Raw genomic sequence first — 144179 nt, 5'->3', positions numbered from 1 at the left:
GCAGAGTTTGTTCTCTTTACACTCCATACAGAGTACATTGCTATAGTTCATGTTTGAGGTCCTATGGTCACTCCAGCTTGCCGATCTGCTATTTCCATTAGTTTGGGTCCCCGCCGGGCAAACGTCTTAATTTCTCTTTTGGGTCTTGAGCAAAAAAACAACGTTTGGGAACCTCTGGTCTATGGCAGGGGGGGGGGGGGGGGGGGTCCCCACATGTTTCCGTGGGTGTCCCCAGATGAGTTGCAACCTTGTTTGCTCAGTCAACACTGCAGTAAACAAACCAACATAGTGTCTACAAGCTCACAACTTGTAGATCAGCTATTCTCACAGTATTCATCTATCGAACAGAGTTGGGAAGTCACAGCCTGAAAAGGTAGATAACTGGTTTATGCAGGGGACACCCTATAGCTGCAACAGGCCACCTTGTGAGCCACTGTGGGTGGGACACTCCATACAGCGTACATTATGCTACATTATACATTATGCTCAAACATATAGCATAGCAGCTATGCTATATGTTTGAGGGTCTACTATGCGTATGGGACACAGGGATAGCTGCAGTGGCATTGATGCAGTGCTGCGCTGGATCCTGGCCAACACCCCAGAAGAGAAGGGGGTGGAGGGAGGGAGGGATGGGGGAACAGTGCAGGCCTGTGAGTCGTACAGGGAATGTTGGCTAGAGCATGGGGTGGTCAGGATCAAATTCCCTCTGAGTGGAAGCAGATTCTCCCCTTGTGTAAATGTCTCTGTGTTTCTTTCCTTTGTGTGTGTGTGTGTGTGTGTGTGTGTGTGTGTGTGTGTGTGTGTGTGTGTGTGTGTGTGTGTGTGTGTGTGTGTGTGTGTGTACGTACGTACTGTGTCTTGTTGGCATGTTTATTTGTTTGTGCTGTGTTTGCGTTAGAGCTTTTTTCATTGTATTGCATGTGTGTGACGTGTGTGTTGTTGGTGTTTCTCGTGTGTTTGTGTGTGTGTGTGTGTGTGTGTGTGTGTGTGTGTGTGTGTGTGTGTGTGTGAGTCCCAATGGTCGGGAAACGGAGAGAGGGGGGGTAGTGAGGGGCGGGCATTAGGAGAAGGAGCTGCTTCTGTTCCTGGTTAACTGTTCCAGTGTATCGTCTCTCCTGTATACTGTATGCTTAAATCCTAGCTTATACCTGGTCACTCACAACACCGCCTCGCTCCATGAGGATAGCTGCTTTTAAATACTAGCTTATACCTGGTCACAACACCGCCTTGCTCCATGAGGATAGCTGCTTTTAAATCCTAGCTTATACCTGGTCACAACACCGCCTCGCTCCATGAGGATAGCTGCTTTTAAATCCTAGCTTATACCTGGTCACAACACCGCCTCGCTCCATGAGGATAGCTGCTTTTAAATCCTAGCTTATACCTGGTCACAACACCGCCTCGCTCCATGAGGATAGCTGCTTTTAAATCCTAGCTTATACCTGGTCACAACACCGCCTCGCTCCATGAGGATAGCTGCTTTTAAATATCACACAACAACATGTAATATCGTCTAAATAGTGGAAGATGCAGTCTTCTGGGTCTTCTGGGACGGGTTGGGTTCGATATTGCTCATCATCTCAGGCTTCTTGTTAAAAAACAATAATAATAATTGAAAAGTTAGTTTCTACCAGCTAGCTAACTAGTCGGTAGACTGGCTAACTGGACCCATTCATTTCCATTAGCACTGCTACAAAACAAGCGTGCATTTCACAGACAGTAAAAACAACGGCCCTCGGGATGTGAAATACTAAACCAAAATGTAAAAAAAAAATCACACCCGTGTGAACCGAGTGGTGCAACTCCCCTCTCTCCCCCCCCTCCTCCTCTCTCTCTCTCATTAGCAGGCAACAGTGCAGCACTGTCTCTCTCTCTGTTTCTGGCACAACAGCGCCCCTACTGGTACTCATACTGGTGCTCATTAACCAACACATAGGTGAACAACACATAGGTGAACACGGACATTGCTGTTCCTTGGAGTGGTTGCACCACTCAAAAATAATAATAAACTATCCTATCCCTTTTTAAAGTGCTGCAGTTGCTCTTGCATAGCGGCTCTCAATTAGTTTCACACTGGGAGCCAAATGTCACGTTGAGCGTGAAGTCTGGAACCAATAGAGCACCGAAGTCTGACGTCACTTTCAGTAGAGGGCGTCAGTCCCCATGTTCATGTATTTTTTTAGTTGCATTGAAATCGCCATAGGAGGATTTTTAGATTGCTTCATATAAGAACTGTGTTTGAAAAATAAACATGTCACCCCGGCCGCTTCACTCATATGGATATGAAGAATCAACTGACTGAGAGAAAACGCTAATGTTACTGCTACTGAATTAGTTAGATTTTCGCTAGAAGCAGACTGTATCATATATGAGTGACTGACTGTTGCAAACGATACAGAGACACCTCCCTGACAATAACGCCGAGACAGCTTGTTTATTTTTGGACCACAACGCTTATAGTAGACGATATTAAGATGACCCCATGTTATTCTCCATATAGAGAAATTACTTCCGCGAACCAGGGGAATGGAAGGGATGAGCGAGTTACGTCAGGACTTCGGTGCTCTATCCCATTCTGACCGGGCACCCATTTTGGTGTTGGCATCGTGTTATGCTTTAGCTATTGAAAAATAGCAGATCTACAAGCTCATATCGCGCCACCGAGTGGCGCGATACAAGCTTGTAAGTCTGCTATTTTTGAAAAATCGAAGAGCGACTGACATTTCTAGAATCTGATCTCAGGTCAGAATGGGCTATGGCATGAGCTACATAGTTCTGTGTGCTCGAGTCACTCCTCATCCGTGACGCTGTAGGAGAGCAGCTCATGGCCCCCGTTAAGGTCCCAGGCCCACTGATTGAGAAACACTGCTCAGGGAGGTATATGCCTTGATGGAAGAAGTACTAAAACGTTTCACTTAACTCAGAGTGTGTACAAAATGGAACCAAATTGACCTTAAGGGTCTGTTTGGTTCCATTTGTACATTCTCTGAGTTACAGTAAATTAATACAGATGACTTTTGACTGTGTGCATCCTCAAAGTCTGGCCATACTGTAACTGCCACTACTGATTAATCGACGACTTTGCTTCAAATGAGAAACATGTGTTGATGGCCAGTTGTTTAGTTGGCCAGTCACCGATGATGCCTTTGAACCCACTCTCGTCTTTGCCGTAAAAAAAAACAAAAAAAAACAATGGCGACAACAATGCAAGCATTCAGTCAGACTCAGAGAAGGCAAAGGCCGGAAAACATGCATGCACGCACATAAGCATGCACAGTTGCGTGCACACACACACACACACACACACACACACACACACACACACACACGCAATTACTCATTATTAACGTACAACTCCATGCACATAAATGGGAACTGATCTAATAATAATCTTCTATTAGCTTCTATCAGTGTCCTGCCTGCACACACTGATATGGGCGTGGTTATAAAGGGGAACTCCAGCTCCAAAGCTAAATTAAAAGCATATTTATGCACAGAGACAGCAGCCAAGGGGTAGGGTAGGCTATTAGATAGAGGTATACATAATCGTACCTCTACCCCCACTCAGATCTGAAGCACTGTACAAGCCAAACTATGTAGAAACCAACTTTTCATTATGATAATCAGATACTGGACTGATGAGTAGGTACAGTATGTAGAGAGCTGGCTGTGACCTCTTTTTAAGAGGATTAAACAACCTTTCTATATTCTTATGTTGTTGTCACTGGGATATTAGCCAAGTACATCTGCCCATACCTTGGGATTTGTCCTCTGCATTTAACCCATCTTGACTATTAAGAGACTACAGAAGAACGCCCGGGGAGCGGTTTGGGTTCATTGTCTTTCTCAAGAACGCAAAGCCAGGAGGCACCGGGAATGGAACCGCTCCACCTTTCTCAGCCACTGCCCGCCTCCAATACAAGAGAGACCCTAAAACAGTTTGCACTCCACACACCGTCAAGGTATTTATAACGTAGTCTTACATACATGTAAGTAAGTAAAAGGATTCAGGGTAGGTGATTGCCGTGTGTGGGATTATATGAACCTGACAAGTAACATAAGCACAGGGTTCAACCAATTCTAGAATCCACCAGGACTGGGAGTCTTGAATGGAGAGGGGGGGGGGGGGGGGTGTCTACTCTACACACCAGGCCTGGTTTGAAGGGGGAGGGCTGTCCTGTGGACATGCAGGGAGGTGTGGGTCGGGGGGGTTGATTTGTCTGGGCTTGTCCAGGTACATGCAAACCCCCTCCCTCTCTCTCCACATTCCTTGAAGGTGTGTAGAGCTCTGACGGGAGAATGCACGTCCTCACACAACATACACACGCATGCATGCACGCACGCGAGTGTGTCTTCACACGCTCAAGCTCGCACACACATGTGCACACACAAACACACAAGCATGCACACAAACACTAGGAACCCTAGTCTAGTTGGTGGTGAAGCCTACTTCCACTTACTAAAAAGCACATCTGGAAGATGCATTCCAGCCAGCCGTTTGCAATGTCGTAACATTGCAAATAACACAGTGCCTGGGGACTCATAAATACACACAGACACAGAGACATGTGCGCACAGTCGCACACACACACACACTAATGCCTACATCACTTAGTTATGTATGTAAAGCTGCTATTTATCCTCTTAAGCACCTGTTGGTTGAAATAAAACATTAAAAAGAAAAGACATATTAAAGGGTGAGACCGCACAAACTTCAAACTCCCCTCCTTTCCTGCCTGAAAAAAACAGTCTGTCTGTCAATGTTGCAGGCTTGTAGATGACACAGAACCACTTATGTAACCCCAGACAGCCACAGGCGTCATGTTACAAACATTTTTGTAAAATGTACATACATGGAACTATAGGGCTGAGCAATATTACTTCAAATCAAGGTCACGATTATTTCAAACGTTTGCCTCGATTACGAATTAACGTGTTTTTGGTTTTCCATCCATCCATCTTCAACCGCTTATCCGTAGTCGGGTCTCAGGGGCAACAGCTCCACCATAGAGCTCCAGACTTCCCTCTCCAGAGCAACATTAGTGACTTCCTCCTGGGGTACCAGATGCCCGAACCACCTAAGCTGGCTCCTTTCCAGGCGAAGGAGCAGCAGCTCTACTCCGAGTCTCTCCCGTGTGACTGAACTTCTCACCCTATCTCTAAGGGAGATGCCAGCCACCTGTTGGAGAAAACTAATTTCAGCCGCTTGAATTCGCGACCTTATTCTTTCGTGAGAGTAGGAACGAAGATTGCTTGGTAGACAGAGAGCTTTGCCTTCTGGCTCAACTCTTTTTTCGTCACAACAGTGCGGTACAGCGACTGCAATACCGTTTTTGGATTTATATGGTGAAAATAGTAGATCTATCTACAAGCTCATGATGCAAACTTGCCACTATACAATGAATGAATACAGTTCAGAGTTCAGACTAATCAATGTAGTTGATTACAAATCTATTAGAAGAATGCTTTAATGTTTTGTTGATATGATATTTTACAAATATATTATAAAAACTGCTAGATTAATATATTTTAATGGTTAATTGCCCGGCCCTGAACTGAAATTGAAACAAGCTTATGGGACTTGACTTAAATCCTTGGGAGATAAAAAAGAACCAGACTTAAATCGCCTTACAAATATTGAAAGATTAACTATATGAATGATCTAAATCCCTTTGTAATGCTTGAGCTTGTAGAACTGCAACTTTCGCCGGATGTTTGCCCTTTTATTACATGCCAAGAATAGGGTCTCTATAGGGTTCACATGGTTCAACAGAGTTGTTCTGACTTGAGTGGGAAGGCCATTAATTCACCTCCGAGGAGAACGAGAAGCGGACAGAGAGACGTTGCCGGTGGGAGGAATGCTATACGCAAATGTGTGTTTTGGAGCAAAGAAATATAAACCCGATATATGAAGATGAAGTAAACATACGCCGTTATCATCTTCTGGAACATGGCTCCCTGCCTTCTCTCACAGTCTCATTAGGCGAGGACCCAGCATGGTTTGAGGGCCTGAATGCTCTTGACATGTCTGAGCACTGCAGCCTTCACTGATGTTCTGCCAAGATCTGCTCTGTTACGGCTTGGCAGCACAGCATGTGCAATTGTGCGTGCGAGTGCGTGAATGCGTGTGTGCGCGCGATTAAGGTAGTTCAAGATAGAAGCTTTCTGAAAAAGATTTGTCAAAAGTGAATAGTAACTTGGTGACAGGTGAGTTAAGAGTGCACACACACACACACACACACACACACACACACACACACACACACACACACACACACACACACACACACACACACACACACACACACACACACACACACACACACACACACACACACACACACACACACACACACACACACACACACACAGCCTGTTAGCTGCTGCAACATGCCAAAGAATCGCATGACGGTAGAACAGACACACAGGAGCATGTGAAGTACGTGACCCTGTTACAACATTTTCCACAATCTCACTTTATTCGCTATATATGGAACCTATATAATATGACGGCTGTTTTAGCTCATCACTCATACAGTTACACTAGCCACGTTTGTGACGCGCAACCTTTTAACCCGTCGATTATTTTTTTTATATATTCTGTCAAAACTCTAGATCAGTAGGATTGCTGGACTACCTTTGCATTTTTGTAAAGGCAGATGACATACTATTAGAAGAATGTAAGAATTAGACATTTTCTCCGATCCCATGCACCCTCCGGCCTCCGCCAGAGCCCAATGCAGCAGGAACTCATTATTTTTATATATATACCTCCTATCACATCCCACGGGAGAATTTCAGTTTTCGACTTCACCCTGCTGCCCGCAGAGGAGCACAGAGCGCGGAACAGTGTATTGCTCAGGGACACTTTGGCACATTGCTGAGAGCTGGAATTGTACCTGGGACCTCCGGAGCTCACTAACCATTCAGCTATGGAGCAATAGAGCAATAGCGTGGGGGAGGTCACAGGCAGGGCTATTAAATCACGTCTCCCCCCTGCTCCGCTCCCTCCACTGGCTCCCGGTCGCTGCCCGCACAGAATACAAAACTCTGATGCTGGCATTCAAAGCAACCAAAGGTATGGCTCCCCCATATCCTGCAAGTATGATTGAACCCTACAAACCTCAGTAGGAGTAGTCAATTTGTGTGAAATTGGACCCCAAATGGGCCCCGCGAGAGTTCATCTGGGGTAGTGTGCACAGCACACACACTATCACATGGCACACCCACAAAAGGCTTTTCACATAAACATATGGATCGACATTCAAACAGACAGCCACGCATGCACGCACGCACGCCACACACACACACAAAGCTCCACAGCCTTAATGCAGACAGGAATGTAGGAGTGGGACACCCTGCTCTTTGTTTTGACTGAGTGCCACTTGTCAGCCCGACCAAAGACCACTAGCTATGTGTGTGTGTGTGTGTGTGTGTGTGTGTGTGTGTGTGTGTGTGTGTGTGTGTGTGTGTGTGTGTCTTATGCTAATATGTGACACATTTTGTGCATTTGACTGTATTATGTGTACATACGTGATTCCATATGTGTATTTACATTTCAACCATTGTATGTGTGTGTGGGTGTGGTGTGGTGTGGTGTGGTGTGGTGTGTGTGTGTGTGTGTGTGTGTGTGTGTGTGTGTGTGTGTGTGTGTGTGAGGGTGTGTGTGTGTGTGTGTGTGTGTGTTGTATGTCACTGGGTCAGTGAGTCATGGGACCGTCTGATGTTTTGGGGGTCCGGGTGGGGGCCTTTGCTGGATTGGAGTACCAGTAGGTGACAGGGGGAGGGCGGGACCACCCGTACCCTTCTGACCTTCTGCTAATCCCGCCCCGCTACCCGCTGGCTCCTGTATTCAAACCTAGGAGTAGTAGGAGCCGCTCTGCGATTGTGGCACTTAGTTGGTTTACGATGACACTTTCATCCTTATTTGAACAAATGAGAATTAATTCTAGAAGGATTGTTTAAGCAGTTAACAGTTTTCTCGCCTCACAGCAATGAGATGAAGATTTATCCTTGTGGAGTGTTTTGCAAGCGTGTGCTGGTTTTAGGGTTGGCAGGACAGCAAATCTGACGATAATGAAATGAAATGCTTCGAGAAAAGTGTTGTGTGTGCCTGACACCCCCTCCCCTTAACTTCATTAGAGTTTAGCACTCAGCTGTAAATTCCTGTCCTGGGAGTCAATCTACCTTTCACACGCACAAACACGCACAATCACGCATTTCTGATTTAGCGAAGAATCCTCAGCAGCTTCCCACATGTTTATATGTGCTCTGCACACACATCTACATAAACACACATGGTTGACGTGGGACGGCACAACACTGGCCCTTTTGTTTGGGAAAAGGGGGCCCGGCCCGGGCCTCACTTGATAAGGTAAAAAACACTACAAGAAAAGTCCCCTCTCCAAGATCACATGCCTTAACAAAGGGCTTGGCTCTCCTGAATCGGATTGAAAGGCCCGCTAATTGAAGCAGGCACTGTGGGAGAGGAGGGGGCACAGTGATTCGTTGAGCCCTCCAGCGGTATGGGCAGCTTTGAGATCAACAATCGATCCCCTGTGACCAAAATTGAATTAGGAGTCTTGTCACATCTGATGATCCTGTGCCTCCAAAGGAGACTGTGGCAGCGAGCCACAGGGTTCAGAGAATAGTACTGGAACACAGAAAATTGAAGACAGCAGCGAGATAACTAACTGTCTTCTTTCATTCCCAGCGGGCGGACAAACATCTGTCTGGCAATTTAAAACAACGTTGGATTCATGGAGGCATCAAGGGCAACAGTGCTTTGGTTGTCAGGGGACAGAGGGCAGTCACAGGTAGCCCATGTTGTTCACTTCAAACTCAAGGGGTTAGGAAGGCCAGCAACGCAACTCGATCCTAAATGTGTTTACTCTAGCCCGGGCCTTTAGCTACTGCCTGAGCTGATCTCTCTCTACCCGCGAGGACAGCCTTATTGTGGGTAATCAGCTTAGCTCTTGAAGAGTCATCTCAGAAGAATCTAGGAGGGTGGGAGATAAGACGCATTAGCTCTGTAAATCTCTAACACATTGCATAAGTTGGCCTGTTGCCCCCACACAAGATGCTGGCTGCGTTCAACTCAAGTAAGACACACACTACAGTAGTGAATGAGCTCGCTGCCAACGCCTTGTACAGGGTCGTAAACGACGGGCGGAGGCTAACTACTATTAACACTCTCGTGCCGATGTTTTGAGGTGACAAAGGCACTCAAATTCAGCAATGGTGGCTTTCTCTGACCGGACACTACAAGGCTAATTTGTTTAGCCCCACGGAGCAACACCTGTCTAAACAGTGCGATGTGGAAATAGAGGAAGAATGACAGAGAGAGAGAGAGAAAGAGAGACCATCCCTGCAGGGCCCCAGGACTTGATGGATCACCATAAGAAAAACAAGGTCTTTCTCTTATTGCTTCCTCTCTCTATTGCTGACAGTTCTCTTGCTAAATTATTAGTGAGTATTTTTTTCTCCTTTCCCCGGTATATTTTATTACCATTATCTTGTATTTACTGTGTGTGTGTGTGTGTGTGTGTGTGTGTGTGTGTGTGTGTGTGTGTGTGTGTGTGTGTGTGTGTGTGTGTGTGTGTGTGCGCGGCGTGCGTGCCTCTTTACATCCAAAGGTTCCTTTGTCTCCCCCTATCTTTGAGAAGGAGGAGGTCAGTACAGTATGTGAGCTGAATTTTAATTGCTTAGCTTAACCACTCAGTTATACACTTTGTTGAATGGGGTCCCCTAGTTGTCTGTACCTGTGTCAATAACCACCTCGCTTGTCCGCACCAAATCTCTTTGCATGCTTACAATATCCGATTTACAAGCTCTCAAGACTTCACGACTGCTATTTTTGCCACATGCATGTTGGCCTATTTTCACCATTATCCCAAGAGAATAGGGACACTATAGGGCAGTGGTTCCCAAAGTGGGGTCCGGGTCAGAGTTGAATTAACACTGATTTTACAATATAAATTGGGGGTCCCAGAGATAGAAATGCCATTAAATGGGGGTCCGTCAAACTGGGGGGTCCTTGAAATTAAACGTGTTGAGAATCACTGCTAGAGCTGTACAAATCTTCTCTTAAGGGGGTCGCTGGAATATATTTTCAAATGGGGGTCCGCAGGCCAATTAGTGTCAATTTGGGGGTCCTTGGCATGAAAAGGTGCCACTGCTATAGAGTTCATGGGGTTAAGGATTATGTTGTGCGGTGCCATTCCCGGTATGTAACAGTAGGCCTATTACCTGAAAGTTGAGTCATTATAAATCCAATGGGGGGGAATTCCTTCTACTCAGTTTCCCATGACATACGGGAAGTCAAGGGGCTTTGCAACCTGTGCAACTCTAAATTTGGATGATCCGTTTTCATGAGGATTATTTTAAGGCATCATTCATACTTTTATGAGAACAGCGGAGAGAGACAGGAAGCAGTGGGATGTGAGAGGAGATAAACGTGGCACCGGTTATATTCACATCCGTGATGTTGTCATTTCAAGGTCTGTGCCAACGTGCATGAAGGTAGGCCTCTGCAAACTGTCTTAACCACTTCAGCCCAATGTAATGCTTTGTCGCACTGTGTCGTACGTAGGGTTGGGATCCGAGTCGGTTCCTTCACATTTGGAACCGTTTCTGGAACCGTTTTTTATCACACTGTCAGAGCTGGTTATGTGGACTTCATGTCTGCTATGCAATTACTATAGCAGTGGTTCTTAAACTATTTTACTTCAAGGACCTACCATAACTCACTGAGAGTGTACAAATGGAACCAAATGGACCCAGTTGGTAAGGGTCCATTTGGTTCCATTTGTACTCTCTCAGAACAGTCCTGTAAGGTTTCATTTGGAACCCCCTATAAGAACTGAGGGGATTGTTAATGAACCGGAACGGTTATAATCCTAAAGCATCGCAACCCTAGTCGTATGTCAGGCTACATGTAATATTTCAATATCATTATTTAATGATATGCCCAAAATAGGGATGCCAGTGGCTTGAAAGTGGTGAAGATATCCTCTACCTCATTTTTTTTCTTCTTCTCCGAATTAACAAGGGATCCTTATCCGTTGTTTCCTAACCAGGGAGGCCAATTAGAATGCGGCGACCCGTGGACACTGGACCTTCAAAATGTATTAAACAATATAATCTGCCCCTGGCATCGCTGTGGTCCCATGCCAGTCCAGGGCCAGGGTCCTTGGAATCAGGCCAACCTGCCATGCAGGCGATCTGCCACAACAAGTAACTCTAACCGTAGCTTGAAGCTAGTATGTTATGGATAGAAGATGTCAATGTTTTGGAGCTATTGCTGGCGGGGCTGATCTGGTGCCAACGTGATATATTTCCATCAAACAGCCACATATGCCCCTGCAGTCCTTCAGGGTAGACTTTGAAGAGCCAGGCTGTAAAGAATGGCTGCTGCTTGGGGGCGTGTGTGTGTGTGTGTGTGTGTGTGTGTGTGTGTGTGTGTGTGTGTGTGCGTGCCGCAGTCAACAGCTTCTTTCATCTCCCTACAGCTGGGCAGCCGCCAGCAGCACACACAATAAAGAAGCATGGATCGCCCTGCCGTGGCATGTGGCTGCAGTAACAATCATAACAATAATATTTCTCCACAAAGTGACAATATCTAAATAGTACAGATATTCCCAACCTGTGGCCGGGGGCCCACTGGTGGGCCATCAGTGGGACCCACTTGCACTAATAACTTGCAGTTGCACGAATGGCCAAATAACTGGCAAGACATATACGATTTTAATTAGGCCTAATGATAATATAGCATTAATATATTACATTTATTTTAAATTGTGATAGGCGCCTACCAATATGAATGTATTGATCCGAGCCAGAAAACGATCGCTCAATTGATCATCAAAAATGCTCTGAAAAAAGTGGAAATAGTATCTTTAAAAAAAACATATCCAATGTTTAATTCACTATACATCACGAGATATAAGGCACTATAGCCTATAGCCTAGCATGATTCATGAAATCTCTGTGTGATTAGAATCCAGATGCTCTATCTGGTCAAGAGTTACGGAGAAAGAAAGAGGGTGGCGTGAAGAACAAGATTAAATAATTTAAATAAACTATGAGCACACAACACAACACAGGTAGGCCTACAACAAACAACGGTTGTTGTTGTTATAGCGCGGACATGAAAGCTATACCATCTATAGCCCCAACACAGGGACAGATTACAATCCGTGACCATGCGATTACCATCGATCGCACTGTTGATAAAGAGACTGCAGTCAGTCTGCAGCACTTGAGATCAGAGACAGTGTGAGTGCGTGCATTCATGGACTACTATAGCCTACTACATCACACGCACGCAGCCTTCGCGCGCGTCACACGGCACATGCACGCGCGTGGACACACACACACACACACACACACACACACACACACACACAACAATGTACACTACACGCACGCCCTCATGGAGGTCGGGGCATATTCAACAAAAAAGCAAACTGCGCATTGGGCATTAGCAAGCCGTTCATTCCAATGTAATGTTAAATCAATGCTAAATAACAGCACGCACGGCACGAGTGACAAACAGTTATCCAGCCTGAAATAGTAAAGGGCGCAGGGCGATATGTTTTCCACTTAAACCGCTTCCTTCCTTCCTTTCTTTGTAAATTAGCTGCAATTTAGGCCAGCGAAACAGACAGTCTAATGTTACATACCTTCAAAGTCTGACAAAATGCCCTCCAGGTGGTCGTTGACTGAAAACTCCGACATCCTTCCTGAGCCTCGCAGTGCGCGGTGCGGTGGTCGGTCTCCGTGTGGCTGGCAAAGCTCAGAGACTGAGAGTGTGTGCACAGAAAAAGTTCAAAAAGCTAAACTTTTTTTGTCACTATTCAAGATGGAAGTAGCGTTGCATAACACTAAACACATCGAACTTCTTTGGACAACAAAAGACCAACTCGGGGCAACCGAAACAAAAGGTTGCGTTCGCCGCGGTGGTCGCCTCCACACATCCGAGTGCGCACTGCTGCTCGCTGGCTTGGTGCGTTCTGCTCTGATCTGACTGCCTCCCTCAGTCAGTCAGTCATTCCTGCAGTCACTACTATGGGACAGAGCGGGTCTGTGGACATGCGCCTCCCCGCGAATATAGCCCAGCCCCCCAAACTCACCCCCACCAAACACACACTCACACACTGTCTCTCTCTCACACACACACACACACACACACACACACACACACACACACACACAGCCTGGAAGTTGGGAGTAGAGAGACAGAGAGAGAGGGTACACCCTGCAGTGCAGACAGACAACACCTGGAATTCTCAGTAAAAAAAATTCTCTCTCTCTCTCTCTCTCTCTCTCTCTCTCTCTCTCTCTCTCTCTCTCTCTCTCTCTCTCTCTCTCTCTCTCTCTCTCTCTCTCTCTCTCTCTCTCTCTCTCTCTCTCTCTCTCTCCCTCTCTCTCTCCCTCTCTCTCTCCATCATGGACCAAATTGAGGTTATAAATGGGGTTACAAATGGGACCATACGGACACTTACGGTGTCCGCATTTGTAACCTCGACCTGTAAGGTTCAGTTTGATTCCTATATAACTATCAATCATTTAAGCTGGGGACCACCTGGAACTCCCCCAAGGACCCCTGGCGGTATGGGTCCCCATACCCTACTTTGATAACCACTGCCAGGCCCTTCCAACCGAACTTCCACAATTCTCCGCAATCTTAATCTCGCTCTATCTATCCCTTAATTTATCTCCTTAAAGGTCTGATGACACGCCCTGAAAATATCATAGGAGCTTTAAAAGAAAATAACAGTTTGGAAAAACATGATTTAATACCAATGCCTGGACAATACAGTCAGTATAGCAGTGATAAATTAACTTGTTGATGAATGAATGGCAACTTGTAAAAGTGCCAAATCACCAACCATTACAACCACAAATACAAATTGAAGCACATAAGCTCCCTGGAAAGGTGTGCGCGCAGCCGCACGCGCACACACACACACACACACCAACACACAGAAAGCACGCACAGCGTCTGACAGACCATGCAAAGCCTCAGTGACATTAATCCTCTTCTCTTCAGAGCCACAGGTTTAATGAGGGCCCTCCATTGCCTCCAACCTCAGGTTAGTGTGTTTGTGTGTATTTGCGTTTTTGTGGGGAGAGAACTAAAGGAATTTGGTGGGTGTATCATTAGGAAGACATGAGGAGGGGGCTGAAAAGTCCATAGGGCAGTGGGTTCTCTAACCGGTGTCTGGGGACACAGCCAGGTGTCATAGAGGAGTGTGCAAGAGGGTCCCGGACAACATGAGGGATGGTTTAATGCACTGGTTCCCAAACGTTTTAGCTTGAGAGAGCTATAGAGCTAGACCCAAGCTAGTGAAAATAGCAGATCTACAAGCTCACAACACGTCGCATCGCCACGAGTTCAAGGAGATGTGTCGCATTCCTAATTCGATGACCGGGTGGCTGGTCAGTAAGACTGAATTGAGTCCGCTGGTAATAAAATTATTGGCTCAGGAATGTGACCAAAAAAAATCTCCATGAATTCAAGGCTTCATGCAGGTGTGTAATTGATAGAAAAAAATTCATTTTTTTTGGGTGAAAATCTTCACTTGTGGGCGGTCCCTGGGCATGAAATTGCCCAGGGCCTAATACATAATTAACTTGGGGGTGCCTGACTCTAACATGTTTGAGAACCACTGTCCACTGCCATATAAAGCATAGTGTATAAGTGTGTATGCCGGTCAGTAAATACGCATACATGTATGTTGTGTGCGTATGCGTGTGCGTGTACGTGCATGAAGGAGACGGGATTGTAACCCCCTCACACAGGGCCCTTAATTGGCCAGTGTTTCCTCTGATATGCTTGATAGCTGCAGACAGTGTGTGGGTGTGTGCATGCATGTGTGCATGATACGCACATGCTCTGCGGCTTATTAGGACGTGTGCATTTCGTTTGAGCAGCAGTTGATAGTTTTTACACATGCATATCATAATAGACAAACATGGGGTGAAAATAGATCTACAAGCCTACGATGTATCTCAACAACACGACGCATTGTGGGCTTGTAGATCTGCTGTTTTAGCTACAGACTACAATAAACTATATCTAGGTTGTTAGTAATTGGACATTAGTCCAATTACAATTTAGGCATTTAGCAGCCACTCTTAATCCGCCTTATAATATATATATTTAAAAAGAAAATCTATACATTAAAACTATACAAACTATAGGATGCCAGGTCAGCAAATGAACCTGGCCTCTGTCTACATAACATGCTATCTAAACATTTTAACCTTTGCATAAGCCTGCAAGGTCGTCGAGGCTAAGGAAGTACTACGGTCTAATGTCCATGCACTAATTCAACGAATGCATCGTGTACCAATGTAATTGATACAAAACAGACTGCTTCACAGAACACTTTGTATGAGGATTAGTGTAAACACTGCAGTGGCTTAAGTTTGGCAGGCGACTCGCATTAAGCAACTTGCCATTGTCCTGGCTCAAGAACCTCAAACCCTCAATCCACTCAACTAGCACCTCTTAACCATGGGATCGAATTCGAAAGCATTCTGACTTAACAAGCATAAATATTGGGTTTCATGCACTTTTCATCAATGGGAAAACTCAATGGGGAACACGCTTAACCCGATTAAGACCTGAAGCCGATTCTACAAATGCCTTCTATAGCTGTGGTTCTCAAACTTCTCCATGTCAATTAAGGACCCCCAAAATGATATGCATTTGGCCGCGGAACCACCCATCTGAAAATATGTTGTGCCAGGGATCCCCAGAAGAGAAGATTTGTGTTTTAAAGGGATTGTGACATTAAAAAAAAGGTTTTGGAATTGTTCTTGTTTTTTTTTAGGTTTTCTAATCTCAATTGCACCCAAAAAACATGAACTTTTAACATTCAGTAGATTTTCTGTGATCTGGGGTTTTCTGGCTCAAACAGGTGCTCTGATTTGCCGGCAGTAAGTGACATCACTTACTGCAAATCCCATATATGTCAATGGGATTTGCAGGCAGATGTCACTGATTCACTGTGTTGCAGCTCAAAAGGCCCAAAAAACCCCAAAGAAAACTTCAGACCACAGAAAATCCACTGAATGTTCAAAGTTCAGGTTTTTTGGGTGTAATTGAGGTCATAAAACCTAAAAGAAAAAAGAAAAAGAAAAAGAAATGAAAATTAATGTCATAAAACCTTTAAAAGCACTGTGGTGTGGGCTTCTTATCCCCACATTTGAAGAGGTTCCAATTGAAGTGGTGAAGGGTAGGTATGAGTTCAGTTGACACTAAGTGATTTCCATGCAATGCACCACATTATATTGGCTCAGTGGACAGACGGGTTTAATGCAGTGTTGCCATGTCTGCTTGTTATAAGCGACTTTGGGCTTTCATTGTTTTTCTGTAAAAGTAGCTTGCAAATGGACGAATCCATGGAGTGGTGCCCTGTAGGCCCATGGAGTGGTGCCCTGTAGGCCAGGTGTAGGCAATCAATGCTGAAGTGTCAAGACTCAAGCTGCATTTAATGTGACACCTCAGCTATGCCTGCGACCACAGCACCCCTCCGTGGATTCGTCTATATTGGTAGTTGTTTTGGGGGGGGGATTCTTTCTAGTCTAGTGTAGTGTAGTTGCTTATTTGGGCGTGTTTCCTAAGCCTAATTCTGTTTAAAAGTGCTTCTCAAACATCAAGGACCCCCAAATGAATATGTATTTGGACGTGGACCCCCTTATGCTTTTCTTTTTAGCAGGGGCAACAAATGTTGTGTTTTTCATAAGATCTGTTGTTTCGAAAACATTCAAGATTTGTTTTGAAAATATCCGATCTATAAGCTCACAACACACTGCATCGCGACACATTGTGCACATGTAGATCAGCTATTTTCAAATAGCCTAGTGCTCATGTGGCCTATAGTCGTTCTTTTGGGCTTATGTTCGTAGAACTGGCTGCTTATTTTCTCTCACAAAATTTGACAACACCGATTTAATGCTTTCCACCGCCATGCCAGCTTCGTTGCATGATACAATAAGAAGCCATTAGCCCAACTAAGCAGGCCCTGCTAAGATAATTACATGATTATTAATCTGTCAACATGCTGCACTTTCAACCGCGTCAGAACTGAAACGGGTCCTTTTTTCTTTTGTATTGTGATCCCAAGCACTGAGCAGACCTTTCAGCAGCCTTTTATAAGTTCATTCATATGAGGGAACTCAGGGAAGTGTCAGCACCTATTTAAAAAAAAGTGCCTAAATTGCCTCTTGTCTATTGCACTCTTATCTGTAACACTGTGGTCCCAAACAAGATGTCTCTAGAAGTACTGCATGGCTGGATTGTCATGGAATTTAACACACACACCTTCAAGGCAAGCTCCATCCTCGATACTTACTTACTGATTTTGGTGACCATGGCCCGTCCTCTAGCGCCACCCTTAGGCCAATACGGGTAATTGTTTTCCCTATTTTACCCACATGAACACAAGACTAGAGCACCTATTCTGTGCATGTCATTTAACCCATTCTGACCTGAGATCAGATTCATACGAGGTTTCCGCCGGACACACACTGGTCTGATGAACCCATTCTGACCTGAGATCAGATTTAAAAAATGTCAGTCGCTCTTCGATTTTTCAAAAATAGCAGACCTACAAGCTCGTATCGCGCCACTCGGTGGCGCGATATGAGCTTGTAGATCTGCTATTTTTCAATAGCTAAAGCATAACATAACATAAAATGGGTTCCCGTTCAGAATGGGTTAAGCAAACATTCAGTGAAAATACGTGAACATTCAGCAAAAATAAAACTTCCTCAGTCTGTGTCGGCACGTCCCCAATTAGCAGCAGATCAGGATAAAAGGGATAGTTCACCCCCAAAAAGACTTTTTGTCATGCCCTGAATCAGGCAGGCTCTGGTAGAAAAAATCTCAATGCCTGATAAATTCTAAACATCAATGGTCATATCGTTGCTGTCGGGGCCGCAGATACCTCTTATCTCCAACCTTTGGTGTTTTCTTTGTAAATGAATGTCCTACTAATGTCCATCAACTGGCTGCACCTGGTGAGACCAGGAGTGGACCATGGTGAGACGTAGGAGGGGCCCGGACAGGAGTCAACCCACAGAGCCTAGTCCTTCCACGTGCCAGACCTCCCAGTCCCGGCAGAGTAGTTCGGGAGCGGCGGACTTTTGTGACCCTGTCTTTCCCTAATGTGACTGATCGTGGGTAGCTATTGGGACATAAGACGGGACTAGCTCCCCCCGGGCTGGATGAGGGATATGAAACCCTGATGACCTTGGGATACATCACTGAGGATATGTCCCAGGTGCATCCATGACCTTGGGATACATCACTGAGGATATGTCCCAGGTGCATCCATGACCTTGGGATACATCACTGAGGATATGTCCCAGGTGCATCCATGACCTTGGGATACATCACTAAGGATATGTCCCAGGTGCATCCATGACCTTGGGATACATCACTAAGGATATGTCCCAGGTGCATCCATGACCTTGGGATACATCACTGAGGATATGTCCCAGGTGCATCCATGACCTTGGGATACATCACTGAGGATATGTCCCAGGTGCATCCATGACCTTGGGATACATCACTGAGGATATGTCCCAGGTGCATCCATGACCTTGGGATACATCACTGAGGATATGTCCCAGGTGCATCCATGACCTTGGGATACATCACTAAGGATATGTCCCAGGTGCATCCATGCCATGTTTTTTCGTTCAGCGTCACACAAAAGTATCAAAAATAGCAGATCTGCAAGCTTCACACCATGTTTCAAGCTTGTAGATCTGTTAATTTTGTCATTTCTTTATAATTTTTTTGAAAAGTAACAGGTTTGGTTTTGGACATGGTTTGGAGAAGAGGCGATATGATATACCTCACAGTCGTGAAACGCATCCTCTTCCTCCACGAACAAACACCAGTGTGCAGCTGCAGCAGCTTGCATGGCTTTGCATGGTCATCGTTCGTCAGTTGCTCTCAAGAACCTTGATGAAACACAGGGTAAAAGAGAAAAAAGATTGGAAAACAAGGATTAGCACTGAACCAACCCACCCAAGAAAACCACCTGCTCCATGAACCCAACACCAGTCCATCAAGGCTAACACCACCTCTGTCAACACAACGTAAATGTACTCTAACTGTGTGTACATTAACTGTGTAGAATGCATATCCATCCATCAGATTTCTATACACAGCTAACCATTTATTTACTGTCTTAGATCGATAACAAGCAGTTTGCTGGTTGTTCCAAAAAAGTAGTTGATGATAATGGATATCGTCGCTGTCGGGCAGAAACTTCTTATCACCATTATTATAACTTTTTGGTTTTATTTAAATTCCCTACTTTTTTTTATTATACTACAGCGTCACACAAAAGCATCAAAAGGAGCATATCTACAAGCTTGAAACATGGCACGTAGCAACGCATTTTGAGCTTGTAGAGATCTTGAAGACTATACAAGATCTCTACAAGCTCAAAACGCGTTGCTATGAGCTAAGACTAAGAGCATGTAGATCTGAGCTAAGTGAGCTTGTAGATCTGCTAAAGACATGAGGTTTCCACCCGACAGAGACAATTATAAATGTATACATTTGTATTTCTGGCAGAGAGAAAACATCTCTAACCACCCTATTTTTGGATGATCATAAATCTACAACGTCACAACGTGCTTGGCTAAGCGATTTGTTGTGGATGTAAAAACAAACAAAACAATAGTGGCTTTAAGTGGTTAACTGGGGACCCCCTGGAACCAATTGAAGGACCCCATGGGGGTCCCTATAGACCCCACTTTGAGAAGCTCTGGTTTAAGTGGCTAATAGGATCCTGGGAGGTCATCGACTACAGCTTTGCTCCCAGGGAAGCCCCTAAAGGAGCTCCAACAAAGGAAGATCTTTAATTTGATTTAAGGACATCCTGTGCAAAGCCAGTGTATATCTCAAATGATCAAACTGCAATTGACCCCAGGGCCGCGCAGCGTGCATTAAGGGCTAATAGCACTTTAATGATATCACATTGTGAACTTTCCGCTGGCTGAGAGAGTTCTCCAAACAACCACAGTACAGTACGAGACTGTCTACGGCTGACTTCACTTCCCACACCACCAGTAATCCCCCAGTAAACTCTCTCTCCGACCACAAGCCTACACATCCCTGGTGGAACGTAAGGTACGTATACTCATGTACTGTACTTCAAAATGAAGCAGATCTGTCTAATTTTGAGGTATAGGCCTGGCCTACTAGGTAGGACTACCTTACTTAAGTATATGTCCATGTTTCAACACTTTCTGTACTGGATCAATCAGTATTATTGATGAGGCAATAGGTGTCGGGGGAAATTCTAGGTGGTGATGGTTAAACGTTCATATAAATGATATGATGGGGAGTACAACAACAACAACTGGTACTCGTTCTGCCAACGAGCACAGCTAGGGCTCAGACCTACAAGGACAAGCTGAATCATAACGAGCACAGCTAGGGCTCAGACCTACAAGGACAAGCTGAATCATAACGAGCACAGCTACAGTAGGGCTCAGACCTACAAGGACAAGCTGAATCATAACGAGCACAGCTACAGTAGGGCTCAGACCTACAAGGACAAGCTGAATCATAACGAGCACAGCTACAGTAGGGCTCAGACCTACAAGGACAAGCTGAATCATAACGAGCACAGCTACAGTAGGGCTCAGACCTACAAGGACAAGCTGAATCATAACAAGACAGGCTGTAGCAAAACAATAGCCATCAGGCCTAAATTCTTCCTCATACACTTATTACCACTACAATTACCTGAAAACTGTAGTTACAAGTTACTTTGTAAATTTAGATTGTTATTATGAAACATACGAAAAATAGCAGATCTACAAGCTCTATTTTTGAACATTTGTTAAACATCTTGAAAGTGTGAGAACTACTTATTTAGAAGGCATTTGTAGAATCGGCCTGCAGGTCTTAACGGGTTAACAGAGTATTTTTTATATTGTAATATTGCTGCATTTAAGTAAAAATAATAAACTCTCTCGGACCACAAGCGGGCCTTGACTGTGGATGTGTGTGGTTCAGGGTAGACGGAGGTCATATAGTGACTGTGGATGTGTGTGGTTCAGGGTAGACGGAGGTCATATAGTGAAGTGGCCACTCAGAGCACGTCTCTGTGTGTGTTCACTAAAGGAAAACAAAACCTATCCCCGTCGTAAATGATGAAACGCTTCATTACTTTCACTTACTTAACCTTAACCCATTAAGGCTGATCCTACAAATGCCTTCCAAATCAGTAGATGTTGGTGCCAAGGACCCCGCAAAATGATATGCATTAATTTGGCCGCAGACCCCCCCATCTGAAAATGTTTTGTGTCAGCTAGGGACCCACCAAGAGAAGATTTGTTTAAAAAATGCAAACTGATTGAACATTGCAAAAACATTTAAAAAAATGTTCAACAATAGCAGTTTTCTTAACATTTTTAACATTTATTTGGGAGGGACGTAAAGCACATATTGATGAACGCCACACATACAATGCAATGTAAATATGCCATATACTGTATAGCAAGAATGCTAATTTCCATTCGTATAGTTCCCATGCATAAAAAAGCAAACAATTACAAACATTACAACATTACAAAAAGAGCACATATAAACATTAAACTTACAGCCATGGTACAAATTTCAATATTGTTGAATAGCAAACACTAAAAGCTAAAAATTTACCCCACAACGGTGTGTACATGCTTATATAATTTGCTTGTTTACACTTGAACAGCGACGCCAGTGGCTTATTTAGAGGTTGTGTGTGTGTGTGTGTGTGTGTGTGTGTGTGTGTGTGTGTGTGTGTGTGTGTGTGTGTGTGTGTGTGTGTGTGTGTGTGTGTGTGTGTGTGTGTGTGTGTGTGTTTCCACATATGGTGTGAATTCACTGTACTCAATGTGCTATCAACTAGAAAACACTTATTTCCTTCTTTGCCATGTGTAGTGTCCAAATGTTTAAATCTCATATTTATAGCTATTTACCAGCAGTAATGCTGTTGTTAAAAGCATATTTATTAGTGTTATCTAATACCTTAACAGTTTCTACAATGTATAAATGTCATGCATGTTAGGTTCGCTCTGTATATGTGCCAAAGTGGTATAGTTAAGGTTGGGTTTAAATAGATGAATCTTGGAGTCAGTCCAAATTCTGGGGAGAACATCCAGCTAAAATAGTATAGCTTACAATGCCATGTTGCGACACGTGAGCTTGCAGTAGATCAGCTATTTTCGCAGAAAAGGTTTGGTGTAGAGGGAAAAAAGGAGGGAGGCTCTAGTCAATGACGCATTTAAATGTTTACGGTATAGTAAAAGGAATAAGTGGAAAGTTGTAATGGCAATGGTTATGATCACATTCACAGCATCATGGTACAGTGTTCATACGTATACCAACAAGCATCTGTATGTGGGGCTACCAAGAGTGAGTGAGAACTTAGAAGACAGCAGCCAGGAGAATGAGGCTGGCCAGTCTCTCACAGAGACAGGGAGCTCCCAGCCAGCAAGCCTGTGCTACGGATGGGAGCAAAGTCAGCCAACACACGGACATCGATCACAAGGACGTCCCACACCTACTTGGACGTCCTAAAGAAAGACGCGGGGGTGGAAAGTATACTGGCTAGCTGGCCAGATGTATGGAGGATCGAGATGACTCACTGGAGACACCGCTGGCTGGAGATCTCGTCCAAGGGAGAGAGAGAGAGAGAGAGAAAAAAAAAAAAGAATCACACAGGGAGTCGAGATGTCATTTATCTCTGCGGCGGTATATCTTAGACTCATGTACAGTATATTGCTTTTCCAGAGTCTTCCTTTTTTCACCTTGTTTAGATTTTTGCTCACATGTACTTTATGGCTGATCCGTGTCCACTGCAGAATTCCCAACACAATACAAGCCCAACAAGTGCTAACATTGTTTTTCTGAAGATCCGACTGCAGCGTAAGCAAAAGCCTGTTGTTTCTTTTTACTGACATTGAGCTTCAACGAGTCGACTGAAAGAATTACAAGCGAGGATTAACGGGACAAAAAACTGAAGTCCAGCAGTGTCCATTTCCAGATGTTAGATCATTTTAAACATAATAAGACACTGTGCAGATAGTAGTACTGGATAGACGCACACGAGCGCGCACACACACACACACACACACACACACACACACACACACACACACACACACACACACACACACACACGTCCCCCTTAGCAATGAGACTGACAAATGCCATGAAGTAAAGTAGGCCTATACATTCATGCAAACATGTTACATGTGAAAATACCGTATATGTGCACTCAGGCAAGCATGAGCGTAAGCGTGCACATTGCCCACATACGACTGTACAGTGCACAGTTGAGTGTGCAGGAGGACTGTATGCATGTTGTTCAGTAGAGCAGCTCGACTATGGGAGGCTCCTGTTTTTATTGGGCCCCGGGGCTGGGAGAGCCCACGGGGCCACAGGTCCTGCTCTTTATTTAACGATGTTACAAATCAATCAATAACGCAGTCTGTAAAATTTGTCATCTTCTGTTTATGTGAATGGATTCTCTCGGGAAAAATGTGCTGTAAATGCCCGTTCACGTTTATTGGCCAACATTGGAGCTGATAGCATAATCTGCCTCTCTCTCTCTCTCTCTCTCTCTCTCTAATTGCTTTACACTTAATTTTCTTTTAAATAATAGTGGAAATAGCAGATTGCATTGTGAAGTGTTTTGATCTTGTAGATCTGCTATATCCACACGCACACGCACACACGCACACACACACACACACACACACACACACACACACACACACACACACACACAGGTGAACTCTATTCGAGGACTCCTTTTCCCAGGGGGTAATAATAATTAGGTCCATCGACCAGGTTATACCTCAGGCTAGCTGGACAATGGGTGACCCCTGACCTTTAGCCTCTACCTGCCTATCAACGGGGTGGCGTCAGTCCAGAGAGAGTCCTCTGACTGCGGGACAGACAGGTATGTGTCACTGCCTGGAGACAAAGTCCAGGCACCTTAGAGAGAGAGACAGCCATGCACAGAGCATGATGTGGACAGCAAAACATTAGCCCAAAACGCACACAACAGTGTTGATTTCGTCAACTGAAAATAGCAGATCTCTAGTTACTAGAGCTCTGACGTCTATTTAAAATTACCTGACAAAAAGACATGCAGTAGTCCTGGTCTCTAAACAGCCAGCCAGAAACTCTCCGCCTACTGATCTAGAACTATAGGGCAACCAAGTTGGGGACTGTATAAACCCGAAGTCTCGTTAGTCCGAACATGCATTAAGCTTGGCGAACATGCATTAAGCTTGGCGAACATGCATTAAGCTTGGCGAACATGCACTAAGGTTGGCGAACATGCATTAAGCTTGGCGAACATGCATTAAGCTTGGCGAACATGCATTAAGGTTGACGAACATGCATTAAGTTTGGCGAACATGCATTAAGTTTGGCGAACATGCATTAAGCTTGGCGAACATGCATTAAGCTTGGCGAACATGCATTAAGCTTGGCGAACATGCATTAAGCTTGGCGAACATGCATTAAGTTTGGCGAACATGCATTAAGTTTGGCGAACATGCATTAAGCTTGGCGAACATGCATTAAGGTTGGCGAACATGCATTAAGCTTGGCGAACATGCATTAAGCTTGGCGAACATGCATTAAGCTTGGCGAACATGCATTAAGTTTGGCGAACATGCATTAAGCTTGGCGAACATGCATTAAGGTTGGCGAACATGCATTAAGCTTGGCGAACATGCATTAAGGTTGGCGAACATGCATTAAGCTTGGCGAACATGCATTAAGGTTGGCGAACATGCACTAAGGTTGGCGAGCATGCATTAAGCTTGGCGAACATGCATTAAGCTTGGCGAACATGCATTAAGGTTGGCGAACATGCATTAAGCTTGGCGAACATGCACTTGTGATGTGAGCTGACGTTGAAATCCACCTCAGCAATCCATCTCCCAGGGGTCTAGATCTACATTGTAAAGGGTACAGACACCCTTGTTGCGTGGCTGATACTGATAATAAGCCCCTCCGACCTACTTATGTGCATTCTTATCTTCACTAATGATGGCCATTGTGGCCCTTCTGTTTGGATGGCTGGGTGTCCATTTCACCTCCACCTGTACATAGAAACCACTCAGGTTTGTGTTTGTGTGTGTGTGTGTGTGTGTGTGTGTGTGTGTGTGTGTGTGTGTGTGTGTTTGATTCTCTGTGCTCAGTGCATCAAATCAAAGGATCGTTTAGCGCCTCTGCATCGCTTGATAGTAGATCGGAGATGATAGATGACAATAGGATGGATGTTTCTACACTATAGCATTCATCACACACTGACATGAATTAGATCTACAAGCTCACAATGCGCCACGACCGCAATGTGTTGTGAGCTTGTAGATATTCTCCTTTGCACAGCAAACCTCACGAAAAAGGCTTTTTATGGGAGGCAATAAATGGAAAATAATAGTAAATAGTTTATCCAAAGCGCTTTACATAGATTGTGTATTACATTCACCCATTCATTCACAGATCTACATTACACCGATGGCGGGGGAAACCATGCAAGGCACCAACCTGCACATCGGCAGCAATTAGGGGTTCAGGGTCTTGTTCAAGGACACTTCGACACTAACTCTGGGTTCGAACTGGGAACCTCATGTTTGCCATCTGTTTGCCATCTGGCCGCTCTATCTTCTCTACCCTGAGCCACTGCCGCGCGCACGCACACACGCACGCACGGTTCAGGTGGTCCAGACGCTACTTTGAGAAACAGTGGTTGGACTAGATGGATATGTGCTGAGGCAGGTACTGAATAACTGTGGTTTGTATTGTCTTTCTGGTGTGGTGGCGATGTCACAACACTGCACAAAATGATGTATTACTAAATTATATGAGTGGATTAAAACAATGAATGGGATAAGTGCGTGCTTAGGGAGAGAGGGAGAGTTGTGTATGTGCTCCCCTCTTCTCTATACCAGGTCAGAGGTTAGAGTGTTCGCCCTGCGAGACTGGGAGGTCGGTGTTCCATCCTAGGCCGGGTCATACTAAAGACTATAAAAATGGGACACAAATCCAAAGGCTCCTTAGCTGCTTGGCACTCAGCATCAAGGGCTGGATTGGGGTAAATCCCTGTGACATAAAGCATCATGTCCAGGGGGTGTACTTGTCTTAAGGGATGTACTTGTACATCACCAAGCCGCCTCACGCTGCAGAAACAGGAGATAGGCTCCTGCCCTATGGGCCACATGGTGTGGCAAGGCTTACTTACTTACTCCCCACTCACATTCACGATTCCTCCACTCACCAACAAGTGACCATGTGAGCTGAATACATGCACACTGGCTTATCCAGTCCATCGCCTGAAAGCAATTCAATTCAAGTGACAAAGTGGAGGCATTTTAACTATCATGCAATATAAATCGTAGTAGTGCAACCCTATTGTTGACCACGGTCCCACAAGGGTTTATCCTATTTCCCCTCTACACTGAATCTATTCAACGACTCCAGCCGATACACAAGCTCACAAAGCATTGCATTGCTTGTAAATCTTCTATTTTCCACCAACCTTTCTTTGCCACACACGCTCATCTATTTTGAAATGCAGGTTCAAGTGGTTAAGATGAGCAAAAAGGTTACGCCCTAGTTTTCCTCCCCTTATAACAAGAAGGACCACTCAGGTAGAACTAACACGAGGTGGAGGCGGCTGTCACTGAGAAATGTGCAAAGCCAGAGGGCCCAAGCTGTCCCGAATAATCTGCAGAAAAATGCCGGGGCACTCAGATCCCAGTGCAAATCCTGTTATCTCGCCATCAGTCAAGCACTAGCCGCAATCAAGGAGAATTCGCAAAGCTTGTCCCGTTGCCAAAGTGGAATGTTGCAGTAGCCATGCAGGGCAGCGTTGCACCGTTGCACGTATGTATACCAGCTGTTCGTTTACTTTGTTGTGCACCAGTGTTGCGTGGTGGAAATTACAGATATGCAAGCTCACAACGAGTCACATTGCAGTGCGTTTTGAGCTTGCCGATCTCAGTGTGATTTATGATACGTAGCTTGCAGAGTTAGTTCAGTCAGATATACCCGAGGGGTTTCATGCCGTACTCAAGGGCGCGTCCATATACTCAGGGGGTTAATATGCTGCATTACTATGTGGGTGTACTCAGTGTGTGCAAGACCCATGTCATTGGCTGATGTGGCAGTCTGCTGACCAATTGGGTGGGCTATTTAAGCTCACTAGACTGCATGCTCTTCCTGCCTTCCTTCTGCTTATGGTTCCTGGTTGTTGTTATGTGATGTTTGATCCCACCACCACCGGTGGGCTCTGTTATTTATGCTCCCATGGGGGGTTTATTGTATATCTATCTCCCTGCTCTTAATGTTTAATGATGGTGTTTGATTGTGCCGAGCAGGGAGAAAAATGTAGCAGAGCCGAACGCCAAGATAAAATATGATATGCTCCCCTGTATTCTCATTCTATAATATATATTGGTTAAATCTATTCGCGAGTTGTCTGACTGAAACACTGGTTAAAAATGAAAGGATAAGAATAGTGTAGCAATGGTATTTGGATTGTTGTTGTTTTAGCTTTTTTTTGCATTGGGTATTCAAAAATAGTAGATATGCAAGCTTACTGCGTGCTTGTAGATCTGCTGTTTTGGAACATTTTTGAAAACATCTTGAGGCATTGTAGTATCGGCCTCAGATCTTAATGGGTTAAGACCAAGATAGTAGAAATGTGTTCCATGTTAATCAGGTCAATGATAAAGCAAGATCAAGTAAAAAAAATATAAAAGCAGTGTTCTTTTGCAAAACACTAATCCTCAAAACACACTAATCCTCAAAACATGTAAACGACCTGCTCGCTCACTGACACTGTGTACGTGCCTCTGCTTCAAGTACAGCTGATACTGATACCGTCTTCCAGAGCTCCTCTGAATGACAGTATCAGCTTAAACCCTAAAAGGTCAACGCTTTCACTAACTCGAGCGATGATTTGAGCCTAATTTGTGAGTAAGCCCTTTATACTACTAGAGCTGTGTGGGATCCCGACTGGGGCTTTAGGTCAGAAAGGTCCATCCACCGCTACTGACAGACAGCTTCTTTACTGCCTAATTTCTCTCATAGTTCCATTAAACTCTGCACGACAATTTCAGGCCTGTGTCTGTGATCGTCGACTGGAATATCACACATGTCCTTCCCTCTGGTTATTTTTCCTAGTCTTTGAACTTTAAGCAACTAGATATTTGAGTGATGCCTTGATTACGCTCAGGTATGTTTTCGGTCACACATGTGGCACCTAATGAATAACAGGCAGTGAAATTTTACTGCACAGTTATGCAATCCTTTCACCTCCAGGAAATAATGTCTCAGGCACGGTACGTGGCCCCTATTTCACCTGTGACGGTGGTCCCTGGTTTCACCAGATTTCTGCCCTGTCAGTCAATCTCCCCTGATCTCAACATAGATACTCATATGGATTGCTGCTGGCTTCAACAGTGTGTCTCTCTATTCCACAGTGAATGGCTGTTGTGCTGAACACAGCTCGGGTTCGTGTAGGTCAAGTTAAAATCGGACACTTTGGCATAGTATCATGACTTGAGGTCACATGTTGGAAATATTGCTTCAGTGCTATTGAAGCATATAGCACATAATGCTATTTTTTAAAGGAGAATTCCATACTAAAAGGCTTTCTTACCTTTCTTTGTAGTTGTTACGTCCCCACCAAAGAGGTCCAGGTGTTATTTTGTGCAAAAACTCCTTATTGGCTATTTTCCCTACCATAAGCCCTCAATGAATTGCATTGAATTGAATGGGAATTGAATGGGGCTATGGGGTGTTGTGCTAATTCGCTTATTTCCATCTAAATAAGTAGTAAAGTGTGCCGCTTGGGATATTATTTACATTATGAAGAGAGGATATATACAAAAAATATATAATTATGAGCGATGGAAATAAGTGAATTAGCACAACACCCCATAGCCCCATTCAATTCCCATTCAACTCAATGCAATTAATTTAGGGTTTATGGTAGGGGGAAATAGCCAAAAAGGAGCTTTTGCACAAAATAACACCTGGACCTCTTTGGTGGGGACGTAACAACTACAAAGAAAGGTAAGAAAGCCTTTTAGTATGGAATTCTCCTTTAACCAGACGCTCTTAACCCAGAGTGACTTACAGTAATCAAGGACATGACAAAATAATATATCAAATGCATAGAAATATTATACACATTTGCTGTTATTTTTAAAACTCATGTACATACCTGCTAGGCTGCTACTATATGCTATAATTACGTATGTCCACTATACTCATATTAGAACATTGATTACTTTATTGATTCCAACTTGACCTAGACAATTTGACTAGCCAAAAGAAATTTCCCTGCACTGTTATTCTGTAAAGTTTTTTTTACTGCTGCTATAGTATTGATGATTTCTTGTACAGTGTGTCTTGATGAATTGAATACAAAGGACCACAATGGAAACAAGCCACTGACCTGGTATAGCATTATTGTATAATGTACCTCTGTACTCTGTTTTATTTTATTTTTATTTTCTTTCTCTTACCGTCTTTGGCTAGCAGGGACTACCTATAACAAATGCAAGGATACTTATAAATAATTGTTAATATACATTGAACTTAACCTTTTACAGGCATGCATGAGTATTTCAAATATACATGGTTTTGAATGCTAGACATTTACAAACATTCAATTATAGTCCAATATTGTACTGGCAATACATCTAGCAACTTCTTCCAATATTAATGTTATCATGGTGCAGTTTCCTTTCTTGTAGGACCACCTTGTCAAAACGTCTAATTTTAAGCTATTTCCATATAAATATATGAAAAAATAGATGTTTAGATATGGACTTATTTAAATATCAGAAGTTGTCTCTTGTCTGTTGGGACAGCACCTTTTAAACATGATTTGACTTATTGCTCCCTCTAGTGGCACATTCAGCTTCCTGCAATATTGAAGTTTTAACATGGTGTCACATCATTTTAAGAGAATTGTCTCTCAGTAAAAACGTTAAAATGAAAGTTAAAATTAAGTTTGAACCGGCACTTAGGTTAAAATGTAGCCTGACAGCGTGTTGCAGGTTTGATTTGTGTGTGTGTGTGTGTGTGTGTGTGTGTGTGTGTGTGTGTGTGTGTGTGTGTGTGTGTGTGTGTGTGTGTGTGTGTGTGTGTGTGTGTGTGTGTGTGTGTGTGTGTGTGTGTGACTGTGTGTGTGTGTGTGTGTGTGTGTGTGTGTGTGTGTGTTAAACTATATTTTCAGAAAGAACAATCATCTCTAATAATCACAATCACACACAGAGATATTTCCAATAAAAAATAAAGTAAGAGTAAGCCTATGTAGCCTTGGTCCTCAACTAGTTCCCAAGCCATGTGGCCCAAAGGGCAGGACCCTATCTCCTGTTTCTGTAGCAGGAGGCAAGTATACCCCCCTGGACCTGACATGGAGATGCTAGTTTGTCACAGGGACTTAGTTACCAAGTATACCCCCCTGGACATGACATGGAGATGCTAGTTTGTCACAGGGACTTAGTTACCAAGTATACCCCCCTGGACATGACATGGAGATGCTAGTTTGTCACAGGGACTTAGTTACCAAGTATACCCCCTCTGGACATGACATGGAGATGCTAGTTTGTCACAGGGACTTAGTTACCAAGTATACCCCCCTGGACATGACATGGAGATGCTAGTTTGTCACAGGGACCTAGTTACCAAGTATACCCCCCTGGACATGACATGGAGATGCTAGTTTGTCACAGGGACCTAGTTACCAAGTATACCCCCCTGGACATGACATGGAGATGCTAGTTTGTCAAAGGGACCTAGTTACCAAGTATACCCCCCTGGACCTGACATGGAGATGCTAGTTTGTCAAAGGGACCTAGTTACCAAGTATACCCCCCTGGACCTGACATGGAGATGCTAGTTTGTCAAAGGGACCTAGTTACCAAGTATACCCCCCTGGACCTGACATGGAGATGCTAGTTTGTCAAAGGGACCTAGTTACCAAGTATACCCCCCTGGACCTGACATGGAGATGCTAGTTTGTCAAAGGGACCTAGTTACCAAGTATACCCCCCTGGACATGGCATGGAGATGCTAGTTTGTCAAAGGGACCTAGTTACCAAGTATACCCCCCTGGACATGGCATGGAGATGCTAGTTTGTCACAGGGACTTAGTTACCACCCCCCCTCCCCCCTGGACATGGCATGGAGATGCTAGTTTGTCACAGCTAGGGACTTAGTTACCCCCTCTGGACATGACATGGAGATGCTAGTTTGTCACAGCTAGGGACTTAGTTACCCCCTCTGGACATGACATGGAGATGCTAGTTTGTCACAGGGACTTAGTTACCCCCCCTGGACATGACATGGAGATGCTAGTTTGTCACAGGGACTTAGTTACCCCCAATACCACATTTGATGCCGAGGCTTTGCGTACCATCTTTATAGTCTTGGTGGTATGACCCGGCCAGGGATTGAACCCTGACTGAACCCTGTCCTCCTGGTCTCAGGGCAGACTGAGAGTTCACAAGGCCACTGAGCTGGTAGAAGTAAGAGTCAAACTGCACATTAAACTGTTTGATTTCTCTTTTGTTTGCCGTGTTTGTGAATGAAGCCGTTTGGACAGATGCACGGCTTCGCCTCTGGGAAACCACACTGTTTCTTTTTCATTTATATGAATGAGCTTTATTGGCATCCACATTTGTCTCTGTTATAATATAAATAAATTGTTCCAATAATATTAATATATTTACGGAAGGCAATGTATCCTGTTATTTTTAGATAATATTTTGTTATTTTCTTTTGTTCAAATATGTGTTAAATATCACTATATTCCCATAGTATCATTGCTTTGTTTAGACTATAGCAAGTTAACTCTGTTCTGATCCAATGTGTCTCTCCAGCTCTTTAACTCTTTTAAAAAACTCTTTCAATAAACAAACATACTTTGATTTAAACTTCAATTTTATCAGATTCATACATCATCATATATCATCTCATTCCGACCAATCAGAATTTGCGTCCTCAGCTTCGTCTTCAATGTTTGTGTTACGCAATGTTTGTGTTTACGCAAACACTCAAAATTGTCCATTCATTGTCAATGTGACTTTATGTGTAGGACACACACACACACACACACACACACACACACACACACACACACACACACACACACACACACACACACACACACACACACACACACACACACACACACACACACACACACACACACACACACACACACACACACACACACACACACACACACACACACACACACACACCAAATGCTGTACTCCTCAAAATAAATCACACCCTCTCTCTCTCCCCCCCGCATCCTCTCTCTCTCTCTCTCTCTCTCTCTCTCATTAGCAGGCAACAGTGCAGCACTGTCTCTCTCTCTCTCTCTCTCTCTCTGTTTCTGGCACAACAGCGCCCCTACTGGTACTTAGTCATACTGGTGCTCATTAACGTCACATAGTCACATACACTAGGTGAACCAACACATAGGTGAACACGGACATTGCTGTTCCTTGGAGTGGTTGCACCACTCAAAATTCAGTAAATCACACACGTGTGAAGTGAGGGGCGCTCTTATCATCATGACGTACATTATGACATCATCAGACACTATGACGTAAAATTCTCCATTCATTATCAATGGGAATTTGGAAATGGGAATTTGTCTAGGACAAAGTTTGTGAACATACACTAAAAGCTGGACACTGAAAAATAACACTTGTGTGAAGTGAGGGGCACTCTTATCATCATACATCACATTGCTCACACATTGGGTACACACAGACACACAAAGCTGGTCATGGGAGGGGCTAGCGGCCCTCAAAAGATTGGAAAGGTGAAAAGCAGGAAATGTAATCCTATGAAACACTGATCCACTGCAGGGTAAACAGATCTGAAACTCACCTTGTGCTTCTTCAGCTGCCCTCGTCACCTTTGACCTCTTCATGTTCCTTACAGCCGGGATCGATCTGTTAAATCTGTTAAATAAAAGAAGAAACAGGAACTTTCTTAAGCCCCGATTAGCTGATCACAAGCTTTTAGATCGTCTAGTTTAGCTATTTCTGAAAATAAATCAATATGTCTGGGGTACAAATAGAGAAGAAGTTGAGAACCAGTACTGTACTAGGTTGGCTAACTGAACCTGGCATTGTGTGCTTGCTTGGGTCCTTGACTTTATAACTCACTAACTCAGTGGCTCTCAAAGTGGAGTCCGTCCATTTGGTTTGCTTCTATTTGGACTTGGTAAATTAAAATTGATTTTACAGTATACATTGGGGTCCCAGGGACAGAGATTAACACATTCTGACCTGAGATCAGATTCATACGAGGTTTCCGCCGGACACACACTGGTCTGATGAACCCATTCTGACCTGAGATCAGATTCTAAAAATGTCAGTCGCTCTTCGATTTTTCAAAAATAGCAGACCTACAAGCTCGTATCGCGCCACTCGGTGGCGCGATATGAGCTTGTAGATCTGCTATTTTTAAATAGCTAAAGCATAACATGATGCTAATACCAAAATGGGTGCCCGGTCAGAATGGGTTAAAATGGTTGAAAATCAATGCTAGACCCGTGAAAATTCTCTTATGGGGATCCTTGGCATATCCTTTCAAATGGGGGTCCGCAGACTAATAAGAGTCAATTTGTGGGTCCTTGACATGAATATGTTTGAGAACCACTGTTCTAGTAGTCAAGGTGGGCATCAGTCCCACCTCTTCACATCCTCACCCACCTCGACACCGAAGTCCCACAGGGACATGAAGCGAGCCCTCCGCTGCACTCCCTATACATCTATGAATGTGTGGCCAGAGACAGCTGTCCAACACCACTGTCCTGTTGGCTGATGGTGCAGTGATGCATGGTAGGCCTGGTCAGTGATAATGACTGTCCAGTTGGCTGATGGTGCAGTGATGCATGGTAGGCCTGGTCAGTGATAATGACTGTCCAGTTGGCTGATGGTGCAGTGATGCATGGTAGGCCTGGTCAGTGATAATGACTGTCCAGTTGGCTGATGGTGCAGTGATGCATGGTAGGCCTGGTCAGTGATAATGACTGTCCAGTTGGCTGATGGTGCAGTGATGCATGGTATAGGCCTGGTCAGTGATAATGACGAGGAGGCAGAACTGTCACAGAGGTGCCAAGGAAATAATGGCCTCTTCTTGAAAGTCGGGGGAAAACCAAGATGATCATGCGTTTTCCGCGGGAAAGGCAGAGACGTCCCACACGCCGCCCTCTTCCCGGAGGCTGTCAGAGCCATGAAAAAAATACACAGACAGTATAGGAAAAAAGAGGAAATGATAACTAAATAAAAATTAAATAAAAATATATTCCTGTACAGATTGCTCAAACCGATATTTCACAATGTACAGGATATATATATACGTATACATGCTTATGATTTATTGCGGATTCTATAAATCCAGACACTAATGTATAAACATTGCTCATTGGACTTTATTTTTATTATCTTTATCTTATTATATATTTATTTATACTTTATTTTTTTTTACTATTTTTTATGTTGCTGTTATGTTACGTTATGTTGCCGTTAGCAGACTATTGTGGACCTTACTACACTTGTATTTCACTACTAGCGTCTGTAATAATTAATGACAAATAAATATGTGTTCTGGTAGCCCCAATGTGGGTGGATATGAATGTATCTTCCAATTTCTTAGATGGATAATGGCATGTCATTTTCTGACCTTTCTGAATCTTGCCCCTGGTAAATAATACCCCAAGGTGAAAATAAAAAGAAAGTCAATTCAGAAAATAAAAACTAAGCTAAACTACCAAACCAACTTAAAAAAAACGAATTAAAACTAAACTGAAATTGAAATTGAAAATGTAAAAACAAAACGAAATACAAATAAAAACTACTGAAGCTTTCAGAACTACAACATTGGCCTGCACAAAACAAAAACATGTAGACCTATGATCCAAATCTGTGCAGTGTTGGGACTAGCGTGTTACTGTAAAATACAATTACTGACATTTTAATTTAAAATAGCTGACAACTTCAGAGGTTTTATTATCATCTGTGAGTTTTCTATGGTCGTCTGCTCTGGTCTGTAAACTAGGCAGAACTAAACAGACTGATTTTAAGATACTTGAAGACATTCAACAATTGAGTCTGTTGTGTGTACTACTACTCTTCAGTGATACTAGCTAATGTTATGCCATTTGAGTTGAGCTTGTACAATGCAGTAATTTAGTTACTTTTTGAAAGCATTAACTAGTCATTTAATTATTATATTTTATACCAGTATTTCAGTTACTTGCCTAACATTGAATAATCTATGTTTTGTGGATATTGTAAAAAAATATGTAATTATTATTCAACTGATTGCGGCTATAAGATACAGCATTGCTGTCGGTTTGAATATGTCCAAAACTATTATTATTATTTTAATTAAATTAAAAGAACGCTCAAGTGAGTTATGATATTATTATCAAAAGCTCTAACACATAGGCATCCCTATTTTGCGTATATCATTATAAGCTAAACTTTTAGACAATAATGAAAATAACCGATCTACTGAGTATAAGATAGAGCTAAGTATAAGTTAGAGCTTAAGTGGTTAATTGTAAAACTCCACAGAGACGTAAAGTGACCAAAATTATTGATCTATAAAATAAAACAAAACATAGTCCAAACTTCCAGCTACTTAATACTCTTCCGGTTCGTCTCCCTCTCCCTCACTTCCAGCATCGAGGGAGTCAAGTCCAACCTCCTCGAAATCCTTCTCCAGGGCTGCCATGTCTTCTCTGGCCTCCGAGAACTCTCCCTCCTCCATCCCCTCGCCTACGTACCAGTGAACGAAAGCACGCTTTGCGTACATCAGATCAAACTTGTGGTCGAGCCTAGCCCAGGCCTCAGCGATAGCAGTGGTGTTGCTCAACATGCACACGGCCCTCTGGACCTTGGCCAGATCTCCACCAGGCACCACGGTGGGCGGCTGGTAGTTGATGCCGACTTTGAACCCAGTCGGACACCAGTCCACAAACAGGATTTTGCGGTTCCCCTTGATGGTGCTGATAGCTGCGTTGACATCTTTGGGCACCACGTCACCGCGGAACAGGAGGCAACAGGCCATGTACTTGCCGTGGCGAGGGTCGCACTTCACCATCTGGTTGATTGGCTCGAAGCAGGCATTTGTGATTTCGGCCACCGAGAGCTGCTCGTGATAAGCCTTCTCGGCAGAGATGACAGGGGCATAGGAAACCATGGGGAAGTGGATACGGGGATAGGGCACCAAGTTGGTCTGGAACTCTGTCAGGTCAACGTTAAGAGACCCGTCAAAACGAAGGGAGGCTGTGATGGATGACACAACCTGGCCAATGAGCCTGTTGAGATTGGTGTAGGTAGGATTCTCAATGTCGAGGTTCCTGCGGCAGATATCGTAGATGGCTTCATTATCCAACATGAAGGTACAGTCCGAGTGCTCTAGCGTGGTGTGGGTGGTCAGAATAGAGTTGTAAGGCTCCACCACAGCAGTGGACACCTGAGGGGCCGGGTAGATGGAGAACTCCAGCTTGGACTTCTTTCCATAGTCAACAGACAGGCGCTCCATCAGGAGTGAGGTGAATCCTGAGCCCGTTCCACCTCCGAAGCTACGGAATACTAAGAAACCCTGCAGACCGGTACTCTGATCAGCCAGTTTGCGGATTCTGTCCGACACCTGGTCAATGATCTCCTTGCCGATGGTGTAATGTCCACGGGCATAGTTGTTGGCAGCGTCCTCTTTGCCGGTGATCAGTTGCTCCGGATGGAACAACTCTCTGTAGGTCCCGTTGCGCACCTCATCAATGACCGTGGGCTCCAGGTCGAGGAACACGGCTCTGGGGACGTGCTTTCCAGCCCCGGTCTCGTAGAAGAATGTGTTGAAAGAATCGTCCGCTCCTCCGATTGTCTTGTCAGTGGGCATCTGTCCATTGGGCTGGAGACCGTGCTCCAGACAATAGAGCTCCCAGCAGGCGTTGCCAATCTGGACACCCGCCTGCCCAATGTGGACGGAGATACATTCGCGCATGTTTGTGTGATTTAGTAGCGCTTAACCAAGAGATCTTGTTTAACAGATATTTTGAACTATCTTCCGCTCAGGATTTCCAACTGAATCCTACTTATTCGTCCAAAAAAAGTTTGAAATTATATTCATGTACACCCTACAGACCATTATGAAGGCTGACAGAGCTCTATAGTCTGACGTCGCCCACAACACAAACCATTGCTTAAGAACCACGATTTATGCAGGTGTGTCCTGGATTTACTATTGCATGAAGGGGCACAACAGTTAATCAAACAAACCGATTTAATCTATATAAAACGTTTACGATAATGGATCAATTTATACAATTATCAAATAATCAATCCCTTTTTTGGGCATGTCATTATATAAGTGAAATTAGTGCAAATAGCCACGTTGCAGATCTGTTATTTTCACTATTTTGAAATTACACCATTTTTCAACCATATAAAATAATGTTTAAGTGGTTAATCGATTCGTTTTATATTTAAACAAAATTGCACTTCTCAATTACTTGATTAATCAACAAACTAATCGATAGAATAATGTCTAGAAAATAATTTGGTAGAGTGTATTGCTGCCGTTTATTGTCTTACCTTCTGAGGTGGACAGTAATTTACTTAACTACTGTACGTAAAGGTAGGGTAAGTGATATTTGTTCATTAACAGAAAATGCATTTTCAGGTCGGAATACAAAATGTGTCACACAGGATACAGGCAAATTTTATGCTGATAAATGGGTACTTTCTCCTGATTTGCTGAAGAAAAAAGTTATGTTTATTAAAGCTCGAAACACACCAGCACAATAATATAGTGGCTGTCTGATAGAGGGAGATGAAGTACTTCACCACTGGAAGAAACTCCAGTCACTCAATGTTAATAGTAAATAGCATAATTTGAAATTTGCACTATATGACTAGATAATGAATGAAGTCTGTGTGTTTGACTAGGGTTTGACTGGATTGCGAGATTGCTACAATGCCCATAACTGCCGCACCTTGTGGAGAGGGGGAGGACTCTCTTACTGATACAACATGTAATCCAGGAAGGAAGTTAGACCACACATAATAACCTCAGGAAAGTGTGCTAAATCACAGCAAAGAAGAACAATGTTTTGACAGAGAAGAAGCCTAGAGGAGAGGATAGTACCTGTCAAAATACTTCCTGTCAACGAAGTCTACGATCACAAGTTCAACACTAGAGGAAGTTCCACAAACATTCAACCACATTCATATATAGGGTCTATGCGTTCAACCCAAATTCGGCTCAAACAAGGGGTTAAATTCATATAGTTACTATGCCATTAAAATGTGGAACTCCCTACCAACAGCCATTAAGAAATGTGAATCCCTGGACTCCTTCAAAACCGCTCTCAAAGTGCATAAGTTACGGGCGTCTGCAATTCAAAACTTACACATTTCCCCTTTTTCCTAACTGTGTATAATATGATGATTTCTTTTCTGCATATTTGTATGTCTTTAAATGTTCTGATCTCTGATGAATTGAAAATGGAGGACCCTCATGTCTTAGTGCATTTTCTGGTTTTATCCTCGTAGCAGATTTTGTATTGACTATTGACCTATAGGCTGTACTTTCCTTGAACTGTGCCCATTCTGCAAACGGTTAATAAGTCTTTTTTTGGGCATAGGAGCTATACACCAAATCATCCGCTAGAGGGTAGATTCAACAGCCATGTCTCTCCCAAAATGCACTGCAATGAATGCGTTGACGGAAGTTGTGTTACTGTAGCTCACTGCAAGTCTGTTGATCATTGATAGTGTTGTTTCAAAGTCTGTGTTGGTGTTTATTGTTGTTTTGTTATGGTTGCTTTTTGTTGCTTATGTGTTAAATAAAAGGAGAGAGGGCGAGGCTCAGAGTCGCAGATGTTGTGTATAGCCCTGCCAAATACACACACCTTTATTGTGTTGCGAGTCGCGCTGCGCGTGTACTCACGAAATAATTAATTCCTATTGTCCCCTTAGCCCTGGAACATGACTGCCATGATGATTATCATGACAGTCATGCAGAAACTTTGCCTGTTTTTTGCGCTCGCTGCATTTACAAGATATCCGTATATATAAACATTCAGATTTCAAATATAAAGTACTCACAAAGTGTCCCACAGTCCCACGGGTGTTAGTTAGTAGCAGCGCCAGCGATTAGAATTGCTGCGTCCCGCGTTGTTTAATAAAAAGCATTTCTGTCCGAGCTCCCCGGCTACTTTTTTCAAACGGGGTTCGTTTGGGAAATCCACAGTTGCACACCGGGAGCGCACTCGCCTATTAGTCTGTATTGACAGGGCGGTCAGCGTACCTATATCGAACACACCGAGTGCCACCCTCCTCCCGACCGATAGGGGCGCGTAGTTGAAAGCCAATGGCAAAATAACAGCTCGGATAAAAATGCTTTTTATTAAACAACGCGGGATGCAGAAATTCTAATCGCTGGAGCTGCAACTAACTAACACCCGTGGGACAAATTGTGAGTACTTTATATTTGAAATCTGAATGTTTATATATACGGAAATCTTGTAAATGCAGCGAGCGCAAAGAGTGAAGTTTCTTCATGACTCTCGTATGAATACGAGAGTCATGAACCATGGCTAATTGTCCCCTATAGTTTCATATCTATTTGAAACTTCTGGCAGAAAACGTGGGTTTAGTTTAATAGTAAAATATGTCCACAGACGACATTCTCTCTGTGAGGTGCAGGACTGGAGTAGTGACCATATCAAAACTTCCTTTGGGAAGCACAAATGTAGGCCTATGTGGCACACAAATAGTGGTGTGATCAATTAATAATTACCCAACACCAATCGCAACGCACCTGCCAATTGTGTGCCCCGATACAGCATATCAGCACCACCGGGATTGAACAGCGACACACGCACGCACACGCCTATATTAACATATTTTCCAGCAACGTCTCGTCATAGAGACATAATTATTAATTACACACAGTACATTACATTCATTTTAGGCCCTACATTTTGTGAGCTGAGCAGTGACTGAGCTGAGCACCCGGGCCACACCATACGTGATAATCTTGAGTTACAACGTTGTTAAAATATATTTATAGTTTTTAGCCACGTGTATGCAGTGCACTTGATAATAATAATAATAAATAATAAAACTTTATTTGTATAGCACCTTTCATGACATGAAATGCAGCTCAAAGTGCTTTACAGAACAATGGAGAATAAAAGAAAAGCAAGGCAACGACATTAAAAAAACAAGCAGTAATGCAATACAGTGAGGACATGAATAACAAAATAAATAAAAATAAAATATCAATTAAAAGCAGTGTTGTAGAAGTGGGTCTTGAGCTGAGCTTTAAAAATGTCTACCGAGGCTCATGATTAATTAATCTGTCAATATTATTCAATATTACTGAACTTGACAGTTCAATAATACAAAACATGGTTCAATCTTTGTAGGCCTCCTAGTGGCCTACTTGTCCTGACGAGGCTCAGCCTGGTGGTGACGCGAAAATAAGTTACAGCCCATGATGACCGAAGCCATAACAGGCACGCAGCATTATTTCCGTCTTGCATACTTTCGTTTTCCCTTAGGCTACGGGGGTGGGAGACGGACGGTCGACGACATGTTTTGCTAAAGGTGGGATAATATAGCCTAAAGTCCTATTAATTATAGCTCTATATGCCTTTCTAAATGTTCTATATGTTGGCAAAGTCTGATGATAAGAAATACTTGGTATAGCAAGCAGTAGCCTATATATGTCCTATGAATATGTTGCAAATGCCTACCGGCTACAGGATACAGCCATATTGAAATAATAATATATCATGCAATATAACTATACTGCCTATTATTATATTTGGTTAAACATCTAAAGCTTCGTAAAAGCTGTAGTAGGCCTACTGTTGTCTCTGTTATTATTATTATTATTATTATTATTATTATTACCACCATTATTATTATTATTATTGCAGACCCAAAATGTATGTCATAATATAGCCTATAAGCGATTGACTCAATAACAATAGTATAGTACAAAAGTATATCATTTATTTAGATTACATGTCTAAATGTAGGTCTAATGTCTAATTGTTATATAATTTTACTTGATCAATAGTGGTGACCTTGAAATAAATCCTAATAATAATAGAGCGAATGTCTGAATGTCTGTCTGTCTGTCTGTCTGTCTGTCAGAAACAAACACTTATCTCCTCATTGCCTGCACCAATCGCTCCCACTTTTCACACAGGCATTGACCATAATAATATGGAGGTCTTAACGAAGCCATTTTTCCAATAAGATTAATAATGAATTTATTAGTGAATAAAAACCAGTTTATTTGTCCGTGCTCTATCTCCGACCGAGCCACACTATTAGCACACATCTCTCCATGCCAAAATAAATCTGCACGCTCCCACAATCCAGCTAGGCTACTTTTTTACCGACGCAACTGTCATATTTACTGTACAGATATTGTTTTTACATCACCACACGATCATGGAGAATTGTAACTTGAAGAATTGTGTGCCTGTGGAGGGGGTGTGGGACGCATAATTCGATAGGTCACCGTTTGTAGTGTGACATAGGAAGCGAAACCCAGCCCCGTTGGAGCATCTGTTCTGTGTCCGTGTTGGATGTGAATGACCAGCGACACACAGCCAGGACTGCAGCCGCTCCGAGGACACTGTTTCTGGGCTTATGATCAGTGACACACAGCCAGGACTGCAGCCGCTCCGAGGACACTGTTTCTGGGCTTATGATCAGTGACACACAGCCAGGACTGCAGCCGCTCCGAGGACAATGTTTCTGGGCTTATGATCAGCGACACACAGCCAGGACTGCAGCCGCTCCGCCGCTATATATAAATGCACCATTTACACTGTCCGCCCCCTCCTCAACCACCTCCTTCGCCGTGCATTACACATGGGCTACATGCACGCTCAAAGCCTGGACACTGACAACGACAGCTTACAGCCCTGCGCGCACCCAGCGTGGCTGCGTGACACACTGAACAGCACGATCACATCGGAATGCTTATCTGTCGGGGTCTCGGGGTGGCCAAATGGAGACGTTTGGAGAAGACAGATCCCGTGCCGTCGGAACAACACAATGACAAAATACATACAGACAGATGCAATGACAACGACACGTTCCTAAATCACACAAAACATCTAATTCTTATCCTGATTATATAAAGAACAAACTACAACTTGCTTTGAAGCCCAAAAAGCCAACCTCCGCGTTCACCGTTTAATAGCTTATATCTCCACGGGCAGCAGACGGTGAGCGGTTAGGGACCGTCTACAAAGTGCAACACCGACCTTGAAAATATTCAATAACTTCCATTTATAGGCAGAATATCACCACCATATTTACATCACACATCAATGGTGTACTTATGATTGTACTACAGCATTTAATTAGCCTATACTTTAGTGCCCAACCCAACTTCCCAAGACCATCTGTAAACAATTCCCCCCCCTATCAGTAATGTGATCTATTACATCACACACTGAACATGATTTGCTGTTTGCATATATTCAGAACGGGTAAGGACTAGTAATAATAAATAGTCAATTCTAAATTGTTAGTAGGGCCTAATATTATCAAGTGATTGGTTTGTCATACTAATATTTTAGACCTTCATGGTTTGGTGGCTTTGCTAATCTAACCTTTTTTTCTCTCCAGATTTTCTCATTTTCTTTCACCTTAAGTGATGGCACAACATTGTCTGTTGGGGATTCTTGAGAATCTTGATTCTGAACAATTAAGTAAATTCCATTGGCATATGTGCAACAATTCCAATGGTAAAATTAAAAAAGCCCAGCTGGAAGATCCAAAAACTAGCAAAGGTTTGACTAGGGAAGCCACAGCAGACCTGCTGGTGCAAACATATACAGATGGAGCTGTGCACTTCACACAATGTCTTCTGGAAAACAACATGCAACGGAACGATCTAGTGGAGAAACTTACAGACACTGTCACTGGGACACGATCCAAAGGTAATTACATTATTTAAAAATTTAAAAATGAGACTACATTAAGTTACATTAAATTGTCATGGAATATCATTCCCCCCAGGTGACAGGGTCAGAAGCCAAAGTTAGTTCCTGAGTAGATTAGAAGATTTATCTCATGAGATAAACACGTCCATTTTATAGTATTTCAATCTTTTTAGTTGCATGTTTTTTTCTTTTTTTTTCGTACCTATTGCAGTTTGAACACTATGGGAGAAAGTTATACTCAGCCACTTGATGAAATACAACATATTGTACTAATTAGTGCTGATGATCACGAAATATATATGTGAGGCATGAATTCAGTTTCAGTTAGGTGCTGTCCCCCCAAATTATATGTATTTGGCAAGCTCATAGCGTGGCATGGAGTGACGTAATATGAGCTTGTATATCTGCAATTGTTGAAATAAAAAGGAATGGTTGAAATGGTGGTTAAATGGTTATAATATAATGGGTTAACCAATGAAAAGTATTATTACAAGAGTTTGACTAAATAATAACTACTTTGGATCCATTGGAGGGTTCTTTTTTGTTTTTGACATACAAGTTTTCTGGCCAACAATAAACTATGAGATTATTTATTATACTAAAAAAGTCAATCTTGTCTTCAAGGTGGTACTGCAACTCAGCAAAATGTCAAGTCCCAAGGAGAGTCAGAAGAGCTGCTGGTGTCTGTGAAGAGTGAGTTAAGTCAATTGCCAGACCTCCTAAAAGTTATACAGGGCCAACTTCTGGCTAGCAATATTTGCAGAAGTTATGAAGAACTTGAGTTAGCCAAAGCTCATATCCTCTGTCCAGAAAAAGCACAGCTAATTATGGAAATTGTCAGAGACAAGGTGTGTTCAGACATGCTTGAATGTAGGATTTCCTTTGACATGCAGCTGAACTGCACACGTTTAAGACTGCCGGATCAAGATGTGCCTGCAACGCCGCAATATGTGGCAATGGAACACTTGGAAATGTCAATGGCACATAAACCTCTGTCTGTGAGGAAGGAGTTTGTTATTAGAATCGCAGTGGCCCTACTGTGGCCTGGAGCACGGTTACTTATCCACATGGTGTGGGAAAAGGGAGACAAGGCGAGTGCAGTAATGATTGACGCAAATCAGAAGCTGGACCCTAACCTTGCTAAATATGTTTGGGGTATATATATATTATATATATTATATATATTATTGAATATATATAACGTGCACAGATATGGCCCATGGGGGGGCTTGAACCTCTGCCTCTTTGGCAGAGTACACAATTGCTCTTTATTTTGACTGGTATTAATTGTGTTGTATTTTTTCTTTATTTTTTATTGAAATCTTATCAAATATAGTCACTTGTGCACATCATAAAAGCAACTTCTCAATCTTTCGAACAAATTGTAAAGACATTGGCACGTTCATGATGCAACAAATGTCGATTGTTTATTTCATTAATAGCTTGTGTCCCGTCAGATCAAAATGAATTACATCTGGTATCCAGACATACTACTCTGTTAAACCATCATGATTCTGAGCAACATCTAGAATCCATTTCACACATCACAAATGGATGCAGTGCATATAAAAACGTGTACATTGCTTGCCATGGCCGTATTGTTGACATTGCGTCTGATGCAGTAGGAAGATGTATGCCATCCAGTGCAGCAATGTATAAACATTCAAGAGTGTTACCAGAATGGTTTAATTTTTGCTAGCATCCCGATTACACCGGATTTTGTTGACACCAGTCACAAGGAGGGTACCGATTCTAGCCCATTTAGGCCTAAATCCTCCAGTTTTCTGAAATATATATTTTTAACGATCTTTCAAAAATAGCAGACATACAAGCTCGTAGCGCGCCACTCGGTGGCACGCTACGAGCTTGTAGATCTGCTATTTAACATAATGTTTAAAACACCAAAAGGGGTTCCCGCCCAAAATGGGCCAGCTGTGTTTTTATTTGTACATGGAACAGGCTTTCAAAGATAAAGTACCGACCGTTACTTAGAATCATAAAACACTTTGGGTACAGATGTAGACTCTGCATATTCATATTCAAAGATAAAGTACCAACCGTTACTTAGAATCATAACAAACTTTGGGTACAGATGTAGACTCTGCATATTCATATTTGGAAGCCTGGGCCATGTATATAAACTTACCAGTGGCCTGAAAATCTGGCTGGCATGACAAAGAGCAAAGCGAAACAACTTGCTAAATGATTACTCTATTCGCTTCAGCTGTTATAGGCAGGTGATGTATCCTTTCCTTGTAGGTGCACATGAACTGTCTAAGCCTGTTACATTTGTTCCCCTGTACATTCATATGAATTTGTTGATTCAAATAAATAATTAAAATGTGTGTGGCTGTGTGTGAGACTGTCCTGAATTGATTAATTGCTCTCAGGTGAATCTTAACTTTTAAAGAGAACATAATAGTCATGCACAACACCATTTTATGAAGGTGCAAAGCAAGACGATCATAAAAGGTAAAACTGCATAATATAAAAAGAAGAGCCATTAAAACCAGGACCATTGACTGCAGGACTGCCATTCAGATGATGCATCTAGTCCAGTGGCTGTCCACTTTACCAAAACTAAACAAAATACCCACTCTCAGATACCTTGGCATCGAGGCTAGTAGAAAATGTCCTCATAGATCAAGTGGAATGTCATGGGTCATGTCACCAGAACAGACGTATTTAAAATGGCATCACTATACGTTCTGTTTAGTCTGTAGCTTACTCAAGTGCATTTCATTTGCACATCCAACAAACATGACATTTCTTCATCAGTGTGCGCCTGTGCAGACCTTCTTTTATCTTTAAATAATCTTGCAGGTTCCCACACATTTGTACCAATGAATTTCCAAAACTTTTCCAGAATATTAAACCCAATTTCCAGGACTATATAACAATCATTCAGCGAAATAATGAGTCTCTTACTCCTATGTGCATTGCCCAAAGACAGGCAGTGTAGCAACAATAAAGCATAGAATATAGAATGCTATAATTCTATTCAAAATTCTGTGCCAAATGTTTTGCTACAACAGCTATGCTAGGTCACAGGATCATGCTGCAGCACGTTGTGAGCTTGTAGATCTGTTATTTTTGTCACATACTGGTACACATTAGGCTGCAATCACGCTGCCAGTTTGGCGAATAGCGACTTATGTTACATATTTTGTGTAATGTTATACATGTTTTGGAAAATGTTTTCTATTAACAAAATCAATAGCCAAAAACAATGCAACATTTCCGACATCTATCTGTTCACCACCTTAAACCTGGTATTGGGCAAATTTGAAAGTTTTTCGATTATTATTATTATTCAACTTTAAATAGCAGATCTATGAATAGATTAGTACTGGTATATGCTGTTCTTGCTGAGGGCCATCTTGGAGCAGTGGTTCTCAAACGGTTTCAGGTCAAGGATCACCAAATGAATAATGTATTTGGCTGCAGACTCCTCATCTGAAGAGATTTGGTCCCAGCTGCAAGGGACCACCTATACAAGATTTGTGTTGTTAAAAGCTTCCAGAAATATACATTTAAAAAATCTTTTTTTTTCTCCAAAATATATACTTTATATTCAACAAAGTTTGCAAGGGGTTCCCTGGAACCCCCTTAAAAGGAAAGTTCACCCAAAAAATGACTTATGAAGCCTTGAATCCATGGAGATTTTGAGTTTTTGTCACAACCAGTGGAGTCTCCAGTAGGTAGGAGACTCAACTTTGAATCTCACTCCTCCGGTCATCAAATGATTGGCTTATATAGGAATACGACAAAAACAAAAAAAATCTTCATGAATTCATGGGGTGAGTAACCAAGAGAGAAAAAGTTATTTTGGAGCTGAACTATCCCTTAAAAAGGGCCCCTGGAGATTTCCCGGACTCCACTTTCAGAACCACTGCCTTGGAAGTGCTGGGACTTTCTACGCCAATGAAACAAAGGACATCACACATAATTCTCCTTGTGCCAAATGCGATCAGTAAAATCTCAGTATTTATTTGACCACTTACTTAAAGTATGCTGTACAAGAGTGTTTACATCACATTAGCCTCAGGTGAAGATGACAAAGATGGTAGAAAGGAACAGAGTTGACAGGAATTATGAGTCTTGTCATATTTGTACTAGTCTAGCGGGACACGGCCATGCATGTCCCCGTCCACGACATAATGTAAACGTATTAGCAGTAAATGTCCCTCATTTTCGTCCTCTCTGCTTCATTTGTGATCGTCAGTGTGTTTTAGTCGTCCCCCTTTACCAAACATCTTAAAAGTTGGACATCTTTTGGCCCTTTTCAACTACAAGAACTAGGTGAGCCCAGCCGCGCCGTTCTCTACGGCTCGGTTTTAGAGAAGGTTCTCAGAACCTAATTTGGGTTCCTGACTGTACAGGAGGTGGTACTAGGGATGGGACCCAGGATGGGACGATGTGAAAATTGTCCCATCCCTAGGTGGTACTAACTCAGAGTTCTGGGAGCCCATAACTCATAACCCATAACAGAGCAGTTCAAAAGTTTGCAAAAATAGTGACAATAGCTATTTCCACTGAGTTTTTTTTGTTGTTTTGACTTGATTCTGGTTATAATAGAAATGTAAGGAACAGAGTCAGAACTTCAAGGTTTCATATTATTATGGAAGGTTCTGGGTCACCGGGCCTTCGTAGTCGAAAAGGTCACAGGGTCACAGGGTCATCACAGAGGTCAGTGGCCAAACTTGCTTACATCTTCTAAGCCATGCTTTTCCTTTATTTGCTATGTTTTATTATACTGATACTTTCTTTGCAATGTTTGTGACAGTTAAAAGTTGGCAGTGGCTCTATTGCTGCTGTTGAAGGTATTAAACAGATTCAAATTTAGCAGGAGACACTTTCCTCCTGCACACGTAACCACTTTAACCTGGCGGCCCCATTTCTGGGCATGTCATTATAGGCAAAAGCAATTTCAAATATTTTCCAAAATGTCCAAAATAGTGAAAATAGCAGTTTTTTGTTTTTGCCATTTGTTGTACAAGGAACGATATAGGGCTTAAGTGGTTAATTGCTTCAAATTACAGTATGCCAGGCCCAGGAACATGATTCTTTGTGAAAACCTAAAGGGCTTCAACAGTCTTTTGTGTTCTTCATGTAGGGCAACTTGTATGTAGAAAGCCCCCCCCCCTCCCCAAACACACACAAACAACCAATCCCAAAATAGAAACATCAATGCCACAACTTCTTTACTGGTCCAACTTTCAAGTAGTGAAATGTAGGCCTCTTCCACTAGACAAAAGACAAAAATAAAAATAAGAAAATGGCCATGTCAATAAATAGATTAAATAAATACGATGCAAATTAAGTTAAATAAATAAATAAATTACATATATGTACATCAGAATGAATACACAGATGCGGAACAATCTCCTCCACAAAAACAAATCCTGCTTGGTGTGCCATGTTGCCCACAGAGGTACACACAGAGAGCTTTTCAGAAAAGCTAAAGTTTAGATACATTAGTCATTTTCAAACCCTTTAATCTCCAAAGTACCCTCAGTATGGTATGCATGGGGATCCATGCCACTCTGAGAGTGTATAAATTGAAGCAAATGGACCCGTAATTGGAGTTACAGACCTGTAAAGGTCCTCAACTATCAATAATATAGCTGGGGAGCCCCCTGGGTAGATACAACAAACCCTTCAGCGGCAAATGTGACAAGACTGGCACATGGCTTGGCTAATTGATTTTTCATAAGTAATCTGGTAAAGAAATTAAGGAAAGAAATAATTGAAACAAAACACTGCTAAAGAAATGATATCTTTAGTATATTTACTTACGATATTATACGTCTGTATAATATATCGTAAGTAAAAAGGGTGCTTGGTATCAAGCAGGTATTGCAGTACATAACCTTTTTTATCAAATGTTATTTTGGCCAATCTGTATGGTAGAGCATGTTAATAGAACATAACTAGCACAACTGTGGTGGTTGTAGTTCGTCGAAATGCATATCTTGTGCAACACAACGAATCACGTTGAATTTTTCAGTTGAAAATCTGCTATTTTCGGAGAGTGACGTAGCCAAAGTATGAATGAGCCATCATTTGTGGTAATCAGTGTTAAAGGCAGGGCCAGCGGAGGAGGTGCTATCGACTATAGCCCCTGTAATGGCCCTTCTGAGCAACCATCTGCATATATTGTACATTATATATGTTTGCTTTGAAGTTACATCTGAGCAACCTTCTGTATAGTACTGTACATTATGGCTGCTCTGAATTACCATCAGGGAGCCATTCTTGCCCTAGCCTCGCATCTGGGGGCTAGAGCATCGAAAATGTCCACAGTCTATTGCACGCCTATGTTGGGGGGAACATTCACCCAAAATAGAAGATCTACAAGCTCACAGTGCGTCATGTGAGCTTGTAGTCTCCTATTTTTGGCAAAGAGATTTGGTGTAGACAGGAAAAAGTGGACCAAGTACAGTTGTAACACAGGTTTGTTTTTTACTGAGAATTAAGTGATTAACCACTTTCAACCTGACGTAAATATTGATACCTGGTGTACCTACGGTGTAATGGCTACAATAGCAGATCAAAACGCTCACAATGTATTGCATCGCAGTGCGTTGTGAGCTTTCACTGTATACCGTGTCTGTTATTTTATTTACTAAATAGGGTTTGCAGTAAGTGATTAAAATGTGTTGCCGACTGTACAGGTGCCACATAATGCACTCAATTAATTTAAAAGTATACATGGTTTTACAGTCATGTTTTTGGATACGCTATGAAGTGTTCATAACAGACCGACCCAAAGTGGCATGAAAGAACGTCAGGTTCCAATATTGTAATCAATAGTCACTCAATATTTCAACACGCTGGAGACAGGGGATCGTATCTAACTCTGCACAACATAAACGCTTTGTGGTTTAGATGTGATCCCAGACTAAGTACTACCGTATGTAAAATCAGAGCTCTGGCAATGCTCATACAAACACCAGAGAAATATCCCCCTAAATCACGGTAAATCCACAACAGCACTCGTCTACTTCATAGCGGGAGGATTTATGTAAACTCTGAAATGTTGCAGCTCTCAAACCAATACCTCCCATTGATTTAGCATTAGCATTATTATCACAAGGGTCACAAACCACACAATTCAGTTTGACTTTGTTAAGACTGCTGCCTGACTCCATGCTCTGGAACGGAATACAACTGTACATCTGAGTATCATATTAGAAAAGTAGAGCTTACATTGTACATAACTGAAGGTAAACTACTACTGAGTCTGAGACTACTTGTGAGGAATCTTGTAAAATGTAACCATCGAGGCATTGTCTGATTCAGGCCGCGTTTTGACAAATCAAATGCATTAGTAATTACAAAAACATGAGAAGGAAAACAGTCATGTGGGCTGACCGCCACAACGCAAAAATCAGTAGCCAGCCACTGCTAGCCAGAAGGGATGGGGCTATATGAAAATGACAAGTCACGATTATATTGTGGCAAAGAATTATTGCGAATAACGATGGGGAACATTAGGCAAAAATAGCAGATCTACAAGCTCACACCACGATAAAAACAGACCTCAGAGGTCTGTTTTTATCAAAAATAGAGAGTTTAAGTGGTACTGAATTTGCAGCCCAACAAAAGCTAAATTCATCCTAGTGTATGAGAACTAAATTAATCGTGATACGATTATTGTGAGATAAATGATAATAAGGATTATCGGCCCATCCCTAAGATGTATGGTTTGAAATGATGTGTGATGCAACACCAGTAAATATATCTCTCTCACTTCCCCAGTCCAAACTGTTGACTGGCATTAAGCTTCCAACAAATCTCTGCCCCCAAGCTCTTGGTACTGATCAATAATGCATTCACAGCCCTGCATTTTATACTTAGTCATAAGACTGTGTCGTGTGCCGAAAATAGCATATTTACAAGTTCACACTGCGTCGTGGATGCGACACATTGTGAGCTTATAGATCTGCTATTTTAGGGACGTGGCAATGTCGTTTGACGGAGCATATGATTGGGTCTGCATTTCACAGCAATGCCGAGCTGTCATTTTGTATTTGGTAGACACCGTTTCGACGGGCAACGAGCGAGAGGGAGTGTGTTTTTGTGGATATCTGTGCACATGCATGTGTGCATGTGTACACAAACACACACACACACACACCATGTGATGCAGTGGAAGCTAGAAGACCGCAGGCCAGATGGCAGCAGGTACTCATTACCATCCTGCCTCCCCGTTCCGTTCCACCACAAAACCCTGAAGTAAACCGACCCCGAAACCTCACGACCGCACGCGGCACAAACACGGAGCCGGTGCTTCCGCCTGGCGTTTTTAGTGTGCATTTACAAAGAGAAAGAGAGAGAAAAAGAAGAGTTTCATTCCAAAATGCGATTCCCATTCATAAAAAAACACCCACTCTCTCTCCCGTACTTACAAAGTGAAATGAAAGTTCATCGTACTATATTATTGTAGTTATTATAGTTATTAGCTCCACATGAGTCCTTTGCTTACAAAATAAGGAATTAGTAATATCCCAGGAGGACGTAAGTTTTGAAATATTGAGCTATGAACATCATGTAACACTTTTTTTGGGGGTGGGGGGGGGATATACAGTATGACGTTTTTTTTGTTGTTGAATGATGCCTTTCAGATATTACTATTTACCCATGAGCCACTAACACACAAATCATATCATCCCTATTCTGGGCATGCCATACATAGGCGAAACATTCGGCGGAAACTGCAGATCTACAATGTCACAAAATTGCATCGCGAGTTGCGACTAGGGTTGAGGAGCCAACATTGAGGAACTGTTTCCGGAACCCGTTTTATCACACTGTCAGAGCTGGTATGTGGACTTCACGTCAGCTATACAATTACAATACCATTTTGAACCCCCCCCCCCCCCCCCCCCCCCCCAAGTAACCCAGAGGGTCCCTCCCTCTACCTCATTTAAAGAATTAGGTACAGGGAATCGTTAAAGGGAACCGTTAAGGAACTGAACCGTGGAATCGTTAAAATCCGAAAGGATCCCAAATCTAATCGCGACGACATATTGTGACATTGATCGGCCGTTTTCACTGAGGAGTTGGGTGTAGAGGGGCAAAGGTGTGGGCCCAATTACAGACCCCCGGGTGACCCAAGTCAACTAAGTAATATAGGGTTTTGAGGCAAAGCATGACCGTGCGCAAACTACGCAGGGAGGACAATGACAACGATCTGTCTGTGAAAACAAGGCCATGTTTTATGTGATATCGTCCGTCTGTGTGGTGCGAGTTTGGCATCGCAATGTAATGTACTGCTGCACCGACACAGCACTCCTCCAATGTGTTCTGAAGCAGGAATCGAACCAGAGACTGCAGCTGTGGCGCTGCGTCGCACGATGTCTTCAGCGTCAAATCTGCAATTGAGCCACTGTGGGGCCAGTAAAGTTCCATAATGTACTGTACTGTTCCTTCCCATGGTAGGTTGGATTGCCCTTTAAAGTCTGGCTTGTGTCCCCTCTATGATGTAAGAAAATAAAACAACCCCCTATCCCTCTTTACCCACCCACCCACCCAGATACGTTCTCTTCAGAATCTGGAAATCAAATAATCAAATAATCAAATAACAGATATGCCATTGCGAAGAAAATGAGCGAGTGGAAAATTAAACAGAGAAGACAATGAGAGAATTACCGTAATTTCCGGACTATAAGCCGCAACTTTTTACCCATGATGATGAACGGTGCAGCTTATCTATGGATTTTTACAGTTAACGCAGAGCCATCTAAGGCTCTGAGCTAACGAAACGGCCACTAGGGGGCCACCTGCGGCTTATAGTCCGGTGCCGCTTGTATACGTACATATTTGGGATTTTCCCTAAATTTGGCTGGTGCGGCTTATATTCAGGTGCGCCTTATAGTCCGGAAATTACGGTAAGCATACAAGTTCGAGGCAGAAATTAAACTTGGCGTATAGGCTGTCCTTTTTATAGTTCTCTTTTTTAGTTTTAGTTTTAGTTTAGTTTAGTTTTGGGCAAGACACAGAAATGGAAAAAAGACACGGCATCTTGAAAAGGGAAATGTGTGGCTCCGTGACACACATCACACCAAAGTGGAAGCCAGAGACTCCAATTTCCATCAATAGTTTCTTACTAAAGCCACGTCTCTTCGTCTCTCTCTCTCTCTCTCTTACTGGCTGGGTTGTCGTCTCTCCCACACGGCAAGTTCAACTTTTATACCCTCTGAAAAAAAAGGTAACTAACTATATTACACAACGTGGCGGGAATAGCGACGTTACTCCTCGTGGCCTTGAGGAGTTAATTTATTTCAGATTCTATCCGTGTGTGTTTACAGTGTACAACGCATGTGCAACCTCCATCAGCTCCACTGAAACATGTCCCACACAAAGTCTTCCAATTGTATTATTATTATTTTTTCCATCACACTCCTTGATGCCAAGTCCCAATCCGCACGCGTATCTTCATGACTATACGGTCAATGGCGGATTGCTCCCAAAAAAGAACCCCACCAAAGTCTGTTTAAGAAACATCCCCTCCTAAAAATAAAAAATAAAACGTATTGAAATTCCCTTTTCTGTAAACGCAACGTTGTTTTTTCTGAAACCACTTTTTTTTTTTTTGCGAATAAGGAATGCGGCTCGCCTCCCCTCATCTGTACCGAAGCTTTCCTTTCTGGCACCTTCCCCTCAAACGCCGCAGGAACCCCTGTCCCATTGGTCACATAGCTCTGGGTGTGGGGAGTATGCAGCGATCATCAGTGTCTGCCCACCTCTCGCCAGTCTGTCCTTCTGTCCATCCATCCATCCCTCCGTCCAACTGTCCATCTTGCCTTTCAGGTTGTCCCCCTCTTTCGAAAGCGGGGTTAGGGTTTTGAGGGGTTTGGAATAGGCGGTTGATGAAAAACTCATGGCATTAAGCGTTAACGTCAGGGAGGGGGAGGGGGGTCTCAGCGGGGGGGGGGGGGGGGGGGGGGGGGGTGGAGAGCGAGGGGGGAGAGGGGTGGGCTGGAAGGAGGTGGAGGTATGGCGTAGTGTCGGCGGTGGTGGAGGTGGGGTCGGCGGCTCTACTCGATCACCATGCAGTGTGGCAGGTGCTGGGAGTAGTACTTGAAGAGCTCGGCGGTGGCTCCGGGGCAGTTGGTCAGCTCCAGCTCCTCCAGCTCCTGCAGTTGGATCAGGCCTGACAGGCCAGTGGTGGTCAGCAAGGGGCAGCCTGGAAAACACACACACACACACACACACACACACACACACACACACACACACACACACACACACACACACACACACACACACACACACACACACACACACACACACACACACACACACACACACACACACACACACACACACACACACACACACACACACACACACACACACACACACGGATTAGCCTTGCTAATTCTACTGCTTTGCTACTGAAAAGAAGAAAGAGGGCCCAGGCGGTAGCGTAACCATCTGGGCACCCGACTGGTAATCCAGTCGCAGTGTGCCGCGGGTTCGACTCCCGAGCCCGACACGGCCTTTACTGCATGTCTTCCCCCATCTCTCTCCCGTTTCCTGTCAGCCTACTGTCTGTCCCTTAAAAAAAACAATAAAAGGCGTAAGCCGCAAAAAATATCTTAAAAAAAAAAAGAAATAGAGGGACTATCTATTCAGGGAATCAGAATAGAATTAACAACACCTTGAAGGGGCATTTCTGTAAACCCAGGAAAATGAAATAGGTAGGTAGGTAGGTAGGTAAAATTGAGTTATTATCCATAGTATCCATATTTTGAGCATGCCTGACAAAGAACTCCATATACAGTATGGGCAAGAAAGAGACACAGACATAATAACTATTTGGGCATGCCTGACAAAGAACTCCATATAATATGGGCATAAAAGGGATACAGAACTGGGCGGGGTATGCATTTCCAACTTGCATCGTTTCAAGTAGGCCAGTGCCCAACGGGCACACCTGATCTCCCCCCAACGGGCACAGTTCTAGTTTCTTTAACCCATTCTAAACGGGCACCCATTTTGGTGTCGGCATCATGTTATGCTTTAGCTATTGAAAAATAGCAGATCTACAAGCTCATATCGCGCCACCGAGTGGCGCGATACGAGCTTGTAGGTCTGCTATTTTTTTTTAAATCGAAGAACGACTGACATTTATTAGAATCTGATCTCAGGTCAGAATTGGTTCATCAGGACCAGTGTGTGTCCGGCGGAAACCTCGTATGAATCTGATCTCAGGTCAGAATGGGTTAATAAATAAAGACACACTCTCATTGGAATGAGGAGGAGGAAGATACTGGTGAGGGAATCAGAATTAGTTGCACTCTCATGGTAACAGAATGGCTTCACCATTTTGTGATACTGGATGTAGACACCAGAGGGCGAACTTGAACAGTGGGAGAAAGGCAATGAAACTATCCCCATAACACTCCATACTGCCCCCAAAGCCATTAGCCTGGCATGGCCTTTCCCTGTGGCAGATTCATCTGGTTTCCAGGCTACAAAGCCATCATCTAGAGAGATGAATAGCACGTATGAATAGTACTGTATTGCACTTTGGAATGTTTGGATGCATCAGCCTTTTTTCTCTTTTTTTAATTTACCAATGGTGTCTGCTTTCTTTCTCTCTACCTTTTTGAGGGTCGCTATCCCCTCCTATATACAGGTTTAATGTTTGTTTTTAGTTAAACAACAAACATTAAAAACGCCATTGACAATGGACAGAGTTTAATGTTTGTTTAGTCACTAACACAAACATTAAATGCCATTAACAATAAAGAGAGTTTAATGTGTGTTTTACATCACCATTACATCACTTAATCATAGCAACATGAGTTAGACTTTAATAAATTAGCGCACGGGTGTGAATCTTTTTAATGGATTTGCCTCTTTTTAACGTGTCTATTGTTTTAAAATGTGACAAGCACCATGACTTGCGGAGAACGGTAACCTATTGTTTATTGTGGAAGAGACAATAAAAACTGATTCTGATTCTGACGCAACACTTGTGTGTGTTTTTTTGTGAAGGGAGAAACAGAAGTCAAGTTAACCACATTAAAGGTCATTCTCTTTTTTTCCCCTTTACACTTAAGGTAACCTTTGCCATAGTGAACAACAATAAAAAAAAATCACTGCATAAACTGCAGCCTGATGGAGGGGAAAGGAACTGGTTGGAATAACGTGACGTGTTCCTTCCATGCGCTACGTCCAACCAGGGAAACTCCCCCCTGAAGGAAGAAGCATGAGCTCAGTCCGTTGCTCTCCCCGGGTTGACGGAGGGAGTGTAGACCCCAGGATTACAAAATAATGGGTTATAAAATCGTGGGATAACATTTTATTCTAAAAAAAAAGAAAACATCACTGCAATTGATAAAAAACTAAACGCAGACACTGACAGAAAGCCATTGGTAAAAAGTACACTTAATAATCTCTCAAGCTTTGACTTTCTATTAAGATTAAAGATTCTTCTTGTTCCATTCCATTATACATTATACAAAGAAGTATAAAGAGGGTACAATTATTGGCTTTCAATTCCTATTGTATCTTCACCCTAATTTAAATAACATAGCTGCCATTTTAATTGTTAGCAAGAATAATAGCAAGATCATTATAAAATCTAAGGTGGGTACTGCGCCATCCTAAATACTGTTAATAGCTAATCCGATCTGCTTCAAAGATCGGACAAGAATTAAAACCTAGAAAGTTTCTGTAACTAGCATTAACATTACTAACAGACATCTACAGTAAGAGATGCTGGGTATCCAAATACTGCTACACTAAGGGATATACTTTGTCTGTTCAAAACTATTGTAAAAAAGAAAAAAACATGAACATTTGTGCAAATCTTTGAATATACTATATGTTTGTAAAGGGAAAATCTTTAACTAAAATCTTTGCTTCTGGAGGTCCCTGGAACAAATTATTTAGAGGGGGTCTGGGCCACGGCCAATACATATAATTTACAGTAGTAATATATATGAATTACAGTAGTAATATACACTGACACGAGAACGCGTATTCAGGGCGGAGTCACCACCCCCAGGGGAAGTTGTGATTTGCTCTCGTTCACTGCGATGCAATTTGCGGCATTTCCAAAACAATATTGCGCAGACTAGCGATTATCAAACGTATTTGCAATGCCATACGTTGAAAGATCTGTTGCCCGTGGACAAGGCACGTTACCTCCGCAAGTTAGATATTATCGGCATAGATGTTTGTCCGTATGTGATTAAGGATTGGAAAAAGTTGTATTGGCAGCCATAGAAAATTCTGCCCAGGGTAAAAAAACCGGATGTGACGTTTTTGGGCGTTCCGGTCTTGCTCCGTGTCAGTGTATACTGTATATTATGATGTAGTAATAAGTAATAATATACTGTACATGCCTGAGGTGTGTCTGAAACCTGAACAAGAGGATCGATCATTGTCAGCTTGTCTACCATATTATATCTATAAATTCTAGGAATTTATGGCATAGCTCACAATGCGTCACATCGCGATACATTGTGAGCTTGTAGATCCACTAATTTCAAATGACCGAAATGTATAATAGTCATGTAATCATAGTCATGTAGTAATCTACAAAGTTACTAGAAACTAATGTTTTCAAATAATTGTAGTGGAGTAAAAGTATAATATTTGCAGTTAAAATTGTGTGTACTAGTAAAAGTACAGAGAATTTTACATACTCAAGTAAAGTGAAAAATACTGTAGTAAAAATATCTGCCAGGGTATGTAATAGGACCACAAATGCAGGATGTGTGAAGGCAGGTGAGGATAAATTCAAAAGGTTTAATATTAACCAAAAGGGCTGACAATAAAACATAAAAGCTCGACCACAGAAGGCTCACAGCCTAAACACTACACTCACACTGACACTACAAACGGCAAACTGACAAAGAAAGAACTGACTATACACACACAAGGGAGTTTAAATAGACACGGCACTAACAGGACCCAGGTGAATCAACTGAACTGACAGTCAACACAGGGATAGGCTGGGGCAAACAGGACACAGGTGACTAGGATTAACAAATAATCAGGGTGGAGAGATAATACAAGGTATTTTTTATAAAAGCAGGTACGGTCATTAACATTATTTTCTCTGACAGATTCTCCTGCAGATTCACATTTTCTCTGACAGCTGGCAGAGTCCACTCACTGGGGTTGAACTGGTTCTGTTCTTTTTCCCCCCGCCTAATTGGCCCAGAACCCCCAAAAGTTGGTTCGGAACTGGAACCAAAAAATTCTCTCTCTTGCCTTGAACTGGGAACCAAAGTGGGAGTGCCACTATTTAACCCATTCTGACCTGAGATCAGATTCGTACGAGGTTTCCAGGTTTTCAAAAATAGCAGACCTACAAGCTCATATCGCGCCACCGAGTGGCGCGATACGAGCTTGTAGATCTGCTATTTTTAAATAGCTAAAGCATAACATAATGCTAACACCAAAATGGGTGCCCGTTCAGAATGGGTTAACAGGTTGGATGCAGATGGCAATGGCAAGTGAGAACTGACCATTGAATTTACTCCATGAAATCTGGACACTTCGATCGGTTATTCGACACGTTGCTAGCAAGGCCTGAAATCGAACCTGTGGACCTGGGCAGCTGGGGATTCCTGCTCCCCAGAAACTCATTCAGCTATACTGCCCTCAATTAGAAAAGTTCTGCTTAAAACTGGTGGAAACGCAAGCCGGCTCGCGACCGGTTCCGTGAAAGCACCAAGGTTTAATGAGATAACACACTATATTACGACATGCCCAGTAAAGGGACACTGACTAGGGTGGAGAGATGGATGCAAGCTGCAGGTAGACATGGCAATGTGCTTGAATGCTCATTGAGTTCACTCAGTTCAGGTTACCAGACCGGTTCAATGCAATGGTACACGGCTAAAATCCTGGGTGTTCAAGTTACGGGTCAATTTGACACACTCAAGAGTTAAATGAGTGTGCGTGTGTATGTGTGTGTGTGTGTGTGTGTGTGTGTGTGTGTGTGTGTGTGTGTGTGTTTGTGTGTGTGTGTGTGAGAGTGTGTGTTTGTGTGTGTGTAGGATATGGAGGAGGAGGAGAGATGGAAACGGGAGACGAGAGCACATACCTGCAAGAGACAGCAGACGCAGACTCCTCATACCGAATAAATGCTGTAGCCCGAAGTCTTGCACCTACATGCACACACACACACACACACACACACACACACACACACACACACGCAAACACACACGCAAACACACACGCATGAATTGCATGTTGTCTCTGTCGAGTGGGAATCTCATAATGTCTGAAACTTTGACTTTTCAGGATTGTTCAAAAATAGTAAACCTAGCAGATCCACAAGATCTAAAATAGTAAAACTAGCAGATCAACAAGATCTAAAATAGTAAAACTAGCAGATCCACAAGATCTAAAATAGTAAAACTAGCAGATCCACAAGATCTAAAATAGTAAAACTAGCAGATCCACAAGATCTAAAATAGTAAACCTAGCAGATCCACAAGATCTAAAATAGTAAAACTAGCAGATCCACAAGATCTAAAATAGTAAAACTAGCAGATCCACAAGATCTAAAATAGTAAAACTAGCAGATCCACAAGATCTAAAATAGTAAACCTAGCAGATCCACAAGATCTAAAATAGTAAAACTAGCAGATCCACAAGATCTAAAATAGTAAAACTAGCAGATCCACAAGATCTAAAATAGTAAAACTAGCAGATCCACAAGATCTAAAATAGTAAACCTAGCAGATCCACAAGATCTAAAATAGTAAAACTAGCAGATCCACAAGATCTAAAATAGTAAAACTAGCAGATCCACAAGATCTAAAATAGTAAAACTAGCAGATCCACAAGATCTAAAATAGTAAAACTAGCAGATCCACAAGCCGGAAATGTATGGAAAAAACACAAAAAGTTAGAATGTGGAGATAAAGAGGTTTCTGTCGGACATTCGATATCACAGTGAGAGGTTGTAAGTGAGAAAGGATGGGAACTATGAATGTTCCATGTACTAGTTGTGCGTGCGTGGTATTACCTGACAGCACCAGCGCAGGTAGAGACTCCTTAGTGACGACATGGTGGACAGGTAACCCAGGCCTGTATCTGTGATCCGAACACACCTGAAGTACAGACCAAAATACTGTCATTCAACCCTGAAGTACAGACCAAAATACTGTCATTCAACCCTGAAGTACAGACCAAAATACTGTCATTCAACCCTGAAGTACAGACCAAGATACTGTCATTCAACCCTGAAGTACAGACCAAGATACTGTCATTCAACCCTGAAGTACAGACCAAAATACTGTCATTCAACCCTGAAGTACAGACCAAGATACTGTCATTCAACCCTGAAGTACAGACCAAAATACTGTCATTCAACCCTGAAGTACAGACCAAGATACTGTCATTCAACCCTGAAGTACAGACCAAGATACTGTCATTCAACCCTGAAGTACAGACCAAAATACTGTCATTCAACCCTGAAGTACAGACCAAGATACTGTCATTCAACCCTGAAGTACAGACCAAGATACTGTCATTCAACCCTGAAGTACAGACCAAAATAATGTCATTCAACCCCTGAAGTACAGACCAAAATACTGTCATTCAACCCTGAAGTACAGACCAAAATAATGTCATTCAACCCCTGAAGTACAGACCATTCATTCACACCTTCCAATACTTTGACACAAACTGGATTTGATTAACAAAGACAGAATTATATTGCATAATAGACGTTCAATTGTTTCTGGCAAAACATAGATCTATGTACCTTACAATACAGCACGCACGCAAGCACACACTAAATGAGGGTTGTACAATGATGGGGTCCCAGTCGTGTCTGTCTCTGTACTTCTACCGTGTAAACTCATTGCTAAATAAAAGGATAACATTTGCTAGTGCAAAACTGATGAGCGCCTACGCTGTTTTTACCTGAGCTCAGCGCAATCCCCATCATCATTATTAGAGCGCTGTTACTCTGCGAGACACTCTGTGTCATGATTTATTTTCAGCCACCTCCCACGTGCGGCGCAGCAATATTTTATAATGACAGGAATCTGTGGGGAGCACTGCAACTTTCCTCCCTGGAACTTTTAGATCATATACTGTACACATAGCTGGCCTCATGGACGGTAATATTGGGGATGAAATATCCATGTTATTGCCAAAGGCAATTTCATGCTAAATTGATGAACTCATTGATGTCATTTGCAAATGTCAGGACATTTTGTATAGCATGTTTGTTGGGTCAGATATTTTTTCTACAATTTACAATTTACAATTTAGGCATTTAGCAGACGCTCTTAATCCAGATATCATAAAACATGCGTAGGCTAAGAAAGTAACAGTGGAATATCTATATTATGAGACTATACATATAAACTATATATATATACTACTATGCTATACATATGTACTATGGCGTGCTATGACTATATACAATGCAATTATAGTGCTGTCTACATAACATGCTATAAGTCTGTATCAGATGCTATCTAAGTCTACAGAAATGCTATCTAAGGGGGTAGGGTAAGTGCTATGGGCCATGATGGAGTCTAAAAAGGTGGGTTTTCAGACTACGGCGGAAGATTGGGAGTGATGCTGCAGTTCTGACTGCAATGGGAAGTGCATTCCACAGTTTTGGAGCCAGAAGGGAGAAGAGTTTGGGACGTGTGGAGCGTTGTCCCGGCGTTTTTAGTGAGGGTACTTCCAGCTTCCCTGCGTTGGCTGATCTGAGTGCGCGGGAGGGTTTGTAGGGTTCAATCATACTTGCAAGATACTAATTCTGTACAATATGACCCTAGACCTCATTTAGCATTTCACAGTGCAGTCTCCCTCCTCAACTGTTTTGCACTGGGTTTGTATCTGTTCTCATCTTATTGCCTTAGCGGTCTAATGGCATGACATAATGTGGTATTCTTTTGGTACTTGGCGAGCTATGTCAGTATGACACAATAATATTATTGACAATCGCCAAGCTGTACAGTGTAATGTGTTCTGCCTTGGATGACATGATCTCCATATTGAGAACTGCTGTCACTGCATGACGTCACCATGTTTGGTTAAATTGCTCTATCACAGTTTGATGAGCTTATGATCTGATCCCCTTTAACTCTCTGTACAGGGCTGTATGTTGCGTGTCTTAAGTACCAGGTCTTATTCCCTAACTTGAGTAAACTAAAGACCTGGAGGTGTGATCAATGCTCTTTGGCCACTCAGAATAGCCAAATGGCATTGACCACGCCTCCAGGTCTTTAGTTTACTCAAGTTAGGGAATAAGACCTGGTACCTGGTACAATCTAAAATAACTAAAACCACATATTACGCACATAAATACCCACAGGAAAGTGATCTAAAGCTTCTAAACGTCATTAACATAATTATATTCTTTTGCAAAAAGGGTGAAGTGTCCCTTTAAGACTATAAAAATACAGCCCTCGTCTAGAGTGTCCTGACTCCTCAGTCTCTCACACGCACGCACACACACACACACACACACGCACACACTTCACTCGCTCAAATCGGTGATCCAATAGGATCCACTGGATCCTATTGGATTCATTCTAACTATTCATCATAGTTTTAGTAGACAAAATCAACACATGCACACACGCGCGTGCGCACACGCCGACTGACAGTGGTGGAAAAAGTACTCTATTGTTTTACTTAAGTAAAAGTACCAATACTGCAATTTAGAACTACTCCTTTAGTACGGAATTGAAAATGTACTTGAGTAAAAGTGCAAAAGTATCGGCATCAAAATGTACTTAAAGTACTAAAAGTAAAAGTACTCATTGTGTGTAAATGTGTACAAAGTCTATTGAAAATAGCCGATCTACAAGCTCACAATGCGTCGCGTTGCGACGCATTGTGAGCTTGTAGATCGGCTATTTTCAAATGGCCAAAATTTATTGGGTTGAAGTGGTTACTGTATGTTTTCTAATCAAAATTAAAATCGCCAAAGTAACTAAAGTAACTAAAGTTTTCAAATAATTGTAGTGGAGTAAAAGTACAAATGTTGGCTCTGAGATGTAGTGGAGTAGAAGTAACAGTACTGGAAATTGGAAATACTCAAGTAAAGCACAAATACCTCAAAATTGTACTTAAGTACAGTACTTAAGTAAAAGTACTTAGTTACTTTCTGGTTCTTAGTTACCACTGACTGACCTGTCGAGCACCAGCTCCTCCAGCTTGTGCAGGTCGCAGGCGATGTACTCCAGGGCCATGTCGGTGATGCGCGGGCACCACGACAGGTCCAGGCTGCGCAGCTTGCGCAGGTTCTCGGCCACCAGCTCCACGCCGTCGTCCGTGATCTTGGAGCAGCCGGACAGGCTGAGGGCGGTCAGGTTGGGCAGGCTGTGCACCATGTTCACCACCCCGTGGTTGGTGATCTCCCAGCACGAGTGCAGCCGCAGCGTGTGGGTGGTGTAGCCCTGGTGGTGGTGGTGGTGGTGGGGGGGGACAAACACGGGTATGTTACATAGCAGTGGTTCCCAAACCTTTTCATGTCAAGGACCCCCAAATTGACACTGATTAGCCTGCCGACCCCCCATTTGAAAAGATATGCCAATGGACCCCCCATAAGAGAAGATTTATACGGTTTTACAGCAGTGATTCTCAACCCGTTTAATTTCAAGCACCCCCTGTTTGACATGCATTAGGTTGAGCCACGTACGGACCACCATTTGATGAGATTTAGCCTCTCAGACCCAAAACTAGAGAATGTGTTTTGTTGGCCATGCTGTATTGACGTGGTATCCTAGGAGAGACAACAGGCAAATGTTGATCAAAATAACAATTCTTCTACATTCTCTGATTATGTAGACTTCTTGTAAATTAAGTAATGCAGATGTTTGACAATAATCTGACTCTTGAGAGTGTAATTCTTAAGAGTTCAAGCTGCAAATTCAGCACCACTTGTCTTAAACCCTCTATACTTGATGAAACTGACCTGTAAAGAGTGCATTTAGTACGCTCTTTGAAATAAGAGCACATTAAATGCACTCTTTTCAAATCGATACGGCAAAAATAGCAGATCTACAAGCTCGAGGTTGTCAAAAATCTCAAAAACATTTGTCGAATCATGGCCCCGACTAATTCAAATTACAACAAAAAACTAACTAACAGTATATATATTAGGTAGATTAGATATTCTATTGTATGAGCGATATTAGAAAGAACAGAACGATTAGCTTGAAAGATGACTCATGAGGAATCCAAAGCCAAGACCATGAGGGGATATTTGATATTTGATCTTTTTATGTTTTGTTTTTTGTCCTATTTTATACTTTCCCATTGAGAGCTTGTAGATTGTCAATTTCTTGCTATTTTTGAAAGATAAGAAGATGCCCAAAATAGGGACGCCAGGTTGAAAGTGGTTAAATCATTCTGACCTGAGATCAGATTCATACGAGGTTTCCGCCGGACACACACTGGTCTGATGAACCCATTCTGACCTGAGATCAGATTCTAAAAATGTCAGTCGTTCTTCGATTTTTTTCCAAAATAGCAGACCTACAAGCTCGTATCGCGCCACTCGGTGGCGCGATATGAGCTTGTAGATCTGCTATTTTTAAATAGCTAAAGCATAACATGATGCCGACACCAAAATGGGTGCCCGGTCAGAATGGGTTAAATCTGCATCAACAAAAGCTTGTGACTAAAGTACGTAAGGCTACAGTACATTTCCTGAAAAGTAACCGTTGTACACATACAAGGTTTCTGCCTGTCAGCCACTATATTATATTGAAAGTAAAGTAACCAAAAGCATTTATGTCCAAAATGTCAGCCAGGTCCCAGATGTGGAGGTCTATAACCAGTGATGGGCAAGCTACTTGGAAAATGTAGTAAGCTACACTACCAGTTACTCTCTATTAAATATAGCTCAACTACAACAAAGCTATCCCCAGATAATTGTAGCAAGCTACACTATAAGCTACATGGCAAAAGTAGCTAGCTACATGGACACTACTTTTTTTTTTAATATTTTGTATCAACTTAATGATCAAGTTTCCACCGAACAAATAGCCTATAGGCAGGCAAAAATGCTGAGTTTGATTTTTTATTAAAAAACAAACAGGAAACAAGCCCTCTGTCTGGCTTTTGGTGTCAACTTTTTCACATTTACTTGTATTAATGTACCTTGCGGTGTCAGGAGCCGGCTGATTCATGTGTTCAGTGTTGGGAAAGTTCTTTTTTTTATTAACTATAGTTCAGTTCACAGTTATTTTTTTTTAAAGGAACTAATTCAGTTCATAATTCAACGTTTTGAACTAAAGTTCATGGTTCCAAAAAATTAACGATTTTAGTTGTTATTTTATTTTAATTATTATTGCCACAGCCTAGCCATTTGCACACCAGCTGAGAGACATAATTTAGACTAGAGAATGCTAGTCTCTCAAGACAGACTGTTGCCTCGATAGGCACTGTTTTACCGAATATTTGAGGATGGGATACTCAGAGAATGCTGACAGGCACTTAAATGAGATGTTAATGTCCTGTAGGTAGACTTAGAAATAAAACTAGTATTGACTAATCAATACAAGTGGCTCTTATTTTGATGGGGCAGTTTCTGCACAAGAAGTCCGTTTGACTTGTAAACAAGCTATGATGAATGAGCTGTCAAAGTACTATAGTCACTAAACCACGTTAGCGATCAAATTTACAATATGAAAACTTTCACTTAGACAATAATGTAGGTTACACAGGCTGGAATTAAACATGGAACCTGCAGGGAGCATTAGGTGAGTAATTAATTGTGTTGTGCTAGAGATAAAAGGACAGCTGCTGCGTGGGATCCTCTTGCTGCTTAACAACATAACTGTGTCAGACTCTTCTTATCTAAACCAACCAATCATGGTTTTTTTTCCAGGGATTTTTTTCCCCCACAAAACTTTATTTAACAGTCAATTTGTAACGTATAGCTTTTGTTGAAAGCTACATCACTACTTGGGTCTAAAAATAGCTACACTACAAAAAACGCTACTTGGTTCAAAAGGAGTGAAGCTACCATCAAGCTACTGATAAATGTAGTTAAGCTATGTAGCTTCGCTACTTGTAGCTAGCTACTGCCCAACACTGTCTATAACAAGCTAACAAATGAGCATGAAACAAGAATACAAAGCAGCTATTCTGCCATCGCAAAAAAGACAAAATACACACCGCCTGCATGGTTCATTTCAGTCACTAAATCCCGATTTAAAGCCGCGATCCATGACTTATTTTAATTAATAAAACCAATCTGTATGGTGGAGATACAACAGGGGTAGGCAACCTTAGGCACGGGTGCCAACATTGGCACAGGGGAGGTTGGCACACTGGCAAAAGTGTGAGAGTTTATTCTGTGATGTTTATTGATTTATTTATCATTTCTATAATAATATATTTTTTGTACAAGGTTTCCTCCATTTTACACTTAATCTTTACTCACATAAATACATTTAAGAACTACACAAAAAAATTATTATTATTTAATATTATATTTTTTTGTTAAAATAAAACTTTTTTCTGATCATTGAGTGTTTGAGAGTAGCAAAGCAGGGCGTCTGTGCGTCTCTTCAGATCTTTAATAAAACAGAAAATACATTTTCAGGTGGGTGGCCAATCTTCAGCCAATCAGGATAAAGTACCCATTGCAATGAATGTTCCAGTTCCAAATTTGTCTGCTCGTTTCTTTGTGCCATCACTTTCAATGTGGGCGTACGAGGAACCGGCGTCCATTCATTCATCCGGTAGATAGTTTAAACAGTATTGGCCTTCCTGGTATTCTCTATCTGGGTTTGGCACCCGATTAAACCAGCAGTTTACTACACACCGATCCTTAACTAGTTTTACAACTCGTTTAATCTGTATCCTGTGTGGGTTCTCTCTCTCTTGATTGGATCAAATTGATATCCCAACCTGAAAATGCATTTTGTATTTACTGGCGAGACCCCTGTTACTGAATAAACACTCGTAGTTTCTATACCAAGTACTATTGGGATATAAAGCAATTGAACACTTATTTTAACATGGCTACATTTGTAAACTCCAGAGTTAAATTATAGTGCCACAAGCACTGCATTAGTAACACTATGAGGCGGCAGTGGCTCAGGGGTAGGGTGGCCGATATAACAGCCGGATGGGAACCGTGAAGTTCCCAGTTCGATCCCGGGCTTCCCCAGAGTTTGTATCCTTGAGCAAGACGCTGAACACCCAATTGCTTCCGCCATCAGGGTATGAATTGTGTGTCGTGAATGTAATGCACAATCACAAGCACTTAAAGTTTGGATAAAAGCGCTATAAATGCAACATTTACACTACGTTAGGCATTGAGCTGGGGTCACCTCACCTGTTTGGCTGTGAAGTAGGCATTGAGCTGGGGTCACCTCACCTGTTTGGCTGTGAAGTAGGCATTGAGCTGGGGTCACCTCACCTGTTTGGCTGTGAAGTAGGCATTGAGCTGGGGTCACCTCACCTGTTTGGCTGTGAAGTAGGCATTGAGCTGGGGTCACCTCACCTGTTTGGCTGTGAAGTAGGCATTGAGCTGGGGTCACCTCACCTGTTTGGCTGTGAAGTAGGCATTGAGCTGGGGTCACCTCACCTGTTTGGCTGTGAAGTAGGCATTGAGCTGGGGTCACCTCACCTGTTTGGCTGTGAAGTAGGCATTGAGCTGGGGTCACCTCACCTGTTTGGCTGTGAAGTAGGCATTGAGCTGGGGTCACCTCACCTGTTTGGCTGTGAAGTAGGCATTGAGCTGGGGTCACCTCACCTGTTTGGCTGTGAAGTAGGCATTGAGCTGGGGTCACCTCACCTGTTTGGCTGTGAAGTAGGCATTGAGCTGGGGTCACCTCACCTGTTTGGCTGTGAAGTAGGCATTGAGCTGGGGTCACCTCACCTGTTTGGCTGTGAAGTAGGCCATGGCCGTGTCTGTGACGTGATAGGCCTGCAGGCTGAGCTCCGACAGGTTGGGGAGGAGCTGGGAGATGGCGGCGATGGCGTCGTCCGCCACGTTGATGCAGTCGCTGACGCTGAGCGAGGTGAGCCGCGCGTTCAGGCTGGACCACAGGCCCGCCTCCGTGAAGTCGTTGCAGCCCGACAGCTCCAGGTGCATGAGGCCCTGCATCTGCTCCAGCATCACCTGCGGCAACATGCCAAAACACACAGCCCATTTTGATTTACTTTAGTCATTTCATTTTTAGTTTTAGTCATGTCATCTGAAAAGTTTTATTTTGTCGTCAAGGATGTCTTTTGGCAGGGCTTGATGGCGTCATAATGGCAGATGTTACACTGGTTGCATGCTGAAAATAGATAATTTACAAGCTCACAATGCGTTACGCTCTGAAAATAGCAGATCTACAACACTACAACACTACAACACATGGCAGCACGTCGTGGTGTGAGCTTGTAGATCTGCTATTTTCAAAGCGTAACAGCCAAGCCGTTAAGTAAACTGTTAAGTAAACAGTCTCTCTCTCACACACACAAACCCACAAACACGTGCCCCATCTTGACTCGGACACTAGGAACATTATGATTGATATGCTTTGGTTTGTGTCTAAAAAGAAAACAACAGAGACAGGTCGTCTTACATGTAATCATGTATAAACGAGCTGAAGAAGTAGTTTCCATTCATTCTGGCCTCAGCGTGTACAGTATATAAATAAAACGATGTTATCGTGTAATCCTGTCATTCATTTAGCTGATGCGGCAAAACATGGAAATGCGGTTTCCAAAATATTAGATCTGTTTCCTTTAATCTTTTAATCTGGCTGTTACAGGCCAGTGCAGTCAGCTTGTGGTAAGGTCATTAGTTGAGGCGCTGTTGTAGCTACACACTCAAAATCCTCCGTGTGGATGTGTCCATTTGCAACTCTATACAAGTGTAACCAAATGGAGCCTTTTCTTCAGGGTCCATTAACACATTCTGACCTGAGATCAGATTCATACGAGGTTTCCGCCGGACACACACTGGGTCTGATGAACCCATTCTGACCTGAGATCAGATTCTAAAAATGTCAGTCGTTCTTCGATTTTTTTCAAAAATAGCAGACCTACAAGCTCGTATCGCGCCACTCGGTGGCGCGATACGAGCTTGTAGATCTGCTATTTTTAAATAGCTAAAGCATAACATGATGCCAACACCAAAATGGGTGCCCGGTAAGAATGGGTTAACACTTGTCTTGAACACACAGTCAAATTAACACTCAGGATTTGACTGTGTTAGGTGGCGGCACAGTGTGTGACCCTCATTAGACTTTGTTGCTCGATAAAAGTAATGGGTTTTTCAAGAGAAAACGTGCATGAGGCTGGGTTTGATCAGTCTTTAGAGTTGCAGAGTGAGTGAGGATCGAGGATTCTTTTCATTGTGGATGGGACGGTATATGAATAGTTCAGATATTAACAATATTGTCACAAAACGTATTCAGACCTGAGGCAGACGCTTAGCCCATTCTGAACGGGCACCCATTTTGGTGTTGGCATCATGTTATGCTTTAGCTATTGAAAAATAGCAGATCTACAAGCTCATATCGCGCCACCAAGTGGCGCGATACGAGCTTGTAGGTCTGCTATTTTTGAAAAATCGAAGAGCGACTGACATTTTTAGAATCTGATCTCAGGTCAGAATGGGTTCATCAGACCAGTGTGTGTCCGGCGGAAACCTTGTATGAATCTGATCTCAGGTCAGAATGGGTTAAATGCCTTCTAAATATTTCTTTCTGAAAAAAGGGGTTCCCGGATTGAAAGGTATAATTATGTATAGGGGTCCCCAGTCTAAATGGATTGAAAGGTATAATTATGTATAGGGGTTCCCAGTCTAAATGGATTAAAGGTATAATTATGTATAGGGGTTCCCAGTCTAAATGGATTAAAGGTATAATTATGTATAGGGGGTCCCAGTCTAAATGGATTTAAAGGTATAATTATGTATAGGGGTTCCCCAGTCTAAATGGATTAAAGGTATAATTATGTATAGGGGTTCCCCAGTCTAAATGGAGTTAAAGGTATAATTATGTATAGGGGGTCCCAGTCTAAATGGATTTAAAGGTATAATTATGTATAGGGGTTCCCCAGTCTAAATGGATTGAAAGGTATAATTATGTATAGGGGGTCCCAGTCTAAATGGGTTAAAGGTATAATTATGTATAGGGGTTCCCCAGTCTAAATGGAGTTAAAGGTATAATTATGTATAGGGGTCCCCAGTCTAAATGGAGTTAAAGGTATAATTATGTATAGGGGTTCCCAGTCTAAATGGATTGAAAGGTATAATTATGTATAGGGGTCCCAGTCTAAATGGATTTAAAGGTATAATTATGTATAGGGGGTCCCAGTCTAAATGGGTTAAAGGTATAATTATGTATAGGGGTTCCCCAGTCTAAATGGAGTTAAAGGTATAATTATGTATAGGGGTCCCCAGTCTAAATGGATTAAAGGTATAATTATGTATAGGGGTCCCCAGTCTAAATGGATTGAAAGGTATAATTATGTATAGGGGTTCCCCAGTCTAAATGGATTGAAAGGTATAATTATGTATAGGGGTTCCCAGTCTAAATGGATTAAAGGTATAATTATGTATAGGGGGTCCCAGTCTGAATGGATTTAAAGGTATAATTATGTATAGGGGGTCCCAGTCTAAATGGATTGAAAGGTATAATTATGTATAGGGGTTCCCAGTCTAAATGGATTAAAGGTATAATTATGTATAGGGGTCCCCAGTCTAAATGGATTTAAAGGTATAATTATGTATAGGGGTTCCCAGTCTAAATGGATTAAAGGTATAATTATGTATAGGGGTTCCCCAGTCTAAATGGATTTAAAGGTATAATTATGTATAGGGGTTCCCAGTCTAAATGGATTGAAAGGTATAATTATGTATAGGGGTTCCCAGTCTAAATGGATTGAAAGGTATAATTATGTATAGGGGTTCCCAGTCTAAATGGATTCAAAGGTATAATTATGTATAGGGGTCCCCAGTCTAAATGGATTAAAGGTATAATTATGTATAGGGGTCCCCAGTCTAAATGGATTTAAAGGTATAATTATGTATAGGGGTTCCCAGTCTAAATGGATTAAAGGTATAATTATGTATAGGGGTTCCCAGTCTAAATGGATTAAAGGTATAATTATGTATAGGGGTTCCCAGTCTAAATGGATTAAAGGTATAATTATGTATAGGGGTTCCCAGTCTAAATGGATTAAAGGTATAATTATGTATAGGGGTCCCAGTCTAAATGGATTAAAGGTATAATTATGTATAGGGGTCCCAGTCTAAATGGATTGAAAGGTATAATTATGTATAGGGGGTCCCCAGTCTAAATGGATTAAAGGTATAATTATGTATAGGGGGTCCCCAGTCTAAATGGATTAAAGGTATAATTATGTATAGGGGGTCCCCAGTCTAAATGGATTAAAGGTGTAATTATGTATAGGGGTTCCCCAGTCTAAATGTATTGAAAGGTATAATTATGTATAGGGGTTCCCCAGTCTAAATGGATTTAAAGGTATAATTATGTATAGGGGTTCCCAGTCTAAATGGATTGAAAGGTATAATTATGTATAGGGGTTCCCAGTCTAAATGGATTGAAAGGTATAATTATGTATAGGGGTTCCCAGTCTAAATGGATTGAAAGGTATAATTATGTATAGGGGTCCCCAGTCTAAATGGATTAAAGGTATAATTATGTATAGGGGTCCCCAGTCTAAATGGATTTAAAGGTATAATTATGTATAGGGGTTCCCAGTCTAAATGGATTAAAGGTATAATTATGTATAGGGGTTCCCAGTCTAAATGGATTAAAGGTATAATTATGTATAGGGGTTCCCAGTCTAAATGGATTAAAGGTATAATTATGTATAGGGGTCCCAGTCTAAATGGATTGAAAGGTATAATTATGTATAGGGGTTCCCAGTCTAAATGGATTGAAAGGTATAATTATGTATAGGGGTTCCCAGTCTAAATGGATTGAAAGGTATAATTATGTATAGGGGTTCCCAGTCTAAATGGATTAAAGGTATAATTATGTATAGGGGTTCCCCAGTCTAAATGGATTGAAAGGTATAATTATGTATAGGGGTCCCCAGTCTAAATGGATTGAAAGGTATAATTATGTATAGGGGTCCCCAGTCTAAATGGATTAAAGGTATAATTATGTATAGGGGTTCCCAGTCTAAATGGATTAAAGGTATAATTATGTATAGGGGTTCCCAGTCTAAATGGATTGAAAGGTATAATTATGTATAGGGGTCCCCAGTCTAAATGGATTTAAAGGTATAATTATGTATAGGGGTTCCCCAGTCTAAATGGATTAAAGGTATAATTATGTATAGGGGTTCCCAGTCAAAATGGATTAAAGGTATAATTATGTATAGGGGTTCCCAGTCTAAATGGATTGAAAGGTATAATTATGTATAGGGGTTCCCAGTCTAAATGGATTGAAAGGTATAATTATGTATAGGGGTTCCCCAGTCTAAATGGATTTAAAGGTATAATTATGTATAGGGGGTCCCAGTCTAAATGGATTGAAAGGTATAATTAAGTATAGGGGTTCCCAGTCTAAATGGATTAAAGGTATAATTATGTATAGGGGTCCCCCAGTCTAAATGGATTAAAGGTATAATTATGTATAGGGGTTCCCAGTCTGAATGGATTTAAAGGTATAATTATGTATAGGGGGTCCCAGTCTAAATGGGTTAAAGGTATAATTATGTATAGGGGTTCCCAGTCTAAATGGATTGAAGGTATAATTATGTATAGGGGTCCCCCAGTCTAAATGGATTAAAGGTATAATTATGTATAGGGGTTCCCAGTCTAAATGGATTAAAGGTATAATTATGTATAGGGGTTCCCAGTCTAAATGGATTAAAGGTATAATTATGTATAGGGGTCCCAGTCTAAATGGATTGAAAGGTATAATTATGTATAGGGGTTCCCAGTCTAAATGGATTGAAAGGTATAATTATGTATAGGGGTTCCCAGTCTAAATGGATTGAAAGGTATAATTATGTATAGGGGTTCCCAGTCTAAATGGATTAAAGGTATAATTATGTATAGGGGTTCCCCAGTCTAAATGGATTGAAAGGTATAATTATGTATAGGGGTCCCCAGTCTAAATGGATTGAAAGGTATAATTATGTATAGGGGTCCCCAGTCTAAATGGATTAAAGGTATAATTATGTATAGGGGTTCCCAGTCTAAATGGATTAAAGGTATAATTATGTATAGGGGTTCCCAGTCTAAATGGATTGAAAGGTATAATTATGTATAGGGGTCCCCAGTCTAAATGGATTTAAAGGTATAATTATGTATAGGGGTTCCCCAGTCTAAATGGATTAAAGGTATAATTATGTATAGGGGTTCCCAGTCAAAATGGATTAAAGGTATAATTATGTATAGGGGTTCCCAGTCTAAATGGATTGAAAGGTATAATTATGTATAGGGGTTCCCAGTCTAAATGGATTGAAAGGTATAATTATGTATAGGGGTTCCCCAGTCTAAATGGATTTAAAGGTATAATTATGTATAGGGGGTCCCAGTCTAAATGGATTGAAAGGTATAATTAAGTATAGGGGTTCCCAGTCTAAATGGATTAAAGGTATAATTATGTATAGGGGTCCCCCAGTCTAAATGGATTAAAGGTATAATTATGTATAGGGGTTCCCAGTCTGAATGGATTTAAAGGTATAATTATGTATAGGGGGTCCCAGTCTAAATGGGTTAAAGGTATAATTATGTATAGGGGTTCCCAGTCTAAATGGATTGAAGGTATAATTATGTATAGGGGGTCCCAGTCTAAATGGATTAAAGGTATAATTATGTATAGGGGGTCCCAGTCTAAATGGATTGAAAGGTATAATTATGTATAGGGGTTCCCAGTCTAAATGGATTGAAAGGTATAATTATGTATAGGGGTTCCCCAGTCTAAATGGATTAAAGGTATAATTATGTATAGGGGTTCCCCAGTCTAAATGGATTAAAGGTATAATTATGTATAGGGGTTCCCCAGTCTAAATGGATTAAAGGTATAATTATGTATAGGGGTTCCCCAGTCTAAATGGATTAAAGGTATAATTATGTATAGGGGGTCCCAGTCTAAATGGATTAAAGGTATAATTATGTATAGGGGTTCCCAGTCTAAATGGATTAAAGGTATAATTATGTATAGGGGTTCCCAGTCTAAATGGATTAAAGGTATAATTATGTATAGGGGTTCCCAGTCTAAATGGATTAAAGGTATAATTATGTATAGGGGTTCCCAGTCTAAATGAATTGAAAGGTATAATTATGTATAGGGGTTCCCAGTCTAAATGGATTAAAGGTATAATTATGTATAGGGGTTCCCAGTCTAAATGGATTGAAAGGTATAATTATGTATAGGGGTCCCCAGTCTAAATGGATTAAAGGTATAATTATGTATAGGGGTTCCCAGTCTAAATGGATTAAAGGTATAATTATGTATAGGGGGTCCCAGTCTAAATGGATTGAAAGGTATAATTATGTATAGGGGTTCCCAGTCTAAATGGATTGAAAGGTATAATTATGTATAGGGGTTCCCCAGTCTAAATGGATTAAAGGTATAATTATGTATAGGGGTTCCCAGTCTAAATGGATTGAAAGGTATAATTATGTATAGGGGTTCCCAGTCTAAATGGATTAAAGGTATAATTATGTATAGGGGTCCCCAGTCTAAATGGATTAAAGGTATAATTATGTATAGGGGTTCCCCAGTCTAAATGGATTAAAGGTATAATTATGTATAGGGGTTCCCCAGTCTAAATGGATTAAAGGTATAATTATGTATAGGGGTTCCCCAGTCTAAATGGATTAAAGGTATAATTATGTATAGGGGTCCCAGTCTAAATGGATTAAAGGTATAATTATGTATAGGGGGTCCCAGTCTAAATGGATTAAAGGTATAATTATGTATAGGGGTTCCCAGTCTAAATGGATTAAAGGTATTAATTATGTATAGGGGTTCCCAGTCTAAATGGATTTAAAGGTATAATTATGTATAGGGGGTCCCAGTCTAAATGGGTTGAAAGGTATAATTATGTATAGGGGGTCCCAGTCTAAATGGATTGAAAGGTATAATTATGTATAGGGGTTCCCAGTCTAAATGGATTAAAGGTATAATTATGTATAGGGGTTCCCAGTCTAAATGGATTAAAGGTATAATTATGTATAGGGGTTCCCAGTCTAAATGAATTGAAAGGTATAATTATGTATAGGGGTTCCCAGTCTAAATGGATTAAAGGTATAATTATGTATAGGGGTTCCCAGTCTAAATGGATTGAAAGGTATAATTATGTATAGGGGTCCCCAGTCTAAATGGATTAAAGGTATAATTATGTATAGGGGTTCCCAGTCTAAATGGATTAAAGGTATAATTATGTATAGGGGGTCCCAGTCTAAATGGATTGAAAGGTATAATTATGTATAGGGGTTCCCAGTCTAAATGGATTGAAAGGTATAATTATGTATAGGGGTTCCCCAGTCTAAATGGATTAAAGGTATAATTATGTATAGGGGTTCCCAGTCTAAATGGATTGAAAGGTATAATTATGTATAGGGGTTCCCAGTCTAAATGGATTAAAGGTATAATTATGTATAGGGGTCCCCAGTCTAAATGGATTAAAGGTATAATTATGTATAGGGGTTCCCAGTCTAAATGGATTGAAAGGTATAATTATGTATAGGGGTTCCCAGTCTAAATGGATTAAAGGTATAATTATGTATAGGGGTTCCCCAGTCTAAATGGATTAAAGGTATAATTATGTATAGGGGTCCCAGTCTAAATGGATTAAAGGTATAATTATGTATAGGGGGTCCCAGTCTAAATGGATTAAAGGTATAATTATGTATAGGGGTTCCCAGTCTAAATGGATTAAAGGTATTAATTATGTATAGGGGTTCCCAGTCTAAATGGATTTAAAGGTATAATTATGTATAGGGGGTCCCAGTCTAAATGGGTTGAAAGGTATAATTATGTATAGGGGGTCCCAGTCTAAATGGATTGAAAGGTATAATTATGTATAGGGGTTCCCAGTCTAAATGGATTGAAAGGTATAATTATGTATAGGGGTTCCCAGTCTAAATGGATTAAAGGTATAATTATGTATAGGGGTTCCCAGTCTAAATGGATTAAAGGTATAATTATGTATAGGGGGTCCCAGTCTAAATGGATTAAAGGTATAATTAAGTATAGGGGTTCCCAGTCTAAATGTATTGAAAGGTATAATTAAGTATAGGGGTTCCCAGTCTAAATGGGTTAAAGCTCGACTTTGTAACTTTCCTCTTCTACCGCGAATGAACCCTCATGACATTATTTTTACTGTTGAGTTACTAGAGCCGGCCTGCTTGCTCAGGGGATAAATTGAATCTTTACGATCAGGTAAAAAATTGTGCCAGGGAGAGAGAGAGCAGGGACACAAAATACAACCACACAATAAGTAATATTGTATTAACATACTCTACCATACAGACCTATTCATTAAGAGAAAGTTACATAGTGAGGTTTTAAAGTTCCACTTTTGTTAATAACGTAAACCTCAGCATCCATGTTCTGGAGGGGAACATTAGCTTGAAAATGTTTCGCATCGCAACCTGTTGCCACCTCATAAGATTGTCCATTTTCACTATAGTCTCTATGAAGACATGTACAACATTTGTATGTAGTGGAGTGGAGTGGAAATCACATGCCCAAAACACAAATACTCAAGGAAAATGTAACCACTTCTGCTGCTGCACATTTTCTTCATGGTTTACACTGATTTATCCTCATTGTTGTGACCACCTGGAACTTAAAGCCGGGCTTCCCACATGAAAACACAACTTGTAGCACTCAGGGGGACACCGTGTCCCTCCTCCACCCCCCCCCCCCCCCCAATCCTCCTGGCCTAGTGAGATATTAGGCTTCTGGGATTCAGGTATAGGGCTATTAATCTGCTACATGAACATCATTCTTTTTAATTCCCTACTGCAAGAAGAGCTCAAAGTTTGTGCGTATTGTGCTGTGTTTACCCATGTATTATGCTGTGTGTGTGTGTGTGTGTGTGTGTGTGTGTGTGTGTGTGTGTGTGCGTGCGTGTGCACGTGCATGCATGCTAATTATACAATCCATGCTGATCACACAAACGCTTTCACATAAATTCAACAGCACTTGCACTATGTGTACAGTCAGTGTTTCCATCTGCTGCAGGGCAAGCGATTATTCTCCTCATGAGTCTACGACGCGGCCATTGTCAGGTTTATGCTGTGATATTAAGATTTTTTTATGCACCACTCACTCACTATATTACCGTTTTTATCACGTTTGAATTATCATTCCGTCGCTATAACTGCAATAGTAGCAGTAAAGGAAATAGTGAAATGTAGCCAGTGAGTGAGCTGATGAGGCAAAATTAATGATCAGTTCTTTCATAAATGATGAAGGAAGAATGATGGAATAGAAGGCATGGATCTGTAGATCAGATGTAAGTCGGTCGAGTTATAGTTACAGTAGTTGTGCGAATTGCAATAGTGGCGTGCAAATAAGTATAAAGGCAGCTCCCCACCACACAAGTGTCCGAAGGCGTCTGTTGCCGAAATATTGGTTATTTTTCGCACCATACAGTAGTAGGCGTCTGTCGTTGTCGGTTCTCATGTGCATTCAGCAACTCTTTTTCCACACCTTTCAATCGACTGATCTCCGGACTTCATTCGAATGCCAGACTGCAGTAATCCGTCTAGTATAGTCTGTTTGGTGGAGGCATTGTCCACAGGAAGTGTTCTTTGATTGGAGGGATGCTTTGGATATCATTGCTGTCGGGCAACTATCTTGTGTCTCATAAATGAATGAACTATACGTATTTTTGCATGTGTGATGATGATAGTTACAGGTGTCCACATGGGGGGGGGGGGGGCTGTTGCGTTATGGTTTGTATTTCCTAAACAAGTGCAGTAGAGCTGTATGGGTGACATGCAAATGTTCTGTCCCAGTTCCATTCCTTTAATAAAATATATTTGTGTAAAGAACACGGCAACACGCCACAGTATTCTCCATGGCAACCAACCACTCAGCTCCCAGAATAGCAGCCCCAGAGCAGGTGTGAAGAGCCTCTTGAAAAGTTCACAGGCTTCAAACTGGCACACTGAAATCCAACCATTATTGCTTTGACTGGTTCTGATCGACAATACAGCTGCAATAGAATCAGGGGTCTTAATCTGGGGGTCTGGGACCCCTAGGGGGTCCTCAGATATGCTGCTGGGGGCTGCCAAATCATTGTGTGACAGAGTTACCGTGTTGGGGTCCCTCTACTGTACTGTACTGTACTGTACTGTACTGTACTGTACTGTACTGTACTGTACTGTACTGTACTGTACTGTACTGTACTGTACTGTACTGTACTGTACTGTACTGTACTGTACTGTACTGTACCTGTAACAGCCGAAAATCCCGAAATCATGTAATGGCTGCTAAAAACTCAGCTTCCCATCATGGTCTAACAGTGCAACAGTCTCTCTCTCTCTGTTTCTAGCTCAACAGCTCCACTTAACTTAACTAGCACCTGTTGGTACCCTAAACATAGGGACAGACATTGCTGTTCCTTGGAGTGGCTGCACCACTCAAAAATAGCCGATCTACAAGCTCACAACGGGTCGCAGTGCTCATCATTTTATATCAATCTCCACATTTCTGAAAAGGAAATTCAGGCTGAGCAATAACAGGGATGAAACATGTCGTCTCTCGGTTGGAAACTGTTACTTTTCAGGATTCAAATTCTAAAACAGCAAAAGTAGCAGATGGACAAGGTCACGACGCGCTTCAAGTATGTAGATCTACTAATGCTTTTGTGTGACAAGTGGGGCATTCATTTACAACAAAAAAAGTTAAAATATGGAGACAAGAGGTTTCTGCCCGACGGCAACAATCCCCACTGGTGATGAAAATGTATGACCAGAGGGGGGATATCATGGGCCCCCAACCCCATCCTACCCAGTTTGGAAGGATGGGGGAAGCGCTTAACATGCAACCATGCAAACCATGACATCAGTATAAGGCCAAAGTACACACAAGGGGACTAACGGGGTGAGTCATTAATGGCTCCCTAAACTACAACTGTAAACTAAACTTACTGAAAATACATAAATGCACTAATGTTGTTAGGGGAATGAAACTGTGCCAATCAACATAATACTACTTAGTAGGTCAAGGTCACAGCACAGATTATTAACCCATTTAGACCCGAGTTAAAAACATTCACTTTGAAAGAATATAATATTCAAAGATGTGCGCCACGTTTTAAAATGTGGTGGCGCGCTATGATCTTGTAGATCTGCTATTTTTCAATAGCTAAATTATAACCTAATGTTTAACCCATTCTGAACGGGAACCCATTTTGGTGTTAACATCATGTCATGCTTTAGCTATTGAAAAATAGCAGATCTACAAGCTCGTAGCGCGCCACCGAGTGGCGTGCTACGAGCTTGTAGGTCTGCTATTTAAAAAAAATCGAAGAACGACTGACATTTTTTAGAATCTGATCTCAGGTCAGAATGGGTTCATCAGAACTAGTGTGTGTCCAGTGGAAACCTCGTATGAATCTGATCTCAGGTTTTCTTTCATCTCTGGGACCCCAATATGAACTCTAAAACCCTCCGTGTTATCTTAACACTGAGAGAGTACGCATGTGGCATTTGTAGACTCACTGAGTTACAGGCCCATACGGCTCCATTTGTTTCCTAACTGTCAATCATTTAGCCCTAAAGGTACCCTGGGGGGTGGAACCCAGTGATGTACGGTGCATGTGGCAACAGAACCAAGGTCAAGAATGTTTCTAGAGAAAGAACTTTGTAGGGCTCTCACCATTAAACATTGTTGGTTTACGATTAAGTGTCACACAAATATTGGCGATTAACGCTTTGATTGTGTCTTTGGCATTGAACATAATTTGGAACATATCCATGTTCAAATGAACAAGGAACAAATACATTTTTATTTATTTTTAAGATATTGTTTTTGGCTTTTTCTGCCTTTATTGATAGGTTGAAAGTAGACTGACAGGAAATGGGGAGAGAGATGGGGGGGGGGGGGGAAGACACACGGCAAAGACCATCTGGATCGGGATTTGAACCCACGGCACGCCGTCAGGCTGGCTCAGCAGCCTAGGTGCCCAGACGGTTGAGCTAACCGTCCAGGCCAACAAATACAATTTCTGTTTGCCTTTTAGGCTTCATAATCACAAATTGCACCGGGCACATACAGTATGACAAGTAAAAATAAAATAAAAATAAAAACATATTAATAATTTTATATTCGAAGTGACGTGTTTTAAATCAAGTGGTGATGTGGTGCATTGTAAGCTTGTAGACCTGCTATTTCTTTTTATTTTTTAATGTATGAACATTTCTCAACGTGGAAACGATGACGATTATGATGAAAATAATCGCGATTACTATTACAAGATCATGTAATCATTGTGAATTAATGTATATTTAGACATTTCTAAAGGCAATGGTTATCTTTCTTAAATCAAACATGTCTACAGTGTAATCAGATTGAGCTGGCTTACTGAGGAGGTATTTTGCTATTTTTAGTGGAGGAGGGTCAGCGTTATAGCCTCCAGTCTTTGACCTCATGTTTTATCATTGCCTTTTGTTGCAGGATGTTCTAGTCTACTTCTGCCATTAAGTAGGACGACTGAAGCAACATGATTGCTTGACAGTTTCCACGTTGATAGTCAGGTACATACTGTAGTAAGCCAAGGGCCCCTTAGCTGACCCCCCACTATCGTATAAAACTGTGTTGCAGATTCAACTTTATCATAGAGTTCACTGATAACTTCATAGACTTGTTTGAAAGCACTGTCATCAGTGTATGTTAGATCCATTTTAATGTGTATTCTCAGACATCTAACCACTTAAACCCTTAAGACTCTTCAGCTCAGATTGACCATTAACCATTTATTGCAAAGCTATTGCAATTATTAACCCATTTTGCGCGGGAACCCATTTTGGTGTTGGCATCATGTCATGCTTTAGCTATTGAAAAATAGCAGATCTACAAGCTACGAGCTTGTAGGTCTGCTATTTTTGAAAAATCGAAGAACGACTGACATTTTTTAGAATCTGATCTCAGGTCAGAATGGGTTCATCAGAACCAGTGTGTGTCCAGTGGAAACCTCGTGTGAATCTGATCTCAGGTCAGAATGGGTTAAGGCGGTGTGGCTCTGCTCATGTGATATCTCAGAGTACCTGTGCACCGAGACACAGCTCTGATATCAACAAGCCCCAGAGCAGAGCATCAGATAAAGACAGGTAACTGGTATCAGCAACATAACTTTCAATGCATTCCATATGCGTGAATCTTGTTTGTGTCCGAGCATAGGCATGGCTGAGGCATGGTAACCTCCCCGCCTGCCTGTGATTGGTCGACTGACACTGCCCGTCTTGACTGTCCTCCGAGACGCGAATAATAGGCTACAAGAGAATGACAGCTTGGCACGCGCGACAGAATGCAGCCCTGTAACTAACTTGTGCGTTTTATTTTTGTAGAAGAGGCAAACTTATTGTTTATGCCGTTTGCTAAATAAAGTGTTAGTGTTGATTATCGTGTATTAATCTAATTATAGTAAACTAATACTATTACACTAAAAAAGATGAAGGGAAAATAATGTTTCAACTTTCAACACAAACACTTTATTTTAGAACACACCCAAATCAAATCATATTATGGAGTGCATGTTCAATCAATTATTCCATCAAAGCAAACGGCATGAACAATATTGGTTTGCCTCTTCTACAAAAATAAAACGTACAAGTTAGCGTTCTCTTGTATCATACCATAGGCTACTACGGAATAACCTGGCATCAGACTATCCAGGCATCCAGCCTATCCACCTCGGAGGACAGGCAACACGGGCAGTGTCGGTAGGCCAATCACAGGCAGGCGGGGCGTTACCATGCCTATATGCAAGGACACAAACGGAATTCACGCATGTGCAGTAGATGTGGACGGTCACTGCACTTCCGCATGCGTCGTGGCAGACAGAGCAAGCAGACAGAGCAAGCTCTCCTGGTTTTGTGCGAAGACAACTTTTCTACAATGGAAACCAACGCCGACTAGAAAAACTTACCAGAGACGATTCACCCGCAGCGGACCCCTCTGGGGTCCCCGATGGTAAGACTCGTTCCTGTACTCTACTCAGCTACTGTTGTTTGCTGTCTCAACGCTGCGGGCTCTGGAAAGAGCCTGTGTGTGTAAGTCCCGCTCCCGGCTATCCATCTGTCCTACAGCCGTTCGTCACTGCTCTGTCCCTGCTTCTTTCTTTTGTTCCGGTCGCTGGTTGTGGTCTTCTCTTATTTAACAGATCCAATGGCACCCCGAACGGAGATTGCGGCGCTCGAGGGTGAGCTTCGCTCTATCGAGCATCAAATCGAGGGACTACTTCAAAGGAAGACCGCGCTGTGTTCCCGGCTGGCCAGCGTGGAAAATGGAGCCGCCCTGCAGTCCTCATCCGCGGCCACTGTCCCGCCTGCCCCTGTGCTGGAACCTTCACCGTCCTGGGCAACAGTAGTGAAGAAAGGCCGCCTCAAAAAAGGCAAAAAAGGCTTAAAAGCGTCGCTTCCCCTATTTGACGCAAGTCTGGACTCAACTTTTACAAACTTTTCCTCCCCTCTGGCAAATCGTCCCCAAGAGTCAATCCTCTCACCGTTGCCTCCTCTGGTTCAGCGAGCGGTCCCTGGCCGAGGAAACTCCACGCCAGCTCCCGAGCGCTCAGGCTGTAGAAAGCGCCCAGCTAGCCCCGCTCTGCCCACCGCTTCTCCCGTGTCGCAAACGGCTTCACCAGAGGTAAAGCGCCCCCGTCTCTCCTCCTTGCAACCTGTGACCGCCACTTCACCGGTTACACATAACTTTCCACGTACTGGAGAAACTGTTGCACTCCTCCATGCTGCGGCGGATACTTTGGTAGAACTCCCTTCAATCAATAATACCATATTAGCCACCTCCAGTCCCGAGGATCGTTCTGCTGGCCCCTCTGGGTCAAATGCTAATCATGCTAGCGTGCTAGCCCGCTACTCCAAGAAACTTGCGTGTTACAATAATAACAAATACAACAACAACCCTGACATAATCATCCTTGGAGATTCTTTAGTTAGGCACACAATTCTACCACGCGCCGTCACTTTTTGTCTCTCCGGGGGTAAGATAGTTGATATGATTGCGCTTGTCCCAGCTGTTATCAATCTTTACCCCACCGCCTCTATTATCATCACACATGTGGCTACAAATGACGTCAGAGCTGGTGGCCGTTCCACCAAAATGCGCACTGACCTAGAACTGCTATGTGCTACAGTAGAAAGCCTGGGGAAACGCTGCATTGTGTCAGGCCCCATCCCAACACTCTCCAATAAAATCGAACAGTTTAGCCGACTTTACAGCTTTCATCTCTGGCTGCATGGTTTCTGTGCTGCTCTAGGATACGATTTCATCTCCAACTTTGACTACTTTTGGCGCATCCATAGCCTGTACAGGAATGATGGTGTGCACCTAAATAGTGATGGCAGTAGATTACTGCGGGACAATTATATTAAACACATTGCTTTTAATCATTGATATATTGCGCGGCTCGATCCGACTGTCCTACTTCCCTCTCCAACCTCTACCCCTAACTATATGGATCCCGCCGCTTCATGCACAAATTGTACTAATAACAATTGCAATAACCATGAGCATCTCCCTTTGAGTCATGCTGATTCTATTTCCATCTCCTGTCCGCTATCCATCCATGTCCTCACTAGGACAAGACTACCTTCAGTTAATTTCATCCGCACAGTCACCCCATCAAATCTCATTCATATTCCCTGTAGACCCAAGACTCCTCCCACTAAATGTGATAAAAAGCTTAACCTTGCCTTGTTTAACATCAGGTCACTAACAAAAAAGTCCTCCTCCGTAAATGATATAATCTGTAAAGAGAAGCTAGATATAATCTTTCTAACAGAGACATGGCTTGGCTCGGATGGAGCTTTTCTCCTAGCGCCAGCCTGTCCCCCAAACTACAGTTTTATTCACTCTGTTCGCGAGGCTAAGAAAGGAGGTGGACTGGCAATAATTTTTTCAGACACATTAAAATTCAAGGCTCTGACCCTGGGTAGCTTTACATCCTTTGAATACCAGGCCACTATATTACTTGGTAAATCCTCCATGCCAATGATTAGCATTTATCGCCCTCCAAAATGCAGTAAAGCAATATTTCTAACAGAAATATCAGAACTTTTATCTATCTGCTCCACTAACTATGACAGAACTCTTATCACAGGTGATCTTAATCTGCACCTGGATGATGCTACAGATGCTGTGGCTATGGGTTTCTTAGAGTTATTGCATTCCTTTGAGTTTATCCAACATGTTGTTGGGCCTACACATAAACATGGGCACACTCTGGACCTGGTGATTTCTAGAGGGGTGAACATCACTGTGGAAAGGACTATTGAAAGGCCTGAGCTATCAGACCACTATTTGCTGTGTTTTAATATGACTGCCTCTGATCTAGAGGAAAACATCACAGAATATACCATAACAAAGCGCTTTTTTAGCTCTTCTGCAGCTGACGAGTTCCCTCGTCATCTGGGCCCCCCCCTGCCCGATACTCCCCCAGTAAATGATCTGGTTCAAATTTTTAATCTTAAACTAGAGTCAGCTCTTGATATAGTGGCTCCTTTGAAAACAAAAAAGAAACATAACACCAGAGTAACGCCCTGGTTAAATGAGCATACACGCTCACTGAAGCAAGAATGTCGTAGAGCTGAGCGAGCTTGGAGAAAAAATAAACTCACCACCCACCTAGAGATTCTTAAAAAGTCAACAGTCGCCTATAACAAAGCCCTGCGTCTAGCAAGGCAGGCATATTTCTCTGGCATTATTAACGAGAACAAGACAAATGCCAGAGTCCTATTCTCTACCATTGATCGACTTTTAAACCCCCCCCAGTCCTACAAGCAGTCATTCCCGGCCTCTAAAGCTAAGTGTAATGAGTTTGCATGCTTTTTTGATAACAAAATCTTTAACATCAGAGCTGATATTTTGAATGGTGCTGTTGCTAGTGCAAACCTTCAAACAGCAGCTAACGGTCCCAGGGTAGATCTCTCCAGGGGGAGCCTATTATCGTTTTGCGCAATTGATGAAGACGAACTCCGCAAAACCATATCACAGATGACATCTTCCTCCTGTTCATTGGATACAATTCCCACCACCTTTCTCAAAGAGGTCTTAGACAGTGTGATTGGAGATATCCTAAAAATAGTAAACAGCTCTCTACAGACAGGCGTCTTCCCAGACTCTCTGAAGACGGCCGTAGTCAGGCCCCTACTAAAGAAACATAATCTGGATCCCTCTGTTTTGGGTAACTATCGACCCATTTCGAATCTGCCCTTTCTGGGCAAGGTTTTGGAGAAATGCATCTCTCATCAATTGGACGTATTTCTACAGAGCAATGATGTGCACAACAAATTCCAATCTGGCTTTAGGAAAAATCATAGCACAGAAACTGCCCTTGTAAAAGTAATGAATGATCTTAGGGTGTCTGCTGACAAGAAACATGTATCCGTTCTCCTACTGTTAGATTTAACGGCTGCATTTGACACGATTGATCATTCAATTTTAATACAGCGTCTGGAGCACTGGATAGGCCTGTCTGGTACGGCCCTGTCCTGGTTCTCCTCCTACCTTTCAAACAGAAGTTACTTTGTCAATCTAGCCGAGTTTGACTCAGACAAACACGACATCAGTTCTGGTGTCCCACAGGGCTCGATTCTTGGTCCTCTGCTGTTCTCCTTGTACATTCTGCCATTGGGTGAACTCATTACCAATCACGGAGTCAATTTTCATTTCTATGCTGATGATACCCAACTATATCTTTCTGTGGCCCCAGACGATCCCTGTGCTTTGGACCCGCTGTTGACCTGTCTGTCTGGCATCAAGTGTTGGATGAGTGAGAACTTTCTCAAACTGAATGAGGATAAGACGGAAGTTCTCATAATCGGTTCTAGCGAGCAAAGAGAATCAATAATTGGCAGACTTGGCAACCTGACTGTAGAAGGTAACAGTACAGTAAAGAACCTGGGGGTTATTATTGATTCTGAATTGAATTTTAATTCACACATTAATCATGTTACCAAGATTGCTTTTTTTCACCTTAGAAATATTGCACGGATCAGATCCTATTTGTCCTTGGACGATGCAAAAACGCTAATCCACGCCTTTGTTTTTTCTCGGCTTGACTACTGCAATGCACTCTTTTCAGGACTCCCTAAGAAAGCGACTGACAGATTACAACTTGTCCAAAATGCAGCAGCCAGAGTTTTAACTAGAACTAGGATGAGAGAACATATTACTCCAGTTTTGGCATCACTGCACTGGCTTCCGGTTGTTTTCAGGATTGACTTTAAAATTCTGTTACTTGTCTATAAAGCTCTCAATGGTCTCGCACCTCCGTACCTCCGTGACTGCCTACCTAGATATGTCCCTAGCCGCCCCCTCAGGTCCTCCAACGCTGGCCTACTTGAAGTGCCTAAAGGTATGTGCACAAAAAAGTACGGTGAGGCAGCTTTTTGCTTCTATGGCCCAACAGCCTGGAATAAACTTCCATTCGAGCTCAGACACGCACCCTCTGTAGACATTTTTAAATCTCAACTCAAGACTCACCTCTTCACCCTTGCTTTTAGTTGAGTTTTATTTATTTTATGTGTTTTTATTTATTTTATGTTCTTATATTCGGTTTTGTTCTCTGCTATTGTTCTATCATTTTAACTACTTGTGTTTTATTGTATTTTATTTTTGTGTCCTGCCCTGTGAAGCACTTTGAGCTGCATTTTATGTATGAAAAGTGCTATACAAATAAAGTTTATTATTATTATTATTATTATTATACCACATAGATACTGTACATGAACACATGATCATAATGCAATCCATAAATCACATTATAATCACAGAATCACCCATTACAGAACTAAATGCCACAGGGAGGAGGCCGGGGAGGAGGAGGGGATTTGAACGCTGACATCTGAACAGATATCACACCCAGATATATGCGACAAGGGGCTGCTGTCTTAAAACCAAGGACTGTCTAAAGAGGACAAGAAGCGAAGACCGTAAGGGCGCCGCCATGTTGCTCACATGGTGCTCCATGGAAGGAAAGAAACATGCGCAGTTGAGACCAAGGAAGCTGAACGAGGAAGTGATGGCTGCATAAAGCCCACTGCGCATGTTTCTTTCCTTCCATGGAGCACCATGTGAGCAACATGGCGGCACCCTTACGGTCTCCGCGTCCCGTCCTCTTTAGACAGTCCTTGCTTAAAACCAGGAAGAAAGCTTTTTGTCACCCCTTGTCGCGTATATGTGGCTGTACTGTGAGTCAGCTTGGCATGTAGAGTGAACACAGAGTAGTGACTGCTTAAAAGGACCACCTGATTGAATTGTGGGCGTGGGTGAGTTAGCTTGCAGCGAATGAGAGTGAAGGGAGTTGATGTGGAGAGACAGCTGATTTAAAGGAGCAGCATGAATTACTGTTAGAGAATGAATGAATGAAGGGGGTCTGGGGAATTATATAATAAACCTTCTGACTTACATGTCTCAATGAACTATCGCTGCACTGGATTAGTAAACTTGACCTTTCAAATACAGTGAGCTTGTTTCTCCTAAGAATAGGAATGCTATAGAGTTCAAGTGCTTAATGTAACACACATTTTCCTATCACACAAAGATTTGGCGTCACCCCTGTAGTAACTCTGAGGACCCCCTGGGCTAGGAGTTCCGGAGCCCCTGTTGAAGACCCCTGCGTGGTGCAATGGATGACGCACAGTGAGCAAGTCATTTTACACCCCGAAGAGCAGTATTGATCAATTCATGGTGAAAAATAAATCCATCACCGCACTCACACAGATAGTGTGGTGAAATAGTGGAAATAGCAGATCTACAATCTCAAACGCGCAAGTTATTTGTCATATCTGCTCTGTGCACCAAAACAGACATGACATTATATCAGTAATAATGTTCCAATGTTCAACGACAGAAAGTAACACGATTAAAATTGCTAATGGAAATTATTTGACAGCCCTATAACCATCAGTAATGACTGCATATCCACAAAACAAGTTCTCTGTTAAGTTAATTTGTACAACTGCAAACTGATGTTTTTCTTTCCACATGTTCCTTCTACAGTAGATACTCCCACACAACATCCTGTGTAGCATTCTACAGTTTACAGAATGAGACGTTGTCTCCTGGAGCCTCTACTGTAGTTTAAGCAGAAGTCAATCGATTATTATACTTTTGAAGCCTGATATTGACATTTAATACACAGAAATGGGGAGAATGTTTTAGGTCTGTCACAAAGATGCAAAACGATATTATACTATTTGATTGACTTTAATACCGCTTAAATGGTACAAAAGATCGGTTTCTCTAGATCGGGTAAATTGCTGACCGAGTAATTATTTGAGTGAATATCGGCCGATCACCAATCAGTGGCCGATCGATCGGAGCACCTCTAGTTGTCAATCGAACATTGCAACAGAAAGTGCAAAGAAAGATGATACCAGATGAGCTCTAAAAGATAGGGTTATTGATTCACTGAATATTAACTCTCCATATTACAATATCGCTTTTTTTGTTGATTTCCACTTAAATCCGCTACTTTCCTCTCATCAGCTAAAGCCCACCATCAGACTCACCTCCATTCTACTTTCCTCTCATCAGCTAAAGCCCACCATCAGACTCAACTCCAGTCATCAGCTAAAGCCCACCATCAGACTCACCTCCAGTCATCAGCTAAAGCCCACCATCAGACTCACCTCCAGTCATCAGCTAAAGCCCACCATCAGACTCACCTCCAGTCATCAGCTAAAGCCCACCATCAGACTCACCTCCAGTCTACTTACCTCTCATCAGCTAAAGCCCACCATCAGACTCACCTCCAGTCTACTTTCCTCTCATCAGCTAAAGCCCACCATCAGACTCACCTCCAGTCTACTTTCCTCTCATCAGCTAAAGCCCACCATTAGACTCACCTCCAGTCTACTTTCCTCTCATCAGCTAAAGCCCACCATCAGACTCACCTCCAGTCTACTTTCCTCTCATCAGCTAAAGCCCACCATCAGACTCACCTCCAGTCATCAGCTAAAGCCCACCATCAGACTCACCTCCAGTCTAAAGCCCACCATCAGACTCACCTCCAGTCATCAGCTAAAGCCCACCATCAGACTCACCTCCAGTCTACTTTCCTCTCATCAGCTAAAGCCCACCATCAGACTCACCTCCAGTCATCAGCTAAAGCCCACCATCAGACTCACCTCCAGTCTACTTTCCTCTCATCAGCTAAAGCCCACCATCAGACTCACCTTTGATTGATTGATTGATTGAAATATTTATTAACAGTTTGTAGAATTTACAGTACATTTTAAGCACAAACTCAATACAAAGACTGTCAACTGTGAGTGGACGACCCAATTAAGCATTACACTTGTTTACAACAGGGTCCACATTGTTCAATTCATCAAAACATTTAAAGACATACAACCATTTAGAGACATACAAATAGACATTTCTATGTAGTTAAAGAACAACAGGAATTCATCATATGGGAAGCAAAAAAGGGAAAATATACAAGCACTGGGAAAATATACAATATACAGTGAGGGAAATGGGGTGGGGGGGTGGGGGGGATTCAGATTTTACAGAGGCCAGTTTCGAATTGCAGCCATCCGTAGGTGCCCTTTGAGAGCGGTTTTGAAGGAGTCAAGGGATTCACATGTCTTAATGACTGTTGGTAGGGCGTTCCACATTTTGGTGGCATAGGAGCGAAAAGAATTTAGTCCCTTGTTTGTGCCGAATCTGGGTTGTACATGGTTTGTTGCACTCCCTCTGGTGTTGTGGGTGTGGACTTCGTTTACATTAAGGAAGTATTTAGACAGGTACATGGGTATCTTGGTGGTGTATCGAATCTTGTGGACCAGACCCATTGCAAGATGCTGTACTCTGTCGACGACCCTAAGCCATCCCAGCCTGTCAAAGTGGGCAGGGGTGAGGTGGGTTCGGGGGGTGAGGCCAAGTAGGAGCCTGACCAGTTTGTTTTGGGAGGTCTGGAGCCTTGTTTTAAGGGCCTTTGAGGTGCTGTGGTACCAAGAGGTGGATGCATAGTCAAAGAAACCTTGTACGAGGGCTCCTGTTAAGGTCTTCAAGGTGTTTTTGCTGACCAGTGAGGAGATCCTGTAAAGGAATCTTGTTCTTTGATTGACTTTTTTGATTACGTTGGTGGCCATTTTATCACCGGAAAGATTAGCCTCCAGGATGGAACCTAGGTAGGTAATTTGATCTTTTCGTGTGATAATATTGTCACCCACTCTAACCAAGAAGCCATCTGCCTTGCTGAGTTTACTATTTGATCCGAAGAGGATGGATTCAGTTTTTCCCAGGTGTAAGGATAGTTTGTTATCAGCGAGCCAGGTGCAGATTCTACCGAGTTCAGAGCTGAGGGTCTTTTCAACCTGCAGTTTGTTCCTGTCCGAGACCAGCAGTGCTGAGTCATCTGCGAACAGGAACAAGTTGCAGTCACAAGCTGAAGTCATGTCGTTAACATAAATTAGGAACAGTAAAGGCCCTAGTATGCTTCCTTGTGGGACACCACAGCTCACTGGGAGGGGAGGGGACAGTGTTCCGTTCACCTCCACCATCTGTTCTCTCCCCTCCAGGTAGGATTGCATCCAGCTCACTGATGTGCTATCAAAACCAATAGCTTTAAGCTTGTTAACCAGTATGGAGTGGTTCACGGTGTCAAAAGCCTTTTGGAGGTCCAGCATGACCATGCCGCAGTATTTTCCAGCATCCACCTCGTGTTTGATGTGATCGCTCAAATAGAGGAGGCATGTGTCAGTGGAGTGGGATGTTCTGAAACCAGATTGGAACTCGTACAGCAATTTATTAGTGGCAAGATACTTTTCAACCTGTTCATAGACTATTTTTTCCATCACTTTCGAGATGGAGCTTAGAATAGAAATAGGGCGGTAGTTGCCGGGTTCTAATTTACTCCCTTTTTTGTACAAGGGGGTTACTTTGGCCAGTTTAAAATCTTGGGGGACCTGTCCCTGTTTGATGGAGAGGTTAACTATGTGGGTGATGACTGGAGCTATGGAAAAGGCTGAGTCTCTGAGAAATTTGGAGGGAATATTGTCATGGCCAGTGGCCTTGTGGGGTTGGAGGGCACTCAGTTTTTTAAGTACCTCCTCGGTTGTTACCATTGCCATTTTAAAATCATCTTTACAAACACCAAGGTTTTTGTAGAAGGCTTTGATGTGCTCTACACCAAAACGCCCAGAGTGGGAGGGCAGTTTGCTAACCAGCTTTGTTGCAATGTTTGTAAAGAAGATGTTCAAGTGGTTGGCTACATCGAGTTTGTCAGTGATGAGGGTGTTATTCGATTTGATGTTTATGTTAGTAAACCTGGTTTTTAGTTTCCGACCACAGCCTAGTTGGTTGTTTAGTAACTTCCATAGCTCCCGAGGATTGTTTTTGATTTCCTCGGCTTTATCATTGATAAAGTTACATTTGGCTGATTTGGTCATGGCAATTACACCGTTTCTTAGCTTGTTACACTGGGCTTTTAGGTTGTGCAGTTTGGTTTGGAGATCACTGTCGAAGCGCTTGCACTTGGCTAGTTTGGACTTGCATTTAAGAAGTTCAGAGCATTTGTTGTCTCTGGCTTTCATTGCAGTCAGTATGTCCGAATTCATCCATGGCTCCGAGCGGGTTTTGACCCTGACGGTTCTCAAAGGAGCCATGATGTTTAGTACTGATGTAAATTTGGTTTTAAAGCCAAGCCATGCTTCTTCGACTAGTGAGCTCCTGAGCACATCGGACCAATCCAGATTCTCCAGTTCCAGGTTAAAGGCCTCACTAGAGTAGGTTTTGAGGTCCCTAGATATGACTGTTTTGTGACAGTCAAACTTTAGTTTTTGTATTTTGCGGGTACAGAAAATCATAAAATGATCACTGAGCCCACATACAATAACCCCTTTCTTTGAGATTCTGGATTTGTCCGAGGTCAGAATGAGATCAATGACAGTTTGAGTAGAATCACACACTCTTGTGGGTTGGGTAATTAGCTGACTGACACCATGCAGATCACAAAACCGACTAAATGACTTGAACACAGGAGCTTCCTTACGACGCATATCCGTATTGTAGTCGCCAATCAGGATCTTCTCTACACATTCCTCCCCAGCTAAGCACCCCTCAAGTATATCATAGAACTCATTCTGATCAGGGGGTCTATAGACGGTGCCCACTAATACTGATTTAGCATTTTTGAAAATTAATTCAACCCACACAGTTTCAATTTCATCATGCTGCAAATCAGTACGAGTAATGTATTCAGTATCTTGGTGAATATACATGCACACGCCACCACCATGTCTGTTTCTGTCATTTCTAATGACTGAGTAATTTTCTATTTCAATCTCTGGGTCTTTAGTAGACTCATCAAGTTTAGTTTCAGAGAAACACAGTATGTTTGCCTTACCGTTTTGGAACAGATGTCTGATCTCAGCTAGTTTGGGACTCAAGCTATTCACATTCACCTCCAGTCTAAAGCCCACCATCAGACTCACCTCCAGTCTAAAGCCCACCATCAGACTCACCTCCAGTCTACTTTCCTCTCATCAGCTAAAGCCCACCGTCAGACTCACCTCCAGTCTACTTTCCTCTCATCAGCTAAAGCCCACCATCAGACTCACCTCCAGTCTACTTTCCTCTCATCAGCTAAAGCCCACCATCACTCAACTCCAGTCTACTTTCCTCTCATCAGCTAAAGCCCACCATCAGACTCACCTCCAGTCATCAGCTAAAGCCCACCATCAGACTCACCTCCAGTCTAAAGCCCACCATCAGACTCACCTCCAGTCTAAAGCCCACCATCAGACTCACCTCCAGTCTAAAGCCCACCATCAGACTCACCTCCAGTCTAAAGCCCACCATCAGACTCACCTCCAGTCTAAAGCCCACCATCAGACTCACCTCCAGTCCGGCGTCTGTAATAGTTGACCTCTTGAGGCTGACCGAGCGGACGCCCTTCTTGGACAGCGGATAGTTGTCAATGAACTCGCAAATGTCCAGGTCCGACACGCCCACCAGGCAAAAAGACTGGAAGCCACGCAGGGCGAAGGCCTGCAGACTGACAAACTCCTTCTCCCCGTTGGGCAGCAGCGCGTACAGCTCCTTGGCGTGCAAGATCGGCGTCACGCCCTCCCAGAACTTGGGCTGGTACAGCACCTTGCGCCACGTCTTGCACACCTGCGCCAGCACACACTTCTCGGCCGTGGTGAAGTACCAGAGCAGGCGGTTGAGCAGCTTCTCGTCCAGGACCTGCTGGCGCTCTAGCAGCAGGGGCTTGGGCAGGGTGAGGGGCGGCAGCTGGCGGAGGCCCGGCTTCAGGCCCACGAGAGGCTTCCCCCCAGGCTCCAGGTCGGGGCCCAGGAGGGAGGCAGCCGGGTGGGGCATGCCGGGAGGATTGAGCGAGTCCAGGTGATGGTGATGATGGTAGGGCAGGGAGCCCGGCGGCGGAGGCAGGATGGAGGGCACCGACGACGACTGGCACAGGCGGTTCTTGGCGGCGGGCGTGCCTTTGGTGATGCTGGCGCTGCCCAGGCCATTGGGCTGACTGGGGGGCAGTTTCACCATGCCGTTTCGAGTCACACAAGGAGACTTGAGCTCAGTGGGGGTGGACATGTTCAACATTAGGAACCTGCGGGGAAAGGGATGAGAATGGTCAGTGAACACATTCAATGTAGGGGGAATGCCTTACACACACACACACACACACACACAGCAGTGGTCCAATCACTAACTAACGCCGTGTCATTTCAAATATTGTCTGTAACGCATGTTTTTCTTCATCATGTGTACATCTGACTGCATTTTTGAGTGGTGCAGCCACTCAGAAATGTCCCTATGTCTGTCTGTCTATCTGTCTGTCTGTCTGTCTGTCACGCTGTTGAGCTTCACACTGTTCACAGATGCATGATGGGAAGCTGATTTTTTAGCAGCCATTACATGTACGTCTCACACACACACACACAGGAGGGCTTGTACAGTTCAGTACAGTACTAATTGTCATGTGGTAGGATGCCATAAATGGAAGGCTACAGGTGTAGTGAGTCAATTGGGCTTTAGAAGCTGAACAGAGGTGCCATATATATATATATATATTATATATATATATATGCATGCATTCCTGGACTTGTCAAATTCTTTTTTTTAGCTTTGGCCGTTTGGTCAACTCTACAATAGCGATATATTGCCCTCCATACATCCCCCTCACTGTAAGGTATTGTGAGCTTGTAGATCGGCTATTTTCATGCCTCTAGCCTCTTTCTTACTATATTATAATATAAACTATAATAATTTGATTGTTTACTGTTTAGTAAGGGAAACAATGTTGTTGTTGAACATTAAGCTATCCATCAGTGGGGAACCTCCAAAATAATTTGGGGACCACCAGGTTGGGAACCATTGGTATAGGAACATGAATGGTCTGGCTGGCTGGCTGGCAACATGATATGAGAACGGACAACACGTTACTTTTAATGTTGCTGCTGTCTCCTTGGGGAGACAATGTGAACTTTGTACTGAGAACCGAATGATGCTTGTGTATAAAATGGACAACACAAATTGTGCTCAATTTGTATGCAAACTATGCCTCTGTCCTGTGCTGTGGTATAGACTCCTTATCAAGGGACATAGGTCATTGTATACATAGTATATTCACATTTCAGTTGGTGTGTGCGTGCATGCGTGCGTGTGTGTGTGTGTGTGTGCAAGCACACACATCGTGCCGGCAGGGACCCCATGTAGGGAAGGCCTAATTCTCTCAGATATCACTGTCCTCATCTTCCTCCATACTTTACATCCAGTCGTTGTCAGCTTGTACTTTGGTTAGTATATATATATAGATTGAGAGATCCCTTTGTTGGGCAAGTGTTCAGTGAGAGCAGATGGTTATGTCCTACTTTACGTCAGATTTACCTTCGGGTTATTTTTCTTACAATTTGCCACTTACTATTCGTGTGCTTTTCTATTCTTTACTTGCTGGTGACGACTATAGCTATATTACCTATAAAGCCAAAAGATAATTAAAAACTAAAGAGTCATATTAGAAACATGGATAAAAGCTCTATACTTTCTAATGAGGTGGGACTTAAAGTGTGCTTTCTGAGGTAGGTAGTTGTTCAGCCCTTAAAAAGAGATGGGGATCGTGAAAGAATTAACCGGTTGCTGACCTTATAAATTGAACACCCGTTTTAATGAGCAGCTACTTTGATGTGTGCTTTATTAACTTTTTCCATTTTCTTTCTCAGAATGTTGAGTCTGTCTTTATAGAGGGGTCCTAGAGACCTGCACAGGTTAGGTTTTGTCTTTAATGTTTAGATCCTGACGGATCCCATATACTTAATATATTGACACTGTTATTTTTGTGTGATTATATATATTTTTGGTTTACTGTTTCTTGTTTAATAAATGCCATGCTTCTTGAGGTAGAAAAAAACTATGTAACAGCAAAATTATGATGTCTTGTATGAGGTAAACTGAGGTGCACCCAGACCGCTATCATGCTATGTGCATGACACCTAGGTCCTCTTTATAAGTGACACCTACACAGTGTTCTCTAGATTTACACTGAAGAAGGCTCTCGGGCCGAAACGTCCTTATTGTTGTTTGCTGCTGGGGGGAAACAAAATAAAGCTTTAATCCTTCCAGGATACTACGTGAGTGCTGGTATTCTTTTCTATAGACTGTAGTTTGGCTATTTTCATAATATTTTGGTTGGAATAGGCTGAATTGGGTGGATTCAATCATGGCCAAGGTCTCTATACTTCGGCACCCTCATTCTTTCCCCCTCTACACCAAATCTCTTTGCCGAAAATAGCAGGGTTACAAGCTCACAACACGTCGCAAATGTGATGTGTTGTGAGCTTGTAGATCTGCTATTTCTGCCGAATGTTTGGCTATTTTCGCATGGTGTTCACCTATTACATGCCCAGAATAGGGCTGCTAGGGTTCATCTATCTCTAAAAGTCTCTGTACGTACGTACGTCTGTAATCCACATAACTCGAGAACCGTTTGCCCCACCGACATTCGACACACGCGTTCCATACACCCACATGGAGTCCGTCGGATAGCCGATTGTCCAGAACCAGCACAAAAACCTCTGCCCGGGCTCTGGACCTGATCACCCATATATCCTTCTACCCTAATAGAAAGGGGGTACACAAGCACATGGCTGTTTATCCGTTCTCCTACCAAACCATCTCTCCATGCACAAAAACATCCTGCACGCCACCCGAATCCATATGCACTACATCGCTTCCCCACAACTGCCATATTTACTGTACAAATATTACTTTTCTCAGACACACGGTTATTGGGCAACATTTCGCTGTGATGCAAATTACATCACAACTTCCTCATTCCCCGGCACCTCCCCTTTTCACTGCGCACACACACACAGACACACACATACACATACACGTGCACACACTGCATAGACCCCACATTTGGGCATGCCTGATAAAGAACTCCATATATGAGCATAAAAGGGACATCGACATAATAACTGGACGGTGAATACATTTCCAACTTGCATCGTAGGCCAGTGCCCAACGGGCACCTCTAGTGTTTTAAAAGCAGCACTCTGTGTGGAGTTTGCATGATCTCCCCGTGTCCCCTAGGGTAGGTACCCTCACAAAAAACATGCAGTAATCCTGGTCACTAAACTGCCTCCCCCTGGCCAGCCGGGGCGTCTGATGGAGGGGAAAGGAACTGGTTGGAATAACGTGTTCCTTCCACGCGCTACGTCCAACCAGGGAAACTCCGCCCTGTCAGGTGTAAAGGAGCAACTTGGACACTCAGGCATGAAGGAAGCATGAGTTCAAGTCCGTTGCTCTCCCCTTGTCCCCCATATATGGGGACTAGGTTGGTGGAGGGTGTGTAGAGCCCAGGAAGGATCACATTAGATGATTGACACAGGGGTGAAAAATGGGTTACAAAATCGTGGGATAAAAAATATATAAAAAAAAAAAAGCAGCACTCTGCATTCAGCACAACAGTGTTCTGGTCATTCACACACAGTATCACAGTACAGGAGAAAAGCCCCAAAACCATAATTTCACATTCAATTTAGCAAAAGTACACTTCTTCCGATACCGATACCAGTAGCGGAAAAGCAGCTGGTTCTCAAACCTTTTATTTTGAAGGACCCCCGACCAAAGTAGGATGAACTAATCTACAACAAATATACAATTTGCGAAGCAAGAAACAGTTCAATGGTCTTCGATGATGATGTTGTAGTCAATGATATTGTTTTATCTCTGATGAACTGTTTGAAGTAAATTGATTGTTGGTCACCTGCCTCTCCTCTGCAGAGCTGGTACTCCTCTGTAGATTGAGAGGGTGCCTTGTACTGGATAGCAGTTTGTAATCTTGTTTGGGAAAGCGCTATACAAATAAATTCACAATTATCATTACGCCAGTGGTTCTCAATCATTTTCATGGACCCCCAATGTATACAGTTTGGACCTCTTTCTGCCTTTAATTTGGTTTGCTGCTAACATGTACAGTGTATATATTTATATACTGTAACCAAGACAGTCTACTGTATGCATTGAAAAAAATGAATATTACTGTATATTTCCATTTTACTAATAGTATATCGAAAATGAATATACAGTATACCACAAACTTAGCAATTCAGTTTCTTACTGCACACCTGAAACTCCATCTATCAGGAGACCACAAGTGGAGGTAAACTCAAATTTCCCATAGAAAGAAGATGACAGTGTGTTTTATAGGCTACTTATTATTGTTATGCTATGTTGATGAATTGAATACATAAGACCACAATGGAAAGAAGTCCCCAGGACTTGTTTGTGTTATCCTAAATGTCTGACTGTACATCGTGCTGTTTACATTTCCTAATCTAATACCAATATTCAAGTTTGAGGGATTCATATAAAAATGAAACAGCATCATCAACATATTATGAAGTGTGTTTGTGTGTTTTTGTAGACATCCATCGGGTTGCACCTCCGTTCCAACTGAAGTCATAAAAATAGCCCAGAAGACGGTGTGCACATCTCGCTATATCTGGCAGACCAGGTCCAAGAAGCACGGGGTGGACTGGAGGAGGATGGATGTTGAAAATCGTGATACTCGATGACAACATAATTTCAGTGCACTGGTGATTTGCAAATGACACACCCTATACTGCCCCCCCCCCCTTCCGCCCCACATCTGCATAACAAGCCCCCAAAATACCAAACACGCCTCAGGAAATTGACAGTTTGCCCGTCCACTGTGCGCCTTGCGCCAGTGCACCTGCCCCAAATAGGACTCACAGTGTATCTAACCACTTGAACCCTACTTGTAGTTTCCCAGCGGTCTATCCTAGATTCCTATAGGCCCCCCTTCTATTTTTTTCTTACCTCTACACCAAATGTCTTTGCCGATTATAGCCCCTCTACAAGCATCAGATCACGCCAGGGGTTCATGTGATAACCAATTAGTCATTAACTTGTCACCACCAATAGGGCTGGCCGATATGATATGACTTCAAATCAGTATCACCAACTATTATTTCAAACTGTTTTCTTAATTGTACGTGCCCGTCGCAGTCGGCCACCGGCCTACTTGAGAACGTTGCAACTTGGGAACCTAATGATATACGTTGTCATAACCCTAACCCGTTTTAACTGTCAGCCGGTGTCCCACATGAAGATCTGTGTGCCTGTGTGTGAAGACTGCAAACTGAAAAGTGTACTTGGCAATCAATTCGGCCCACTGGCAGAGCCTGATTGGTTGAGCCTCAATTGGCTGAGGCAGAGGCTGGAAATTGCACAGGTGAAAGGAGTTGGCCTCATTAGGCCCACTGGCAGAGCCTGACCAGGTGAAAGGAGTTGGCCTCATTAGGCCCACTGGCAGAGCCTGACCAGGTGAAAGGAGTTGGCCTCATTAGGCCCACTGGCAGAGCCTGACCAGGTGAAAGGAGTTGGCCTCATTAGGCCCACTGGCAGAGCCTGACCAGGTGAAATGAGTTGGCCTCATTAGGCCCACTGGCAGAGCCTGACCAGGTGAAAGGAGTTGGCCTCATTAGGCCCACTGGCAGAGCCTGACCAGGTGAAAGGAGTTGGCCTCATTAGGCCCACTGGCGGAGCCTGGCCCAGGTGAAAGGAGTTGGTCTCGATACCTGGCACTGCACTCCCTGTGGGGGTGTGGAACGCGTGTGTCGAATGTGAAGTCGGTGTAGTCAAACGGTTCTCGAGTTACGTCCATTACAACCGTACACACACGTACGCACACACACACGTACGCAGAGACAGTTAGTAGATTAAAATACGATACAATTATTACAAAAGCTGAAATCACAGATCTACGCAAGCTCAGCTATTTTGACTGTTTTTGTAGGCCACCATTGTACAACAGACTATAAATACAGGGACAATAACATTCCTCTAGTGCTGAAATGTTTACCATTGAGCAAATAGAGCCTGGCTGCTTGCTCAGGAGATACATGTTTACCATTGAGCTAATAGAGCCTGGCTGCTTGCTCAGGAGATAAATGTTTACCATTGAGCAAATAGAGTCTGGCTGCTTGCTCAGGAGATAAATGTTTACCATTGAGCTAATAGAGTCTGGCTGCTTGCTCAGGAGATAAATGTTTACCATTGAGCAAATAGAGCCTTGCTGCTTGCTCAGGAGATAAATGTTTACCATTGAGCAAATAGAGCCTTGCTGCTTGCTCAGGAGATAAATGTTTACCATTGAGCAAATAGAGCCTTGCTGCTTGCTCAGGAGATAAATGTTTACCATTGAGCAAATAGAGTCTGGCTGCTTGCTCAGGAGATAAATGTTTACCATTGAGCAAATAGAGTCTGGCTGCTTGCTCAGGAGATAAATGTTTACCATTGAGCTAATAGTCTGGCTGCTTGCTCAGGAGATAAATGTTTACCATTGAGCTAATAGAGCCTGGCTGCTTGCTCAGGAGATAAATGTTTACCATTGAGCTAATAGAGTCTGGCTGCTTGCTCAGGAGATACATGTTTACCATTGAGCAAATAGAGCCTGGCTGCTTGCTCAGGAGATAAATGTTTACCATTGAGCAAATAGAGTCTGGCTGCTTGCTCAGGAGATAAATGTTTACCATTGAGCTAATAGAGTCTGGCTGCTTGCTCAGATAGAGGAGATAGAGGAGATAGAATCTTGACTATCAGGTTCAACATTCATGTCAGATCCTGTGACCTCTGACCAATCGAAATGTCTCGATAGAATAGCAGGGAGACAAAATACAACAACCCCAATTGTATACTGTAAGTAAGTCGTTGTGTTAACATACTCTTCTATACAGATTTGATACAATTATTTCATTCATTAGGTCTACATATAGTGCCGCTTTAAGTGGTTAATCAGACTTATCGATGTATTCATCAAGATTAAGTCAGTTAAACTTTCATATAGTAAAGAAAACTGCCCAGACCTGTCACAAAGACAACTCTGAGACAAAATAAAGCAGCTGTGTATCAATGCCACCAGTGACCTCCACTAAACAGGCCTATTCATTAAATACGGTAGGCTTCTCTTCTTCTCTGGGCTTTAAAATCCATGAAAACTCTGTCAAGCATCTGTCATTTTAGATTTTAGCTATAAAGATTTTTCAGAAAACAAATAAAAATAGCAAAAAATCTCCTCTTGGCATAAAACATTTTCAGATGGGGGGGGGGGGTTCCGTGTCAAATACATTTTGGGGTCCTTGGCACTAACACTTTTGAGAACTACTGATTTAGAATGCATTCAGGTCTTAACTCTTAATGGGTTCATGTCTTTGAGAACTACTGATTTAGAATGCATTCAGGTCTTAACTCTTAATGGGTTCATGTCTTTGAGAACTACTGATTTAGAATGCATTCAGGTCTTAACTCTTAATGGGTTCATGTCTTTGAGAACTACTGATTTAGAATGCATTCAGGTCTTAACTCTTAATGGGTTCATGTCTTCCTGTGCTATACAACTCAAGAGCTTTATCATCATCCATGATCCAAATCAAATGGACGTGAATCAGATTAATCCTGTTGTCTCACACACAGTATTTGTATCAGTAGCAGGTGGACAGTTGAGATAGCTCTCTGACATACAGTAGCCATATACGGTTATGTAACTGCTGTGTATAAGGCAACTGGCAAGGCCTCCTTAGCACAGCCAAGTAAACCTTGCCACCCATCCCTACAGTAGGCGACAAGCACACGCCCCTGAAAATTACATCAGGTCAGATTTGGGTGAAATTAATTGTTGGTCCCTCCATCCCCAAGTAGAATGGCCTTAACAGAGTGTCATATTATGGCAGTCTATATATTGGCTATATGTATGCTCTATAGCAGCCAAGCATCATTCAAGGCTCTGCTATTATGTAATGTCAATGCAATGTTGTAGGCTATACATATATAGGCCTAATGGTTATTGAATAATAGGCCTATCTATTCTGTACACTGTAGCCAATTAATGGTATAGTCCCAAAACGAACAGCACACGTATAGGAGAGAATGATTTAAATAACCGTTCTTGGAAATCGCCTCGTTGCATTTGGCCCAAAATAATAATAATCATATTTTAGAATAGGCTAGAATATATGCTACATATCTTAATAAACGCACTAACGCAGCTATTGTCTATTTTTTAGGCTATTGTTTGTTTTACGTCGTTTAATAATAATAAAAAAATAAAAATAAAAAAGCAGTGTATCATCGGGTCGCTCGGCACAGAAGATGCTCCGTCAGACCGTCAGTCAGTCAGTCAGGCAGCCAGGCAGGCAGGCAGGCAGTATAGTAACACAAAAGGAGCCATGCAGTGGCTCAGCGTAGCCTGTGTGAATCATCCGCATTGCATTGCTCTTACCTCCCCGCCACCACTGAACCTGACCGTTACGCCCGGTGTGTGGTTGTAGGCTGCCTATCTCGACCCGATCGCCATGCTGCTGCTGCTGCTGCTATCGGACGGCATCCATCGGCGATTCGGCGACGATCGCGGAAAACAAGAGGCTTGTTTGGTGGTGGTGCGCGAAGATGCTGCTGCGATGCGATGCGCGTCTCTATAGCGGTCCATTATTCAACAACAGACAGCGAGACAGCAGCAGCGGTGCCTAATTTCACTGTAAAGCTCATTGTTGTTGAAACCAAACGACACACACACACGCAGAGAGAGAGAGAGAGAGAGAGAGAGAGAGAGAGAGAGAGACCTGGTCTCATCATCATTCCCCGTTCCCCAACGTCAGCAAATGGATATATCCGATTGCTTTGAATCGCCAACTAGTGGCAAACGGGCGAAAGTCCATAAATAGAAGCCGACACTTGACTGGCATCGCCACCATACACCACACCAGACTGCCTGACATCAGCACAGCACACTGAGCGGCTAGGCTGCGATGCGGTAGCAGAGAGGAGACGAGCCTCCGGCTCCAACCACCGCTGCCGTGCACAACAACACACATTGACATAGACATTGACATTGCCAGATTTGTTTGAGAAATAAGTAACTTGGTCTATGAAAATTAAGCCCACAAGAATTGAGAATCTGTTAGGTAACACTACAGGATAGGCGCAGGGCACTGGGCACTGTAGCCGCAATTTGCCACTCTAGATTTTTTTTCCTTTTTTTTTTTTTTACAAGAATCTAGAGTTGCAACAAGCTCCATCCACTTCCTATTCATCTTTTTTGGTTTGTGATCTGCTTGTCTTAAATGACGTTAAACTCACCAACAGTGCAGCTGCAGTCCAAGCTTGAATTATCCTCTTTCAATCTGCCGAGCTTGTTTTTCATAAAAATCCCCCGTAGACATGTTATGAGCTACTTTCTGTCCAAAATATTCCAAGAGTTCACATTCCGAGCTGCCATTTTGTATTTTTGCAACGTGCCGTAAAACAAGACGTGAGGGGGAGCGCTTGTTTAATAGAATCTTACCTGTGCAGGTAAGACACCCAAAGAAGAGGCCGACGCAGTGCGACGCCCCATCACACACAGCCTTCTATTAAACAAGCGCTCCCCCTCACGTCTTGTTTTACAGCACGTTGCAAAAATACAAAATGGCAGCTCGGAATGTGAACTCTTGGAATATTTTGGACAGAAAGTAACTCATAACATGTCTACGGGAGATTTTTATGAAAAACAAGCTCGGCAGATTGAAAGAGGATAATTCAAGCTTGGACTGCAGCTGCAATGTTGGTGAGTTTAACGTCATTTAAGACAAGCAGATCACAAACCAAAAAAGATGAATAGGAAGTGGATGGAGCTTGTTGCAACTCTAGATTCAACCTAGCCCTCCAAGCAGAACCCAATGCTACTGAAGTTTCTGACATTTGTTCGACCCAGTGCATTGGGTCCTGTTGCACCACTACCATGCCACCTGGTACGCAGCCATTCTTAAACATAAACAACATGTTTAGCGCCTGTCTGCGCTCTTTGACGATATTTTTTCGTGTGAGCGTTTCTGAATATGTTTAGTATAAGTACCCATACATGCCGCTGCGAATATCTCCTGTGGCGCGGAAGCCGTTAAGTATTTTTAATCTTTGTTTGACCGATTTGGTCGCTTTGATTCTTCTCTTCCTTCCTTGTTTATTGACACCTCATTGTACCGCCTATCTGGCTAGCTAGTGGCGCTATAGCTATGACAGAGCAGATCAGAGGCAGGGACGTAGCCGCACAAGCCAACCGCACACCGGGAGGCGGTACAATAAACAGTAAACAAACAAGAAGAAATAAAGCGACCAAATCGGTCAAACAAAGATTAAAAATACTTAACGGCTTCCGCGCCACAGGAGATATTCGCAGCGGGATGTATAGGTACTTAAAGTTCCCGAATTCAGAATAACTCAAGCAAAAAAAGACCGTCACACGGCGCAGATTCAATCTTAGAGAGCATTTTTACTTCCGCGTTCCGGAATTCCCATACGAAAATATAGTTATGACCAGGGACCCAACATAAAACTCATCAAAATTTCAGAAAAGCTTTATGTAGGGTCCCGAAAGGGGCTAGATTCAACCCATTGTAAAAAAAATCTAGAGTTGCAAATTGCGGCTATGGGCACTGCTGGGCACCAAGGAAGAGTGGGAACCTCAGTGTTAATATCAAGGTGCCCAGATGTCCCTGGCTGGTGCTCACATATCCTGTATCAGGCCACATGAGCATCGGATTGTAGATCTCTATTTTAAGTGTTTTGTTTAAAAAGTGAAACATTTTGAATATTTTTTGAAAGGTTTTAATGTGGTAAATACATCTAGATGGGGGTCCGTGAACAAATACATATTTATTTGGGGGGTCCTTGACATGAACATGTTTGAGAACCACTGGTTTAAACAACATTTATGAAGCAAGCCCAGAATAAGCAACTTTAAAACAAGCCCCAAAAACTTTACAGGATAAACAAGCCAAAAGTTGCTTAATAATAATATTATAATAAGCGGCAACACTGATTGTAGGAGCAAACAGGGACTTAAACAAGACATACACCACACACCACACTGTCCATTCATTAAACACCTGCACAAGTGGTTCCCAAACCGGACCCCCGTTCATTGTATTAATGAGACCCCATTCAGAAAGTATTTGTGCCATGATAAAGGGAGCCCCATGCACGGTTTGTGTTGTTCAAATGTTTCACGTTTTTCCAAGATCTTTTTTGAAAACAGCAGACCTACAAGCTCACAACGCATCGCGGCAGGTGAGCTTGTAGCCATATGTATATAGCCTACTGTGTATAGGGATAAAGTGGTTGCCCTGGACCCCTCAAAGACCCCTGGGGGTCCTGAATCCCCCACTTTGAAAACAAAACGCCTGTGGTCTCTGAGGCTATAACCACTGGTACACAATGTTGTCAGTGTTAAAACGTAACTTTTATTTTCCTCCCAGATTCCATCCATGCAGGCATTTCATACCAGCAGCGCGAGACAACATGCAAACATGACCCACTTTAATTACTTCAGTCTATAGCTTAATGACTAGTATTAAAATGTTCTTTTTATGTCCAACGTATTTGTATTCAGTTCATAAAGTTTGCAGAACTATAACTAAATGCATTTGAAATTATATGAAAAGGTTACTTTTCAGGATTCCAATTCAAATATAGCAAAATATGCAATGTAGCCCTCTGGAGTGTGGAAATATAGTGGCCCTCTCCATCGTCAAAGTTCCCCACCCCTGACCTACCAGACACAAGGGTCTACATTTCTGATTTCTCAGGGGGACCACCTCCAACCAATGCAAGAACGCTCGCCCCAAAACACGCTCGCCCGGGTCTAATCCGGCAACCTCGGAACGGTCACCTCCAGGTATTCCTAAATGGAACCTCAGTAAAACTATGCCTCAACCTAACCTTATTCCTAAACGTAACCTCAGTAAAACTATAGGCTACCTAAACCTAACCTTATTCCTTAACCTTAACGTCAGTTAAGCTATGCCTAAACCTAGCCTTATTCCTAAACGTAACCTCAGTAAAACTATAGGCTACCTAAACCTAACCTTATTCCTTAACCTTAACGTCAGTTAAGCTATGCCTAAACCTAACCTTATTCCTTAACCTTAACGTCAGTTAAGCTATGCCTAAACCTAGCCTTATTCCTAACATTAACCCCAGTAAAAATAATACAACAATACAAGAACCGCTGGGGGCGAGCGGTCTGTGAAAAGAATGGGGGCGGGGTGAGTGTGTTTTGGGGTGATCGTTCTGGCTACCCCTCCAACCACTGCAGATGTTCTACTGTTAGTTACTGTTAATTTGGGAACAAACATTGGTGTTACTGTGAAAAACTGTGAACCATAGAATTAGGTAATGGCAGTCCGCCTTCCCATCATGCACCGCTCGATATAGCTCGGCCATAACATGTTATTACGGCCAAGCTACACCGAGCGCATTTGTGCGTGTCTGTGCGTGTAATTTACTGCGCACGTACAGCGCATTTGGAAAGATCCAACATATAGTATGTCAATCATACCGGTAACACCAGACACGCGGATAGCGCCTCGACTCTACTGTAGGTAAAACACAATTGCCAAGATGCCATTTGAACAAGATAGCAACCAACAATGCAAACTGGCTCGCAACATTAATAGAAAGAAAAGGAGATAGGCTATCTACAGTAGACCTATAGCACCACTCAGAAAAAGACCAGGCAAGAGGGCTCACATTAAAGGAGCATTCAGTGATTTGGGTGATTTGGAAAACGCCCGGTAACAAGATGTGCACATGCACACGCTCTACTCTACAGTGAGGGGACGTACAACAGGCCAATAGCACGTGCACCAAGGCCCACCCCCACTCAATCATGATTGGAGGAAGGCCCCTCTCATCCTGATTGGATGAAGGCTGGGCTCTCTAGCCAAAAACTAAACCTAAGGTTTTTTGACCCCAGGGGTTAACTGGGGACAGGGAGGAACTCCTTGTCAACACACTCTATAGTAGGGAGGATTATAAATAAATAAAAACTAAAACTAAAAGTGATATTTGAATTAAGTGAAATAACTGAGTATATACCTTTAAGATAATATAATCTTTTCACTAAGCAACAGGCCAGTCTCCCCTGGTCACTGGTTTCACCATTATCATCTGACTTTTTTATTTGGTCCTTGCAATGAAACTTATAATGTACTTTGATGTACGATAGTGTTGCACCCTGAAAATAGGCAATCTACAAGCTCACAGTCTGTCCCTGATGTGAAAGTAGCTGATCCATCTGCAACGTGGTGTGAGCTTGTAGAACTGAATGCTCTTGGCCTGGGCCGTGGACCAGCGGTCTAGGCACCTAGGCACATAAGCGGCCTGGCAGACATTGCAGGTTGGAGTCCCGTTCCCACGGTGAATCTCCCTGTCTCTCTCCCCGTTTCCTGTCAGTCTACAGTGTAATCTATGAATAAAGGCAGATGCTCTGCATGCTCTTTTTGGTTCAAGGTTCAAGGTTATCTTTATTTGTCTCCCTTGGGAGAAATTTGTCTTGGAGACAGAGTCACAGCTGCATACAAATAACAGACATGTTCACATACGAAAAAGAAAAAACACCATGAAACACTCAATATACACAAAACAGAGACATTGCACACATTCCCTTGATAAAGTGCAACTATAGTCATTAAAGTGCATTCGGCAATCCCTGATTGAGCATTTTAGTTGACAGGGGAACAAAAGAGTGTTTAAATCTATTATATACACATCGTGGAGTTCTATACCTCCTACCGGATGGCATCAGCTCGTACTCTCGGTACAGTACATGCAAGGGGTCAGATACAATATTCCGAGCCTGTCTCACCACTGCTTGTTCAAAGATGGCCTGGGGAGTGATGGGTGGGGTGGACATGCCCATGATCTTCCCAGCCATGTTTGCTAGCCTATTTACTTGAGACTTGTATTTCACAGTTAGATTGCCAAACCAGCTGGATATACCGTATCTTAGGATTGACTCTATACTAGCTCTGTAAAAGGTCAACATGATATTTCTACTGACTCCAAAAAGCCTAAGTCTTCTGAGAAAGTGTAGACGTTGGTGTATCTTAGAACACAGTGTTGTAACATGCGTGTGCCAGCTCAGGTCCTCATGTGCAACACACCACAGTCTGCCATATGACAGAACATGAATCAGGCATAACCAGACAAACTATATTCAGCTGTTTTTTGCACTTTTTATGTTTGACAGGGGGGTGTTTTCCACTTAGCTGTGAACATCGGGTTCTTGATATTTTTGGTTGTCTATATTTAACCAATCACCTGAGGTGCATAGCAATGGCAAGTATGCAGTGCTTTTCATCACTTTTCTGCATTACTCCACAATTCCGTGGTCTTTGTAATTTTCCACAGTGTATACAGTTTTCTGGAAACAGATTTAGCGATCGCCGAATTTCAGAATGAGAAGGAGAGTCTAACTTGTACAATAACACACATGGGAGCTGCCCAGAGCAACCACAGTCTCTTGACTGTTGGCCACTGACAGGCAGCCAGAGTTAAACATGGCTGGCATTGTATATGGCACTGGAAATAGCAAATCTAGTGCAATGCGACACGTTGTGAGCTTGTAGATAGGCCGTGTTTCGATGCAAGACACCGGTGCACAACTAACTAAGTATAAATCAGGTGACAAGCTCCACTGAAGCAACCGAGGTTAAACACCGTGCAAAAGGCACCTCTAGGAATGATTTAAGGAGAGCACCCACTAGCTGTGCACATCTAGATTTAGACCTCTAGCATTCCCATTCCCACCACCCTTTTACCCACAGTAAAATCCTCAGTGTTTTTTTTATTTGTACCAAGTTACAAATGGATAACAAGAACAGAATTGTAGTACATACATTACACATGGTCCATCAGATCACATCTTTTTTTTTAATTTATATTTTTTGTCCCACGATTTTGTAACCCATTTTTCACCCCTGTGTCAATCATCCTGTGATGTGATCCTGGGCTCTACACACCCTCCGCCAACCTAGGGAGAGCAACGGACTTAACTCATGCTTCCTTCATGCTTGAGTGTCCAAGTTGCTCCTTTACACCTGACAGGGGGGAGTTTCCCTGGTTGGACGTAGCGCGTGGAAGGAACACGTTATTCCAACCAGTTCCTTTCCCCTCCATCAGGCGTCCCGGCTGGCCAGGGGGAGGCAGTTTAGAGACCAGGATTACTGCATGTTTTTTGTGAGGGTACCTACCCTAGGGGACACGAGGAGAACATGCAAACTCCACACAGAAAGGCCCTTTCGCCAACCCCGCCTTCGGGTATGGGCACTGATGACGCGGAGGAGGAAACACGCCGCCAGCACCCACAGCGCCCCGAGCGGGAATCGAACCCAGGACCTTCTAGCTGTGAGGCGACAGCACTACCAACTGTGCCACCGTGCCCCCGTGGCACAGATCCATCAGATCACATCTAATCACATCACGCACAATCATGCAGTTGTGTTTGAGTTTTATTAAACTCCAGGGACTACACTCGGTGGTGGAAAGTAACCTGCATGTTCTTAGGTATAATTTTGCAGTACTTATTCAATTTTTTTCCATTTATATTTCTACTCCACCTCACACCTCAGAGCTAAATATTGTACTTTTTACACAGCTTTACTTTGCGGAATATTAATACAAAACCTATATTAACCATTTTAGCCCTATTTTATATTTGGGTAATACCCGTCTTTTCCCCCCCCCCATTTCCTGAAAGTAACGGTTGTGGACTACAAGGTTTCCACCCAACAGATAAGTAAAATTGCTTGAGCAATACAGTTGTAAGCTCCGTTTGCTTGAGGGGCATCGCAAACAACACAACAAATAACCACAGACTGCCAAGGGGCTCGATTAAAACATACAGTATACTATGCATACAGTATGCGTATGTGCTGCAGCTGTAATTCTCTAGCATGCAGTATAGTGCATTCTATACAGTAATTCATCCTGATGAATATAGCTTTGATGTGCGTGGGTTTAGCCATAGTTAAGTATAGAAGTACAGATTAGGATTAAGGTGATGAGAGGGACACACTGGCTTAGGAGGAGGTATGGTAGCGGGAACATTTCAAAGGACTGTCAAATATTTTCTTTTTTTTAAGGACACTCCAAAAGGCCAACACATCGCCTACTACAATGTACATGACACCAAACTGCAAATGAATGACGCCAACTAGGGCTGCAACTATCGATTATTTTCTTAGCGATTATTCTATCCATTACTTTTATGATTAATCAAATAAGCAAGGAGATGTTTTAGATGACTCAATTTTATATTTCATCACAAAACAGTCACATCACAGCTTGTAAAGCTTGTAAATTGACTATTTCCTATATTTGTGAAACGTTTTTGCCTATATGACGACATCCCCAAAATAGGGTCTGATTATTTATTATTGTGTTTTTATACAACTCAATTATTGGTTATTTGTCATAATCTATTAACCCATTCTGACCGGGCACCCATTTTGGTGTCAGCATCATGTTATGCTTTAGCTATCCCCTGTGCCAATGTTGGCACCCGTGCCTAAGGTTGCCTACCCCTGTTGTATCTCCACCATACAGATTGGTTTTATTAATTAAAATAAGTCATGGATCGCGGCTTTAAATCGGGATTTAGTGACTGAAATGAACCATGCAGGCGGTGTGTATTTTGTCTTTTTTGCGATGGCAGAATAGCTGCTTTGTATTCTTGTTTCATGCTCATTTGTTAGCTTGTTATAGACCTCCACATCTGGGACCTGGCTGACATTTTGGACATAAATGCTTTTGGTTACTTTCAATATAATATAGTGGCTGACAGGCAGAAACCTTGTATGTGTACAACGGTTACTTTTCAGGAAATGTACTGTAGCCTTACGTACTTTAGTCACAAGCTTTTGTTGATGCAGATTTAACCCATTCTGAACGGGCACCCATTTTGGTGTCGGCATCATGTTATGCTTTAGCTATTTAAAAATAGCAGATCTACAAGCTCATATCGCGCCACCGAGTGGCGCGATACGAGCTTGTAGGTCTGCTATTTTTGAAAAATCGAAGAGCGACTGACATTTTTAGAATCTGATCTCAGGTCAGAATGGGTTCATCAGACCAGTGTGTGTCCGGCGGAAACCTTGTATGAATCTGATCTCAGGTCAGAATGGGTTAAATAAATGAGTTTGATTGACCCTAAAGTGCCGAAGCCCCTTGCTGTTCCAGGTCTTGCTATGAGGTTCCTTACAACGCCACTGCCACTATCCTCACTTTAACTTCAGCACCAAGGATAGCAGCACTGCAGTCAAAACAGTGACCACTGGCCATGTGTTTTCTTCATAGCACATTCTCGCACAAGGACATTCGGTATAATTCAGAGAGGAAAAAAATGAATATAAAATAGTTCAACTTTCTGTAGAAGTCAAAGAATTGGTACATAATTTGTTTGTGTGTGTGTGTGTGTGTCTATATATATTTACAGTACAGAATAGAATAGAAGAGAGTACAGTATGTGGGTGGATGATTGACAGTGTGGTATGGAATGCAGTCTTGCAGTCTTATGGTGAAGACAATAAGAGGTGCGGTAGGCCCGTCACTTATTAGCTACATAATCGCCTAATCGCCTAAGAACGATTATGCAAAATCGAATTGTGATTACGCAATTAGTTTTCGCATAATCTTTGTAATTATTTCCATGTTGAAAAAAATATAATATGTATTTGTTTTATATACATTGTAGTATAAGTGAAAACATATGTTTAGATGCCTATGACAGCCTGTCAGCTGGCCAGACAATGCTGCTCCGCTTATCTACGACGGAAAAACAGGTGAGGACAAAGCCTCCCGACCTGATGTAATATTTGGCCGGGCGCACGTTCAAGTTCAAGTTCATGCGGGAATGATAAATGCCGAAAATTGCTTCCGGTGATTCCGGTGTACGCCCATATTTGGGCGTACGCCGCGTTGAAAAAAGTCCATCATTTATTCTGACCCCTCCCCGAAAAGGGGAGGGGTCGAATCTGTCCTGACACCGTATCCATCATTTATATATTATGGATATTTAGTGTGGACTGTTATTCGTCTAAACTGCTCAAAAAAGTTAGATGAGTTTTTTGTCATTATTGTTTGTCCCTGCATGTGCACATTTTGTTTACGAAGCCTAGAAGTAATGTAATTTTTATTCATAATGTTCCAATAAAGTTGAACGACTATTATTTGAGTGACAATTAAAATGTCATAATCGCAACACGCGCACACACACACACACACACACACACACATACATGAAAACTTGTTTCATACACGATGTATGAGACCAAAACGCTCTTCCAAGACAGACCTTCGGGCAGTACCACCAAATGCCAGGGTCTGATCTACAGGCTCACAGCGCCTCATATCATGCTGCGAGGCGTTGTGAGCTTGTAGATAAGTATTTGGGGAAAAGAGGTTTGTTGTAGGAGGAAGAAAGAGCAGAACAAATATACATTTTAGTATGGAAGTGGACAAGTGGTAAACTGTCTAAAAATTCACATTAACATGAATCCAACACAACGCTGCACATGAATAGTGGCATCAAACAAGTCTATGAAGCAATATTGCAGCTTTAATGTAACGCTGCAGATTTGGCTACGCAGGCAGAAAGAAAGGCCTGGTGGATCCCTGCCTGCCTGCTGCAGAGCTGGCCAGTGTGCACACACAGGCACACAGCTTTCAGGCATCATGTAGCAACATCTGTGAATAAAACACAAAGCCTGCAGAGTCTGGGGCTTTCTATGCTCAATGGCCATAGAGAATAATAGATATACAGAGTTCACAACATGTAGGAAGCATCGGCTATTTTCCACAGGACAGACTTAACCACAATGCTGGTGGTATAAATGCAACATTGTGTTTAGTGTTTTTTTTTACTCACTGACTCAACTTGTATCAACTTGTTGAGTCTTGTCACATCACAGGTTTCGTAAGCTTTTTCATTTCAAGGACCCCCGAGTTTAGTGTAATGCATGAGGCCACGTCGGGACCCCCATAACTCTGAGGGTACATTCTCAGAGTTACCAATCATTTAGCTGGGGACCCCCCTGGAACACCCCCCAAGGACCCGTCCCCTGGTGGTCACCAGAACCCTTTCTACTTGTTGACTGCCATGATGAGGGAGAGATGATGAAGGAGAGAAGTCAACCTGGCATCCATGAAGTCATTATAGGCAGAACAACATGGGGGGGAAAGAAAGTCAAATCTGCAAGCTGTATGAGCTTGCAGATCTATTCGACAGGATTAAGTAGTTAAAGAAGGATGTTTTTTTGGGGGGGTACCGCAATAATAATGTTGTGTTCCTAATATTTGCAAATTAGATGTAATATCTAGTACAACACACACACACACACACACACACACACACACACACACACACACACACACACACACACACACACACACACACACACACACACACACACACACACACACACACACACACACACACAAACTTGTAATTATCCATAGTTTGGCTTGAGAACTGGTTGTCCTCGGCAGTGTGCCAGAAGACAAGGTGGTGGTTGTCAGCCATATGCCTTTGTCATCCATTTTGTCACAATTTCCCAAAGTATACAGTAAACACAGTATTGTCAATGATCTTCTGACATCATAATGCAAGATGCTGATGTACTGTAGACTAGTACAATGGTTCTCAACCTGTGGGTAGGGATACCCAGGTAGGTCACCAAATGATTTTGAGGGGTTGCGACATTATTTGCTTAACCCATTCTGAACGGGCACCCATTCTGGTGTCGGCATCATGTTATGCTTTAGCTATTGAAAAATAGCAGATCTACAAGCTCATATCGCGCCACCGAGTGGCGCGATACGAGCTTGTAGGTCTGCTATTTTTGAAAAACCGAAGAGCGACTGACATTTTTTAGAATCTGATCTCAGGTCAGAATGGGTTCATCAGACCAGTGTGTGTCCGGCGGAAACCTCGTATGAATCTGATCTCAGGTCAGAATGGGTTTTAATGTGCAACATTGTTTTCTCACTCAACAGTAAACAAACCAGCGTACAGTATAACTGTACACATGTACAGGGTATCTGTATATTTTACAGTGACAATTTAAATACCACTAAATGAGAATATGACCATTACTGCGTCAAACGTAATAAACAAACTATGCAATACATAATCAAAATCAAAACATTGGCCAAATTGTGAAAGATTACCAGAGAAAGGCAAAAAAAATGCTCACGTCTCACGCACAACAAAAGACATTGTGAGCATTATGTAGATTTTCACAATAATTAAAATGTAATGCCTCAACTTCTACAATTTCAAGTGCTTGTCAGGGTGGAGGGTCCCCAGTTCAAATATGATTTGACTTTCCAAAAATAGCAAAGGTAGCAGAGCTACAATCTCACAGCGTGTGAGCTTGAAGATCTAATAACTATAAAAAATAACTTTAGTAGGATTTGAGGAAGCCTAAAGTGACTAAACCACGACCACAGTATTTCTAGGCACCATAAATTCCATTATTATTTTCTATGAGACTCATTTTCATTTGACAATGGTCGCTATGTTTGTGTACGAGTGCAGGCTAAAGCAATAGAGTGATTAAAGGCAGAGGGTTATTTAAGGTTTGCTACATTTAGTCAAATCGTTTTCCGTTTGTTTGGTTAGGATCCTTTTTAAACCTGCTGTCCCTATTTTGGGATGTTTAAATGTTTAAAAGATAACAAAAATAGTTGATCTATTTGCCTATCGATTGCCTATTTTCACTATTGTATATCGTCTGTCAAGTGGAAACATCATAATGTCCAAACTGTTACTTTTTCAGCATTCAAATAAACAAAATATATAGAAAAAGTAACAGATCTGCTTCTGATACTTTTTTTTTAGATTTTGATTATTATTACAAAACATATACCGGTAGTATGTAAGTTTAAATAGGGCCGACACATGAACCACTTCAGCAGCGCTATTTAAACTTTGGCTATTTGAAAATAGCAGATCTAAAAGATGCGTTGTGAGCTTGTAGAGCTGCTATTTTCAAATGATTTCTTTTATCATCCAGCATTTGATGCCAATACTGCGTGCACTTTCACGTACCTTATAAGTGAATTGTGATTGCCGGACTTTTACGTGTAACATGTCTACATTGCCGTGCTGTTACATGTTTGCTGAATTTAAGCGGGCTGTCCATCAGGTAACAAGAAGACTCGCCCCGTTCTGTTTTCCTCCCAGAAATTTCCCCAATGTGAGCGGTGGGAGAGGCTGGACAGCAGACGGCTGGACTTTGAATTTCTCTAACTATAAACTTTCATGACAGCAGAACAGCCTAAGTACAAATATAATTTATGAAAATCTACTACATTGAAGTCTGTTCACAGAAGTTGTTGTAGGATATGTGGGGATTTGAGTGTGCAAAACCTTACAAATACTAAATAATACTAAATTGTCAATAAGTAAAATAATATAGCCTTTCTACAGGAGTATCTTTTTATATTTTTCCAAAAAGAATACAAACAGCCAATAGCATATTACAAAGTTATCCCCCTCACTGGTGACAATTCCGGGAGGAAAAACGGGCAAGCAAGCACCGGGGCGAGTCTTCCGGTATTCGTCCATCACACTATACGCTGTGCTGTGCATCTTTCAGAACGCTTCATCCTTATTAATTACATCTCGGTGTATGATGACGACACCGGGCAGTAGAAGGCCACACGTCTGCTCTCCGGACATGAATGGTTCATTTTAGCACTAGACAACCGGCTTATATGGACTCTCTTTGATGGCCTCTTTCATCTACCTTCCCAGCAGCATGAGAACACAGCCGTTTTCCTGTGGTGTGTGTGATTAAGTGTTGTTTACGTGGTAAGTGTTGATCAGAGTGTTGTTGTGTCTCAAAGGTCAGCTTTCCACAAATGTGTTTAGCTGGCAGAAATAGTGTACTATATACTGTATATAGGCTACAATGGTTCAACGGTATATAATTCCAATTTTATACTGAGTGTAAATGTCCCTATTGAGCTGTTCCATATCAGCTATAGCTTCATCACATTTGTACCAAAGAGATTTTACTCATCTTCCAAACAAGTTGCGGTCCTCTCTCTATTTTTTGACAGTTGAACTTATACATTTAGAGTAACATTGAGATGCGAGCAGCTACAAGATCATTAATCATTTTTACAAGTGGGTGCTTGCTTGCTGGATGTACTGTAGAGGCCAAATTAAGGCCATATAGCATATATAGCATATAGCAACGGAGGCTGATCTAGCATATAAGTCATAAATATGATGTCCAGGGTTTTAATTACATCCAGGAACTGTGATGTCTCCCCTCGCTTTGCAATGTAATGAAGCAGATTTGCTTTAGAATTATCTCTCATTTTATGACCTTTATTTCATAATGTATAAAGACAACCTTATCCTTAACCCATTTAGACGTTTGAAATGACACAGATGCTTCGCCGGTTTTAACGGTTTAAAATACATCTCAAAAGTCTTTCCGCAGTAGCTGAATGTGTCTATGGAGAAAAGAATAAACTGCATGCTTTCTCCTACAAGTCCTGTATTCAAGTCGGAAAGAATGAGGAAGAAAAAACAACGCCCATATCATGTCTAGTGCTACAGTATATTGACACATTTAGTTCTCATAACTCTTTCACGATATACTATCTCTCTCTCTCTCTGTTTCTGGCACAACAGCGCCCCTACTGGTACTAATAGTCATATACTGGTGCTCATGGCCACATATAAGGTACATAGGTACATCGGTGAACACGGACATTGCTGTTCCTTGGAGTGGTTGCACCACTCAAAAATAGCCATGCATGGTAAATGGTTTCAGGAACTACCTTTGTTGTGTGACGAATCCTAAACTCTGTAATTACTGTACAGAATCATTTATATTCAACCTGTTCTGTCGTATTGTTCCATATGTTTTTTCACTATATTGTCCATGTCTAACAATAAACTAACTTTTCAGATTGCCTTCAAGATTATAGGACTTCCCACAACAACACTTTCTGATATGAACAATAATGCCATCACGCACTTAGCACTCACAATGTCAAGTGACACTGATCATCCCTAACATAGGCATTTTGAACTTATACCATCTGGACGAAGATACAGAACTCTGAACTACACAAAAAGTTTGTTTTAGTGTAGAAGTTTTGTCCCTTCGGCCATTGCGGCATTAAACAAACTGCCCCCCTGATGGGACTTTTTGTGTATCCTGTACGACCGTGCCATGTTGTTCTGTGCTATTATGGTTATGTGTTTTTCTGTTGAACAGACTGTGAAGATGAATATCCCCGAGGAGACAATACATTGTTAACCATGCAAGGAACCAACCTGCTCATTGGGAGCAGTTGGGGGTTCAGAATTGCTCAAAGACACTTCAACACTAGTCTCGCGTGGCCAGACTGTTGCCTCCCACAAATTTCTAATGTTTCCGGTCATACAGATATTAAAACATTCAATGTAAAGATGTTTTTTTATTGATTTTTGTGAACGGAAATACCAGCTTCCTTGCTCGGATTTTAGGAGGTGTAGCTCCAGACTTTCGGAGATTGTGGAATAGTTGTCTGGCTACGCAAGACTACTTCAACACTAACCCAGGGGAGCCAGGGATCGAACCAGAAACCTTCGTTTCCGGAAGCAGAGCCACTGCAGCACTGAGGTAACTGTGGCAACTGATTCAAATCCAACATCTGCACACAGCCGATGTGTGCCTCAGCCTTTAGCTCAGTGTCTCGAAGCTTCTTCCTTTGTCCCATTACTCAACCCAAGGAATAGCAAGCTCAACAAAATAAACTGTCCACTGGGTTTTGGCCCATGATTCCAAGACAGATGTCAGTTGCTCGCATATACAGTCTCTAAATCCCACAATTCCCTTTGTTGTCCTTACATGAAACATTCTAACACAAATCTTATCGTATGCATGCAGATCCCTGCCACAAAATCTTTTCAAATGGTGGGCCCGTGGCCAAATACTCATTCACTTGACATGAAAAGGTACTGTACTGTAAGTCTCCTCTGTAGGGTGGAAACCTCATAATATGAGGTTTTGGACAATAATTATGTCCGAAACTGTTACTTTCCAGGATTCAAATTCAAAAACAGCAAAGGTACAAGCGTTTCGAGCTTGCAGATCTGCCACTTTCGATACTTTTGTGTGACACTGTAGTATGATCACTGTAGTATGATCACTGTAGTATGATCAATACACTGTAGTATGATCACTGTAGTATGATCAATACACTGTAGTATGATCAATACACTGTAGTATGATCAATACACTGTAGTATGATCAATACACTGTAGTATGATCAAGCAGGCTGTTAATTTCCAGAAAAACACAAAAAGTTAGAATATGGAGAATTGGAGATACAGTAAGAGGTTTCTGCCGCGACATACCAAAGCCTAAGCCACTGGTGCTATAACCACGGCCCGCTTCTGTGACCAAACAGAACTGCCTCTCGCCTAGAACAACTGCAGGCTACTTTTGAGGCCTATAAAAGGATATTTTTTTACCGTGCCGGTGGCGTGCCGTCTCAAGCCACGAGCTGCAGCACGTCCTTGCACAAGCGGTATAGGCTTTGGGATGATGCGTTTCTGCCTGACAGCAACGAAATAATGGCCATAATTCTGCATTCATGTTAAGTTCTATCCAGCTATGACTCTTCTTCTCCACAGTTTGTCCAGCGCTCAGATTGAAAAACTGCTTCCACAAGCACAGCTTCTTTCCTCTGCCAACACATTAAGCTCCTTCACTAATTTCCTCTTTTCTACGGATGTTGCTTTGTTCCAAGTGAGCCCATTGGTGCCAAGATGAAGGTCTCGATGCATTAGTTAATGTGCTAGCTCCAACCTTACTTTAGGGCAACTATCGATTACTATGATCAACTATTGATTTTCTCAGCAATTATTTGATCAATTACTTTTACAATTAATCAAATAATCAAGAGGCATGCATTACATAAATACATCACATTATGTAGCAATGTATGCTTACTCCTCAACATCAGGGAGTTCACACTGCACAGGCCTCTATCTACATCTGTTCTATAGCTAATTGCACACTTTGAAGAATACTGTAAATGTGAAAAGGAAGCAATATCCCAGACCTTCAAACCAGTGAACCACATTAATGCTGCTGTTCCCGGATCAAATCCAGCCACAAATTCATTCACCAAGTATAATAGTACCAAACCACTGAATTAAGTTACGTCCTATAAATACGACAAGACATACTCATTTATTTCACAACATCCCAGAGAAAACATGATTAATAGTAGCCTGACTAAAAGAAGAAAGTATAGCCTCGCCTTTGTTTGTTTGAAGGCTTTCGTATACGCAACAGATGCTGAGGCTGCGTGTGTGTGTGTGTGTGTGTGTGTGTGTGTGTGTGTGTGTGTGTGTGTGTGTGTGTGTGTGTGTGTGTGTGTGTGTGTGTGTGTGTGTGTGTGTGTGTGTGTGTGTGTGTGTGTGTGTGTGTGTGTGTGTGTGTGTGTGTGTGTGTGTGTGTGTGTGTGTGTGTGTGTGTGTGTACTGAATAGGCCAAGGTCCCCTGCCTCTTTCATTCACAAGTTCCTGTCTGAAAGGCCCATGCAGAGCGCGAGCTCCTCGACAAACAATATGTCTAATCACCTCTGGTCTAATTGTGTGCATGGCTCTCTCATGGGGATACGGAAACATCTCATTGAAAACATCCAGGAGGAGATAAGGAGGCGCAGGTGTGAAAGGAGAGGTAGGGGAAGGGAGGGGAGTTGGCGGAGGCTATAGGGTAAAAGGGAGATGTTTGTTGTGCAACCGACAGAGACAGAGAGAGAGATAGTCAGTCTCAACATTATGGATTATGGAGCTTAGATATGGATACATCAATGCTCAGGATATTACTGTGTATAGGCGGCAGGCCTACTAAGGTGATACTTGTTATGTTATTCTGGACAGCAAAAACCCTGAAATAGTAATGTTAATTAAATAAATAAATTCTAAAGTTTATTCTAATAATTAATATGTGTAATTCTGAGTATCCAGCATCTATCTCAATGAATGGATCAGTACAATAACGTTTCCAGCCATGGTGAGACAGAGACATGTTGTGCTGTTCAACAGATTTGAGAGAACATAAGAGCGGAAACATCAGAAAGGTCAATGGATCAAATTCAAGTCATGTTATGTACACAGTTCCATAAACACAGACAGACATGCAGTAGTGCATGAGAAGGGGATTCACTTATGATACTTAAGTGAAAGTTACATAACGGGTCGGGGTCCATTTGAGAGAGTACAAAAGTACACTCTCAGAGTTACACACCTGTAAGGGGAAATTTGGAACCCCCTCATAAGGAACCATGAGGTTCCCTGGACCACACATTGAGACGCACTAGTGTAGCAGTAGTGTTTCCATTGAGCCAACATGCACAATATCAGCACCCCGACTCTGTTTGACCAGAATGGAACAGAGCCTTCATTAGAATCATTGGTAACACCTATGAAGGAAGTAAGGAAAAGGCCAAATAATTTCCAACATGCATGGCTGCTGTGCAAAGAGCCTAAGCAATACAGCGACTCCTGCAGGTTAGCCGTGTCTTCCCACCTGTTCAGCGGTGATTCACTGCTACATATTACACCCTCAGCTAGCAACGAGCACACAAGTGGTATGTAGTGATTATTGGTTTACCTATTATCCTAGATTACTATTTCTATGCATTGATGTATTTATTACCTTGGGGGAAGCTGTTTTTCCTTGCTTACTGTAAATCACTGTAGAGCATCATGCTAAATGCCTAAATTGTAACTCCCTCCCCCAGAACAACCAGTAGAGGTCAGCAGTGACAGGAATTAACATAGTGGTTATTTGACATAACTAAAAAGTACAAAATAAATGTACAAAGAATGTACAAAAATGTCACTATGCCACTGACAGATGGCATAGTCATGTTCCTGTCTTCCATCCTTCATGGTCTACAAACCATGTATTGAAGACATCAATTAATTGATCTCTCCTTAATCTCCTTAAATCTCCTTAAAGCTACAACACAATGGTGGCATCCAGCTGCCTATTATTAACTTTGCTCACCGAGGCAAACGATAACGTCACATCTGTTCTACTGAATGATACTCCTTGTCATTCATTATGGTCGCCCTTTTGGCAGGTGTCCCCGGCTACAGGTAGCTGCATTCACAGTGGCTGAATACTGTTCCAACGTTTGACTATTGCAGCATGGTCATGTGGACCTACTGTATAGCAATGTGTGGTCATTATTTTGCACCTTAATGAATATCGTCTCTGTTGGGTGGAAACCTCATATATCCAAATTCAAATAAAACAATCACACCTGTGTGAACTGAGCAGTGCAGGCTGCTCAAAACACAGCTGGCTGGCTGCCAGTGGTATTGCAGCTGTTTGTACTCCAAACAGACAGACAGACAGACAGACAGACAGACATCCCAGTCATTGGAGCGGTTAGGCACTGCTCAAAAACAGAAAAAGTAGCAGATCCAGTCGCTTCTATACTTGTGTGACTTTGTAGTGTGACCAATTAGGGCATTCATTTATGAAAAATCACCAAAAGATATGAAGATTGAGGTTTCTGCCTGACAGCAATGGTATGTAACCTCCATTTTTTCCGCTTACTGTATTATCTAACCTCATGTACATAGTACTATACTGTACCTGCTTCCGCAGTTAAATTAACCCATTCTGACCTGAGATCAGATTCTAAAAATGTATGTTTGAAAATGACAGTTTTCTGAAAAAGCTATGTTTCTATGTCCGTCGTTCTTCGATTTTTCAAAAATAGCAGACCTACAAGCTTGTAGATCTGCTATTTTTAAATAGCTAAAGCACAACATAGTGCTAATACCAAAATGGGTCCCCGTTCAGAATGGGTTTTAACACTGAGCATTTCACTGTGTAGTACTCGATCTGTGTTTCTCAAATTACAGGGGGCAGACAAGGTGAAAGTATTTTACTGTTACTGAAAAAACATTGAGAATTACTTATGATGCTGTATGCTGATCAGAAATGGACTTACTGAAAATTAAGGTCACCCACTGTTTAAAATAATCCTGCTCAGAAATCAGAAAACTCTTTAACTCAATTTCTTATTTGTAATGTAAATATTCTTCAAAAAGGTGACTTATCATTCCATCAGAGCATCATATGCCATGGTACTATGGATTCAGAAGTCAGGTAGAGGGAGTGCTGAGTCAAAACTGTTCGTGTTATAGTCATCTTCAACTGTTTCTTTATTCATTTGTCTATTTTTTATTTTTTTATTAGCAAATGTTACCTAGCCAGGATAATGTAGGAGTCACTGGTGAAACAGTAAGGGTGTTCATAAAGATGTTGCCACTGCAGTCGGGTAAATCGGGGTCAACAGCATGCAGCACATTAATTAATAATGATGCCAGTACTGTACCAGATTCAGACACAGAGGACTTGGTGAAGGAATGATGATTAGGCCATTTATACTGGGTTTGTTGACCACTTTGAAGAGTTCATTATCTGTCAGCCTCCAGTCAGCCATAAAGTCAGTCATGAACTTAAATAAACAGCGCAGTATCCGTTATCAGAGTATTTGGAGGCGGCCTGTCTTGGAAAAGATTAGAGCTCTCCATGGTCAAAAAGTAGGCTACACACAGACAGACAAACAGACAGACAGACAGAGAGAGATTATTGGATTTATAGATAAATTGGATGGATTTGTTTTAAACCGGTTAAACCGACTGCACAGTATACTTTTTGACCGGGGTTCCACAGGGTTCTATAATTGTTCCCCCCCTTTTTGAGGGGTTGCTAGCCCCTCTTGTATACAGGTTTAATGTTTGTTAACAATAAAGAGAATGTAATGTTTGTTTTGTCACCGTTTGTTTTACATCATCATTACATCACCTAATCATAGCAACATGAGTTAGAATTCCCTCCTCGATGTTGTAAGATAATAATAGCGCCCCTCACTTCACACAGGTGTGATTTTTTCACTCTACATCACCAACAATAGCTGATCTACAAGTATACAACACAAATGTGCATGCACACGCACGCACATGCACACACGCACGCACATGCACACACGCACGCATGCACATACGTACGGTCACTCACGCACGCACGCACGCATGCACGCACCAGACAAGTATTACACCAGAGACGACAGAGAGATATAAGTCTTGTACTTCATTTAGTTGTGGGAACTGATTGACAATGACAGTTTAAAGATTAGGCTTAATGATGATTGGCAGTAACCAGCAGTGGCATCTATATGGCCAGTTCTCCATCTGTCCTGTGTCTCTGTATTCTCACTCTGTCTTATTCAGAGAGGACAAAGAGAGGAGACGATTGGACAGACAGACAGACAGACAGACAGACAGACAGACAGACAGACAGACAGACAGACAGACAGACAGACAGACAGACAGACAGACAGGATGGCGGGGGGAGGGGGATTAGGAAGGGTGATTAGTGCTATCAGACTGAGCCCATCTGTCATATCCCACTTGTTGGTGGTGCTCAGTGGAATAATGACTCATAATGTTTCACACTGCACTCCAAATATGTATTAAACAGCAATAAAAGTCAACTTTCACCCCTATCTAACAGCAGTGACTCAGATCATTTACTAGGGCCCTTTCATGCCATGAAACTCACGGCCAAGAATTTTATGGCCAACGTCTACGATCTCATGTAATGAATGATTGATTTATTATAATATGAGCAGAGTCAATGTGACATCGTGAGTGCAAAACTATAGTATTGACTTTACCTGAGTTTCCTGTTGCATCTTGGTTAATAGAGTTCCTTGGTGTTGTAAACACTAGGATTGTAACAGTATTGAAACCTTTCCCATCTATTAATATATGCATGCCAACTAGTGATTTAGTTTAGCCAAGTATTTTAGCCCACATGTCATTTGTTGGGTGTTGCTATTGTGGGCTATTGTAGCATACACAATAGCTTTCAATAAGTGCTATGCAATGCTGAAATGCATCATTGCATTTTAATTGGTCATGCATGCTTGTTAATACTTAAAACAACTAAAAGAGCTTTCTTTATTAACTTCTCATCACAGTATGCTCTGTGGAAGGATTTAAAGATTAAAGATGGAGTGCCGCGATTTCTTTCCACCCTAAAACATGATCATCAGGTCTTATTGTTATATAAGGAGGTATACTTTTTTCCAAAAAGTGTACAGTATTTGTTAAAATGTTGTTTTTATGTGGGCAACCCCACCAGTTCATTAAGTATGCCTGGTTTGCATGGTGGGTGGTGATGGGTGGTGATCCACCTGAACTGAAGCCACACCCACAGCTGTAGTTGTATGATAAAGGGGGAGGGTTAGGGGAGGGGCTGATATTGTGATGTCACTATAATATAATACTGTTTATTTAATTGGCCCGTTTGCCTGTCAAGGAAGAAACCCTAAATACAATGTTAATACACCATTGCACATAAAAACGACTCCTGGGTGTCTAATGAAGTATACTGTCACCTCAGACACATGAAAAACTGGAAAAATACAAAGATTGTAAATATTATATATTTAGTTGCCTCAAAGGTTTTCACTACTGAAGGTTTATTACTGGACTTTGCAACCGACTGTTACAAATTATAATTAATAATAATAATACTCTATACTTGCGCAAGCTAGTGGCGTAAACCAAGTTCTGAACATGTAATTCACGTTGTTCTTTACTAGTTTTGTGCAGTCTATAATAAGGCCCAAGTAATTGACTGAACTTTACAAACAACAATCAGAGACAATAGATAATTTACAGTATTACTATATAAATATAGTATATAAATATAAATATATATATTTGATTCAGTGGACAGAGCCAAAATGAAATTCTTAAATTATATGGTATCCCAGACAAAATGATCAATGCCATAAAAATTCTATATAAAAAATCCCTCAGCGATCATCCTTACTCCTGGCGGAGAAACACCATCATTTCCCATCCTTGCTGGCATTCTCCAAGGTGACACACTTGCCCCGTTTCTATTTATTATTGTTGTTGATTATGTTCTTCGTATGTCAGTTGATACTATCAATGATAAGGGTTACCAACTACACCCTAGGAGAAGCTCTCGTCATCCTGCTAAATACCTAACCGACACTGACTTCACTGATGACATTGCGCTTATCAGTCAATCATTGTAATACGCTCAGACTCTCCTTCAGTCTCTTGAGCAGGCCTCCAACTGTGTTGGTCTTTATCTCAACGAGACGAAAACTGAATACGTAAATATATGCAAATCCAACAATAACCACATTATAAAAACACTTGACAACACTCCAGGTTGATGACTACAAGTATTTGGGTTCATATATATCTTCATCCCAAAAGGACTTTCAAACTAGGAAGTGTATGGCCTGGTCAGCCTACAATGACATGCATAAGATCTGGTCATCCCAGCTTAGTAAGATGTTAAAAGTAAAAATATTCAGGACGACCGTTGAGCCGCTCCGAGACATGGACACCTTCAAAGAGACTAGAGAAACGGTTTGATGGCACCGCCTTGACGCCTTCTAATGAGAGCGCAAAATCTGTCTTGGAAGAGCCACCCACCGACTAATCTAATAAACGGCAACCTTCCCTGTGTTTCTTCACTAGTCCAATCCAGAAGAACACAGTTTGCCAGCCACTGCTACAGAGCTGACAATGAGGTTATATCTTCCCTTCTTCTCTGGAGTCCTGCCTCAAAGCAGACCAGAGGTAGAAAACTGTCGTTCCCTGATGTCATCGCTAGGGACACATGCATCAGTAAGCAGGAACTGGGGGTGGCAATGAAGGACCGGGAAGTCTGGCGTGACATTGTGAAATCCACGATCTCGACCGCGGTCGAAAAATGATGATGATGACTTAGTAACATAGTCGTTGAGGGAAAATTGGTGCAAAGTTTCAGGCAGTGACATTAAGAAACGTTTGTGCTTCAGTCCCAACAGTGGAAATATATATATTCCCACTGTTGGCACCAAAGCACAAACGTCAAAAGTCAATGACTTTAACCTTATAAGATTATTGTAAGTCCAACCCACAAAGAGAAGAGAGAAGGGGGGAAATAAATCACTGCTGACAAACTTGCTAGCTACATAATATTTACAAGCCTCAGAAGTACAGTAGGAGAATATATTTTTGGCTGAGCAATAACCAACTGAGAATAGAGCAGGTCATAGAGCATACTGTATGTCTCTCAGCCACTCACTGATTTGAGCAAACCCATCAAGTGTGATCCTATACTAGAATACTAGACCTGCTCCCACCAGAATACAATAGCCTACTGGGCTGACATCTCACAGTGAATGTCTTCCTCCAGCTCAACTGAGATACGACTTCTTCCTAGGTAAAGCCTGATTTATACTTCACGCTGGTGTTCCATGCAGTAAATAGCAGATACAAGCGTTGTGAGCTTGTAGATCTTCCATTTACTGAGCACAACAGCGGCATGCAGCGGCAATTAAGTCCTGCCCCATGCAGGACATTTCCATTGACAACTCCCTGCTCGCGTCTGTTCCAACTGCCAAGAAGAGCCCCGGGGTGTTGTCCTTGACCGGACAGTCTGCTGTCCTTCAAGGCACACATGGCAAAGTAGGTGTTATTTAGAAAGATGCCAGGTTCATTTATTGACCTGGCGCTAGCCCATCCTATGTCCAGCTTTGAGGGTTTGTGTAAACACAAACATTGTCCTAACACAAACATTGAATGCAATTGATAATGAATGGCCAGTTTCAAGTGTTTGTCCCAACACACATTGAATGCCATTGACAATGAATGGCCAATTTTGAGTGTTTGTGTAAACACAAACATTGCATAAACACAAACATTGAAGACGAGGACACAAATTCTGATTGGCCCGGAATGAGATTATGTATGACGAGGTCCCTCACTTCACGCGGGTGTGATTTTTTTAAATATTGTATTGCTCAGATGGGCTGATGGTTTCTTACATAATCCTAGTCTTGATTACGTTAGACGTAGTCTTTTTTTTAACTCTTTATTTTAGATTTTTTTAATATGCACACAAATCCACACAAAAGACAAACAAGGCATACAATAAAACAAAAACATCAACAGAAAAAACAGAATAAAAAAAAAAAAAAAAAAAAAAGAGGTCATGGGATACAGCAACAAGCAACAACAATACATATTACAGACTTTTGGAATCCTTACATTCATTAACAGGAAAGACACAGCCCATATTCACTCCATATCCACCCCCCCCCCCCCCAGCTAAATACCCACCCAGCTCTTTTTGCAGTCTTAAAGAATAGGTCATCTGTTCTACTGTAGGAGATGTAGTTGTTTCACAATGCGTTAGACGTAGTCATGTATCACTATATCAGTCTCTATGCATTTGATGTTGTGTTTAACTTGCTTTATTGCGACCGGAGGACGCAGATAACTATGAAACCTTGCGTTTTTGTCACCTCACTCACAATCCCTGTCACTCTGACACGTCAGCTAACTCAAATCCATGTCGCTCACCCCAGGCAAGCCCCCAGGTGCCCATAAGCCCATACATGGAGATCCCTGATGTCATCAATATTAGTATATGGATATTGGATATATGTCAGAACCTGACATTCCATATGTTGATCGTTCCCCATCCATTCTCCCTTTTGACTGATACCTGTCCATTCAAACTCTAGACGGGCCTGTTGACTGATACCTGTCCATTAAACTCTAGACAGGCCTGTTGACTGATACCTGTCCATTAAAACTCTAGACGGGCCTGTTGACTGATACCTGTCCAATAAAACTCTAGACGGGCCTGTTGACTGATACCTGTCCATTAAAACTCTAGACGGGCCTGTTGACTGATACCTGTCCATTAAAACTCTAGACGGGCCTGCCCCAAAGTTATTTGTGCAGCCAGGCACGGCAGCCGGCGAAAACTAAAGTTCTCAATAGGCCATAAAATAAAGGCCTGGCCCTACCTGGGCCCTCATCAAACCCTGCATATTCAATACACTGCCCCCGCTGCCACCCTTATATCTCCATATATGGAGCTGACCTATGTTCTGACATTCCATAATGTTGATCTGACCTCATCACACCCTGTACACTCAAGATACGCTCCATATGGCCAGTGCACGCAACGCTTCTCGCCCCCCCCAGGCGTCTTACTGGTACCGTAAGTCGCTCTGGATAAAGAGCGTCTGCTAAATGCCGCCCTAAATTGTAAATTGCAACGGCCACTTGTTCCTGTTGATATACACGTTGAAGGTCCAGACCCTTCCTCAGCCAGGAGTCTGCCCCGCTATCCAGGCCTCCAACATCCCCATGCTTAGTACCTACATCCCTATCCAGGCCTCCAACATCCCCATGCTTAGTACCTCCATCCCTACTAGCCTCCTGGCATGTCCAGCATGCCGCCCGCTGCACGCCTGGTCTTCAACTAGCCAAAATGATGTAATAATGTTATATGTACTTTGCAGTAGCAATAGCAGATATATCATGTCTGTAGAATGTGTAGATAGATTGACAGATAGATAAGATATATAGGCTATACTGTATAGATTGGACATGTGCGCGGGCACACGCGCGCACACTGCACAGGATATAATTAGACCACAATACACTGCCACTGACTGTACGTCTGTACAATAGACAACCATCCATGAGATAACCATAAAAAAGGAACGACACTGTCTAAAAAAAACCCAATGAAAGTATAAGGCTAAATAGCCATATCTCCTGGTTCTTGTCTTGTCTTGCAGGACATGATGTCTTCTGCATCTCAGATCATTTGGACGCTGTTACTAGTGATGCTGCACAAAATGCATGAGAACCAGAGAGAGTGGGTTACGTCATTGAAACACGTTCACGTCAGACGTCATTCTATTTGCAAAAATGCACTCCTCGTTGAGACTGCTATAATATTATAGCGATGCGGTGATCGAGCCATCTATCTCTCACTGAATGTTCCCCCCATTAAACACACACAAACACACGGGGAGGATCTGTGTTAAGCTCTAGCCAGGCCTGGCTATATTTGATGTTTTCCACATTAGACTTGAATCGGGTCGGTTGATAGAAACGATCCAGTGCGCAACGGGTCCCTTGAGTCCAGCCATCACTATAGTAGGCTGGCTACATACGCGCACCGAAAACAGCCGATATACAAGCTCACGGTGAGCTTGTAGATCGGCTATTTTCGCTGCTAGTTACCTCACAAGCCACTGTCTCCAACTGTAACCGCAGATGCTCCGCCGTTACAACAGAAACGAACGGTTTAACAACAATAATCATCAGTCACTGTCGGCCTTTCTGTGGCATGATGCACATCCCATTATTACCTTTTCAGAAGATGTTCACACGAGCCATTAATCCATGATCGGTTCGATGTTTTGTGTTTTTTCGGCCCCCGCCGGTGTTCCGTCCAGTGTCACGTTATTCTTCTCCCAGCGTTGTTTGTTTATACAGGCGCAGGCAGCGCGTATATGATGAGAATAAATAAATGATAAAGGAGGAAGCCAGGGAGCAGCACAGTAGCGCCCAGCCCCGTTATGTTCTCTTCAGTGGGATGAGACGACAGACTGCTGCTGCCGATGCCATACTGGGGGATATAAATCGTATAGCCTTCAATCCAATGAAAGCTCCGCTCAGAGCGAGGCGTGCACAAAGCGTTTTAATAGGGCTAAATTATTATATTATTCCCAGATTCTGTATTTAAAAAAATCCCTTCAATATTCTGCTCTGTGTGATGATGCCGAGTCCTGATTCCTTTTCTGTATAAAGAGCAGCCTCTCTCTCTCTCTCTCTCTCTCTCTCTCTCTCTCTGTGTGTCTCGTAATTTCACCCCCCTTTCTCTCATACACACACGCACACACACACAGGCAGACCAGTCCCACTCCCACTTAAAGAGATAGTATAAGCGAGCTCACTGGAATATCAGTTCAGTTGTAACGCATCGCTGTGGGCTATTGAGCATTGAATTGGGCGTCTATTTTAAAGGGAGCTTGAAGTCCGCAGTGCGATCGGAACTGTGGGCTCTCTGTTCTTATGTAACCTGATGGGCACACACTGGTGGTAACTGGCTGGCTGAGCTCTTCACTGCATGTCATTGTCAGCCATATCTCTAGAATACATATAGTCTGATTTGGAAATCAGTGCAAAACTATAACTGCTCATCTGATAATTATGCTGCACATCAAAATCATCATCATATAATCAGACTGATTTAATTGTTGGTGATATACTGATAGTTAATCAAATACGAAAAACGGATTCATAGCCTACCGGTGTGTGATTCATATAGCCGTGATTAGTGAATCTTATTAACTGAATAAAATTGCTTCATTTAGCTTAAAGGGACATTTCACCGCTGGAAGAAACTGCAGTCACTCAGTGAGTGTTAATATAATTTGTAGTAGATAACAGTAGGCTAGTGCAATTTCAAATTTGTACCCTATATGGCCAGAAAAATAATGAAGTCTGTGTTTTTGACTATAGGGTGTGACTGGATTGTTGAATTCCTACAATGACCATAATGCTTTGCTGTACTGCTGTACTGCGTGGGCCGTGGAGGTGTAGAAAGGAAGTGAGAGCACATTGTCATGGTCATGAACATGGCACCATGAATAAAATATCTAAAAACACATATTACATAAAACCCACAGGAAAGTGTTTCTTGTGTCCTACACATGACATAAAATAGACACTATGCCTATTTGCTCACACACTATGACGTAAAAGTGTCCATTCATTGTCAATGGGAATTTGTGTATAGGACAAAAATAGACACTAAGCCGATTTGCTCAGTAAATTCTCCATTTATTGTCAATGGAAATGTAATGTTTGTGTAAGAGATCTACACTAATAGCTGACTAGAAAAGCTGCAATTATGAAAAATTACAAAGTGTGGTTGCCGCAGTCGCTTACATAGGCCCCTCCCACAGATATTGTCAGCCAATTACTGTACAAATTCTGTAATAAATATAATAATTAAAATAATTGGTCTTTTGACCCTTTGCTACAGCCTTTGTTGTATTTTCCTTGACTCCTTGACTCTCTTGACTAGTTTGGTCTTCTGCCCCTGCAAGGGAATTCATGTCTTTATAAACTATTGTAAAACATAGATTGGTTACCTAAGCAACAACAACAGCCAATTAGCTACTACAAACGTTATGCAAAGCTCGGCCAATCACAGCGGAAGTTAGGTAGGTTACTCCAGAAGAAGAAGAATAAAGTGTGACAATAACTATAGTCTGGCAACCACACTAATAATAAATAAATATAGGAGGGGCTAGCACCCCTCAGAAATCACACCGTGTGAAGTGAGGGGCGCTCTTATCATCGTACATCATCATACATCATCTCATTCCGGCCAACCAGAATTTGCGTCTTAACCTTCGTCTTCATGTTCAAACACTCAAAAATGTCCATTCACTGTAAATGACATTTAATGTTTGTGTAGGAGACAGTAGGACAAAGTTTGTGTTTCACACACACTAAAAGCTGGACATAGGAGGGGATAGTGCCCCTCAAAAATAAATAATCTGTACATTGAAACTATACCAGGATGCCAGGTCAACAATGACCCTGCCATCTGATCTGTCTACATAACATGCTTTCTAAATTATATTTTAACCTATGTAGGATTGCTATAAGTGCAATGGGGAGTTTGTTCCACAGTTTGGGAGCCTGCAGAAGGGAGAAGAGTCTATAGGGCCCGGATCCTGGGAAGGTTGGGAACACACATAATCTGGTGGTGTGTAGGCAGTTCATCTGTGTGTCTTCATGTGTTGCTTCCTATAAAGCCCTCGGGGGAGATTGCAGGGCCACACGGTACCACTGTTGCCCATTATGGCTCATCATCAGTTATGTAATCACTCCTCAGCCAGGCTTCTTCTTCTTCTTCTTCTCGCTCCGTCTGCTGCCACATCACATCAGTCAAGCTCCTACTAAAAAGCTAATGTATCAGTGGCAATAAAGATGTTCCTGATCAGTGGCGTGCACAGACATTTAGAGGGGGCAGGTGCTCAAGTGAAAAAAGGGCACCTTTTTGCAGCGCATTTTGGGGCGGGAACCCATTTTGGTGCTTTAGCTATTGAAAAATAGCAGACCTACAAGCTCGTAGCGCGACACTCGGTTCTAATTTTTTTTTAGAACCACTGCTGACATAGAAACATAGCTTTAGAATTGTGGGGGCCTAAATAATATAGTAGAAGTGTTTTTTATCAAGATTTGATCAATGTCACCGCATGGTCCACACACTACAAATTAGGGAAAAAAAATAAACGTTTTTTTTTTTTCTTTTTTAGCACATTGCCAAAAGGGCAGGGGGTGCTCTAGCACCCCCTAGTGTCTATCTGTGCACGCCACTGCCTATACACGCAACACACGCACACAAATACACAGGCAGAGATAGGCCTACAACTTTTGTAGTGAGGTTGGCTTGTAGTTTCTCTTACGTTCGTTTTGAAATACACATTCTTGGTATTTTGTATGTCTTCCTTTTTTTTGTTTTAGTTCTCTCACTTCATGTCAGGCATACTAATTTGCCAGTGCACGCAATATGCTACACAGTATATTAAGCTTGACTTGGCTTCACTAGAATGGCAAGTCCAGCAGAGAGCTTGAGTGGCTGTCCCAGGCGAAGCTTTGTTCGGAAAAACTAAAGGCGTCCGCCCGCTGTCAGGGGAAAGGGGGAATATGTCCAAAGGCACGACGGACGGGGCTTATGATTACAGAAGGAAGAGCTGAATCCATCAAGAAAGCTGCAGTCTGTTGGCACTGATTATGTTCCAGTGGTGGAAAAAAGAACTCACATGTTAACCCATTCTGACCTGAGATCAGATTCATACGAGGTTTCCGCCGGACACACACACTGGTCTGATGAACCCATTCTGACCTGAGATCAGATTCATACGAGGTTTCTGCTGGACACACACACTGGTCTGATGAACCCATTCTGACCTGAGATCAGATTCTAAAAATGTCAGTCGTTCTTCGATTTTTCAAAAAATAGCAGACCTACAAGCTCGTATCGCGCCACTCGGTGGCGCGATACGAGCTTGTAGGTCTGCTATTTTTGGCTTATGATTACAGAAGGAAGAGCTGAATCCATCAAGAAAGCTGCAGTCTGTTGGCACTGATTATGTTCCAGTGGTGGAAAAAAGAACTCACATGTTAACCCATTCTGACCTGAGATCAGATTCATACGAGGTTTCCGCCGGACACACACACTGGTCTGATGAACCCATTCTGACCTGAGATCAGATTCATACGAGGTTTCTGCTGGACACACACACTGGTCTGATGAACCCATTCTGACCTGAGATCAGATTCTAAAAATGTCAGTCGCTCTTCGATTTTTCAAAAATAGCAGACCTACAAGCTCGTATCGCGCCACTCGGTGGCGCGATATGAGCTTGTAGATCTGCTATTTTTAAATAGCTAAAGCATAACATGATGCTGACACCAAAATGGGTGCCCGGTCAGAATGAGTATCAAAAGTATCAATCAGTAAAAGTCCGGAATTAAAAAATTTACTCAAGTAAAAGAACAAAAGGACCGAAAGCAGAAAGCACTTATTATGCAGAATGTCCAACTTCAAGTTTTCAAATTAATATACAAATCTTTTGAAAGTAGCAGATCTACAAGCTCAAAATGCGACCTAGACTATAGAGTGACTCTGTAACGGGCCATTTGGTTACATTTGTACTCTCTCAGAGTTAAATTAACAGTGAGGATGTTGTTGTGTATACACAGTATCGTGCTCTTTGCCTTTATTATCCTATTCTGACCGGGCACCCATTTTGGTGTCAGCATCATGTTATGCTTTAGCTATTGAAAAATAGCAGATCTACAAGCTCATATCGCGCCACCGAGTGGCGCGATACGAGCTTGTAGGTCTGCTATTTTTGAAAAATCGAAGAGCGACTGACATTTCTAGAATCTGATCTCAGGTCAGAATGGGTTAATCAGACCAGTGTGTGTCCAGTGGAAACCTCGTATGAATCTGATCTCAGGTCAGAATGGGTTAAAACACATGCACCCTCGTGTCCCTATTGGTTGAACATTTGGTGAACTTGTAGATTGGTTGTCGAACAGAGTAGTGTAGAGGAGGGGGGGGGGGAGAAAATGAGCAGGCCAAGAATAGAGACCTGGGGTACTCCATCAAAGAAGTAGGGTGTGTAAGTGGTTAATGCACACTTCTAATCTGTGCACAATTTGAGCTATTATTGTACTTGTGTTCCTTCAAGTGGCTTCACCTTTCCATCTATTTATACAGTTTATATATTTGGGCTTTTGGCAGCCGTCTTTTCTCTCCCTGTTTATTAGAGCTCGGCTATCATATAAGTATTAGAGAGCCTGATATGGTATTGTACTGCATCTTAGAGCATATACAACACTTACTGGTTCATATAAGTATTAGAGTGCCTGATATGGTATTGTACTGCACCTTAGAGCATATATACAACCCTTACTGGTTCATATAAGTATTAGAGAGCCTGATATGGTATTGTACTGCACCTTAGAGCATATACAACACTTACTGGTTCATATAAGTATTAGAGAGCCTGATATATGGTATTGTACTGCACCTTTGAGCATATATACAACCCTTACTGGTTCATATAAGTATTAGAGAGCCTGATATGGTATTGTACTGCACCTTAGAGCATATATACAACCCTTACTGGTTCATATAAGTATTAGAGAGCCTGATATGGTATTGTACTGCACCTTTGAGCATATATACAACCCTTGCTGGTTCATATAAGTATTAGAGAGCCTGATATGGTATTGTACTGCACCTTAGAGCATATATACAACCCTTACTGGTTCACTCAGAGTTAAATGAACACTCAGGATGTTTTTACTGCACGAGGTTCTTTTCCGGACATCATCCCAGATGCACAAAACCTTCTGCTTCTACAGCACTTGTTATGCATCTGCCCAGGGCGCGCGCACAAACACACACACACACACACACACACACACACACACACACACACACACACACACACACACACACACACACACACACACACACACACACACACACACACACACACACACACACACACACACACACACACACACACACACACACACACACACACACACACACACACACACACACACACACAGCCTCTGACTCTCCTCATCTGTTTCTCTGTATCTCAATGTGTCTTTCCAAAGATCCAGGGAGCGTGTTTTCTATTTATAGAGGCCTAGCCGCCTGTTCAGACTCCCACCCCCTCTCGACACATGCACACACACACGCGCGCGTATCCGGACGTGCACACATACGTACACAGACACACAAAGCATCCACGAACAGCCGACATGGAGGCACAAAAACACATACACGAGGCATCGCGTGCATGAACAGATACACACAAAGATGCATTAATATTCACGTGCTCTGACTGTGTACCCATAAACACGCACGCACACACGCACGCACGCACGCACGCACACACGCACGGAGAGAGAGAGAGAGAGATAAAAGTGCAGATGAAGGAACCCACACAAAAGAACCCAAAAGAGGGCTTCCAATTTTAGACTCTGAGAATTAAAGGAACACTCTTCGTTTCAGTGTGCACTCACTCGTACATTTCCACACAAACGACATGCATGAGATTTAGAGACAGAGGGCACACAAAGGAGCGCTTGTAAACAACAACCCACATATGTACGTACGGGTACGTATGGGTGCACTGTACTGTACGTATACATGCAAACACATGCATAGAATGCCTATAGTGCAAGGAAGAGAACTGACATAATAGAGGACAACTCATGAAGCCAAATTGTGTACACAGACTACACACACGCACTCACTCTGGCACGCACGCACGCACGCACACGCACACACGCACACACACACACACGCACGCACTCAAGCAGTACAATTGTCAGTGTCAGTTTATTCCGATCTCCGACTATTTCCAGGGTGATTTCTGCTATATATGCTGCCTTCAAACATTAGAAATACACAAAACAAAAGCCACAGAGCCATTGATGGCCACATTAAACTTGCGTCATCTACATCTGTGAAAACAATCTGGATTATTTTGAGACCGATCCGATACCGATATGTCCGATTTGGATGCTACTGATTATATTGTACTGTAGTACATCACTAGTCATATAGTCGTTTCCATACAGAACTGTACTTGAATCTGTAGTACACAATACATCGTCAATCCCCATCATTTGTGTGACAATTAATCTGTGAATGAATTCAAGGCTTCATTGGTGTATAATTTATAGAAAACTACTACTGAACTACTGCTTTGCCCAATGCCCTAGTTTCCCGGGGTACCTCAGGGTGCAATACTTGGTCGACTCCTTTTCCCCTCCTCTACATCAAATCTCTTCATCGGAAATAGCCATATAGTAAGCTATTTTCAGTGAATGTGCCCCCCCCCCCTCCCTCCCCCAAATAGGGACGCTACCCTAGAGTGGTTGAATGAAAAATCAGAATTTTACAGAGCACAGGGAGAAACCATATCCGTACAGTAGTGTGTGTGTGTGTGTGTGTGTGTGTGTGTGTGTGTGCGCGCGCACAGTGGAGACACCCCCCTTCATCAATAATTCAGATAGTTTTAGTGAAGGCGGGGGAACGTCCCCTGTGATGGATATGGCTGGGGGGGGGGCACACACACACACACACACACACACACACACAACACAGACCCCCGTAAAAAGCCTTGCGCCACTGTGCCCTTTTCTCCTACACACCACTGTGCCCTTTTCTCCTACACACCACTGTGCCCTTTTCTCCTACACACCAAATATCTCCCCCCAAAACACACGTTGTGATTTTATAGATCCTGTTTTTCCCAGAATGTGATTAGAATAGGGATACTATAGGGTTCATGAAGTTCATGATGTTTCTGATAATATAGATATAGGATAAGACAAAATTAGATGAGAGATAATTAAGTAAGTAATATAGAAAATAGAAGTCTGCACACTGTAACTTTGTAAAGCTCCCAGACAAGGCTTTTTTTAATAGATTAAGGCGCAATTCATACTCCTATTTTTAGAGCCGAATAAAAGTCGGTTCGGCTCTGTAGAGCCTACAATGTGACGTCATTTGAGGTTCGGGTACCGTCCTAAAGTCGGCTCTTCGGTGCTACTGAACATTTCTGACGAGCCGAAATCATTTCGGCTCTATAGCGGTAAAATAGGATCCTGAATCGGCCCTAACGTTTCAACAGAGTCCTCATCAGAATAAATAATTAAGTAGCCTGCTGAGCCATGTGGCCCATAGGTCAGAAGTCTATCTCCAGTTTCTGTATAGTGTGAGACATGGGTTGGTGTGTACAAGTATAATAGTTGACACTACTTTGTGGTATTTGTCACAGTGTAACTATTTGAATGCACAGTGAAAAATGAGGTATACCTGCATATAGTCACAGGAGCAGTGATGGGTGCTAGGGGGGGCAGTGGCGTGCACAGACATTTAGAGGGGCAGGTGCTCAAGTGAAAAAAAGGGCACCTTGTGTATAGCACATTTTGGGGCGGGAACCCATTTTGGTGCTTTAGCTATTGAAAAATCTACAAGCTCGAAAAATCTACAAGCTCGTAGCGCGCCACCGAGTGGCGCGCTACGAGCTTGTAGGTCTGCTATTATTTCTGCTATTATGTCAGAACCACTGACATAGAAACATAGCTTTACATTGTGGGGGCCTAAATAATATAGTAGAAGCGTTTTTTTATCAAGATTTGATCAATGTCACCGCATGGTCCACACACTACAAATTAAGAAAAAGAAAAAGAAAACAAGCCAAATTGCCAAAAGGGCAGGGGGTGCTCTAGCACCCCCTAGTGTCTATCTGTGCACGCCACTGCTCGGGGGGGCAGCGAGCGCCCTCGGGAGCAGTTAGGTGTCTTGCTCAGGGACGACACTTCGATACATCGCTGAAGCCGGGAATCAAACCTGAGGCATTTTATTTCCCGGCAGGCGGGCTTTCTAACCATTAAGCTATGGCCGCCTCCTGTATACATGACACTAGTAGTATGTCACAGGGACTTACCCCCAATCCATACCCTTGATGCTGAGGGCCAAGCAGGGACACATTTTCATAGACTTTGGGACGACTCGGCCGGGGATTGAACCGTGAAACCGTGACCTCCCAATCTCAGGGCGGACACTATAAACAGAAGGCCACTCTGAGCTGGTTTTAAGAGATAAATAGATCCAACTTCATGTCTCTCCTGGGATCGTGGGCCACTAGAGCCACAGCCGTAAAAGGCCAAAACACTATACTGTATTTGTAAAACTATAGTCTCATTCACAGGAGAATGGAGTGCCGTGATTGTGATTTTTTTTCCACCCTAAAACATGATCATCAGGTATTAATGTTATAGAAGGAGGAAGAATCTTTTCAAAAAAAAGTGTACAGTATTTGTTAAAATGTTGTTTTTATGTGGACATGCCCACCAGTTAATTAAGTAAGCCTGATAAAGGGGGAGGGGATGATATTATGATTTTTTTGCCTACTTTTGTAGGCCTATACTTTTATTCAAATAAATGTTTGAACACAGGACTTGTTACCATTCATACATTGTGGTATTACTTAAAGGAGAGTTCACCCCCAAAATCAATTACTCTTTGCTTATTGTATATTTCTTTGTTTTTGTCCCATTCCTGAGGCAATAATCTGATGACCAGTAGTGGTTCCCTATGGAGACACAAAGGAGACTCTTTGTGTCTATCCATGAATACCCATGGTATCAGTAATCGATAGATTTTTTTTATACCTTTGATAAAAATAAAAATAAACAATCCAAGTACGACCACTGGGAAGTAGAGCTTCACACGATCAAAGAGAAACCCCCACGACCCCCTCAGTATGCATGGTGGTGTATTCAACTCTCTGTGTGTGTGTGTGTGTGTGTGTGTGTGTGTGTGTGTGTGTGTGTGTGTGTGTGTGTGTGTGTGTGTGTGTGTGTGTGTGTGTGTGTGTGTGTGTGTGTGTGCTGGTGGCGGCTGGGGCCTCTCTGTGCCATTCTGTGTCAGGCACCCCCCGGTGACGTCAGCAGAATCATTCATGCCCACACATACATACACCCACACCCACACCCACACACACACACACACACACACACACACACACACACACACACACACACACACACACACACACACACACCCCCACAGGGTTGTTAGGGTCCATTTGGTTCCATTTGTACACTCTCAGAGTTAAATTAACATCGATTTTACAATATAAATTGGGGGTCTCAGAGATAGAAATTACATTAAATGGGGGTTGGACGGTCCGTATAGACTAATACTAATGCATGTCAAACTGGGGGTCCTTGAAATTAAACGTGTTGAGAATCACTGCTAGAGCCGTAAAAACCTTCTCTTATGGGGGTCCCGGCAGGCATATTAGGGGCGGCTGTGGCTCAGGAGGTAGAGCAGGTCGTCCAATGATCCATGGGTCGGCGGTTCGAATCCCGGCTCCTCCTGTCTACATGTCGAAGTGTCCATGGGCAAAACACTGAACCCTACATTGCCTCCAATGAGTCGGTCGGTGTGAGCTTGCAACCATTGGTGTGTGAATGTGGGAAGTGAGGACGCTGGCGTCGACTGTTCGCCGCTTCACCTCCCAATGTATGAATGAATGAACCATTGTAAGCGCTTTGAGTAGGCACGTAGTGCATAGAAAATCGCTATAAAATGCAATTAGTGTCAATTTGGGGGTCCTTGACATGAAGAAGTTTGGGAACCACTGCCTTACTTCGTCATATAATATATGACGCTAGTATTTTCTTTTCTAAGTGAAAGTGGTTATAGGTGTGTGGGAACTTCTATGAATACTGAACATATACAAAATATGAACAAGGCCTTGTGACTATAAAATTATAATTACACTGGATCAATTGGAACACGTGTTTTTTCTTAAAAGTAACAGTTTTGGACATACACGGTTTCCACCTGACAGCGGCGATGTATTGTCCTGATAGGCGCACATTCTTACCAGACCTTATGCCGCGACACGATTCTAAAACGTCGTATCCATTAGCACATAACCTACAATATAATATTAACGTGCTTCTAATTGGAACATTAGAAAAGATTGTCCTGAGATTAGCAGAGGATTACTGAACGAGGCAGTATAAACTGACTGAGATATTATACATGCATATATTATATACATACATGCATTAAGCAGCAATATAAATGAAGCACAGTGTTAGCAGCACGTGGACCGATTAACCACTTGAGACAGAGACCAGTTTCTACAGATGTCTTCTAAAATCATGATAGTTTTCTGAAAAACCTAGGTTTCTACATCAGTGGTTCTCAAACTATTTAATGTCAAGGACCCCAAAATTATATGTAATTGGCCTGCCGACCCCCATGCCCCATCTGAAAATGTTTTGTACCAGGGACGCCCAGAAGCAAAGATTTGAGTAAAAGAAAAAAAACGTTTGCTGTTTAAAAACACAGTATATGTAAAATATAAGATTGTGCCACATTTTCATGATTTTTCAAAAATAGTAGATCTACAAGCTTGTAGACTTTTACTCAAGTAAATTTTTAACACCAAACTTGTAACTGACTATTTCTACAACAGGGTATTGCTACTTTTACTTAGGTAAAAGAATGTGAGTGCTTCTTCCGTCACTGCAAATAGATTAGTCTATAAGGAAGCAAGAACAGAAAACTCAGGTCAGGTTTTGAGTGGTGCAACCACTCCAAACAGCAATGTCCGTGTTAACCTACCTATGCGACTATGAGTACCAATAGGGGCAAAAGTGGCGCTGTTGTGCCAGAAACAGAGAGAGATAGTGCTGCACTGTTGCCTGCTAATGAGAGAGAGAGAGAGAGAGAGAGACTCAGTTCACACAGGTGTGGTTTTTACTAAGTACAGAGGTGTTTATGCGGTTGAGTTTCTAAACTGGACTGTATAAGGTGGGTTTCCACACAGATAGCACAAGTTACATCATATGCCAACGCTTTAAGTTCAAATAGATTTGGACCATTATGATAGATAATGACTGCTTTCTACACACAGTGCTCAGCCACAGCGCTCGCAGTGTACAAATGAACGCTTTTGTCCGTATTTTTTGTGCCCTCCTGGAGTTAAAACCACTTATAGACCTATTTTTATACGTCGTTGTACAATGGTGCAAAACAAAAGCGGGAAAAAAGCACAAATATCCAGTTTACAAGCTCAGAATGTGTCGTAGCGAGCTTGTAGATTTGCAATGTTTCCGCACTAATTATTTCACCGTGCCACTAATTTATATCTCTGTTGAACACACTGAAGAAGGGATTATAGGGTCACACATAAAACCTCTATTTCTTAGCGGAACAGGCCTGACTAACAACTACTACTTACCAGAGCCATAGAGTAAGACAGAGTTCTGACAACTCTGTTCACTTCATGGGGCCAGTCCAATGGCGGCTTTTTTTAAATCCCTTTAGTTTAGATTGTTGTTTTAGTAACAATACAACATAAACATTACAGAGACTTTAGTTGTCACTGTAGCCTACAATATTTTAAAACAGTTGGCATGTTGCACACATGCCTAAAATTGCTCTTATTTGCGCCGCCCTCGTTGAATTGAAAACAATGTATTTCAAACTCCAGCTTGTCCCAGATCAAGTTGCATGAACAGCGCTCGAGTGCTCAGTTTTCTGCCCCCTCAATGTCGCAACTCTGACTCATACTTAGAGTATGAGTACTTACTTACTTGGTCTGCTCTTGCTTCCTTCTACACCTAAATCTCTTTGCCATAAATAGCCGATCTACAAGCTACTGTACTAGTGTAACCCAAAAAGCTACAGTACATTCAAAACATTGCAATTTACTCGCTTTGAAGTTCAACCATCACTGCTGGTGACACACGCAGTCACGCATCATAGCGATGAATGACACACACACACACACACACACACACACACACACACACACACACACACACACACACACACACACACACACACACACACAGTTGTGTACTGACACACAAGGACACGCACTGCAGTGCAGATGACTCAGCCACCGGTGTTACCATGGAAACCTTGCCTCTTTTGCAATCAGTCTCTTAGTAACTGTGTGGTTGCCAAGGAAGGACCACGTGAGCGTGTGAGTGTGCACATGTGTGCACATGTGTGCGCGTGCACGTGTGTGTGTGTGTGTGTGTGTGCTATTGGATTGCTTTGGCTATTGAAGTAACTGACAATTTCATTGATCACATGCTGGCATCAGATCAACCCGTTAACCCATTCTGACCCGAGATCAGATTCATACGAGGTTTCCACTGGACACACACTGGTCTGATGAACCCATTCGGACCTGAGATCAGATTCTAAAAATGTCAGTCGTTCTTGTCGATTTTTCAAAAATAGCAGACCTACAAGCTCGTATCGCGCCACTCGGTGGCGCGATATGAGCTTGTAGATCTGCTATTTTTAAATAGCTAAAGCATAACATGATGCCGGGTGCCCGGTCAGAATGGGTTAAAGGCGGGATGGGAGGCTGACTGGCACACTGGCATAAGTGACAGAGAGAGGATTTTTTTAAATAAAATAACTCAACGTTGTGAATTGTTGAAGAAAATAAAAACAAAAAATCTCTGCCTAACAATGATGTCACTGGTGGACAGGTTTCTGAACTGCCCACAGCTTTCCTATGAGACAAACTGAGTAGAAGAAAAACAAATTGGTAATTTATAATGAACATTAGTGAGGACCAATTAGATGAAGGAACCACACTACTGTTCTCTAAGATCAAATTGTCTTTTCTTTTTCCAAGTAACACAACTCGGCAGTGACAGGCTCCATGCTAAATGCTGAATTAAGATTAAATCCAACATGGAGGTTGTGAGTGAATGTGGCATGTGCTGTGTGGAGGAGAGTCATGGTGTCAGTCATTCTGCAGTTCTCATAAAGTTCGATGTCAGTTTTAATGTATCTGTGATAGAAAAAGTGATATGGATCCATTGGATTGGTACATTGTAAAGCCCACGATTTATCATTGAATCCAAATGCACATTCATCACCATACCCTGTTCTGCTGATATCTTTACATGCGACTGCTATCAATACACCGTCTCCACTCCACTTTACCTCCCAGTACCTGCGTCCAGTCAGAGTCTCTCTACTCAGAACCTGACCTACTCCAGTGAATCTCTCTGGGTGATCAGGGTATGAGTGTGGTTTGTTACCACTTAATGTTACTTTTCTGTTCCCTTTAGACAGAGACAGCTGTGATTGGATCCAGTGTGATTGGACGTGCATATTGTAAGAACTCAGCTCTGGTCTTGGGTTCTGATGGTGTTGAGAGTAAAACATGCACTCTGTTTACTGTGTCTGAGACGTTTGTCCCTTCCTCTGTAAGAATGTCCTTGAGTTTGTCTCTCAAGATGGTGTCACTGTCAACATCCCAAGAAACCATTACTTCCGTTACCTACAGATACGCAGTTTCATTATGGGAAATGTCCCCACTTACCCATACCCCCCGCAGAACGACCTAACATACTCAATTCTCAATATTGATCCCCCTGATAAGGGACTAATCTCAAAATTGTATAGCACAATACAGGACATTTGTGCTCCTACCTGGAACAACAACAGGTTAGCATGGGAATTAGATCTTGGGTTAATCTGATACGTGAGTAGATGAAAGCGTGGATAACTTTTGGTTGATGGACTCCACGTCTTCTGCTGCAGCCGAGATCGTATGGTGAACCTTTGTGTTCTTCGGTACAACAGAAAAACTCACTAACATTTCCATGATGCGAGCAGATGTTCTGAAGCTCGCTGGAGGCTTTGACTATAGCTTGTGTCTCTTAAAGGCAGGAGAACGATAGTGATAGTGAGTGTCACAGTAAGAGACCAGACACAGTTTTCAGTCTGCTCCCAGTGCAGAGTCACAGGCCACATCACCAGGTCCAGCGTAGCAGTGATCATGAGGAACATTGTGGAGTCCGGTCATCTTCAGGCTCTCCACCACCTTAGCCAACATGGCATTTTGCTGATCCTGATCCAGTTGAACTCCCTGCTGTGCCATTTTAGTCCGTCAGTCAGTCTTTCTGTCTGATTGAGTTTAGTAGTCTGGTTTAATAATTCATTTCCTGGGAGATCACATGATACGACAGATCATTTCTGGTTGGTTCAGAGGTCACATGAGATGAAAGCTCATTTCTGGTTGGTTCCTCATAGGTCACATGAGAAGAGAAATCCTTTGATTGGTTCGTAAAGACAAGCCACACTCAGTGGTGGAAAAAGTACAAACATATTTTACTTAAGTAGAAGTACTGATTCTCTACTTGAAAATTACTTAAGTAAAAGTACAAAGTACCCATTGAGAAAGTTACTTAAGTAAAAGTACAAAAGTACCTCAAATTAAATGTATTAAAAGTACAAAAAGTACCCGGTGTAAAATGTACTTAAGTATAAAAGTAAAAATTACAAAGTACAAGTACAAAGTACAAGTAAAAAGTACAACATGCTTTTCAAAATGCTTACAAAGAAATTAAGTCCAACAGTGGCTTTATTTCAACACTCGTCTTGAAACTGGCCAATGGCATTTAATGTTTGTGTTGGGATAAACACTAGAAACTGGCCATTCATTATCAATGGCATTTAATGTTTGTGTTGGGATAAACACTAGAAACTGGCCA

The 144179-nt window shown here is 42.5% G+C and overlaps 2 protein-coding genes across 2 annotated transcripts; both read right to left on the bottom strand.

Moving 5' to 3' along the window:
• Window positions 1-35740: 35740 nt before the first annotated feature.
• Window positions 35741-37105, bottom strand: LOC310869861 (tubulin alpha-1A chain-like; the record flags this gene model as incomplete). The annotated part of the gene is made up of 1 exon (XM_083780823.1): window positions 35741-37105. One exon carries the CDS (start codon window positions 37103-37105, stop codon window positions 35741-35743), a length of 1365 nt encoding a protein of 454 aa, XP_083636949.1.
• Window positions 37106-54127: 17022 nt separating this feature from the next.
• On the bottom strand, window positions 54128-128974 carry fbxl16 (F-box and leucine-rich repeat protein 16; the record flags this gene model as incomplete). Its single annotated transcript, XM_083780209.1, has 7 exons — window positions 128870-128974; window positions 93092-93818; window positions 67942-68184; window positions 63234-63499; window positions 60097-60181; window positions 59164-59227; window positions 54128-54276 (listed from the first exon to the last, which is right to left on the bottom strand). The coding sequence occupies exons 2-7, from the start codon at window positions 93809-93811 to the stop codon at window positions 54128-54130; spliced, it is 1527 nt and encodes a 508-aa protein (XP_083636335.1). The 5' UTR covers window positions 93812-93818; window positions 128870-128974.
• Window positions 128975-144179: the final 15205 nt, after the last annotated feature.

Source organism: Protomyctophum parallelum (assembly GCF_964188405.1).
Source record: "Protomyctophum parallelum genome assembly, chromosome: 13".
Lineage (NCBI taxonomy): Eukaryota > Metazoa > Chordata > Actinopteri > Myctophiformes > Myctophidae > Protomyctophum > Protomyctophum parallelum.
Note: the sequence above shows the minus strand (reverse complement) of the source record. Positions and strands in the feature narration are given on the sequence as shown.